Below are 144,179 nucleotides of genomic sequence, written 5' to 3' on the forward strand. Positions count from 1 at the left end.
TTCGTATTTGTCCTTGACCACATTTATTCAGCTTGAGACATTTATTCAGCTTGAGGAATTTATTCAGCTGATGGTTTATCAAGTGCTCTCAGATATTGCTTGTGAAGTTAAAACTTCTTTCACTCAGCATTGAATCAAGCCCTGACGATTCAAATACAGATCAGCTCACTCACATTGCATTGTAAGAAAAATTCTTGAGAATTCTTTTGTGTGGTTGAGATTTCTTCAGTTTCTGTGCTTAAGTTATTGTCCATAAGGGTTCACATTGCCTCTGTCAACTCAGTGACTATTTACTGTTTTTATTATAGTAGCTACTGTTTTGTGTTTTTTGTGTTATTTTGTGCTTGCATTTTTCTGGTTGGAGCAGTTGTTGATTCATGTCACGGTGTATGTATAGGGCCCCAGCAATGGTTCAAGCCCAAGGGCCCCCACCATACCCACGTCTCCATGGGTGAGCTTTAGGAGGCCAGCCCTGCTCACACTAGTGCCCCCTCTCCAGACAGTTTGAATGATAATGTAATGATATTAAACAATATTGTCTTTTGTCTGGTCATTTCCTTAGAAAAATAATTACTGCATTTTCACTCTTTTTCCCCAAAGCATCAACTTATTACTCCTTAAAAATTAAAACATTAAAATAGTAGTCTCACAGGATCAGAGGTGTCTTCTGCCACGCAAGGCTATTTAGGTGGCAGTTAAGGTAAGTTATAAAAGCTTACATTCATGGAGGTAGCTATTGTTGAGTTTTTTTTTAAGTAGATAATTTTCTTATTAATCAATAATGGATATTCAGAAATGGCACAGAAAAGCTTAAACAGGTTATTCTGAACAAATATCCAGTCAAGATGTTTGAAGAGAAAACAGTCATTCTCCTGCAGCTGCTGTAACAACCAGGACTATCTTGAGTAATCGTACGACCTGGCATTTTGCTATCTGTGCAGAAAACTCAGATGGAAAATGGACGAATCATCACGGCTCTGCCGGCATCTTTTCCCAATATGTTTCTCATACTGTATAAGTTTGCACTTTGCAGCTTTTCCTCAAACAAAGTTCACAAACAACACAAATGATTTACATACAGCCTGTATCCGCGTTAGATAACTTACTATAGAAATAAAAACAGTTGTGGATAAACAGTCATATCAGACTCTATTTACTCATTTCTACTGTATAAAAGTGTTTTAGGTTCCATATAAAATATTTCTAATGAACCTATACTAAAGGTTATTGCTGGAGAAATAACCCAGGGTTGTGTCATTGTGCATTATAAACAGAATTGTTGAATTCTCAAATATGAACTGTTAAAAGATGGTGATTAATTTTCTATAACAGAATGGCTTTGACAATAGCATCAGCTGTAATTCAAATAATAGGTTTATAATAATGCTCTTGCTCTAACACGGGATCGTTTCTATAGTAACAGCTCATTCACGGGGACTTCATGGTGCTCCACATAATGTAAGTCTAACAAATGGATTTAAAAATGTGTTGTTATGGAACAAAGAAAATCATATACTCACTGATATGGTGAAGCTTTCTGGAACGAGTCTCAGCTGTCAGTGCTTTGTTACAGTCAGTAAGTTTTCTGCCACAGGAGAGCCTTCAGGACAGAGGATTGCACTTTCCGGAAAAAAAGATGGTGAGAGAATGACTGTTTATAGCTACTATAAAGTAATAACAGAATATTCCAAAACATTAAAAGTAACTATAAAAGGTTATTGTCATTCATTAATAATATAAAAAGTGTAATCATTGGCAAATCACTGTGGTATAAGAAGAATAAAACATGCTGTTTTAGGAAGAATAGTCCACTTTGCATTGGGCCACATCGCACCATCTTACTGTGGATTATTTTTCTATAATGGCATGCCCCAAAATGTTTTATTCCTTACACAGCAAGTATTATATTTTGGAACTTTCTTTCCTAGGACACATGTCTGTTCTTCTGGGTCACAGGATCCCAGCCCTGGTCCTGGAGGACCCCCCTGTCCAGGACATTTTAGTGTTTTCCCCTTTGCTCTAACACTCCCACTCCAACTCAGGAAGGGCCGTTAATGAGCTGATTAGTAGAATCAGGTGTGTGAAAGGAAAACACTAACATGTACAGGACAGGGGTTTCTCCAGGACCAGGGCTGGGAACGTGTGTTCTCTGCTCTGGGATCAGAGGACTGGGACAAACCTGCCGGGGGAATGGATGAGTAGATTGAGGGGGCGTGGCCGCGCCTAGTGCGCGCGGGTTGTCCGGTACGGAGACGCAGAGAGAGAGAGAGAGATAGTGAGAGAGAGAGAGAGAGAGAGACTGGTCAGAGGAAGGTGCGAACAAGCTGTAGGTTTTCCACTCTTAGCGCACAGCACTCTTGCTGTAGTACAGGGACAGATGTGCACTTTGGACGGTGGTGCACAGCTAAAGCGCGCGGAGAGGCTGCAGTGGCAGGAATCATTGCTTCAGCTCGTGACATGCTGAGGCTTTAAATGAGCGGATTTTACACGCATCACCTTCTCTAAAGCGAAAGAACAAACCCAGCAACGATGTGGCAGTTCTCCTTGTTTTTACACTCCTAAGATTTGTTGTTGTTGTTGTTGTTGTTATACTGCGTTACATGTAAAGGATTTGTTTTGCTCGTATGAGATAACGCTTCACCCGTCCCGGGAACTGCAGCCTCCGACGCCAGGCGGGAGAGATGCCTGGGTGAGCCGCTCCGTGTGTGTGAGTGCGTCTAACGGAGGAACGAGGCGAGCTGCGTGCGTTGTTTAAAGCTCCTCTCCGACTTGTAGGAATGTTGTAAACAGAGAAAAGCGAGCAGAGAGACTCAGGAAGAGAGAGAGAGAGAGAGAGAAAGAGAGAGAGAGAGGTTGCCAAACGCAGAGGATATTATGGCTTTCCCAGCGCTCTGGCTCGTCGTGTTCGCCTTCACCAACTTGCGCGTGACTCACGGGAACAACCGCCATGCCGTGTACTGGAACAGCTCCAATATACAGTAAGCAGCTCACATCACTTTCCCTCTGCCTGTTTTCTCATAGCTTATTTCATTCACGTGCAGCTGTCAGATGTATGTCAGAGTAAGTTGGATGAATTATCACACACACACACACATATGCATACGCGCGCGCGCACACACACAAACACACACACACGCACAAACATGGGGAGACACATTTACCACAAACGCACTAGAGCTCAAATCATATTATTAGAAAGAAAGAAATAAATAGGATGAGATGAAGGTGTCGGCACACTGAGTTGTATGGTGCTGCTTCTGGGGAAAACATGATTAAAGGTTGTTCATTGTAAAGTAACTGCACAGTAATGACAGAAATCCGGGATTAAATCATTCATATCCCGCATCACACTCTATCATGAGTCATTATTTGCTTTGATTTTCTTTCTTTTCTTTATTATTGGACCATTTATGATACTATTCATTTATTTCATCTAACCTTAGATAAATAAGGAGTTGACAGCGAGGTAACTGCTTAATTTATTTCTAGAAAACTAAACATGAAATCATGGCATATGTGAATATAAAGTGGCTTTATACCTGTAGCTGTCATTATTATAGCCGTTATGGATATGTATGCCAGATGACAAAATAGGGCACTTAGATGTGGTCAAAAAACCTTTTTCCCAATGCAAGAGGCAACATCTGTCTGCAAAATCACAGCGATGTCTATCCAGGTACGTCAAAAATAATTAATTAATCAGATCAGATCAGATCGGAAAAACTGTATGTAATTTGGTCTGTAATTATGAACATTCACTTTAGTGTTCTCTAGCTTCCTTCTTTCCCTCACATCTATCTATCTATCTATCTATCTATCAAATCTAACGATAAAGGTATTGACTGTCTACATCCATATCTATGTATTTATTTGTTTATAATTTATTTTCTTTTACATTCAAGTAAACCATACCATACCAAGTCCAGTGCTAATCACGCGCTCAATAAGCAGCAGCTGCTGATGGCAATTGAGGTTATTAGAGAACATCACTATTAATTATCACTGTGTGCTCCTATGAGCTTGTTTATGATTTGTGTAACATTGACAAAAGCCTTTTTGCTGGAAAGGTTTATCAGGTATGCAGGAACACGTGCACACACAGACTATGATTTGCAGTGTATAAATCTGTGTGTAACAGCAGTCTTGAGAGTCTTTTTCTTCATTTTCCTATGCCAGGATAAGTGCTATAAAATAATGTGTGAATTGACCCAGATTGCGGGTAGCAGAGACATCTGCTGAGGTCTCGCTTCATGAATACAGATCTTTTATCAGTCCTGGGAGGTTTGATGCCCTGGGCTTCAGAAGCTTCAGAGTAAAACTGACCTAGGCAGGCAAAATTTCAAAATCATGCTATCAGGCTACAACCTCATGGGGAAAAGGTGGAAAGGCTGGGGGACATGTTGGGCACACCGTTGGGTGAAACCCTTGTTTGCGTCGCCCTTGGGTGACTTGCTCAGTCCAGATGGCAGCACTAAGGTGTCCAGCTGTGAAAAATGGGCTGAGTTATTTCAGTGGGTTTATATTATTCTTCTCTACAGCAATGCAGGGAGAGATAAAGGCAGAGAAAAGCTGTTTCAGAAATGTAAATAAAACCTGGCTTACTGAGATAAAATCCATAGTGAAAAGTATGCATTAAAATCCATACTGAAAAAATTCTTGTACATATATATATTTACATCCATACATACACCGATGAGAGGAGAAGTGAATAACATTGATTATCTCATTACAATGGCATCTGTCAAGGGGTGGGATACATTACTCAGCAAGTGAATAGTCAGTTCTCAAAGTTTTGTCAGAAGCAGGAAAAATGGGCAAGGGTAAGGACTTTGTGAGTCCTTATGAGTGACTTTGACAAGGGCCAAATTGTGATGGTCGGAGCATCTCCAAAATGGCAGGTCTTGTGGGGTGTTCCCGGTATGCAGTGGTTAGTACCTACCAAAAGTGGTCCAACGAAGTGAACTGGAGACAGGGTTATGGGCACCCAAGGCTCAATGATGTGTGTGGTGATGGGTACGTGATGGGTACAATGGGTACGTGAGCATCAGAACTGGACCATGGAGCAATAGAAGAAGGTGGCCTGGTCTGATGAATCATGTTTTCTTTTACCTGGGGAAGAGATGGCATCAGGATGCTCTATGGGAAGAAGGCAAGTTCTGTTGGGAAACGTTGGGTTCTGGGAAGTTCTGCTGGGAAACCTTGGGTCCTGGCATTTATGTGCATGTTACTTTGACACGTACCTCCTACCTAAACATTGTTGCAGACCAAGTACACCCCTTCATGGCAACAGTATTCCCTAATGACAGTGGCCTCTTTCAGCAGGATAATGTACTCTGCCTCACTGCAAAAATTGTTCAGGAATGGTTTGAGGAACATGACAAAGAGTTCAAGGTGTTGACTTGGCCTCCAAATTCCCCAGATCTCAATTCCATCAAGCATCTGTGGGATGTGTCGGATAAACAAGTCCAATCCATGGAGGCCCCACCTCACAACTTACAGGACTTAATGAATCTGCTAACGTCTTGATGCCAGATACCACAGCACACCTTTACAGGTCTTGTGGAGTCCATGCTTTGAAGGGCAGCACAAGGGGGACCTACGCAATAATGTTATGGCTGATCAGTATATATGTATATATATGTATATATATGTTCACATTATTAATTACTTATTTCTGTTTTTTAAAATTTGTGAAACTACATTTTCATGGGGAAAGTTACTCATATTCAGTGATGGGGTAAACACATGCTTAAGTGTTTTTTTCGTGCACCCCATTCAGATTATGCAACTCACGTGCATGTCATTTGTGTAGATTCTTCATAAGTCTTAGAAATAAATTTAATAAAGCCACAAGACACTAAATTGAGGTCATTAAATTGCTATTTAATCATGTTTTAAATTCACTGTTGTGAGTAGTCAGATTAATAGAATGATGCCAATGGTCTGGTTAATTTGTTGTGCTTGCCTGTAAAGAAAATGTGACCAAATTTTAAAGCATAAGTTGAACAAGCACTCTACTACTACGCTATTGCACTACTCAACTCAGTTGAAGTGTTGTTTATAATTTTATCCATAAAAAATTGAGATAAACAATATCTCCTTTTAAGATCCTCTCTCCTCCGATGACCTCAAAAAAAAAAAAAATTAAAACTGCACAACAATATGTCTATATTCCAGTGATACTGAATGCGCTCAGACATGGCACCCCAAGTTGTTTGATAAACCTGACATTACTCTAGTCCAGTTTGAGCTTTCTCTGACAGATGCATGAGCAAATGAATAATAACCAATAGAACCACCAAGAAAGCACCTCAAACACTATGCTGAAATCCAGATAACACACTGAGTGCATGTAAACAGCATTGGAGCCAGAAACAGCACTGAGGTAAAAAAAGGAACCCCTTATGAGAAAACAACATTTTACCAATCATCGTGACATTTTACCTGTTCCATTGAATACGATATCTGTGATCACTTTACAGCACTTATTTATTTTCTCATAAGGAGCTTGTGCCAGAGGCCAAGGGGCAGCCTGTCCGAGGATAGAACACCTATAAAATGGTCAAAATCAAGGGTTTTAAGTGACTTCTAAAAATAGTTGCTCCTGTCAGATATTGGAATCGGAGGAGGATGCAAGTGCAGATGACTGTTTAATAAGGTGCCATACAAGAAAATAAAACACTAAGAACATGAACAACAATGAGGCAAGCATGGAAACACACAAGAACATTAGGTGAACACAGGGAATGCTACAAACAGGGTTTGAAATTAACTTTTTCACTCACCAGCCAATTTGACTACTAAATTTTTAAGTTACCAGCCATTCAGAACTTCTACTAGCCAGAACAAAAATATAATAAACAAACCAGATCGTCAAAGTCACAGCTTAGATTTAAATATATTTGTTATAAAATTTTTATTTCATGTTATTAAAAAAATGACAAACACCCTTTTGAACAAAACAAACCTGGGGTCTGATAAAAAGTACTGATGGACAGGATAAGCCAAGATCTGTTAAAAATTGGCAGATAAGTAAAGTAACACTGTTTTTAGTTAACCAAATGCTCAGATGTCCTCAGAGCTCTCATCTTCAGAGTCATCCTCTGTGTCGCTATGGAACTGCTGTTGTTTTTGGGTTGGTTAGCCCAGGCAAGTATCGCCACATGACTGTGTTTGTTGAATTACCTTTTTTCGTAGAAGCTAGGTCCTGTTCAAGTAAGCCAGATACGCGCCAGATGCTGCACAGTTAGGCTATATTTAATGCATATCACAGCTCACAAGTACAGCATTTGTGCTAAACATGCACAGATTTTGCTTACGTGAACTTCCCCTGAAGTTTTTTGACAGGCTGCAGCCACTGATGCTTTGTCTCATGATGTCCTCACCAGAGTCATGAGACAGCTTGATGACGTTCTTGTCAGAGTCAGGAGTCGAAGCGGATTGTACACAAGAGACCTTGTCAGTGCATATTAGTCCAGAGCATATATGGCTTATGAGGCCTCCTCATTGTCTCTGACTTGGGCATCACTTGGAAGGCTGCCTGGTTAACCTCAGGCTAGAGCATGGCTAGTGAGGCTGCCCCATTGGCCTCTGGCTTGAGCTGGTCTGGAGAGGCCATCTTTCAGGCTCTGATGTGAGCTGGGTTGGAAAGACCGCCCTGTTATAATACAAGTTATAGCCCCCCCAAAAATGAGCTTGATCTGATCAGTGCCCTCCTGGACCAGCTCAAGGCTGAGCTTCCCCACGAGGGCATTGATCGGGTCGAGCTGCCTCTGATTCTCCTGGATTTGCTTGTTCGGGGCTAATATGCACTGAAGCATGTCTGCTGCAACTAGTGCTCATTAGACCTGCCATTCCTCAGCTGTACAAAGAATGCTAAGAGAAGTGCAATAAAACCAAAACTGTGAAACACAAATAGTGTATTTTGAAAATGTTAAATAAAAATGTGAAACCAAATCAGCTAATGTATTCAGTATTAACACATATTTAAATCCTCACTTCTGTCAATCACGTTTTCATTTATTGCATATGCTGCCCATGCTTCATTTTAGAAATAATTGTTAACATTATGTTGGGAAGTGCACCCTATTAAAATTTCTTTGAAATGGTACTTTGGCCTGTGTAATAGGTTTCTTTTAATGCATTCGTTCTTATTATATTAATTCTATAGTAACAGCTCACTCACAGAGACATGGCAGACGCTCCACATAATCTAAGACTAATGATGATAAAATTAGCAATATGTTACTGAACAAGGAAAAGCATATAATTGGTAATATGGAGAAGTTTTCTTATACATTTATGGAAGGAGTCTCACGTGGACAAATTTTTGTAAAAGTCAATTTTCTGACACGAAAGTTCGTTGTTGTTATTGATTATGTTATAGTAGCTATATTCAGTTGTTTCCTCACCAGCCTCTCTCTCTCTTTCTCTCTCTTGAATGAGACAAAACATGCAGCTTGTCATGTTAATGAGAAAACGGAAAGCGAAAGCTGAAGATTCAGTCTCATGGATAGTTCATATCATTAAACAGTTAAAAAGCGCAACGTGTTGTTCATTAGTATATTCAGAATTGCAATTGTTGGCAAATTGCTGTGTTATAAAAGAAATGCTATCTCCAACAAACAAAGTCAAAAACTATTCAAAATACTCCATTTTAAATTTTGTTTTATTTGCTTAAATATACATTATTATTACGTTAGCAGTCAAAGGAATCCTGAAAGATGGCCATGCACCCTCAGTACCCCTACTTCCTGTGTCCTTGGCCCAGTGGATAGTCAGTGATTTCATATTGTGAAAGATTTTGTTCAATCATGCTACAGTCATGCAAAGTGGAGCAGTTGGAGACTCTAGAAGTCAGAGAGTCTGAGTAATGGAACAGAAATACTCAGAAGCTCTCTGGAATGGCTCATATTGACAAACAGTGAAGCAGAAAACAGAGGTCAAGTATGTAGCATTTAGTCAGAAATCTTTGCTAGGGTGTCATAATCTCTGGTGGAATTGACACAACTAGGTAAACACAAAAACATTAAATGTAAGCAGTGTGACTTGTATCAAACAGCACATACACAGACTCTCAGACTGTGTTATTTGCGATTACATGTATGCATACTAGCATTTAACCCAAACACACACAAAGTCTGTTTAAAATCACAGATGAGAAGTGAGCACAAGATGTAAGATTCGTTCGTGGTTCAGTTGCGCCTCATGCAGACCCCGTTTATACCTAGCAATGATTAGTTAGACAAAACATTAATATTGACATGGATTTTTATAGCTGACCCATTGTTGTTAACTCAACCAGCAAGTTATACCAAAAGGACCAAACAGGCCTCTATTTTCGGGTCGAATATAATACAGTACTGAAATCGTTGGGGGCAGCGGCAGCGCTGTTTCTGTTGTTAGTCCGTGTTTCCTCCCTGCACTGTGTGAATTCATTTTTCCCTGACTGTTTTCATTTGTTCCAGTTATAACAAATATAAACAAACGTTATTTAAACACTGTCAAGAAATTTTTTTTTTTCATTTTAATGAACAACAAACAGACTGATTGATTTAATTTGTAATAGGCTTTTTGCTTCTTATAACAAGCCAGGAAAAATGGGTTAATGACCCTTGAAAGTGTGACTGATTAAAAACAAGAGGGCGAGTTGTGCTCACTTCTTTCTGGAAAGAATAACTAAAAATGAGGGAATGCTCATTATATAGTGGTCACGTTGGATTTTTTCAGCTTCACAGTCTTCATTTTTGGCATGCTTGTGAGTAAAACTGTCCTAAAAAACCTGTAGCATCATCGAAGAGTTCGCATACTGCACAGACAAATCGTTAGCCAATTCCATCCCTGCGGTTAAGCACAGTGGAAGGCAGCATCATGCTGTGGGGATGTTTTTCAGCAGGGCCTAGGAGGCTTGTCAGGATTGAGGGAAAGATGAATGCATGAATGAAGTTTTTCTTGAGGACAGTCTGCTGTGGGTAAAGTTTCTGCATATCCAATAATTTGAATATTGGTTGGAATTGGTCTAAGCTGTCCATCAGTTTTGGTCATAGTCAATTCCAACCAAATGGAGAGGGTGAGGGCTAGCATGCATTTCTTCTGAGCCATGTGAAGACAGCCACCATATCTTTTTTGAACTGCTGCTCATGCTACATCACAGCTGAACACACTCAGAGGAAAGCACTAACTGCTCTCTTTTGCACACATGAGCTCACAAACGCCTACGATTGCTTAGTGTTGCTCTAATCAACAGGAGAGAGAAATGCTTCCCAATTAGCCAGTCCAGTTTTCCTCTCTTGGGCTCCCGCCCATAAATGGCAGTTGCATTGCTTTTTCTGTTGCTCCACTGAAGAGTCTGAATGTTGGACATTTTTGCACTGTTCCCAGACTGGATTGTGTACTACTGTATACTTCTGAAGGTATACTATTTTTTTTGTGTTCTTTGATATGTTTCATTGCAGACTTTTTAAATGTCCTATGCTAATGTACACTACATGGCCAAAACTATGTGGACACCTGACCATTACACTCATATGTGGTTCTTCCCCAAACTGTTGGCACAAGGTTGGGGGCACACAATTGTCTAGAATGTCTTTGAATGCTGTATCTGTATGCTGTATGAATGAGCACTGTCTGTCAGAACAATTTTCTGTCTTTTTCAGGCTGTCGCTATGGGACAATTAAACAGTTGATTGCGGTTAAATCATTTATCATGAGAAGGGAAAATTCAGTATTGCAAAGCTTGGTACATACTGACTTTATGTTCATAATGATGGAATCCAAATTAAAATGATATATAAAAGTAAAATATATAAAAGTAACCTTAGAACAAACATAGAATTTAAAATACAGTCCCCTCTGGAAGTACTGGAACACTGAAGACATTTTTTAGATCAAAAGATGAACATGAGACGATAGATCAGAATTTCAGCTTTCATTTCCTGTGTAGAACACGATGTGTATGCGTGCGGAGGAAGATTCTGGAGGCAGGCAGAATTTCAGCAGAACTCCAGGCACACTTTTATTTCTTAGCAGCTTTTCACCGCACTTTCAAAAACTCAACCAAAAAAACCCAAACTAACGGAAATGCAACCCAAAAGAGGCCGTCACTCACTTGTGTCTCTTCTCCTCGTTCCAGGTTAAGATCACGCTCCGTGAGTGGGTGTGAGTGAGTATGTGCACATTGCAAGCTCCACCAGCTATGCCTCTCTCTCGCTCGCTCTCTCTGGATCCTGGCAGTCACTGAAAGCACAGAGAAACACACACATGTAGGCTCGCAGTAATAAGACCCAGGTGAGGATCATCATGCGTTACCTGTTGGTTCAAACTGCCTCCTCTCCACCGGCAGCTGACGCTCTACCTGCCCCCGCTGCCACATCTTGAAATTTACATCTAGAAGTGTTAAACAACTTAGAACATGGCACCTTTTGTTTAATCCCACCCATTTTTCAAGTGATCAAAAATATTGGAACATGTGACTGACAGGTGTTTCTTGTTGCCCCGGTGTGCCCTGTTAGATTGATTGTTTAAACAATTAATTGCTCTGAATGGCTACTCTTCGTTTGAGCCCTGGGACTGCATTTGTTGTTAAAAAGGATAAACCAACATGAAGACCAGAGAGCTGTCTATGGGAGAAAAGCAAGCCATTTTGCAGCTGAGAAAAGAAGGAAAATCAATCAGAGCCATTGCACAAGCATTGGGCATAGCCAATACAACAATTTGGGATGTCCTGAAAAAGAAAGAAACCACTGGTGTACTAAGACATCGAACAGATCGGCCAAGGAAAACAACAGCAGTTGATGACAGGAACATTATGAGAGCTGTGAAGAAAAAAACTCAAAAACAACAGTCAGTGATTTCACCAACAACCTCCACAGGGCAGGACTGAAGGTATCACAATCCACCATTCGAAGAATATTTTGAGAGCAGAAATATAGAGGCCATACCAGAAGATACAAGCCACAGCAGTAAGAGTCAGAAGGAGAGATTGGAATTCACAAAGAAATAGAGCGATAAGTACAAAAGTTCTGGAACAAAGATTAACCTCTACCAATATTATGTTATGGAAATGCCAAAGTGTGGAGAAAAAAGGGATCTGCTCATGATCCAAAACGTACGAGCTGATGGGCCAAGCATGGTGGAGGTAGTGTCATGGCTTGGGCTTGCATTGCTGCTTCAGGCTCACTAATCTTTATTGAAGATGGAACTCATGATGGTAGCAGCAGAATGAATTTAAAAACATTATGTCTGCCAATTTACAGAGAAATTCATCCAATCTAATTGAGAGGAACTTCATCATGCAGCACGACAATCACCCAAAACATACTGCCAGCACAACAAAGGACTTCATCAGGGGAAAAAGTGAAAGGTTTTAGACTGGCCAAGTCAATCGCCAGACCTTATCCCAATTAAGCAGCATTTTACCTCCTGAAGAGGAGACTGAAGGGAGAAATCCCCCAAAACAAACAACAAAAGCTATTGTGCAGCCCTGGAAAAGCATCATAAAAGAAGAATGCAACAGTTCAGTGATATCAAAGAGTCACCGGCTTAATGCAGTTATTGCAAGCAAGGAATATGCAACCAAATATTGTGTTAGTTACCTTCATCTCTTTTAAGTCTATCTGTTCCAATACTTTTGCTCACCTAAAATTGGGTGGTCTGCCACCAGAGGTGCCATGTTCTAAGTTGTTTAATATATCTAGATGTGAATAGCAGGAAATTAAAGCTGAAATTCTGATCTATCGTCTCATATTCTTCTTCTGATCTCAAACATAAATGTCTTCAGTGTATAGCAAGAATTGGTCTTGTCGTCCCAATACTTTTGGAAAGAAAGCAATCCAAAACATATCCATAAATTGTCATTGTGCAATGACTGAGCTGTATTACTGGAATATTTAGCTTATTTAGCTTTTGTAAATCTGGTAGAAAGAGTTTGTTTGGTTTGGTCTACAAAAACATTGACTCACAACTTTCCTAAAAGATTCATAAATGAAGCTCATTGTGTGCCATTTGCTGTAATTTACATGTTTTTCTGTTGAATAAGGGTAGAGTAAGTAAACTCCAGTGAACTTCAAGTCAAGGAGACTAGCTGATGGAAATAATGCTGCATCTGGCTTACCTCAAAAGTAGGACATCAGGGTTTGCAATAATTTCAGTTTCGACCTCAAGTTACAAAGTGGGAAAAAACATGGACTTCTCCATTTTTGCCTTCTGTTAGCAGTGAGTTGGCCAGCTAATTGTGATGGGTGATGGATATTTACATCCTCAAAACAGAGAACGGTAAGGTCATTGTTTGTAAATTTAACAAGTGAATGTCTGTATGTTGATTGATCTAAAGCCAATACTTGTATATGCAACATAACTCAGGATATGGTATGTTTACTGTTCATGCTGTGAGCAGCCATGTTGACTTGACATCACATGTTGAACTCAGGGTTGTCCCGAGTTACTTAGTATGGTTTGTGTGTGGTTTTTCCTAGTTGGAGGACAAAAATTATGAGTTATGACCTCGGGTTGAATGTAGCATGATCCCTACTCCAGTGAGCTCCTTGCGCTGCTCATCACTGGTCGACATTTGTTCTGTGATCGAAGAAACAAGGCAGCAATTGCCCTCGGTGTGTCACTGATGAGAAGTGAAACTGAGAAGCAGTGCCCTCATCCATGGCAATTATTTCCATGGTGTCTCCACATTTCTCAGTTTCCCTAATTCATCACTAACCTCTGAGCAGAAAACACAAGTGCCAATTGATTTCAAACCTCGACTAACAGGGCAGGATGCTCATGATCCCTGTTCACTAAAACCTCATCATTTAATCTGGTATTTGGTTGATCTGAATGACAAAAATCAGTTGGAATCCAGTAGCTGCCTTGTTTATAAATGAATGACTACACATTTAATTTTATGCACACACGCACATTTTCCATTTACATACATGACTGTGCAGGACTGATGCTGTTTGGGTGGATGTGTTTGTGCTGTGCATGTGTCTGAGCAAACATTAATCATTTGAAACATGCTTTTTGATTTGTATTTTTTCTGTGTATCTGTGCGGGTATGTTTGTGTGTCTGCGTAATGATGATGGTGCAGAGCACCGCAGTGTATTAACTCACACAGAGGCCAGATTTTAGATTCTAACCACACTGTGTGTGTGTTTGTGTGTGTGTGTGTGTGTGTGTGTGTGTGTGGGTGTGCTGAATATCAATGTCCTGCTGTGCTCCGTTATTATCTGCCTGAACGTGTATGTATCTGTGGACATGTCTGTGTGTGTGTGTGTGTGTGTGTGTATTTATACATATATGTACCTCTTTATACTGATTTAAAACATTTTGAGGACAGGCATATACAGCGTGTATTTTTCTTCGGTGGTCAGGCACAGCAGTAGAAGCATCTAGACAAAGAAAAAGCAGCATTTGTAAGAGCGTCTGTATGAAAGACAGCAGAGAAATAGAATCAGGATGTTGGTGTGTGTGTGTGTGGGTGGAAGGACTACGGTGTACAGCGTGTTTTGTGTGTGTGTGTGTGTGTGTGTGTGTGTGTGTGTGTGTGTGAGAGTGGGAGTGAAATTATACACACCAATGTCAGGAAGTCATCCTATTCTTTGTGTTCATCTCTCTCCACCTGCTACAGAAAATCGTGAGTAGTTCACCTCTGAATATGCACTTGTGGCATGCGGGGGATATTGTTACTTAATGAGTAACTTAATGAGTGTGTGTGTGTGTGTGTGTGTGTGTGTGATTTTTATGGAGCTCTCTGGTATTGCTCAGCCTGTTGTGTAGAGTCAGTGAGAAATCCCAGTGGAGTAAAAGGCATTGTGTGTGTATGTGTATGTGTGTGCGTGTGTGAGTGAGTGTGTGTGTGTGTGCGTGTGTGTCTGTTCATGCGTACGTGTGTGCCCACAGGGCTTTTTGGTGCATGCATGTTAGTGTATATTTGTAATTTCTTAAGAAATGCATATGAATCACAAATCTGGTTTGCAGCACTCTGTGCCTCATCCCAAGAGAGAGGGAGCATGACACATTGAGGGAGGGAGAAAGAGCTGATGAGAGAGAGAGAGAGAGAGAGAGAGAGAGCATGGCCAGAAGACACCTAAGATGTATCTGGAGGTGGTAAAAAGAGTTACATTCACAGAATATCAACAGTACAGACAGATGGAGATGCAGATAGGATAAGGAGAGAGGAAGAAGAGGAGGAGTTAAGAATATTAATGCTGTAGAGAGTGCAGAGTCTTCAGCAGCTTTTCTCCAGCTTTTCTCCCCTGAGCCATTTCCAGTGCACACTGATAAAGCACAAAAACACTCACATACACGCACACACCTCGGAATGACTGCGAGGATTAGTTGACAAAACTGACAATGTACTGTACATAAAAAGTCAAAATGTTTTGTCTCAAGAAACTGATTTATCTTGCAACACGTAGCATGGGTGGACAAATCACTTGCCTGGGCTCCAGGGACAAGCAGATTTCACGTCTGGCCTATTCGTTATTTAGATCCCTTGAACAAAAAGTGATGTGCGTGTAACCTGGCGGCAAAAAGACCCGAGTAGCCTAGCAAACCGAAGCTACTTTTAGAGTCTGGCTGAAGAATCTATCAAGAATTATATTTAGGAACGGGATTGACGTTAGCTAAAAGGTTCTTATAGTTGGTGTCTTTAAGTGGCTAAATAATGCTAAGTGATTGTCTAGCCTGCAATGACCGGACATATATACACAAATCTCATAGAAACTCATAGAGAGCATTTATACTAAAGAGAAACTGAAGGCATACAAGGCCCTTGATGGTTACAACTTTGTTGTTTGTGGGTGGGTTCAAGATGTAATGTGTTACATTTTCACCATCGAGGTCATCATGACACTGAGAGCTGAGGTGCTGCTGAGCCAGATGCCAGAAACTCATTTGTAAGCTGAATAAAGTTAGCTAGCTAAACGTGTCCATTACAGGCAACTCCTCAGTCAGAACGTGGCCTAACTATATAGCATTAGTGAGCTACCTTCTTCATGTAGTTTTTAGGCGAGCTATGTACACTCCTGGGCAAAAAAAAAAAAAAGGGCCAAGCCCAAAATGGAAATATTAAGCTTTTAATGGTTTTAATAACAAATCATTGGCCAGAAAATGAGCAAGAATTAAGCAAATGCACTCAGAAACAGGGAAATTCACTTATATAGTCTTCTTGTACACAAAAGTAAAATCATGATCATTAAAATGTCTGATATAAAATTCTAACTAACACGTGTCTGGGTGTACAAAATGTGTATTTCTGGGATTTTTTTTTTTTTAAAGATTAGTCATTATTTGGTTATCTGCCACAACTGATGCATCAAGAGCCACAAGGCTTAAACATTTAAAGAAATCAAAGGGAAAAACTTCCCATACTAACTTCCTTTATCTGTTTTTTTAATTCTTGCTAATTTCCTGACCAATAATTTGTTGACCATTAAAAGCTTAAAAGAATACAAAATTGCTAAATGTTAATACAGAATGTTAGCTAACTAGCAAGATAAGCTTGTTCAATTCTTAGTTAGCAAGCCACCGTCACTGGTATGATAGTTAGCTACTTAGCTGAGAGTAAATGGGTGCTGCAAAGACGGAGCACCTCAGACCAGTTATCTCTCCTAGCTGCCTGTAACCACAACCGTCTTTGGTTGGCTTGGAAAGGTGTTTTATTCGATAGCATGCAGTAAAAACCAATGTGTTTATGAAAACCTTTCCAATTCTGACACTCAACAGCAAACGTGATATTTTAGAAAACAAATTTGCTTCTAAAAATTCACGTATAGTCTCATGCTATGTTTCTGCAACCAGGGAGCATGGCTGACGTCACTCAGGGGTGGTGTCTCACTCAGGGGTGGTGTCTCACTCAGGTGTTGTGTCTCACTCAGGGGTGGTGTCTCACTCAGGGGTGGTGTCTCACTCAGGTGTTGTGTCTCACTCAGGGGTGGTGTCTCACTCAGGGGTGGTGTCTCACTCAGGTGTTGTGTCTCACTCAGGGGTGGTGTCTCACTCAGGGGTGGTGTCTCACTCAGGTGTTGTGTCTCACTCAGGGGTAGTGTCTCACTCAGGTGTTGTGTCTCACTCAGGGGTGGTGTCTCACTCAGGGGTCTATAACCAGAGAAAGAAAAAAATTCTAATACATATTGACTTTCGCTAAACAAAAGTTTTCTTTTGGTATATTTGTTTAAAAAAAACAGTAAGGCAATTAGAAGATTTCTAACATTTATTGATCAATTTAGTCAAGTAATAAGGAACCTGGAAAATAATTAACCAGGAGGCAGAGGTGTTTGACCAGCTCAGCCTGTGTTGTGGCAGCTGGACAGACCGAGCTGGATTTTCCAGCAGGGATAATGCACCTTACGCTGGAATCCTCCCACCTGATGCACTATGCGCATCAGCTGAAGTACAACCTTGTTTGACGATAGAACATTTTTTTTTTTAACAATGTTTATTAGTTGGCTTGCACAAAGCAGTCATCTAAATCTTCTTAACACACAGTCACTTCACATTTAAACAAAGAGAACAAATAAAAATTAAAAAAGCTCAATTTTAGCCAGACACAAATAATAGCTTTTATGTGTGATGAGAGAAGAGAACAAGAGAGAAGAGGCCAATAACTTGCTGGCCTTTTTGTCAATGGCACAAACATGATGTGCAACTAGGCCTGTGCTCAGTGTGATGGTTAGCCAAGTTACCACGGTAACCGCCCCCCAGTGACAGTAAAAAGACTTCTACAGCCAAAAGTTGTTCATTTCATACAACAGTACAAAAAGGACATCTTTTGCAATTGAAAATATCTTGAATATAATCAGATTTATGTAGTATAAACCTAATAAATCTAGTATAAAAATATAACATTATTAAACTTAAGTTCAAGGCTGAAATAGTCTTGTTCTATTGGCAGATAATTTTGCTCGTTTTAAGCATGTATTTATAGAAAGAAGCAAAATGATCTAATAGAATAAGAAAATGTAAAACTTGAAATAAGGTTAATAATATTATATTTGGTTCAGTGTAATAGGAATTATAATAGGAAATGCTAGATAAATTCTAATATATTCAAAAGATATTCGGTATTTGTGAATATGGAGCAGTGAAGAGAAACTGTTTTGAGTGAGAGCACGTCATGTCTGTGACCACTGAGCACTGACAGACAGACAGACAGACAGACACACACACACACACACACACACACATGTTCTGTGCTTGCTCACCACTATCTACACATGGCTTAGGAGTCACTTAAGGTGGTGGCTCAATGGTTAATTTGCTGGGTTACTGATCAGAAGGTTGAGGGTTCCTTAATCCTCTCTGCTGTATCATGGCTAACCCTGTGCTCTGATTCCAGCTTCCTAACAAGCTGGGATATGAGAAAAAAAAAATTTCCCTGTGCTGTAATGTATATGTGACAAATAAAGGTTGCTGCTTCCTCTTCTAATTAAGTTAATTAAAGTAAAAAAACCATGGTCTGAAGTAAAAAACATAATTTGTAATCTTTATTATATTAGTATTGTGTTTAAATAAAAGTTTATGTTTAAATGAAAATGTGTTTTGTGAGTATTTTTTGCAACGTCCTTTGAAAGCAATTTGCTATTATTAATGTTATCATTGTCATTATTATTATTATTATTATTATTATTATTATTATTATGGTTACTGTGTATAACGTGTAAACACTTTGTGGAAATAAAAAATAGAAAGTAAAGCAAAAAAATTCTGTCTACATAGGCTGCTTGCTTAGATTATAAAAGAATGAAAGTCTGATTGGTAGAAAAAAAAACCTAAGTTGTGCTCTCTTCATTCTGAAAAACTTAATCAATCAATTAATTAATTAATGAAATGAAGTATTGTTATTATTGAATAGTGCTCACTTCAGCTGTGTGCTCTTCCTCTTCGCTCTGTGATCTTCCGCCCACATAAGAGAAAAAACACTCAGAAGCCAGGTCAAGCACCGCACAAGAAATCTTTGAATGATGGTGGCAACAGGATGCTAGTCAAAGAAAGCATGATCTAAAAGGTTTTTCACTCAAAAAAATAGTACAAATGTGATGCAGAGCTAAGACTTTTTAATAGCAGCACATAGATAATGCACAAGCATGCAGAACAAAAGCTCCTAACTGGTATAGACTAATATACACTACCTTTATTGTTAAATGAGATCAGTTATGTTTAGCTTGTTTAATTTTAGATTTGCTCTGATTAATTTCAGTTTAAATTAATAAACAAGGTAACTTCTCTACATGTGGGCTGCTAATTTAGTACAGTTAAGATGAATATGTAGAGAGAAAGAGATAAACTCAATTCATTTCAATCTTAAAATGTGCTTGTGTCATTATTTCTAATAGTCTTATTCCTTATTTGTAATATAAATTGTTTTTTTTTTTATTAAATTTTAGCATTATTAAATTAGTCAATCAGCAACAAGTGTTGATAGATTATTAGATTATAAAAATAGTTTGTCATATTAAACAGAATTTATTTATTTCTGTAAAGCTGCTTTGTGACAGTGTCCATTGTTAAAAGCAGTATACAGATAAAATTGAATTGAATTGAACTTATTCATCCACATACAGTTGTGGTCAAAAGTTTAGATACACATAGGCTAAAGACATTCAAACTCAACTTTTCACATCTCCACATATTCATGTTACCAAACTTTTCCTGTGTTAATTCAATCTGGGTAGTTACTGTACTTTATTTCCATAAGTGGTCATTTCAAAATAATAGCTAAGAGACAGATATATTTCAGCTTTTATTTACTATATCAGATTTTCAGTTCAGTCCACAAATTGTCTATGGGATTCAGGTCAGGGCTTTGTTATGGCCACTCCAATACATTCACTTTGTTGTCTTTGAGCGATTTTGTTTCAGTGATGGAGGTATGCTTCTGATCATTGTCCTGCTGAAAGACCCAGTTGTGACCAAGTTTTAACTTTCTACCTGATGTCTTGAGGTATTGCTTCAAGTATTTCTAGATAATCCTCCTTCCTTGTATTCCTTCTATTTTCTGAAGTACATCATAACCTTTTCCAGCAGAACAACCCCACAACATGATGCTACCACCCCCATGCTTCACAGTTAGGATGGTGTTCTTCAGACTAAAAGCCTCACACTTTTTCCTCCATACATAGTGCTGATCATTATTACTAAACAGTTCAATTTTTGTCTTCCTAAAGGCCAAATCTTTGTCCTGGTGATCACCTGCAAACTTCAGTCTGGCTTTTCATGATGGTCATGGAGTAGATTTTTTTCCTTGTGCAAGAGTCTTTCGGGCAGTGGCGATGTAGGACTCGCTTATTAGTGCATGTACATACCTGATACCTCCAACTTCTTCATCAGTTCCTTCCTTGTCTTGGGTTTCAGTTGAATCTTTCAGACCAAATTTCATCCCTGGAAGTTAATTTGTGGCTCTTTCCTGAAGGATGCAGTGTCTGTGTGGTCCCAATATTTCTATATTTACATACAGCTGTTTGCACAGATGTGCAAAATTGGAGATAAATCTGTCTCTAATTGATTGTTTTAAAATGATCACTGATGGGGATAAAGTAGACGCCCTAAAGTGACATAACACAGGACATGTATGGCAACATAAAATGTATGGCATTGAATATGTTTAGCCTAGGTATATCTAAACTTTTAACCTCAAATTTTTATATCCATGGCATAAATCAAATATTTATATCCATGGCATGTTCAGGCTTCCAAAATATATACATTTCTATCTGCACTGCAGTGTTTTTGTCTTCATTTCATATTCTCTGAAAAGCACCATCATTAAGTGGAGATGACCCCACACTGATTATGTGTCATTTTAATCCAATCTTACTCTGCTTATTTATAACCGTCACCCCACAGCACTCTCTATTAACAGGCTACACACTTGCATTTAAACACGTAGAGGTGGCACACACACACACACACACACAGGTGATCTAGGTGAGTTATGTCAGGATCATGAAAGCCCTGTCAGAACCTGTCATAGTCCAGATCCAACCTGCACACAGCCTGGAGACGACAGCCAACAGAGAAAGAAAGCAAGCCTGTGAACCAAAGAGACTTGTCCAGATGCTCATTATTGTAAGATGGGAAAAGAATATCCAATCACCTGGGTCAGGCTCTGTCACCTACCACAGCTAGCCTACAGTGCCAAGTTTGACAGTGGAGTAAAACAAAGCATGGGAGAATTGATAAAATATGGAAACATATCATAGGCTCTATGGTGGAAAAAAGAATGGTGTTTAATTTTGAAACTGATGGTATGATGTGAGTCCTCTACCAAGAAATATTAATATATTATCCTGCTGATCACCATCCTTTAGTAGTATGGAAAAGTACTCTTGTATATGTGGGTTTGCGTAGCGCATTTCAGTCCTCACAATTCCTGTTAGGGCTGAATGAGGTATCGTGTCACATTGAATTTGCAATGTTCTGCCCGTCTCCATGTCGGAAATCGTCACGCTGGCTTAGGCCCATTGTTATGCTAAAACAGGTTCACCATTTCACACACAAAGTAGCAAGCTTCCTGATTTTAATGACTAAACCTGTAGATAAATAATGTTTTCCATGCAAAAAAGTAATTAACTTTAATTGATTGAGTTTACTGCTACTGGGTTTTCAGGGGCTCTGTGCAAAAGCTAATCATTATCACTGATTTGTGAGACTATGACAGTTTTATCCCATATTATTTTTTTTTGTCAGTCTTATATCTCCAAAGTCTAGTCTTCACTCAGGAATAATTCACACAGTAAGGCCAAATCCGAAATTGCTTCTTATTCACTTTACATGTGCATGCTACTTGGTGAAGATAACGTTCTCTATCCTATAGAGTGCATTACATGCTCAGTAAAGCTCCATTTGAGATCCAGAAACAGTGGAACTGTATTAAATTCCTGTTATAAAACTATTTAGTAGGGATGTAACGAAACATTGGGACATGATGCATCGCGATGCAAAATTGTGACTATGTGCGAGTCACATTGTGTATATGAACATTCTATTAATTATGCATTTAATGCAACTTCACTTTCCAGTCTGTGTATAGAGTTAAAATATATAGAAAGCATGCTGACAGATAGCTCTGGATCACAGCGACCAATACGCATTATAGCTTATATGGATACACGTGATATATCACGGTATAACAGATAAAACAGTTTCAAATGACACCAGCCCTGCACCGCAGTAATCTACTAATTGCTGGTCAATTCCTATTCCAATTCCTATCTATCCTGATGTCTAGTTAAATTGGATGATCTAAATGTCAGAAAATGTGTTTATTAATAATAAACATTATGTGAAACATTATTCTGCTTAACACAGCTTATCGTCTCTCATGTGGTTACCATAGCAACAGCAACTACAGCTAAGGCTTCACCAACAAGGGTTGCACAGTTATTTTAAAACCAAAGGCTACAACATTTGGACAACACCATTTCTAATACCAAATATTGGAATACAGTTACTGTGTACTACTCCCATTGATGCTTTCCCGCATTTATTTTAAATGGCGATGGCTGTTGCTGGTTATGCTGGTTAACATGTTAACATAATAATAATAATAATAATAATAATAATAATAATAATAACTGCTTAGTTCTTTAGACAATTTAATGTCATGAACCAGCCTATCAGCTGATCCTCAAAATGTCAAATGATGTCATAAAAAATGTCATAAAATGTACCTGAACTGAACTGAATTTGATGGGTTTTTTTTTAACATCCCCTATTCTGGTGGGCTCAACAGTTTTATGTAACACATGTCCTGCATTCCAGACAATATTTGAATGTCTCAGTCAATATTCAGACAGTGGTGAATTTTGTGTATGCATTAAATAAATAGAAAGTAATAGTAAGAAATTAATAGTAAGAAAAGATTCTGTCCACTAAATGTCAGCTTTATTTTCTGACAAACTTAGTTGGTTCTGTTTCTCAATATATATGAATGAGTAATTTAAACCACGAGGACCTTGACTGGGATAAAGCAGTTACTGGATGTTGAATGAATGAAAGCAGTAAACGTGTAGCACAGCTCCGTTCCTGCACCATATACACTTGCATATTAATGAATGTGGCCTTTGTTTCGTTGGGTCCTGCAGGATCGCAGTCTGCACACCTCTAACATCAGCACCATAAACTGTTGCCATATTGTTTGATTTGATTGCATTGGTTGATCACAGTCACCTGACAGGTTGTTCACAGTTGTTGACTCTTTGTGGAGTGTCTACTGTAGACTAACCATATAAAATGTTACCAAACACTGTATTTTGCAAACCCTGGCCTATGATATCAGAGCCTTACATTTGTACTGGGTCAGGGACGGGAGCTAGAGCTGACATTAATATTACTGGGTGCTTAAAACAGTTAGAGCATGTTTTAGAATAAAAGGTAAGTTTAGAAAATCTTTTCGTGGAAGTAAAAAATGAACAATTTAAGAAAGAGAGGATTTACTCTGATTAGATTTTCTTGCAAGTCATAAAGGTGCAGATAAATGTGCTCATGCAAATAAATCTTTCAGTATAGCCTATTTAAAATGTATTTCCATTCACTTTAGTGCATATGCTTGAGAAACAGGTTTAGGGCGGTATTTATCATGGCTAAGACACAAAGAAAATGTTTTTAAAGAAAGCTAAAAACCTTTTCCTAAGCTTTCATATTGACCAGATTGCTTGCTCAGTTTCACTTTTAAATGGCTGCAGGATGAAGTGCAGCTTGTCAACAGCCCCATCCTTAGCCTCATTAGACTTCTCATCAGCATTCTATTGCTTCATGTATTATTCATGCAGACCTGTGTATCTGTTCAGTTCCAGCATTGCTCAGGATTGATTTTAAGTTCTCACTCCACAAATGAGAACAGTGTCGGTTTATTGTGTTGCCCAGTTCAGAGTGTAATCCATTGTCAGGCCTCAGTAAATAAAGCAGTGAGCCTCCTTAAATAGGAGCAAGGTTGCGTCTCAGGCATTCGATAGCCGGTGCACATTTTCAACTGACCTTTAGGATTCAGCCTGCATGCCTGATAATTTACATAGAATTGCTTTAACCCCCAATGGTAACAATTAACAATGCCACTTTTAATCACTGTTCTCTTCTCTCAGACTGTGGAGATTGATCAGTAACCTTACAGGAACTATACGGAGATACAAACAAACTTAGCCAGAACTGTAAGTTAATTTTAACTGACAGGTATTTTGTGTTACAATCGTCTTACATTGTTTAATATTTTGTATTGGATTTTGTATTGGAAAAATGGATTTGTAAATCATGGTTGTCATGTCTATGCCGGAATGTCCAACTACAATTCCCAGAAAACAGCGCGGATGACAAACATGGCTGCCAAGGACTACAACACCCAGTCACCACTGACTCTCTCACATTCACATTCACTTGATTACTGATCACACACACACACCTGGACTCAATTACCATCACGGCTACACTGACAGTATAAAAGGACTCTCACAGCATGCACTCACGGTGAAGTATAGGCTGTGTCTTTTGTACAAGTTCATACCAAGCCATTGAATCGTTGCTGGGCTTCCTGGTTTTTAATCCAGTTTCTGGTTTTCTAGTTTTTGCCCTTTGTCTAGTCTAGTTAATGTTGTTTGTTCATCCCCTGACCCTTGCCTGAATATTGACCTTGCCTTTCAGTTACGTCTCTGTTTCGTTTGCTACGTTTTTAAATAAACATGGAACAACTGCACTTGCGTTTGTACCTACATTTGAGACAATGGTATACATATTTTTTTGTTAAACCATGGTCTAAAAATGGCTAGTTAAAATTTTTTTGAATTAAATTTCAGTCATAGTGTTTTATAAACATATCAGACAGGATTTTTTTTTCATGTAAGGACCAAACCAGAAGGCCACGTGGCTGCTGTTCACCATCTGTATTTAGAAATGGTTTGAACTATTTTCTGATCACAGGGATTGCATGCCCCTTTGTCATTAATGTGACACTCAACATCAAAAACATAAAAAAGCCCTAAAGCAGTCAGAACGGCTAACGGAGAAATTTCTACTAATTAGAAAATAGTAAAATAATTTAAATTATTGGCACCTTTGCTATTAAATCTCTTCCAGGTACTTGCTCTATTGTTGGGAAGTTGAGAGTTTCCTGGCCATGTCACAGCCAGCCGTGGCCGGGAGTCAAGAGAGCAAAATCGTCCCGTGCTCTTTGGGTGGGAGGGGCATACTCTCTCCTGTCACTCACAGCGACACTAGCCAATCAGGAGTGTCTGTGAGCTCATGAATGTCTAAGAGGGCTTTTTTTTTTTTAACTTAGAGTTTCTTATAGTGCTTTGGTCCACTAGATAGCATTGGCTAAAGTTAAATGTAAGTAAATGAGAACATTATTCTGTGGATCAGTAGGAAACTCTGCATTGTTTACTGAGACCATGGTTTTGTTTGTTCTCAGAAAATATGCACCCTAGTTATCCATTATTCCCATGTTCTATCGTTTATCATTTATACCACAAAATATTAACATGAAAGCTAATCACCTCATAAGGATGTAAGTAACAGATATTCTTTGATAAGGCCACATTTTTTATTTTTTTACATTTTATATTTTTGTACAGAGACAAAACTGACAGCACAACTAAAGCTTTTTGATAGTAAAACACCTGCCACAACTGCTGCAATAAAAATTATAACATTAAACCTAGTAGGCTAAGTAAAAAAAGAAATACCTAAAACTGCAAAACTGCAAATTCTGAAAGCGCTGAGTGTCTACTTTCATATGAGCCTTTAACCACTACTGTGCAGTGTGACATCCCAAATAAAGTCAATGCTGAACGCAGGCAGCCCCAAAACAGGCGGCAATTCCATTTTTTGACCTCTGTTAAAAAGAGTTCATTAAAAGCATCTCTTATTTCTAAAGAAATTTTTAATAATCAGGACAGTATTTGGCAGGAATTTATATAGCTTCACATTTCAGACAGTAATTAGTTACAGCTATGTTGTTTTTAAGCCAAGCCCCATGTTTTAGTGAATATTCAAGCCAAGCAGTTCTATGTGCTGTGAACTGATGCATATCCGTCTCCTTGGGCCTACTCTACTCTACTCTACTCTACTCTACTCTACTGATCACATACACACAGGGTATCATTGGTATTCATTTTAAGCTTCTAATTGTCCCAGTTCTACTCTACACCTGTTTCTTGATCCCTCCATCCCAGATCTTCTCTTCCACATTTAAGAAATGACTGCAGGTTAGACACAATGGGGGATGCTCCATCACGACTAGATTTAATCCAGTTAAATACAGATTTAATCAGAGTGCCGTACCAGGAGGTAATTGTGGAACACGATTCGCTTGGTCTACCACAGACTCCGCAGCAATCCAGGCTGAATTTCCTTCGTGACAAGGCTATTGGCTGAGATGAAGGAGGGGAGGTGCCATCTGAGCTAACTGAATAATGAGTATTGTTTGTGAATTTCAAATTGAATAAATGTTGTCAGTTATAATGAATAATCTGAGACGCTCGTCCTGATGACAGGTTTAGGAATGGAAATGTGAATGGAGAAGCTTCACTAAGAAAGTCATCCCCACTAGCCAGCTTAGATCATGAACAGTCATCATTCTAACTGCTGACACCTCACTATTATTTCAAGCTAGAGTAAGTGATGCATTCAACTCATGTCTGAAATATTTCAAGTGTCAGAGCATATACAGGGGTTGACAAATCACTAGCTTAGACACCTGGGATGAGAATATCATATCCAGCCTATGTGTGTTTTATATTTGTAGTTGCCCAGCAGACAAATAGGTTCAACAACCAGGAAAATAAAAATAAAGATCTCCTTTATTGACTTTTACAACATAAGAGATTTCATTTGATATGTGTTTAAACACAATGCACTTCACTTTGGTGTGACACACTACACATTGGCCAAGACAGTTTTGCTAGGGAGAATAATTAGCATGCAGAAGATCTTTTCAGATTCAGAAACATGCAGGTATGTGGAAACACTGATGAAACCGAGCAAAACAAATTGCAGCACAACACACAGCTTTCCTGGTTACAGATGCTGAGAGAAAATAAAGATGAAAGCCAGACACAAATAATATCTTTTGCCTGTGATGCAAGGACAGAATAACACATAAGCTATGAAGCTGAAACCTTGGCTAAATTTTTTTTAGCTGACTTCGCTGACTTTTTGTTGAGGTTGCAATGTCAGCTACCACCTTTTAGCCTAGTCAGTTAGGGACTGGGCAGTACACTGGGTCATCTACTTGCCCAGTAGGGTAGGTAATGAATTTATGATTTGTACGTATAATATATATATATATATATATATATATATATATATATATATATATATATATATATATATATATATATAATGTAGGTTTATCTATATGTATATGGGGCAGAGTAGGATACAATTGCCTGAGTCAGTAGATAGATAGACCTTTATTGTCACTGTAATGCACATGTACAGTTCAACGAAATTGGATGGCTATCCTTAGCCAGTGCAAATAGCTTAAAAATACTGTTAAAAATAAATAAATAAAAATAAATAAAATAAAAATAAAATGCAACCAAGCTAAAACACTATAAAATTAAGCTAAAAATACACCCGCACTTAAAATACACAGATCATACACATCCACATCCAAAATACACATCCATATTTACAATGTCCCACATTATTGCACAGTTATTGCCGTTCAAGTTCCAGTGTTCATGTTTAGCGTGGCGATGGCTCTTGCATAAAAACTGTTTTTGAGTCTGTTGGTTCTGGATTTTATTGTCCTGAACCGCCTTCCAGAGGGCCTTCCACAAGCAAGAGTAATAAGTAATAATATTCTTTAAATTATATTTCTGAACCAAGTTTACATAATTCTTTACAAGGTCAAAGGTATTTATTATTGATTGCTTTTTTTTTTTTTTTTTTTAAACCAAATGCAGTAGTGAAAATAGCAGACTAATTTATTCAATTTCAGGGCTGGCCAGTAACACAGTGTTTTAGGAAAACCTGAGTGACATCACACCAATTTATGAAGTGCTGAATATTAAGTACCAACTGAGTAAAATGCTGCATTAGACTCTGCTTTTTTTTTTAAACTGCTAATTTTACTCTGCTTATAGAATGGCCCAGAAGTGAAATCTCTGAAAAATGCTTATTTCAGCACTCAATAATTAAGCCCTAGTTTTTTTTAAATGCTTTAAAGTATACGTCTTTGACCACTAAATTCCATCACAGTGACCAATATTAATTTGGCCTTCCTGCCAGAAAACAAGAGGGTGATAGCACTTTTTGACGACCTGCTGAGCTGAGCTCATATTTCTTACACTCTTTGCGTGTAAATTTCTAGCACAATGTATATATATATATATATATATATATATATATATATATATATATATATATATATATATATATATTTACATATTAAAATGGTAAGTCAGGGTGTAAAGTCTCTCTTAAACTGTATGTTAGGTGTAGTTAGTGTAAAACTAATTCTTCATTTTTAGTTATAGGACACACTTTAAGGTGCATTGTAAATAAAGAGATTGTTGATGTAAAATTTGTTATGCTGTGACATTTTCACTGTTGGCAGCCAATCAGTAAAAGAACCTGATGTGTACAGGATTTACAGTAAGACACACAGTGTTACAGTCTTTCAGTGTCATATAGTTGAGCATATATGACTAAAATATTTTAGTCATATTTCAGTAAGCAGTAAGACAAACATTTTGCAGAAATCATGCTGGGAAAGGATTAGGTGTTTAAACAGTCTGTCTTTATTTAGGTGTCTCTATTTAAAGTTCTTTCTGAAATGTTTCTTTCCTAAATAAATTATAATTTAGGAAAAAGGCAAATATCACTATTCCCTAAGATTTCACTATTCTTTGTTAATTTGCTTTCCACAGCAAACCTCTTGGCAAACTATATCAGATTACAGTTTACAGCTTGTGCTGACCATTGGGCTACTTGCACTCAGGTACTTGCATGACATACTTCAATTTTGAAATAGCGCGAATCTCGCATCACCGGTAACACTGTTTACACTCGGCAGTACAGTGAGCCAGCAATGTCTAATGTTTGTTTTTTTTTCAACGTTTGTCTTGGTCTTTCTTTAGCTTGGGTCTTGGGCCTTTCTTTAGTCTTGGGCTATCTTTAGCTTGGGTGCTTGTTTCTATTAATACCTATTTTCTTACCTTCATAGTTGTTTCTGTACGACGAACCAAACAGTCTTTAAGCCTTTTTTCCATCTTATTAAAAGGTGTGTTCTTGCATACGTGATGAACATCTTTGACGTTAATTTTCAGGAGCTTCTCCTGAATTGCCATTATAGTGGACGAGCCAGAAGTAGAAGTGCCATTTTGGTTATAATGTGGAAGTATTTATGCAAGTAGCCCATTCAGCAAGGCCACAATTGAGAAAAAGTCCATAGCAATTACAGAGCTAGCAGTGTCGTCTGAATTTATACATTTACTTATTATATGCTAGAGGTGTAACTCTATACAAATTTGCTTACTCTGTCACATTAGATAGAAGATAGAAAGCTTGCCAGAAGGTTCCACAGGGTGTGTGGTTCAGGAGTTGAATAAAATTATATAAAAAATAAATAAATAAACAGATGGAAGGACAGACGGACGGATGGATAGATAGATAGATAATAAAATTCAATTTGTGAATGAAAAAATCTAGTAGCCCTGTTTTTCCCATTGTTTTCCAGTGTTTTCAGGGCATAGTGATAGGGTTTACAAAAGATCTTCTGGTACAGACCACACCCTGTTCATGTTTAAACCTGAATATGAAAACAGACACAAATATTTTAAGCGCTAAACAGATACAGATACAAATAGAGATAATGGCATTGCATTACAACCCTATTGTATACTACTTCAAGCAGGTTTCAACTACTACAGGTTTATACTACTTTATTCAGGTAATGAAAATAGTTTGGCAGTTAAAAAGTCTTTGGTTCTCATCCATAGTTTTGAAAAATTCCTTGGCTTTACAGTTATGATTTTCAACAAGATTATCATTAGGATAACAGAATGGAATCAGTTCTTCTGATCTCCCACACTGAACCAAGAGGACAGGAGGAATTATCATTTTAGTCCTGTCTTTCATTTTTGAGGACAAAGAAACCTTCCGCAAAGACTCCTAAGAAGGTCAAACTTTGACATATCCCTGCAACAGGAATATTAATGCTGCTGTTAAGTAATTTGACATTTCATATTATGTCATGTGTTCTTAATATTTTGCCCTTGGGATAACACTTTTGGCTTTTTCCCCTGCTCCTTGTCGCACTGTGCACCTTCACGTGTAACTGAAGTTTGGTTTAGACGATGGCACAAACAGCATTCCCTCCTGTTGTGCTCAGGTGTGAGTGTGAGTGGCAGACGGAAAGGTCGCCAGTAAAACACACACACACACACACACACACACATACACACACACACACACACACGCAGAAAAGCCTCCCCAAGGATGAACTTTTCCTCTAGGATGGGCTGAACTCACCTCCTGCCCCAGCCTGATAGCTCAGATGGGGCTGTGTTTAAAGCGCTCGGTTGGGTGCCCTGGCATATGACACACACTATGCTCAGCTTGAGCTGCCAAGCAAATCTTCCATTCACACACCCACACACACCCCTGAACCTGTTACATTTTTTGTTTCTCTCATTAGCATACAGAACAAACAGGAAATTGTGTTCATTTGTATGCAAATGCCTGTGTCCCTAAGGCAGCGCTTTTGAATTAAAAGTTTTACCATCATATTAATTCTAAATTACACTGTGGCACTCACGGGGGCCCCTGTTTCTGATAGGATGAGGAGGAAAACTAGTCAAATGCAGGGTATGGGGTGGGGTGTACTTGGGGTAGTCCTCTTCTCAATACCTCAAATAGCAACATCAGATCGTGGCCATTTCAGTTTTGTGGCTTCAGGTTAGGGCTGTGTTGACTGACCTAAAGCAAATAATTGTATACACAACATTGTAGAACCCGGTGTGTGTGTGTGTGTGTGTGTGAAGGTAGGTGGGAAGGAAGACTTGGGAGACAGGCAGACTTTGACAGAGCTTCGGGATCACTATGTTTTTCCCACTAGCGCTTTTCAGTGAGCTTTCATCTCTCAAAAGAAAAACAAAAATAAAACACTGTCCCAATATTTCAGGGCTTCCGTCTGGCACAAGTTCATCTGCACTTTCCAAGCTCACTCTTCGGCGTGTATGTTATGTGCGATGTCTGTTAGCTCTGTCCATCCCTCTCTGGTTCATGGTGTTTACGTTATCCTCTGAAAGGACAAAAAAAACACACACAAGTAAACTCACTGTGATCACACGCAGGTGAGAAAAATCACACGTTACTCTCACTCTCCATCCACAGCTGACGCTCGACCATGCCCCCAGCTGCCACAAACATGACTCAGTTAAAGAGAAGAAGTGCTACTTTGCTTACTGTTCATGCTGTGAGCAGCCATTTGATTTGATATCACCTGTTGAACTTGGAGGAACTTGGATTTGGGAAGACAACCCTGAGTTCTTGACTAGAAATTCCGAGTTGAGGAGGCGTTTTCTTTGTTGGAGGTTGGGAATTATGTGTTTTGACCGCTACTCGAATACACGAATAGTCTCATATTACATCATCACCCCGAGAACACCATCCCCATAGTGAAACATGGTTGTGGTAGCATCATGTTGTTGTGGGGATCAGGCTTTCCATAAGTGCAGCGATTTCATAGTTTTATGAGGCTGGTTAAGTTTAGCCTGTTCAGTTTTGCTTGTTAAGATTAATGATGACACAAGGTCTGTTGTCATTTAGTACATGACATTTCATGTATCTTGTGTTTTATTTAAAACAAATTATTTTGGAATTTAAATCGATTCTTGTTATTGGGAACAGGGAATAATCATTAGATTAGCCCAAGAGGAGGAAGTCAGTAGAGTAACAAGATTTTAAAGGATAAGTTTTTCCTCACAGTTTTGTTTTACATTCTACAGGGTGTCCCAAAAGTCTCTATACACAGGGGACTATGTACGCCAGCACCACGTTGGTTGTGCCCTCGTCAGTGGACTTTCGTGGACGGTTGGTCTGCGCTTGGTCCACAACACTTCCAGTCTTCTTGAACTTGTTAATAAGTTTGGCAGCAGTGTCGTGTGTGATGTGCTTGCCGTGTTTCCTGTTAAACTCCGTCACAACTTTGTGACAGCTTCCCGATCCAGCCATGAGAATCATTTCAATACGTTCTTCTTAAAGGCTATCTGATAAAATATAAACTAAGTATGTATATATAAACTAAGACATTTTGCTAAAAAGTGTTAATTTCCCCTATGTATGGAGACTTTTGGGACACCCTGTATTATTGAAAAACAATAAACAAACACAAATGTCAAATTATATTTTTTTTACAGCCCTTCTCATTTATAAGATACATTTTAAAAGCCAATTAGTTTAACATGATTAATTAACTATGATGTTATTATTATTATTATTATTATTATTATTATTATTATTAATATTATTATCTTTTTCAACTCTACTGCAGATATTGGCCTAGTCTGGTGCTTCATCTGTGGTGTGTTACACTGTTCAGTGTGTCTTCATAGAAGGAATATGTGTCAGTTTACTGTGATTGATATTCCTTAGTACTGTCAAGGACAGAGAGTGAAAGACCATGAAGAAGTTTTGATGGGTGGGTCATTAGGGAGTTGCACAAAGGTTGTTGAAAAACTGCGAGCAACACTTACTGATTAACACAGAGGCAGAGCAACTGAAATATGCATGTCTTTGCATGCATACTAATAAGTTTGCTGTGTAGTGTAGATTAGTGAAGTGCAGTTTGTTACATATATGCTCTGCTTGGAAAAAAATCATTGCAATTCCCTGTACATAATTACAGTATATGATGATTCTGTAGATAAAAACCTTTTCAATCAGTGACTGGGAATAAACAAATTATTGATCTGTGCTGCCTTTTTCACATTTTATTCTCACCGTTAATATACATCGATTCATCTTCCTGTTAGTGAGAGTCAGCAGTGAACGAGTGAACATCATGCACAACATGCAGTGATTTTGCAAAATGAAAATGGAGGTTATGTGGTTTGTGTAAGCACATCCCTTATACAGAAAATATAAAAAATATACTACTGTCCAATATATGACCATAATTTTCTCTCTATTTGATCAGTAGTGGTTAAAATGCAGACATAAAATCACACCAGTGTTTGATACCATACACAACATTTATGATATCACATTATAAAACACTTTATAATTAAAATTATATTTTAATATATTTATGTTAAAGTTTAAATCTCAAAAATAGAGATTTTATGTAAATTAGGGAAAAGTAGACTAAAAGTAGATGCTAAATGCTAAGTTTGACAACTCTGAAAGCTTCTACTTTTCCCTGGGAATCCAGGATGATTCATCTAATTTACAGAACATTTGTATTTTTTGAAATTTTTGGGATTCATATTTAGGGTTCTGATTTTTTAAATCTGAAATTTTACGTGTAGCCATTTCAAAACTAATGGAAAAACACTGATAATAATGTAAATTTATTAAATACACCACAGGGCAAAAATGTTATGTTTATGTTATTGAACAATATGTTTAATGTGATGTGTATGTAAATAAAATATACAAAATTCATATTCAAATACTTTTGTTCAGCTTACGAAGCTCCGTATATATTTTCAGCCATGTCTTGAAATGTATTCAACTGTTGTTAAGACCAACTCATAAACAACTGCCAACAAGTTAGCTGAATGACTAGCTAGTTAGCTAAATAACTTAAAATCTTGTGCATTGGTCACTTTACTACTGAACTAGGGTACTGTTTACATCTTTATCTACTCACCTCACCTCTACTTATGTGCAGAGGTATATCTTGATTTCTTGAAAATGGTTGGTTAATTGCATGGATCCACATATTCATAACAGTTTCATTTTTCTATAAAATAAAAAAAAAACATTGTAGGAATGTTGCCAGTATAGTCATATGTGATTAAGGTCATTTTGCATCTTGTTGCAGTTGCTGTATGACTGATATGGATTTGATTGTGTTTTGACCTTTGCCTCCCTCACAGTTTTGAGTATTGAACTGTATTTTCAATGCTGCTTGCCTTGGTTTGATTTTTTTTTTTTTTTTAAAAAGTGCTTGTCCTCTGTCTGGTCTGTTACATTATTAGTTCATGTAATACTAGTACAAAAAACATATTGTCATAAATACCAATTACAAATCAAGCACTAATGTACATATTAACTATCACTGCAATTATTATGATAAACTCCTCTACTGAACCTACGCCTGCAGACTGTTTCATAATTATCATTTTAGTTACAATGCTCAATATCCTGAATCATTTGAAGGAAAATAATAATACGAAAATGCATAAAAAACATAATTAATCAAAAAACAGATATGTGATGGTAGCATTTGTCTCCTGGGTCAGTACTTGGAAAAAACACACACAAAAGGCTGCAGTTACAGAGGCACATCTTCTGGGATACAGCTCTATCAGCTGTTTCTTATCCATTCTTCTTGGTAAAATTGCTCATGCTCTGTCAGATTGGATGGAGACCATTGGCAAAAGTCTTGCCACAGGTTCTTAATCTGATTGAGGTCTGGGCTTTGACTGGGCCACCTTCAGGTTCTTGGGTTCAGATTCAGGTTCTGGTTCACTTCAGTGTAAGATTGGCAGTATTCTTAGGGTTGTTGATCTGTTGGAAGGTGAACCTCTGCCCCAGTCTCAAGCCTCTTGCAGACTGGAGCAAGATTTCTTCTAGGATTGTCCTGTATTTGGCATCGTGCCCTCAACCTTGAGGAAGTGGTTTACCAGTTCCTGCAGATAGAAAGCACGATCCCCACAACATGATGCTACCACAACCATGCTTTACTGTGGGGATGATGTTCTCAGGGTGATGAGCAGTGTTGGGTTTCCACCAAATGTAGCACTACATATAATGTATGTATAAAATACTGTACATTATCAGCCAAGCATGATATGTGATACGTATATCACAGTGCCCAAATTTCCATTGCTGGAATGATACATAGTTATATAATTTTTCTATACTTTAATCCTTTTTTCAAATACTGCAGTATTAACCACAAAAACCTATAATATTGCAGCGTAAATTTTTCTGAGTGTCATTTAGCCCTAATTGGACCAGCTGAAATTTTGCTGGAAATTGGGCCCGGAAAATGAGGAAGCTGCTCCTATACACAGTGAGAAGGATGTTGGGGGAGGCATAAAAAAGAAGCCAAAAGTAGCTGGATGCTGTCAAATCAACTAGTAGATGCTACATCCACAACAACAGGACAGGAAGGATGATCTGGCCAGTTTTATGCCTGATTTGTTCACCTCCCAAACTGTAAATTCATGCCTGTTGCTAGGAGCTTATAAGGTAGTGCTCCCAACTGTGCAATTATATTGGAGGATTTGACTCCTTTTTAACTGCCAGTGTTTTCTTTCACCAATTCCCATGTATATTCTATATTGGTGAAAGAACTATTCATGCAAACCAGAGAAAGCATGGTTTAATACCTGCTTGCCACTGGACTGCTTTTGTCACAGAGATCTGGCAACCGAAGACATTCAACACATCGAAGGACTTTCTGACACTTGCAGGTTTTTTATCTGTTGGAGCATCAGTTGACTACAAGAAGAATGAAATGCAGTTTAACTACATACTTTTATATACTAGAATATGCTGTAAACAGTAGGCTTTTCATGTGTAAAATCTGCTGTGCATATGAGCCGTAGTAATGCCCTCTGCACACTTGTTTCTGACACTTGAGGTTGAGGTTTTTGGCGGCTCTATACTTTACCTCTATATTTACATGATGAGCTAAAACCAAGTACATTTTTCAGTCGTGTTTTGTGCGGCACCTCGTCACAAACCAACATCTGGCCCATTGTTTCGCAGTGGCTGTCTTAGTCCCTGGATTGGTCTGGATTATCCTGATCAGGGGTCATAGTAGATCTGGAGTCTAGCCTAGGAACCCTGGGCATGAGGCAGAAATACACCCTAGATTGTCGGGTACCATGCACACACATTCACGCCTAGTGGTAATTCAGTATAGCCAATGCACCTACCTGCATGTTTTTGGGCAGTGGGAGGAAACCGGAGAACCTGGAGGAAACCCACTGGTTACAGGTGGGCTGTAGCTGCTAGTTGCTAGCATTAGCAGTTTTCTTTCTCTTAATAAGGTCAGGAATGTTTGCTTGGGACTGTAAATAACCCTGACAAGTTATTAGCTGTAACTAAGCTCAGTATTAAATTGAGGTAACTAGATGTGCGTGTGCTCTGTGTTGAACTGTTATTGAATTCAATTGTGAAGTTGCCCTGATAAACATCATTCTATGTAATTTTCGTAAGTTAATGTTTTGCGAGTGAAGACATTCAATGCTTTATCTGTTCAGCAGCACAGACAAGGGAAGCAAAGATGCATCAGAGAAAGATGTTTTGTTGAAGTCAGACAGCAGGTTAGTAAGATTTATACAGGACACTAAAAGGAAAAACACATATTACAAGATACAACACACTTTTTTTTTATTTTTGTCAAAGTTGTAGACACCATGTTTTCCCACTGACATTTAAATTTACTTGATAGCTGTCAAGATAGGCATCTTTCTGCGGGTACTGTAATCAATTCCGGGTACTATAGTCAATCCTCCCAAGTCTGCTGTGGTCAGAATTGAAGAGCGCAGACCATTTTTAAATGTTCTATATGGAAACCTAGTCAACAATACTTCTCCAACCTTATCAGACATTACGGAATGAGTCAGTGCTGTTTTCTCACTACAGAAGGCTTCACCAAACACCAATTGTCAGGATGCAGATAATTAAAAAAATAGGCCGCTTAAGACTTGTGTTTGAAAGAAATGCTTAAACTCAAGGACACCCATTGCATGTGTTATTCATTTTATTTCATGAAGGGTGCCTAGAAGTGAAGAGCTGAATGTGTGTACTGAAACCAGTTGAGTATTCTCATGGAAGAAAAGAGCAGTTCATTATTGATGCACATCAACACTTAGCTAAATCCTAGTGCTTCCACAAGCAGGCTGGATGGCAGTCTTAACAGCTCAGAATGCATGATGACAAGTAAAAGCTGATCTTGCATGCATAAACCTTTTCTATTGAACAGTCAAAGTCTTTGTGATAACCAATGAAAAGTGGGAAATTTAGAATTTGTCAGTTGAGGGATAGAAAACGTGTGATGGAAAATGAAAGGATGTGGCACATTGTCCACCATGTTAGTTTCAACACTCACCCTCCACTTCATTTTTCTTTCTCTCACGTCCTTCCTGCCAAATGGTGGCAGCAATTAGTGTTGAATGGTGCAGAATTGTATAGGAGCTACCTACCATTTTTCTCTGTAAAAGCACCAGGGCCTTTTTCTACACTAATAAAACCCAAGATCTTTCTGGCAGGGGAAGAGTGCTTAGAAATTAATGTACAAAACAGAAGGCTTAGAAGGCTCCTTGAGGACTTGGGCATATACAAAGCTAGGGAGAAGCAGTACTATCTGGGGCTGAGTGACACGCTAACAATAACTCGCTCCACAGTCTCTGCAGCACTGCAGGCTGCACAGAATAATTTAACCAACCTGGAACACATTGGGAATAAAGGAGTGCTGTGGTTTAACTCTAATTGTGTCCAGACTCGGGCTGGCACAAAAAGCAAGGCTACTCCTAAAAGGTAGGATTCCAGATCTCCATCAGCAGACTGTACTGACATGTACTGACATTTCTATACATTTTCCATTGAAATCCATGTACAACTAAACTTAGCTGTCAAGTACATCTGCAAAAATGTCACTTTCTTGTTAGGATTTAAAGGTGTATACCTCAAATGATTTGATAAACTTGATCTTACCAAATGAGCAGTCAGAACAGAGCAGTGCAGTGGTACACACAATTACAGTACTGCTCTGATGATTTAATTAGCTAGACTATAATTGCAAAATTTTGTGCCAGAGTTTGAAGTTCATGCATGGCTAAAGAGCCTCTACTAGGCTTGTGCAGTGTTGATTTTTTCCCTGCTAGAGATTTACCATTTTACTGATTGAGAACTGATAGCCTAAAAACACAGGAAATCAAGCATTTAGACCATCTTAGGGTTAGCAAGAGTATGAGGGGTAATATTATCAGCTGTGCAGTCGGGAACAGCTTTCCAGCGACGTACTGAATTCTGAATCCACCTCCCCTTCATGTGCACCTGTAATACAGAGATTTTTGTTGTTTCAGAACATTAGGAATAGCCTACACTGTGGCATAAATGCAGATTTTGTAATTTAACTGTAATTTACCTAGAGAATAACAGAAACAAAAATATGCAGGATCAGTATGCCAACTCTGTAACCCACATGCACACGACGGGGAGCCGGATTCTGGTAGGGAGTGTATTTAATCACGTTCTGATTATCATTACCATTAAAATCATTTGTCAAGTGTTATATTTGAAACTTTGTTGTAGGCCTATTCAATCTTTTTATTTGAAAGTGCATTTTTTTGGCTAAAATTTTTGGTGGGGTGTCTAATAATTATAGTTGATGCTAATTATATTTATATAGTTAGATATTTGTCTCATGTTAGCTACGTCAATCGTATATTGATATATTTTATTTCACATTAATAAATTTAAAACATTCTCCATTTATCTTTGCAGAAAACGAGGTGCCCCTCGAGTCCAGGCATGTGAGATGGGCAGAACGGGGCGGGGCTTTCTGACAGTGTCAGTTAATATTGGAGAGTTCAAAACACCTGTGCAAATGTGTAAAATGTGTAAAGGTTGGCCGGTCTGGTAATATAATCGGAGTGAACGTCACTGGATATTGCGGTAATGTAATCATGTAGAGCACAAGCCTAGCCTCTACCAAAGGCAGGATAAGTGGAGCAAAACCTTTTAAACCTGGTGAGAAACCTGCTGACTGCGGAGCATAACAAACCACCTCTGATGATCCCAAGATCATACAAGTACCAGGCAAACATCTTAATTTAGGTTCACGCAGAGAGGAAGGAATCAAGAGTGCTGAGATAAAGGAGCACTTTGGTTAATCCCCAAATGGATAAAGGAACAGCATGCTGTGCATCTCAGTATAGATCTGTGGAAAAAAAAATCTATGGGGCAAATCATTAATGGCACTCTTATGCTCTAAGCGTGGCATATGTGCTACACATGGTATTGGTTATTGTGGAAGTAAGAGAGGACTCCAAAGAATTGATGAATAGTTACATAATGTGAGTCAATGCCAGGAACCTTTGCTTTAGGGTCCAGGGTCAAAAATTCGAGAAGAGTCTATAATAGCTTTCAGTAACATCCACAAGAGTTCTGTTTTAACAAAATAGTGGGTGATTTCTCCATATTTACACATCAGCCTAGCATGTGTGAGAGGCAGGATGTAAGTGTGTAAACTCAAAATGACATGCAAGAATTGTAGTCAATGTTCATACCATGGGTCAAAACACAGACAGGCAACATATAAGCAGCACTCATCCCTCTCCACACCATGTCGCTCACTGAGAGGGGGAATTTGTGAAAGAAGAAGGGCACAGGCCAGCGAGGCAGGGTGATTTGGGAAACAAGCATGCTAGCTGGTCAGCAAAGTTGTCTGGCGGCTCGGGAGATCGGCATCTGAGCTGGTCTATAAAGGTTGTTTGGAACTTCAGGAGGCAGCAGAGCAGTGACACCCTCTGTGGAGCCTAACTTGTAACTTAGGAATCGAGAGGAGAAGATGCACTGAGTGCACTGCTGGCATAGAGGGAGAGAGAGGGAGCTTACTGGACTCTGGATTTCCAGCATGAGGCTTGCACATGGTGCAGTGTCTTTAGGAGCAGCGAGAGGTGCCTTCTCATCTCATCTCATCTAAAAAGCCACGGCCCGTCGCTTTTCCTGTGGCATCTCACATTCTCACACTCTCTTGCTGTATCTTTATGAGGCAACAGCCTTTGAAATGTGCATGACTGAGGCCGAATGCAAATGCGTATATTTGGCATGACCTTTATTTTGGGAAATTCAACAATCATAATCAATATCCATTGCACAGGTCAAAACACAGGTAGGCAATATTAATCCATGATCAAAAGTCATGAAACAATCTAGAGCCAAGAAATCGTAACAAACGTAGAATGCAGAGAAACAGGAAAACGTGGAACATAGTAACAAAAATGCATGATAAGACTTTGCAGTTAGACAAACAGGAGGGTATAAATAGACAAACTATTTCGCAACAATGATACAACAAACCAATGACAGGACAAGAGCAGAGACAGGACTAAAATCATGGCACATGTAGTCAACTCAAAACAAACTGGTTCACTTGCTTGATTCAATAAGCAGGCTTTAAATTTGTGAAGGCTGTAAAGGCATTTTTTATGCCTCCGCTATTAGGTGGTGACGGCATTATGTTTTCTGGTTGTCTGTGCATCCGTCCATCTGTCTAGCCGAGATTATTTTTAGCAAGATTATCATTATGCCTCCAGAACGAATTGTGGAATGTTTGTAATTTATATGGAATTATCACTGTGACTAGCATATTAGATTTGGACTAGACTTGTTGGCAGTGGAGGCATTCCCGTCGATGTCATTGTCGTCGAGTTGTACTTGTTATTTCAAAAGATTTGCATCATAGAAAATAACAGTCACTAGGTTGGTAAACAAATCATGGATTAGCTACTTGTATAATAGACTATAAGTGACTCCCAGTGTCCCAGTTATTCTGCTTGTAAGAGTATGGTTATTCTCTTTATACCATCTCTAAGACAAAAGGTGCAGTCACACCTAATCAAACAATATCGTATGAGCATGAGTGCGGTTGTACTGAATGTGTACCTGCGGCAAATCACAGCTTTGCAGATATTCAGTATAACCGCATGATTGTGAGTACAATATTGCTTTTATACAACAGTTCTGACATTTTGGACACAATATGGTCAAATGTTCATTTTGTTTATGCTCTACTAGTGAAAACAGATCCCGAAGAGGCCACACTCCCTTTATAGCACATCAGTTAGCTGGCTAGCTAGCTCATATTGATTTGTACATTCCCATTAAAGGTGCTTCCAGTAAATTTGGCTTCCCTTCTTCCTTTTCATCTTCATCTGATGAGCTTTCATATTTTAAGCCAAAGTTATAATTCTGAAAAGTATTGTTTGCCATGTCTGCTGATGATGTCACTAAAACTACTGCAGTAACCGTTTCGAACTAGACCAACACAGACGAGCAGAGTGATACAGTGACGTGCCATAGAGTAAAACCACAATAACACATACAAACTCCAAACTAGTGTGGACTACACAGGGTGTACGAGGCCATTATGTCATATAATCCTGTTTGAAGATGCATTGATTATATCACAGTTTGAGTAATCAATGTAACATTTGCAAAAGGAACACATTAATCCTACTTTTACACTACATTTACATTAATTCTAGAAAAATAATTAATTCATTAATTTTTCTTCTGCTTCTCTTTCTGGGAGAAGGTCAAAGGACAGATTCCAACTCCTCCTGGCAGATCTCCTCCTGGCAGATGCCTAGATGTTCCCAAGTCAACTGGGAGATATAATTCCTAGGGTTTGCTAACTGCTCCACTTTTTAAGAAGCTTCAGCATTATTGCAGACCCTTTTACTTCTTTGCTAATGGGTGGAAACATGCTAAGATGGAACCCCACATCTAAATAGGCCTTCCTGAATATCAAGAAGAGATTCATCACAGATCCTGTGCTAGAGCACCCTGAGCACTTCCTGTAGGGAAGGTAGACTTCTCCGACATGTGAGTAGGAGCCAAGACAGCCGTTGAACACCCCTTGTGGGAGGAGGAGTCAGTGTGGGTGTAGGTTGTATGGTAACAACCAGATCCCGGAGCCACTGTGAATCCAATCCAGCTCGGATCCAGCTCATTAGCATGATCTCACACCTGGTTCTTATTATGACTCATTCACTTTTGTGTATATATACCTGACCGCTTTCTCACTGTTTGCGAGGACTTAACATTTCTGACTGCTATTTTTCCTGCTGATTATCTCTGGTGTTTTCCTGTTTCACCCTCCCCTTTGATATTTATTGCTCTGCATTGCACAGTTTGCCTGATGACCAAGCTCTGTTGGTTGACCACGATTTGCATCACAATTTGGGTTGTTAATATATGGCTTTAAGTAGGTGTGTGTAAATATTTATTAATTTTATATTTTCCACACATTGTATAAACCTGAAAAATACCAAAAACATTAATCTTCTGTATTTTGCTTTGCATCAAGAGACATTAAATTATTCATAATTGAATATATTTTACACTTCATCTGTCACATCTGATATTGTCATCACAATATCCAACAACTTTATTGCATATCATGTTTGTACAAAACAGCAGATGTCAGTGCTTGTTCTTCCTTTTTTTCCTATTGAAAACTTCTGACTTGTGGCATGCACAACATAACACAATAACACAATAAACTGCTGACAGCCTGTTCTTGTCCAGCCGGAAATTACCCCTTAGCATCACATCCATTCATCACATGTGCCAACGGACGTACCTCGTACGCAAATTATCACATGGAGTAGTAACTGGGTTTAACCATTAGCAATACAGATTTCTGCTTAAACTTGTAGACTCTTTGTTGTGGCTATGCTTTGACCCTATATCTCCTTGTTTTGGCTAACAGAATATACAAGTCTCTCAGCTGCATTTCCTTTTAATGAGCAGTAAAATTCAGGAGACTTGCTTTCTTCCTTTAGTTAGTTTATATTACAATTCGTAATGTGTGTATAATGCCTTAAACATTACAGTAATATTTTCTATTCCAATTTAAGTCAAAAGAGACTTTCTGAAAATCAGTCTTTCTGAATATTAAAGCAGTCAAATTATTCTGTTAAATAACAGTCCTCTTCCAGATACAGTCAGCTGTCAGCTGTTAAAATTCAACACAGTGTTAAGGATGTGTTGTTTGTGGAGAATTTGTGCTGTGCATTTACTGAAAGAGCCTGAAAAAGTGTCTAACATGCACTGTCTATTCTTTGCATTTATGCCATGGTGTTTAGCTTATTTCAGCAATATGTTAAATTTCTGCATTCCTTACCATAGCATCTGAATAGCAGAAGTGATGAGAGATCCCATTTATTCAGTGGGCACACTTTTCAGGGGATTCCTTATTTTAGTTTATTTTAGTTTTACTTAAGTTGTTGTTTTAGATGCACATGGAGCCCTAGTTTTCTGTGTCTAAATGGCTTTGACTATTAAGAGAAAAACCCCTATCAGATGCAGATGCGAGATTCAGTAGTCTCCTTATGGTCACTTTCAATAACAAATATGTTGTCAAAAATGTTGTCATCATTACATACAGTCAAGTCCATAAATAATTGGACATTGACAAAGGTTTTTTTTATTTTAGCTGTCTACCACAGTATATTGGAGTTGATTAAATAATAAATAGTCTCGGAGTGCAGACTTTCAGCTTTAATGTAAAGGTATTTACATCAAAAATAAGGTGAACAGTGTAGGAATTATAGCACTAAAAGTAATTGGACAAACTAACATAATTATAAATTAAATTGTCAATACTTGGTTAATACTTGGTTGCAAATCCTTTGCAGTCAGTGACTACCTGAAGTTTTGAACCCATAGACATCTGCACTCTGAAGCACCATCTAATGAATTTTGAAGCATTTGGCTGAATGTGAGCAGATAATATGGCCCTAAACACTACAGAATTCATTCTGTTGCTTTTGTCAGCAGTCATATCATCAATAAATACAAGGGAACCAGTTCCATTGGCAGCCATACAAGCCCACGCCATAAGATGAGGTGGTGTGCTTCAGATCATGAGCAGTTCCTTCCCTTCTCCATACTCTTCTCTTTCCATCAGTTTGGTTCAAGTTCATTTTTGTCTCATCTGTCCATAGGATCTCGTTCCAGAACTTTACAGGTTTGTTTTTTTAAAGATGTTTTTGGCAAACGCTATTCTGGTCTTCATGTTTTTAAAGCTTACCAGTGGTTTACACCTTGTGCAAACCCATTTAATCTGGCGAAGTCTTCTCTTGATTTTTGAGTTTGACACAGACACAGATACTCCTGGAGGGTGTTCTTGATCTGGCCATCCGTTGTGAAGGGGTTTTTCTCCACACTGTAAAGAACTGTTTTGTCATCCACCACAGGTCTTCCAGGCCTTTTGATGTACCAAATAGTTGATCTGGCCACACGTAATGTTTTTGCTATCTCTCTAATGGGTTTGTTTTGATTTTTCAGCCTCATGGTGGCCTCCTTCCCTGGTAGTCACAGCTCTTTGGACTTCATATTGAGAGTTAACAGCAACAGATTCCAACTGCAAATGCCACACTTGAAGTCAAGCACTTTTATATGCTTACTTGTAACTGAAATAATGAGGGAATCACACACACCTGGCCATGGAACAGCTGAGCAGCCAATTGTCCAATTACTTTTGGTCCCTTAAAAAAAGGCAGGACCACATATAAAAAGTGCTGTAATTCCTACACTGTTCACCCGATTTGGATGTAAATACCCTCAGATAAAAGCTGAAAGTCTGCACTTTGAGCAGACGTTCAGATTCATTATTTAACTTCAGCTCCAATATACTGGGTAGACACCTAAATTAACAATAACTGTGTCAATGTTCAAATATTTATGGACCTGACTATGTATTTTGAGCAGGATCCTTCATAAACACACTCTCAAACAAGCATAAACACATTAAAGATCCCCTGATAGTGTGCAAGCTGTTCACTGTTTTCACACTGTGAACTAATGATGCATGATTTAGCAGTAATATGCCCCCTCCCTGGAGCATTAGGGACGTGAGCTCTAATGACAGTCACGTAGCACAACCACCTGTCATGACCTACCTCACAGCAGCATGAACCCCAGTGCAGCCGTTCATCGTAACACGCTAATTGTCATACACTTGTTTATTGTATTAATGGGATAATTATTCCCAATACATTTACATTTATGGCATTTTGCTCTCATCCAGAGTGGCTTACAGAACAATCTTTACCACTCATTGTTCTCCTTGCTCAATTTGTTCCTTTTCTTATTTGTTTGTCTGACAAAATTTTGTCGTTAACAAACCAGTGCAGAAAAAATGGATTGTTTCATGTATTTTGAATTTAGGCAGTAGGCAAATTCTACCCTTCTATAAATCCGAAATAAAAGTCAGTGGGAAAAAATGTAAATGCATAATCAGAAAAAAAAAAAGATTGAAATCATATTATACAGAAATTATTATACAAGGAAAGTAATGCTCACTGCACCCTCAATGGCAAGGCTGGAAATCTCTCAGTGGGTAACAGAGTGAAATGACATGAAATTGTCACAGAATTGTAGAGGAGGCAGATGCAAGTGCAGATTTCGTTTATTGATAGTGACAAAACACAGCCATCGAGAAACAAAACGAGGCAACGACATGAACATGACGCGAGTAAGTTCAATGACACCAACAACAGTAGACAAAAGCCAGACACCAAGTGCTGTACAAGACATGACTTCAATACTAGTGCTCATTAAAAGTAAAAGTGAATCAGGTGCAAACAGTCATGTGATGTGAGTGTCATGAGCTTGTGAGGTGCAGTGGCTGATGGGAGTCGTAGTCCTGCGCTGTGTTCGGCGCAGCCATGACAGAACCCTCCCCTTTAACCCACGGCTCCCGAAGCACAATGTGTCGTCAAGAGGGGGTCCAGGGCACCCAAGCCTGAAGTCACTCAATTTCCGGAGGCCCTTGGGTTGATGAGGCGCCGTACCCTTAGCGTAGCATGCCAGACACGCGGCGTCCTCAACTCAGCAATGAGGCAGAGCAATTTCCTCTGCATAGCTAAGGGGTGGCCCAACGTCCAAGGCAGAGCACGAGAACGGATCAACGGCCACTGCGAAGCCAGTGGGAGGAGCAAAGCGCAAGGTGGAGCCAGAGAGGGGAGCGACGTCCACCGCAAAGCCAGAGGGGCGAGTAACGTCCTTCATGAGCCCAGTGGGGGCAGCAACGTCCTGTGCAGAGCAAAAGGGTGGAGTGACATCCTTCACGGAGCAAGGGGAAGGAGCATCATCCCCAGTGGAGCAGGGAGGCAGAGCGACATCCTCAGCAGAGCAAAGAGGCAGAGAGCTGTCCTCAACGGAGCAAGGAGGCGGAGAAACGTCCTCAGTAGAGCAAGGAGGCGTAGTGACGTCCAAAGCAGAGCAGGGAGATGGAGTGATACCCATGGCGAGGCTGGGAGCCGTAATGCTGTCCTGTGCAGAGCAGAGGGGTAGTGGGATGTCCTCAGCTGAGCAATGGGGCGGGGTGATGTCCAGATTTAGTACAGATTTAGTGTATTTATAGTGACAAAACACAAAACACAGAGACCGATAAACTAGGAGGATATCATGTGAACATGATATGAGTAAGTATAATGACACTGACAACAGAAGACAAAAGCTAGACACCGATTGGTGAAAGGCATGACTTCAATACTAATGCTCTTTAAACATAAACGTGAATCAGGTGCAAACAGACATGTGATATGAGTGCCGTGATCATGTGAGGTGCAGTGGCTGATAGGAGTCGTAGTCCTGCACCGTGTTCAGCGCAATCATGACAGAAGTACGACATGAACATTAGTCATTAAAGCACATTTATCTTACATTTATTTTATTTTTTATCTATTTATTTTATTTTTTATCTATTGTTATCTCATAATTTCCTTTCAGGTGTACTTTAACAATTAGTCAACTCTGCGTTCCAACACCTCATGATGGGTTTGTACACTAGCTGTTGACCTGAATCAGTTGTGTTGAGAGCAATTTTTTATCAAGTATGGAATCCCCAATGAGTCAGTATAATGGAATGCAAAAATTGAATATAGAATAAGTAAAAAAATTTAATGTTTGAGTCTCCTTTCAACTTTAACGAGGGTGATATCCTTAGACAACAAGATGACAAGAAAAACTGCCTGTCACATAACCACAAACTTGCACAAATTCCTGGACGTCCTGGAGCTGTTAGGCAGCAGTACTACCCACTGTTTTACTTACTCTATAATACATTTTTTCTGTTCAATATCTTTGGTTTGGCTAGCTGTATTGTTGACAGAGGAAGAATGATCTATGTCAGGATGGCTACGGCATTACTGTAGGGCACAGCAGAAGCTGCCAACCCGCTCCCTGCAGTGATGTTGGTGCTAGACGCAGCAGAGGTCAAACTTTTTTGCTAAAATTTCTTCCCTTGGAGGATTTTCATTGTTACTCAAGTGTCCTGAAACAGAACTTTGCTTTTGTTTGTCCATTTTGAATGCACTATGCACTATTAAACAACATTAGGGAAAAAAGAAGTGACGTAATTGAGCAATTTTGAGGGTAAAGCAGGCTAAAACACCATATCAAACTTTTCTGTATTTGCTTTAGGACGTATATATTTTATGCAAACTCAGTAAAGCTAACAGATCCCATAACTCCATAACTTATTCTTAAACTTTATTTTTAGGGTCCCACTAGAATATTGCTTTTGGAGCTTTCAGGGGGTCAGAAAGGTTAACTAGGGGGTCCCATACCCCTGGTACCTTTTGTATGTCCCACCTTGGTAGTCTATCACCAGCTTTGGGGGACAGGTTACCTGTAGCTCCAAGGAGCACTTGAGGTCTGAGATGAAGACAGAGAAGAAGAAAGGGAATGATGTTGCATGACAATGGCATTTAAATGAAATACAATGGCAGATGGTCACATTGGGACTTTGTTGAAGGTCTCATTGTGAGTTTGCACATGCACAAGAAGGTTCTCAATTGAAGGAGCTTTGGTGTGGACATGGAGCTTTGATTGAAATGTAATTGGAGAACAACTGATCATAAATCATAGTTTGGGGCTCACTCTGAACACCCCTCCCCCCTCCTTTCTTTGTGTTGTGCGCCCTGACTTCTTTGTTTCCTTTGTATGTCAGTCATGTTCAGTGGAGCAATGCTGAGGAACAAGGTCTCCTACTGGGGCCCTGAGAAGACAGGTCAAGGAGGATGGGAGAGAGAGAGAGAGAGAGAGAGAAGGAGAGAGAGAGAGTTTGGAGGTTGAGTTTAAATTTACACTGGCAAAGGGCAGTGCAGTGTAGGAAGATGTTGAGGCTATGTTAGGATAGAAGGGTACTAAAGGATACAGATATAGGAAAGCATAACATGTGATCGATCAATTTACTTGCATTAAGCACACAGTGTGCTTGTTCTGAGGCATGTCACGGAGGAAACACCTTGACAGTGTGTTATAAGCACCAGGTTTTTAAAGAAACAATAAAAGAAAGGAGAAAGTGCGATAGAGAGCAGCGTGTCTTTATTTATTCTAAGCAAGACAGCTGACGGAGAATGACAGACAGGAGAGACTCACTGAGCAAGTGTTCCATCTCACCTGTGAATAGCAACAGCAGTGTGCAGGTCAGTGGAGCACAGGCCACTGATTGAGTCTGAACTAGGGTGGATTCAGTAATAACATAGGCGAATAGAGGGGAGAAGAAAAACGAGAACAGAAATGTGGGCAGAGGAGAAGATGAGCGAGGGCGAGAAGGGGCTGAGCATTGGTGAAGTAAACACATAAAGAATTACTTCTTTGTTCTCAATTTCCAGTTCAGATTCAGTAGGTACTTCACGGTTGTGTCCTGTTCTAGAAATAATTATTTGCAAAGTCAGCCTGTCGCCTAGTTTGTCAGCTGTATTAAGTAAAAGGGTCAGAACACTGCCTGTAAATCTTTTCTGTCTGTGTCTCAGCTCAGGAAGATTTATTATTCTATAAGATGGCTGTAAGGATGCATGGATCCAGAGAGGATGACACTTGGTTAGAAAAATAAGAAAAAGATCTACCAGAAGGTTCATAACAGAATATAACAATGCTTTGGGTTTAAGCTCAGGTTTTTTTCCTCTTTTTTGTGAGAGAGGGCTTTTTGAGAAGCCTGGCCAAGGACAAGCAAGAAATGCTGGAAAAATTTAAATCAAGAGTGCAAAAGAAAAAAAATAGCTATAAAAAATATAAAGGCAACTGAGTAGGGGAAGTTAGAAGCTGTGCTTTGTGTGGACAGAGCAAGTGGGAAGGATTGGATTGCATAAGGGATGAAGCAGTCATGTAAGACTGGGGCAAGCAATAGAAAAGGGAACAGAGAGAGGACGAGGTTGTTATCAGGAGAAAGAAATAAAGAGTAAAGGGTGAATAGAAAAGAAGAAGCCTGCAATGTTAGCTGGACTCCACTAATGAGCATACACAGTTGGGTTCCCTCCATTAACTCCTTTTCTCTCTGCTGAGTTCTTCTGGGCTTTTTCCAAACTCCCCCACCGTTTACTCACTGGTTGGCCTGTAACTGGTGCTGCTACTGTGGTTGAGTGAGTTTCCCTCACTGTACGCTGTGCTGCTCACTGCTAAGCCTGCTACATCAGCCAGATCCACAAACACAAGGCACAAGGGCTGGAGTCTGGTTTCCCTCCTTTCACCCATAATTTCGCCACTCTCCAAGCCTTCTACTAATTAGTGGGACGGTGGCATAGCACCTAAAGTGCTATGGTTTCTACTGAGTTTGCTACTTTAGCTGGATTGCTAACACAATAACCTGGACTTGCCATACATTTCCAAATCCACTGCAGTCTGCTGAGTGTCCCTGTGGCTACATACTGCTAGTGTGTTTGAGAATCCTTCGCCCATAATAACACATAGTTTTCAGTTATTTGCGTGATTAAAAGAGCCATGCTTTAACACTTGATCTCATGCAGTCAGTGTTTGAACTCTCTGGAAACTGAAGATGGGCACCAGCTATGTGCTGGCTGCCTCAGCATTGATCATCTTAAAGAGATTTAGACCCTGTCAAATTCATCTCAGCCTAAACAAACAAACAATCATAGTAAGACACTGAGAAAGCACTTTCTAGGCATATGGACAACTTTACGGCAGGCATATGACAGCTGAAAAGAGTAAGACATAAAGAGTAAAGGGTGAATAGAAGAGAGAAAGGAGAAGGAGACGATTGTTTTAGATCAGCACAGATGAGTATGGTCACTCCACCCAGGGAGGAGGCCTGCTCTGCTCTCTGTCCATCATTTCCCCTGTCTGCATCAGAACAAAAGAACTTACGGAATTACGTAAATGAATATACACATGGATAAATCAACATAAATACATAAATACTGGGATGGCTTTTGCAGTAGAAGCTAACACGTCAGCAAACATTAACAATTCATTAAGGGAATTACAGCATTTCTAATTTTGAATCTAGTCTGGGCCAGTATGGTTCATATGAGCTCATGTTACTGGTCCCCATTAGCACAGGATAATTTACTGGCTCTTGAACTGCCATGACCCGTTAATGTGTCCAGACTTTCCTCCATTTTATACTTACATACATTTGACATACTCTGTAACAGTCACTTCCTGTTTTAGCTTAATCGGCCCTTAATGGAAGTTGTGTCTGCCACAGAGCAGTTATAATAGGAGTGAAACTCATTTTGATTTAACAGGCTTTATGTGATCATATACACTGCCTATTCATGTTTTAGTAATCTGAAAATTAGTACAGATAATTGCACACTATATTTACTAACCAGTGCAAGAAAGCACAAACAGGAGTGCTCACAAGCCGGGTCTGGCGTAATGAAAAGTGAGAGCGATTGATTCTCTCTCTCTCTCTCTCTCTCTCTCTCTTTCATCTTTGGCTCTCTCCTGTCTCTGATTCCATTCATCATCTCCCATGCGACCTCCTGGTGAAGGTTACTGCCAACAGATGGAGTGATGGAGAAACTGAGGGGTAGAGAGAGGAGGGAAAATGACAGAAACCCTTTTCACCTTTCTTATCTTTATCCATCCATCTGTTCTTTTCTCATACTTTTATTTTTGTGCATTCCATCATGTTTTCTTAAACTTTTCTTTTATATGCACTCCCCCCGTCCTGTAACCCCCCACCCACTGTACTGAGAAAGACAGCGTTGACTATCTATTGATTAGCCCATTAAAAATCCTAGGACCTGTCATCCAGACTTGCATACTTTTCCTATTAGGTTAACTGTAGTTTCTGAATAATTCATAGTAGTTGTTAAATAATATGCTATGTAGACTTTAAAGGAGTTAATTGTTCTATAGGATAAATATAGATTTCATGATTGTGGTGCTGCACTAGTGGGCTTTAACTTTGGGCACACGGTAAGATTTCAGCTCTGTTTTACCCCTTTTTACTGCCAGGTGCAGTGAGAATCACCTGGATACCTTTGTGTCCATGTGTGCACACATGCCTAGACCTTGCTGAATTCACAATGTGACATATGATGCAGTATTTGCAATAAACCCCTGAGTCTGCTAAGTTAGCTGGACTCCACAAACAAGCATGCATGGGCTAGAGTTGGATTCCCTCCATTTCCCCCTCATCTCTCTACTGAGTTGGGTCCTTCTGCGTTTTTTCCAAACTCCCCCACCGTCTTACTCACTGGTTGGCCTGTAACTGGTGCTGCTAATGTGGTTGAGTAAGTTTCCCTCACTGTACTTTCTGCTGCTCACTGCTAAGCCTGCTACATTAGCCAGATTTAAATACTTTGGAAACTGAAAATGGGCCCCAGCTACAGTATACAACAGAAGTGAATACACCCCTTTGCAGTTAAATGTCAAATGATTAAAAATTATATCACCTCAATAACAACAAACACCTCCGCTGTGAAAGCCTCAATAATTGCATTATTTCTAAGTTGACAAGTAGTCTATTTCCTTTTTTAAACAATCAAAAACAATAACTTTAGAAAGACTATATTGAAAATACACTCCCCAAAGTAGAAAGTCAATGCAACAAAAGTGAATACACCTGTGATCACTGACACACAAGTTAGAAAACCTGTGATAACTGAAACAAAATTGAGTACATCTGTGATTTCCACTTAGACTATTTGCATGAACATGGTTAAAAAATGACCTGTGAACCCCACATCTTTCTCAGTTTTGGACCTATGGGCTGTGTCTATCTACATGTCTGCATCATGGCTCCACGTGGAAAAGAATTGAGAGAGGAACTGAAAAATCTGATTGTGAGACTTCACAAAGGATACAGGAAGATCAGTGACCAACTAAAGATCAGTTGAAACACAGTTTCAGCAATAATCAGGAGGTATAGAACAAGTCATAGTACCACTAATCAGAGCTGCAGTGGCCGTCCTCCTAAAATGACACCATGGACAGTGTGCTACTTTTGCACAGTCTTTACAGCTCTGAAAAACAGAAGGGCAAGAGCTTCAGACTTGGCACAGGGGTTATCAATGGAAATCAGAGTTTCTGTGACAGCTCAGACAGTGCATACTGTCAACCTCTATGGAGGGTGTCCAAGAAAAAAACGCTTGCTTGCTCTTCGGCACAAAACTGCATGATTAAACTTTCCTAAAAACATGAAAAGAAGCCTGATGATTATTGGGAGCACACTGTTTGGTCAGATCAGACCAAGATAAGTTTTTTGTTTAGTGTGAACCTGGGCAGGATTACCACTTAAATGTATAGTCTGGACAGTGAAGCAGGGAGGTGGGAGTGTGATGATGTGGGGCTGCATGAGTGCAGAAGGTGTTGGAAAGATGACATTTACAGGTAGCACCATGAATGCCTGTGGATATACCAAAATACTGGCTGACATGATGATCCCAGTCTCCAAAAGCTTGGCAGAAGAGGAATATTCCAGCATGATACCAATCCAAAGCACACTGCCAAAATCACGCAAGAGTTTCTAAAGAAGAAAAAAGTGAAAACTATAACCTGGCCAAGTATGTCGCCTGACTTGAATCTAATCAAACATCTTCGGGGTATTTTAAAGAGAAACGTAGAGAAACACAACCCCTCCAGCAAAGAGCAGCTGAAAAAATAGTCTCTGAAGAATGGCAGCACATCTCTCCAGAAATTTGTGCAACACTGTTATTCTCCATGCCAAGGAGGACTGAGTCTGACATCAAAAATAAAGGTGGACATACGAAGTATTGAAAAAATAAAAGATTTGAATCTCAGTACTGTCCGTACTGTGGGTATATTTTTAATATAGTAAATCTAAACTGGCAGTTTTTAATTTACATAAGAGTAAATACCCTACTGTTCAATTACTGCAAGGTGATACAATTTTGAATTGTATGTGATATTGCACAGGGGTGTATTTACTTCTGTTTTGTACTGTATGTGTGCACTGCCTCAGCGTCAAACCTGTTCCAGCATGACAATGCCCCTGTGCACAAAGCGAGCTCCATGAAGACATGGTGTGTGAAGGTTGGAGTGGAAGAACTGGAGTGTCCTGCACAGAGCCCTGACCTCAACCCCACTGAACACCTTTGGGATGAACTGGAACACCGACTGAACCCCAGACCTCCTCGACATCCCAACATCAGCGCCTGACCTCACTAATGCTCTTGTAGCTGAATGAACACAAATCCCACAGCCACGCTCCAACATCTAGTGGAAAGCTTCCCAGAAGAGTGGAGCTTATTATAACAGCAAAGGAGAATAAATCTGGAATGTGGTGTTCAGAAAGCACATATGGGTGTGACGGTCAGCTGTCCACAAAAATTTTTTGGCCATATAGTATAGGTAACTAGCGTTTTCTACAGCTTCACAAAAGTATAATTAAAAAGCATCAAACGTTATGCATCTAAACAGTACATCTAAACCACACAAATCACTCATCAACTGAGATGTTGTCATGAGACCATGGTGGCAATTCAAATCTGGCAAATGCATTTTGGAACCTCTTCTTTTCTATTTCAATTCGGAACTCTCAGATCATTCACACATGAAACATCAAAACCGAAGCTTTAAAATGATTACTTTAAAATGATGCTCAGCATAAAGGTCAGAACACACAAAATTGTATGACATTTATATTAGTGATTTATTCAGAATCTACAGCGTAATATACACGATTATTATGTTATTATCAAATGCAACTGGTTACTGATTAAAACAATAAACAGTGTGATGTTAGGTTTATATTCCATATTGTTTATTTCTGCAAAAAGTTGGTGTTTGATTCCAAAATGCTGCATCTTTCAGTGCACGTTTCTATGTGCACAGTTAATCAGATTGGTCTCATCTGCTGACCCCTAAAATGAAATACACAAGCACTCATACATGTGTTAAAATATATGGCAGTTATCTAACATCAGGCATGTGACTTGACTGAGTGTGCATCACTGCTTTAACTGGCTCCATTAAACTCTATACATGCTCCCACTTCCAAGAATAGATCTGGTGTGCACTCTTTCTCTTCTCCCTCTCTGTCTCTTTTGCACCTTCTGTCTCTTTTCCATGCCTTCATCATGTTATTTCTATCATTGTTTTTGATGTAGAAACCTCTATCATGTCCTTTTGCTTCTCTGTTTCTTTCTTAGCTTGCTGTGTGCAGTCAAAGTAATTGCACAGTCTCACTGTCAAGGCTTTTAGCAGAAGTAATCCCTTACCTTATGGTTCTCTATATGAGTCATTAATAATAAAGTAAATTATTCAGTAATTATTATACATTATTCAGTTCTACAGTCAAACTAATAGGACTGGCATATAGTTATGAAAGAGATTATTGCAAGTCTGGCTGCTGACAAGTCCTGGGAGTTTAAGGGGTTAATGTAAAATTGTGTCTAGCATATTTAAAGGTGCCCCATTTTGTGACTGCTACTGAAAGCTGCATGTAGCATTTATTACAAGTGGCATGAAACCATTTTACTGCTAGTCTGTGCTGCAGAATGGTAGACTTAATATGGATACAATAACGCTTTTTAGTTGGGCTATAATGTCCTAGGTTTGTGGGCAGGGCCGCAACAAATGATTACATTTCTACTCAAATAACAATAGATGGATGGACTTTATTGATCCCAGAGGGATTATTTAATCAATAATAATTTAGATTACAAATAATGCATTTGACCATTTTCAATAGACACAATAAATTTGAATTTTGAAGGTTCAGATGGATTGTGTTGATTGCTTTCACTCTCTTTTTCTACTATAATACATAAAATTGCTACACTAGTATTCTGTATATTTTACTACTTTGGCCATTGAGGTAAAAATCATTTTGTAATACTGGAGTAATGTTGACAGCTTAGGCTATTTAACTTACCAAGCCAGAGCTTTTATCCAAGCAGAAGCCTTCAGGTGGTTTGTTTTCAACCGCTGTGCAGCATCACCTTTATACACTTCTGAGTGGAAAAACTCCCATAGTTTTAAGATTTTAAGTCTTGATTCTTTGACTACTCTCCTGTTTCTGCCATCATTCAAAGTTCTGTTTCTGTCAACCCTGCAATATTTAGTCAATATAATAGTCGATTGTACTGATTATGTAAAAGATGGTGTCTCGATACAATACAAACTGGAAGAATGAGCATTGTGAATATGTGTTTTAGGTTTCCATTTTCAACTGATTACAACATCCAATATTATAAAAGTACAGGAAATAATATAAAAGATAACTTAATAATGACAGTGTTTGTGTGATCCATTCAGACTTTTAGCAGCATATAATGAAACAAAAGCTGCGCATTACTGTAGAATGCAGCAAAATTAAACATCTCTCACTGGTCAGGAGAGCTTATGTGCGCTAGTGCACACGGTTGCCATTTCTCAGCAAAATTTTCACCCCAACTAACCGCTTAAAAAAATTTGTGAATTGGAAAAGAGCATTTTCTTCATTTTGTTTCTTTGTGTTGCAAACAAAGTTTGCCGTGGTGTATGTGCATTTCTGGCTTGTTGTTTCAAAACCAGCCCAATTTAGTGTAAAAGCCCTGGCAACCCTGCTGGTGTGACTCTGAGGGGTGTGTGTCTGAAGCATTGGGTGAATTCTACTGTTAGCTTGTTGTACTTTGAAAGTCATTGTGCTTCAACAAAAAATTCAGAGTGAAAAATTTTTGAGATTTGTAATGAGTACTTTGAGGGTCTAAATAAAATAAAAATTTTTACTCTTGGAAATGTAACTATTTAAATGTAAATGTATTCATTTAAGTACTCGAGCAAAGTATAAATACACCAAAATAATTTATGTACATTAACTCAAGTATTGTCTACCCCTGACAGTGCAAAAGTCAATTAATACTATAGACTATACAATAGACAATACAGTAAATAAAAAACATTAAACGCTACAGAAACCGAAACTAATGATAATGTAAACTCTGTTGATAGTCCTGAGCAGCAGTATGAACATGTAAAGTGACTTGTATATGGATTATTAAATATCATAATGAAATGAGATGGGGTGAGGTTGGTCAACTTTACCCAGATGGGAGCAGTGCAAACAGAGGTGAGATGGATCCTTCGTGATGCTGCAGGCCTTCCTTATACACCACTCTGTGTAGGTGGCAGGAAAGTGTGACCCAGTAATGGCCTGGGCAGTCTTCACCACCTGCTGCAGTGCTTCCCTGTCTGAGAAGGAACAGTTTCTGTAACAGACAGTGGTGCTACAGGTCAGGATGCTCTCTATGACACACTTCCAGTGCCTCAGTTGCTAATGGAGAAACCTGTGATCTTTTGCAGATTTCCTCAATTTTAAACGCATACAGCGATGCTGTATGTGTAATTCCTCGTTCAGAATTTAATTTAACACACAAATATCTCCTTTGTCGTGACTGACTGCATGTTTGAGCGCCGCCATCTTGGACCATAATGAAATATGTGTAAATAGTAAAATACATGTCAATTTCATATTTTAATGAAGCCAGTTAAGTTTAGTCTGTTTAATTTTGGCTTAAAGCTTAATGATGAGGCAATTTATATATGATTTGGTACAGTTTAGATAAATAGGTAGAGAGAAAGATTCAGTTAAATCCATAGATTTTAAGCTTCTTGTGCTTTTTTTAAAAAAAGAAATCCTCATTTGTATTTTTATTTGGTTATTGTTACTATAACGGGGTGGCACAGTATTGCAGTGCTGCCTCACAACTCCAGGGTCCCTGTTGCGATCCTAAACTCAGGCTACTGTCTGTATAGACTTTCGTATGTTCTCCCTGTGTGGGTTTCCTGCAGGTTCTCTGGCTTCCTCCCTCTGTCCAAAAATATGCCAGGAGGTGGATTGTGTACGCTAGGTGTCATTGCCCTTTTGGAGTGAATGTTTGTGTGAATGTGTGTATGGTACCCTGCAATTGACTATTGTCCCATCCAGGGTATATTCCAACCTCATGTCTAGTGCTCCTGGGATATGCCCCGGCTACACCTCAATCCTGACCAAGAGTACTGAAGATGAATAAGTGAAAATATTATAAACATTGAATAATAATAGCCCTAGAGAGGAAAATCGGTAGAATAACAAGATGTTAAATGTTAAGTCATACCTCACAGTTTCATCTTATACTTTTTTTTTCTTTATAAAACAAAAAGTACACTGCAGCCTTACTACAGGTGTACATCAGACGAGAACCTTACAAGATGGTTCCACTCTCATGCAGCTGCCAGTCAGGAATAAAGTCTGCAGAGCAAGGTGAAAAAGCAGAGTCAGTGTGACCGTTATGTCATAATAGTGTTCCCTGTTTTTAGTAATTTTTCCAAAATGAAGAAGAACATGATTGACTGGTTTGTTCTCTATCAGTCATTTTTTCAGAAATCATAATGATGTGTACAAATTGACCTACATGAAAATTTTTTCTTTGTTTGGTCTGATGGCTTGTTACAATCAAGGCGAGTAGGCTATATGTTCCAAGTGAAATGAGTTGGTCTGTTTCTTCTGTTCATTAAAAAGAACAAATCTGCCTTAAAGTGAATGTGCACCTTTACTGCAGGTTTGAAATAATTGCATTTTAGGGGGCGGGTCCCAGCCTGTGCGTGGAAGTGGATTTGGTGTGACCAGATAAGAGAAGCAGGTGAGGGACAGATGTCAGCATTACAGCATTTCAGGGATGCGCCTGTGGATTAACCATTATGGGAGGTGAACATAACTTCATTAATGGGGTGTAAAGCTTTCTCACTGTGACAGTGCATGTGTTTGCTTTGTACAGATACACGATCAGCCATAACATTAAAACCACTGACAGGTGAAGTGAATAATATTGATTATCTTGTTACAATGGCACCTGTCAAGGGGTGGGATATATTAGGCAGCAAGTGAACAGTCAGTTCTCACAGTTGATTTGTTGGAAGCAGGAAAATGGGCAAGTGTAAGGATCTGAGTGACTTTGACTTTGAAGGGCCAAATTGTAATGGCTAGATGACGGGGTCAGAGCATCTCCAAATCTTGTGGGGTGTTCCCGGTATGCAGTGGTTAGTACCTACCAAAAGTTGTCCAAGCAAGGACAACCGGCGAACCAGCAACAGGGTCATGGGTGTCCAAGGCTCAGTGATGTGCGTGAGGAGCGAAGGCTAGCCCGTCTGGTCCGATCCCACAGAAGAGCTACTGTAGCACAAATTGCTGAAAAAGTTAATTCTGTCTCTGATAGAAAGGAGTCAGAACACACAGTGCAGTGCAGCTTGCTGCATATGGGGCTGTATAGCTGCAGACCGGTCAGAGTGCCCATGCTGACCCCTCTCTATCCCTGAAAACGCTTACAGTGGGCACGTGAGCATCAGAACTGGACCATGGAGCAATGGAAGAAGGTGGCCTGGTTTGATGAATCACATTTCTTTTACATCATGTGGACGGCCGGGTGCCTGTGTGGTGCTTACCTGGGGAAGAGATGGCACCAGGATGCTCTATGGGAAGAAGGCAAATTCTTGGCCTCCAAATTCCTCAGATCTCAGTGGTTCTTTTCTCGGCCTCAAAATGGCTTGCTTTTCTTCCATAGACAGCTGTATGGTCTTCATGTTGTTTTATCCTTTTTTAACAACAAAGGTGCCATGTCCGAAGTTATTTAACACATCTAGATGTAAATTTCAGGAAATGAAAGCTGAAATTCTGATCTGTCTTCTAAATTCATCTTTTGATCTCAAACCCAAATGGCTATAGTTTATATCAAAAGCAAATGAATTGGCCTTGCCGTTTCAATACTTTCGGAGGGGACTGTGTGTTGTTATTAATGCTTTTCTTCCCACACCAAACTGTGGTCATGAGCTGCTGCTGCTTCCAACACCAGATTCTTTCAAATGCAAGTGGTCCTTGTCAGCTTCTTTTCTATGTAACTCTATAATTTTTCTCAAATATCCACATGTTCCGTCTTTCTAGCATCTCCTCATTTCCATTTATTCCTGACCTTATCAGCTAGGTCTTCATCTCCTCCGCTTTATCTAACACAATGCTTTGTGTGTTTTTTGCTGTTTCTCACTATCTCTTGCTCACTCTCTCTCTCTGGTTCCTTTGCTCTGTCCCATATTCCCAGGGGTAATGAGCACTGGGTGACTTAGGATGGGTCAGTGCCTCTCTTTCTCTTCTCTCTCTCTCCAGTCCTCTCTCCACTTGCATCTTTCTTTTCAGAAAGCCATTAAGGGACGAGATTAGGCACATCAGGCAACAGTGGCCTCAGCCCACACTGGGTATCTTGAGGTATTTTTAGATAACCATTTCACATTCTGCAAGCTAGTTTATATGCCTGCCTCCTAATACAGGAAAACACACACACATAGACACACACACACAAACCTGCAGATGCACACTCCAAAACATCTTCCCCTGATGTCTGGTACCGTTTGACAGGTGGTATTGCTGGTCAGTGGTTAAGGTAATTAACACTCATTAGAAAAGCTAACAAGATCTGTATATGTGTGCACATTCCCCTGTTTTCCTGCGTGAGTGTGAAGTGTAATTTGTGAATGTGCAAATGGGGAAAGAAATAGCTGTGATAATGAACAGCAGAAAGAGTGTGTGTGTGTGTGTGTGTGTGTGTGTGTGTGTGTGTGCGCGTATGGGGCATTCTGTTACTCCCCTTGTCTTTCTCTTCCGTCTCTTTCATGCACAGACACAAACCCCAGAACAAGTCATTTTAGCTAAACTGATTCAGATATGGTTTATGTATACAGTACACATTTAGTGCAACAAATACAATTCCAGAGCCTTTGTGTGTGTGTGTGTGTGTGTGTGTGTGTGTATGGGTGTGTTAAACATAGCATCTGACACATAAAGGCAAATTAATAATACCCCGATTTAATAAAGGAACATAAATCTCAAACTGGGATAATCATACAGTATTCTACTGGACAGCCATGTGCACTCTGTCACAGAATATTGTTGTTTATCAGTTGGAGTATTCAAGTCATCAATCCTCATTATACAGTAAACTAGTGCAGCAAAATATCTATAAACCCTGTCCTTCACTCAGAAGCTACTGTATCTCACCCATGCAGAAGCTACACTGTGATGCTTTTATTTATTTGTTTTTGTTTGTTTACTTACTTAATTATGTACTTACTTAATTATGTACTTACTGACTGACTGACTGACTAGTTTAGTGACTTACTCACTGACTTATGTACTGGATTACTGACTGACTGACTTACTGACTTATGTACTTACTGCATTACTGACTGCAGGCTTATTATCCATTAATAAGCAGACGGATACCTCAATCTGAATAAAAAATGTTCGCTTATACACCTTGATTGGTATAGAGTAAAGTCCGTCAGGTTTTGTGAGGGGTAATATTGTCAGCACAGCAGTGACATTGTGACCTTATATGTGGGCACTGGTTCAAGTATGCGAAAGACAGCAGTGTTGTCAAGGTTTTAAACCACAGTGTACACTTTCTGGGCACTTTGTATTAGACACACTTGTTTTTATAACTTGTATGTGTAAGGTTAGACTAGAGTTCATCTTTTTTCAAGTACAAATTTTTTTGTTTTCTGTATTCTACTGGCAATCCCACTAGGCTGTTACTCCTTGGGTACTGCGCATATCTTTGGCGTAGTATTTTGACAGATTGTTTTGCTGTTAATATGGTGATGTGGCATAGTGTGCAGAGAACTTTGGTAAACATAGATAAAGCATTCTCAAAAAACATGATGGTAATAAATAATGCATTACACAACATAGTGGTTCTCAGCTCCTTTTTTTTTTTTTTCCTACCCAAGGGCCCCCTCGGGTCAGATGAAATATTCCAAGGCTTCCATATAAATGATCCCATTATAAATACTTGTGCCTATGAGTAAAATGATACAACAGCATATCTTCAGAAATATCTGACAATTTTTTTTCAGCTGCATTAAATATATACTTAACTATTAAAAAATTTAACAGGAGGTACGGACTATTTTTTCCTCTTTTTATTCAAGCTATTCCTCAACCCATTACACATAGGAGAAATAGATATGAGATTGACATTGTGGTTCTATCATATTATAGTTCGATCATATGTTTCATTACTTTGACAAGAGAACAACCTTACAACACTTTTGCATGGATGAAAAAGTACTCCCTGATTTTCTCTATTACTGCATACTATGTCACAGTGAATACTTTTAGATCATTAAACAAAAAGTAATTTTATATAAAGAGAACCTTATGTAACACCAACCACATGTATTAAATTATTTCATTAATTAATTATTTCATTAATTTAAGGAACAAAGTTATCCAACATACAAATCACCCATGTTAAAAAGAAATTACTCTGTTAGGTACTAAAACAACAAATTAGCCAAATTTAATTGAGCACTAGTGAATTTAAACCTCACTTATTAGTATTATATCATAGTTTATAGTTACAAAAAATCACAGAACATCGCCATCCCACATGTTGGATAACTTTGCTCCATAAAATAAATACATTAAATAAATTTAAGACATTTGCTATGTGTTATTGTTGATGTAGGAGTGGTATTTTAAACGTCTTGTGTAGCCTTTAAATGTAGTGTATCATAGCCTAGATAACAGATGCTGACAGATGTAATATATAGAATAGGATATCAAGCCATGCTGGGTTGACAGTACACCTCTCAGAGAACACAGCACACACAGGGTGAGAGTGCAGCTGAGCTTTTTTATCTGTGCTCATGCCCTTGGCACAGTAGGTAAACAGTAATGTAAACTTTTAAACCAAATCATGTTGTAGCTTTCCAGCTTGCTCACTGCTTCCTGTTCTCTTTACTCTGGACACACACACACACACACACACACACACACACACACACAGCTCACTGCTCAGGGAGAGGGAAAGCAATAGAGAGAAATCACATAACAGTATGAGGGACAATAGTCATTAATTATTACCCCTCAGGCTCATCTCCAAACACCCCCCTGTTACACACCCTGACTGCTCTGTGAAGGCTGGGGAGCAACACAAAAAAGAGATTAAAATTCTTCAGAATAAAGCAGTGTGCCCCCACAGAGAACCATCTTAACACTAATAAATGCTCGCTGGCACTGTTCCGACTAGACTGGACTAGATCTGGCTCTCTACATGTGTTCCATGAGGTCAGTGTTCATATCCAAAAATTTGGCTAGCAACTTGGCAACCTCTGTCCTTGGGGATGGGTTGGGGAAGGTGAGAGATCGAAATGGGACTGCAATTATTGAACACTCGGGTCCTAACTCATTTCTCTCTGTCACAGCCGTTACCAGAGCAACCAAGACCTCCTCTTTCCACTTTTTCAGGAGACTGAGGTGGTATAGCTGTGTCCTGTGTTCCTCCTTTCGCAATACTTCATAGTCAAACTCCCCAGCTCAAAGACTTTTTTGCCACTTTGCAGGTAATTTCAAGCTAGAAGTGGGCAATAATATGATGACTTTATTTCCCAGTGCAAATTGTCTGTTAGAGCCACAGTTGTCCTTCCTGGGCCTGGAGCAAGTTCTCTCATGATAAGTCATCCAGTTCATAGAGTTTTGCTCGCTGCTCTAGGATGTAATGATCATCATTTTTACTTCTTTAATTTCTTAAAACATCCAACACCACCTTGGGCTTCCTCTGATATAACAGCTCAAAAGGGGAAAACCCAGTGGATGCCTGGGGCAACTAATACAGCGTCCACCCAATAATCCTAGTTCCAGTATATCATCATGTACAAACTTGCAAATCATGTTTTAACTGTCTTATTAAAGCGCTCAATTAATCCATCAGTTTGGAATTGGTAGATGCTGACTCGGATATTTTTAATTATTAACAATTCGTAAAGTTGACAAATGACATTCACGGTGTGATGCCCGCTACCAGCGTACATCAGTGTGAATGACCGGCCAATAAAAACAAGCCATTAACTGCTGTATTGTTTTAGCTACCCCATGTGTTCAGCCATGGGATTAGAAAAGCATTTCCTCGTGGCTTTATGAGACCATCAATTGTGTCACAGATTCTCCTGTTTGAGTGTCCCAACACACTCTGTACAGTTTATCATAAACAGTAACATATACATTTCAAAACAAATCGTATTATAGCTTTCCAGATGACTCACTGCTTCCTGCTCATCTTTTTGCCTACAGCAACACACACAGGCTCAGCTCACAGCTCAGATAGAGAGACAGAGCGAGAGAGAGAGAGACAGAGAGAGAGAGAGATCACAAAAGTATACATGGGACAACAGGGCTCAGGTGTGCCACATTAGTTATTACCCCTCAAGCTCATCTCAGCTCCCAGTGCAGACCCACACTAACCCCTGCCTCCACTTGCTACAGTGTCTCAACCAGATAATGCAGACAAAATTATTTAAAAAAGACTTCTCTAACTTAACCTATTAGCCAATGTTAATATTTGGTGAAGTTCAGTAAGGCCCTGTTCACACCTGGTATTAACATCTGTCTCGACTGATCCGATCACAGGTGGACAGCCGAAAGGCATAGCCATTTACACCTGACATTTTGATTGGGTCTCCAGAGACCACTTGTGATTGGATTTCATACATCATGTCACACACATTTATTACATCTGTCTTCTGCTGCATTTGTTTTCAGGGAGAAATGTCCCACAAATCCTAACTCATGTCCCTGTACGGTTGGTTTAAATGTTGTGATCTCATGGTCTGCTAATGAAACTTATAAATGAACAGAAAATGAAACAACAAAAGAAGCTACGAAAAGCAGCTGCTTTTGTCTCTGCTGTGAAGAACTCTAGTGTTCACCTTGATCTCCATTCGGTCTTTTCCTACTAGGGCAATAACGCAGTTGATTAGTTGCTCCTTCACTGTTGTCCAGGATGCATCAGGATGCTTTTGCATTCACATTATAAATGTGATGTGTCTCCAAACCACCAAAGAACCATTACAATGCATCTTTGAGACACATTGGATCCCGTTCACACTGACCACTTACAATCAGATCACCCAGGACTCGCGGGTGAACACAGGTGTGAACGGGGCCTAAGATTAATTCTGTGATTGGATTTGTAGTTGGATTTGTGATTTAGTGCCATATTTAAATTGTCAGGTAGGCTGTATTTTACATAATCAAACTAAGCTAGCTTCAGGTGTCTGTCACTTTTGGTTTAGCTTACATTATGCTACTTAATCAATATATGACGAATATGTTGTTGTAAATGTATTTGTTCTTGATGCTTATACTTTGTGACTTTATGTTGCTATTGCTGATACCTGTTATGGTTGTAAAATAACTTTTGGAATCTCAAGTCTGGTTAATTATGATTAAACTATTACTATGGTTGGTTTTAATAAGTGTTATTAGATTTAAAAGGATCAATATCATTAAATACTTATTCAAGACAGGTAGGTCTCGGTTTATAATAATTTCTGTCACATTTCCTTTTTAAATATAACCTTTATTTAGCCATAGAAAAAAATCTCTTGAAGGCAGCACAACAGTTACTACAAATAACATTCAGACACAGGACATAGCAAATAACATCAGTAAAAACACTGCGAAACAATTAAAAACAGTCTACATATCAGTCTTTACTAAAGTTTCCAGTAGTTAGGCTGAAATTATGAGAAATGCAGGTTTATCTTCACATCTGTGATATGTGGAAATATCTGTAACACAGCACATTTTGTGAAAATGAGTTGAACATAAAGCGAGTTACAGCAGATTACATCAGGGTAGAGCTGCTTTTCCCCATAGACTCACATTGGCTTACAAACGATTCTCGTCCCTCCTAATGTGGCAAGACGCTAATGTATGAATGCAGTTAGTAACAGCAGCATCTGGGTCTCTTATATCTACATTCATGTTGAGGTGCACAATAGTTTTTTTTTTTTTCTGATTATATTACAATACTGTAATATAATCAGAAAAAAAAAAAACTATTGTGCACCTCAACATGAATGTAGATATAAGAGACCCAGATGCTGCTGTTACTAACTGCATTCATACACTTGTCTCAGATGCATGTGCTACTGAATTTTGCACTTTTGGTCCTTGAACGTAAATTAAGTAAATTAACGTAACAGGTAGATTAATCTGTGTGCACAGCCTATGTTAGGAAATGCTGTTTCACAAAATACTTCACTTTAACTTTTTTCTGTGAGAGGGCTTCTAACCTCTGAATGCCCAAATCTTACAATCAGCAGCTTTAACAATCCTGCTAGTGGGTGAGCTGCTGATCATCACTTCATAAAAAGACTTAACTTATAATTCCCATAATACTTGTAAAGCTACAATGCACAGACTTTTTTTTAGTTGAAATTAAAAAAAGCATAATTATTGAGTCAGATACAAAATACTCTATAATGTAATATTGCTGAACTGTTGTGAGTCGCTCTGACAATCCTGTGAAAGTAATTCGCAGCTCTGTGTCAGGGTGTTGGGTAGGAAGATCGGGTCAGATACGTTAAACGTCATCAACTTTAGGTATGAAGAACTCCTACTACAGAGTGACATGAAATGCAAGAGCCCAGTATTATACAGTACTATAAGAGGAAAGTGGATTCAGGTGAACAGGTAAAACCTAAACCGATGGCCCTAAGGGGATGATGATAATTAACTGCTGATAATTATATTCTTACAAACACCAAACCATATTCTACCCTAGTATGTTAGTATATCATTTGCTATGTCTGTGTCCTGTTTAGTGCATAGAATGCAGTTTGAGACACAGCCCTGAATTCTCATTGAATATGTATTACTTGGCACTTGCTGCTGTCAGATTAATCTGCACAGTACAGAAGGACATGCTACAAATTTTCTTCCAGAAGTAGCTCGCAGTAGCATTTTTGTCGTACAGCCATCATCTTTAAGCAGTGTTTTCCATGGTAAAGGTTACAGAGACACTGGAAAATGAACAGGTACAAATGGATCCCTTTGTGCTGTGTTAGTGCAGAGAATAAGCCAGAATACCTCAAGACAACAGATACAGAATCCTATTCAGCATCGGATCTCACTCACACACACACACACACACACACAAGTCAGTTTTTTGGGTTCCCCCTTGCAGACTATGTGTAGTTTCCAGCTCCAAGGTTGCCCCTGCCTTTAAACATAAGCACTTTAAACACGAAAAAAATTGGGAGATAGAAAATGCATACTGAAGAAGCTGTAGTAGGAATACTGAGTAGAAATTGTTTCGACTTTCTGATTGTTTACATTTACTCAGATGTAATACTGTGTAACATAAAATCAAGAGACAATTTAAAATTGAAAAATACAAAAAGACTAATACTGTGATGTATGAATGAGATCAAGGCAGACATTTGAATAAAAAACTAATAGGAGTCTATTATATTGCTGTGTATAATCCTAGTAGTTTTCACCTTCTCTTTAACCCTTGTTATTTGGCAGCTTATGAAACAGCAATTGATCCACTTGATCCTATTATTTTGCATTGCAAAATATGTATTGCATATTAATAAAATACTAATGACAATGTTTTTGTTCATTGGGTGCACTCTCCTGTAAAGAAAACGGCCCGCTGTTTAAAACACAGGTTCTCAACCTTAGAGCCGAGACTGCACGAGGATTCACCCGAGATGCTGATGGGTCTCAGGAGATTTTTACCTGCCTTTATTTATAATGTAATTCTATGCAGAGACACTTGATTTAATAATAATTAATAACAATTAAAATTTTCAGATTATTATTATTATGCAAATTTCATTAGACTTTGTTCAATTTGGAGCTCCTCATAAGCCCATTTTACACCAGACCGCAAACATGAAATGCGACTAAACTGACGAATGCATCCATTTGCTAGTAGTTATTAATGGAACGCAGTGTTCAGTGCCCTTGTGCACATCAAATCAAAGTAATGATCTAGGTTGGATGTAACAGGCAAGAAAAATGGGGTCACTGGACAATAAAAGTTGAGAAACCGTGGTATAAAAGATATGCTGACCAAGCACTCATCTGCTACATTTACAGCTCACTTTAATTTAATTCATAATTTTATCTATAAAAAATTCGGTCCACAAGATTAGCGGTGTCTCAGAATAAGCTGTCACCTCTGATGTCCTCAAAAACCTCTGATGCAAAAAAAGCCTCTTTTTAAAAAAATAATCTTTAAAATCTTGTGGATTTTAAAGGGAGGATACTATTAATGAATTAATAAGATCATGTTTATGTATTTAATATCAGCCTGGAATGGCACTGCACAGTTTTTGAGTATACTTACAGCCCAAAACTCAGATGATGATAGCTAATCACTGCGTAAGTTTGAAGTTTTTATTCTTCAAAACACCTTTATGGAAATATCATATTTATCACAATATAGGTCCACATCAGAGTGACATCATTACTGCAGTCAAATTACAGAATTCCACTGAAGGGAAGAAGTAGTCTTCATTCTCTTTGGCCCAGATTTACTAAAATCCTAAAACAGACTGCTAACTGGTATGTGCGCTTGCAGCTAGTGTACAAGTTTGTTTTAAGACCTTTGAGTGCAAAATATTGTTTTGCCATACTGCTGACACAAGCCAGCGCATAACTTCAGAACGTCAGAGGCCTTTGAATCCTCTATGCAGGATAAACCATTTATTTAAAACCTGAATCCCAGTCTGGCCTGGATTTTGGAACCACACCAGGCCTGTGACTCTCAGGTACGCTTATGGAAGGCTGTGATTTGCATTGTTTTACATGATATTATATATGATGATATATATGGTACTGCTGATCTGGCTTTACCGTTTATACAGACCTCACATGTACACACTGTTCAGACCTGATAGAAAGAGAGATGTACTTTTTCTGCCAGCGTGGTATGGTATATTGGCAGATCTGGAACTGTAGCTTCAGTCTGGTACTGTGTAGGTGGGGGTGTGACTACATCTGTTCTTATTTGTGTAAAATTGTAAATAAATGCTCTCCTTCTCTTGTTGGCTAGGGACAAATAGTGAACCAATAATTATGTTAAAAGGGTGGCCACTTCTATCACAGAATCAGATTGCAGTATAGAGGCTAGTAACTAGGATTTTGTTGGTAGAAAACTTGGTCCGTAGAAACATGTCTGTAGAAAATACTGATGTTTAGTTAGTGTAGACTTTCTGTACATCATTGTGGAAGCATGTCATTTTCAAGCCATTCTTCTCTCTATGGATAATTAAATACACAATGGCATAATGTACAAAAGGCTCTCAGTGGATCGCTGCAAACAGGTACAACGCATGTTTTTTTCCTACAAATTCTACATATTATTTTCTTTTTCAAAGCCAAATCCATATTATCACGTGTGCACGTTCTTGTTTTGTCACTGTATTGTCATATTTGAATCAGATATATCACTCTTTTTTCTGTGGTTGTATCTCAGGTGATGTTCTATTGGAATGTAGTATTTATTTATGCAGGACAACAAAGTTCAGTTTTACAAATAAAATATTTATAGCTTTCATACTGTTTTTACTGTTGAAGACCTTTATGTGATTTTCTGTTAAATACATTTTCCCATTATTATTATTCATAAATCACACAAAAATGTCTTCAACAGTGAAGTTGGGTTGAAAACTCTATGAAGCACTCTGAAAAGTGCCACTTTTGTCCTTGTGCCTGTTAATTTAACCATGTGGAAAGCAATCATGCACATATTAAGCTTAAAAACTGTTTTATTATCAGCTTATTAGCTTAAATCTGATGTTTTCTTTAACTTTTAAATTACATTGTATTTTTCTGTCATTTGTTATTAAGGACTTGATCTTCATTCAAAATAAAAAAAAAACATCAGAACAATAGGTTTTGGTTATGTACCTCAGATAGAAATTCCTTCAAAATACTCTGATTTACTAAAGGTTTATGTGTATAAAAATATCTGCAAAAATAATAACACCCACAAAAATGTGCAAGCTGATTTTCAACAGTTTATGGGGGACTGTGTCTTTCAAATAAGCAAAATAGTCCAGTTATGCATGTTTGCATTAATGAATATGTAATTTGTAATTTCTAGCTAAAAGTGATAGTCACTTTGGGAACAGCAATGCATGCACAAACTAAAATGTCCAGAGTTTGTGGAAGTCTCCTTCCACCAGATGAAGACAAAATCATAGGTTTCTCTAGGTTCACTAGGTTTTAATAATGAGAAGGTCTAGGAGATTATGCGTCATTACTTGGTCAAGAAGGGTCTTAAAAAGACTTAAACAGCATTTAAACAGTAACTTTGAGAAGATTTTCATTCAGTCATCTGTCCTATGAACAGAGTATACACCCTTATTTTGTGTTCAAATTGTATATTGCATAGTTTTTATATGCAGCTCACAACCCTTAAATGGTGTTATGTGTGTGGCTAGGATTCTGAAGTCACCACAGCTATCTGTATGATGACACATGCAAACACACAGCTATCTGTATGATGACACATGCAAACACACAGCTATCTGTATAATGACACATGCAAACACCTCATTTACATATTGTTTTCTACACCTACTTTGGCTGTAATGTGACATTACAGCTCTTTGTAAATGACCCACAACATGCCCACTTTCTGCATGCACAATTAATCCCCTTGCACACACTAATTACCCTGCATTATTTGGTAAATTGGGGCTTTAGAGTATTCATTGATTTGTTTTCCTTGTGCTTATGCTGGTGGGGGTCACAGTGGAAACAGGCTGAGAATGTCAGTCCGGATTTCTCTATCCCCAGCCAAAAATTCCACTTCCTCCTGGGGGATCTCAGGATGTTCCCAAGCCAACTGTGAGATGAAATCTCTCCAGTGAGTCCTGAATCTGCCCCAAGGACATGCCTAATAGGCAATGATAGGGGCATATATTGGTAAATAGCAAGATTTATCCAAAAACTGAGATCCTGCGTCACCACCACAGACTGGTACAGTGACTGTAAGACTGCTGCAGCTGAACCGGTCCATTTGTCAATCGTTTCATTCGAGCCAAACATTTGGATTTGTCTCTTTACCGCATCATACCTAATTTGAAGTCATCATACCTAAAATTAATGTCTACTGAAACATGTGTTCAGACGACACTCCGATAGATTTGATCTAAAATGGTTCATAAAGTTTGGGACAAACTTGGGGAGTCCGTGCCAGCTCGAATGCACACTGTCATTAAAGCAAATGGGACAAATCAAATATTAAGAAACTCTGAAATTCATGTAAATATTTCAATGATTCTAGTTTTTACTCAAGTTGTTGTCATTAATATAATTTGTAATGAGACTTGTATAAAATTAGAGAAGAATGCAAAATAGAAGCATTTGTATAGAAGTGCTCTGAGATGCTTTTCTGCTCACCACAGTTGTAAAGAGTGCTTATTTGAGTTACTGTAGACGTCCTGTCAGCTCAGACCAGTCTGATCATATTACTCTGATCTCTCTCATCAACGAGCGGTTTCAGCCTGCAGACTCTCTGCTCACAGGACGTTTTTTTGGTTTTTTGCAACTTCTGGGTAACTGCATATATGTGTGTGTGTGTGTGTGTGTGTGTGTTTTTATATGCAGTGTACACAGGTAATCATTGACACTGAGTGCATCACACAGAGAAAGTGCTATTTTTAGTTAAATATTCATTAAATTAGTGTGTGTAACTAAAAACACACAAGCTATTTTAAACTTGACAGCATAGTCCATTTATAAAAGTGCAGTAACTCATTGCGATTTACGTGATTTGGTGCTGATCAGTCGAGGTTTACATTAGTTAGTCTTTTTCTGTGTAAAGCATGAGTAGGAGCATGAGTAGGATATGAAAGTTTTTACGGAATTACAGGATTTTTCTTAATACCAGATTTCTTGTGTACATCTGTATCTGGTTCTCCTATCTGTATTTTCTCAAAGCTGTGTGTTCCTGATTCTGAAAAGATCATCTGTCACCTCTACATGCTAATTAATATGCCTAATACACATAATTTCACAAGCAGCCAAATTGTATTTCAACATAAATTCTAAATGAAAACATTTGTTTTGTCAAGAAACACTTTCTTTCACCTCAACAACACCTCCCTTCTTTATTTGAAAACACGAATAACCCCCTGTCTTTTCTGCCTCGCATTTCCACTCACCTAATTGGTCATATCTATGTTTTATTCCGTCCCCTGTTTAGTTTGTTTATCTGTTTTATCTCATAGTAATATCATTTTTCTTTTATTCTTCTTTCTTTTGGTGTTATAAAATGCAGGTGACTGCTACATCAACACCATTCTGAACCACTGTACAGGCAACTACAAATAAAAAAAAGTAGCTGGGACAAATAATCTGTTTATTCAAGGCTAGTGATTTGTCCATCCTTTCTGTGTATTCAACTGGGCAGGGAAAATATATCCAAAAGTTTATAGAATTTGAAAATCATTGTTATCGAGGAAACTGCCTGAGGTTGAAGCCATAATGCCTTCAGTGCTCTCATTATTTTAACTCTTTTTCATAATTCTGATACAAACAAACAAAGCTTTTTCATTCCTAGAACATGGATGGCATGAAATGGTAAAATGGTAAATCTAGAAAAGAATAAGGCCCATCTGCGTTGTCATTGATTAAGTCTTATGGCAGTTTGATGTTTCAAGGTTACAGTGGTCTGTCATACCATAAGAACAACAAGTGAATGCAGCTGGCCCTCTGGCCAATATCTCAACTCTTTCAGCACGAGTATTAGAGCAATGAGCTCCAGATTTATTGGATCATAAATCCTCTCTGTGGAAGACATTTTGTGTCTTCATAGGGGCAAGGGAAATATTTTGGCAGATTACCATTGTGTTGTGATAGGGTAGCTCCTAGTTCTACTCCTGATGCTTCTACCTTGACAACAAAGGGAATTTAATGTTTTGGATGTTTTCTAGCAAGGGTGCTGTGGTGAATCTTTCTTCTAGCTTCTGAAAGGCTTGTGAGGTTGCAGGTGTCCAAATTAATTGCCTTTAATAGAGATGGTAATGATGCAGCCATTGTGCTGAAATTCCTACGAGCTATGATAAAAAATTTGCAAAGCCCAGAAATCTTTGCCTCTCCTTTATCATTCTTTACCATTCGTGGTTCAGGCTATTCTGATACTGCCACCAACTTTTTGTTATCCATCTTCACCCCCTCTGCACCATAGGAAGTAAATGGTTGTCTGAAACTTTTCAGCTTAAAAAAAGATGCTTTTACAGCAATCATCTCAGAACTTTATGCTTAATGTGGCCAGGCAAAGTGTATCAAGATATCATCAATAAACACAACTACCATGATGTCATGGAGAATTTCATTGACAAGCCTGGAACACTAAGGGGGCCCAGCAATGATCTCTCAGCAGTTTAGGTTGCTTTACAGAGTTCTGTGTCTCTCCTCCTCTCAGTGTCATGATTGTTTCTTGTATGCATACATATAATGATTATGTTATGATGGCAATCATGAAGAAGCAGTTAATCATATGGCTGAATTAAACTGTCAACAAAACATTTAGGCATCTTCCCTGCCAAATCTAAGTCAAGGTTGTGATGCTTGTCAGCCAGATTTCTCGCCAAGTTGCTTGAGTTGACTGTTTTGCAGTGGAGGGATTTATAAAACCTTTGGCATACTGATCTTTTGTCTTTTCACTGCCAGCATTCATCAGCAGTGTAAAAGAAAGTCTGCTTAAATCTCCCTCTTTGCAGGCGTCTTTTTCACAGGCTGAGAGAGAGAAAAAATTGTTTTCTTTATCCTTGCAGTAATTGCTCAAGCCACTGTGTGCCTAACCCATCCGAGTCAAATTAGCACATAGTGTGTTTCTCCTGTAGGCAGAATATAACATCAGATTAGTGTTGTTCTATTCTATTTCATCATCAAAAGTATTAAACAGTATAGAATCAAACCATTTACCACATCACACTGAAAAGATATCAGTCTTCTAATACCAGGTGCAACTTGAATAACTACAAACTTTGCAAATTACTCTCTCATGTAATGCCTTGTTATTTTGCAAATCCTCATATATTTTGAGCAAAATAAAACACTGGTCCAAAACCATGAATGCTCTACTCACTCTCTGGGGAAACTGGACTACTTGGAGCAGTGTGCACTTATAAATATAATATCATTAGACTACTACAGTATAGAATACTGTGAAAACACATGCTAAAACTAAGCCTCACAGACCAGCACTACTACTGCTATTTTTGTCTAATGCTCACTGCACAATAAAATGGACTTGTTGAAGCTATGCCTCACGAATCAACATTCGTCAGATATTATTCCTTAATTCATTCATCTTCAGTAAGCACTTTGTCCTGATTATGGTCACGGTGGAACCTACACTGGGCGCAAGGCAGAAATACACCCTGGATGGGAGAGCAGGGGCAGTTTAGTGTAGCCAGTACACGCAAATGTATGGTTTTGGATTGTGGAGTGGAAACTGTCAGGAATTATTGTTCTTTAATTTTTACAGAAACCTGGCCTAACAACTGTATCCTGTACAAAGAAGTGGGACTAGAAGACTAGAAGTTTGCTCGGGTACTGTGGGGCAAGACCATTAAATGATTTATAGGTCATTAGTAGTATTTCAGAATTAATGTGAAATTTTACTACTAATACTAAAGGTGCCTCTAGTTGGGTAACATGGTGGGGCATGTGACAAACAGGAAGGACCTGAGCAATGGAGATAATGAAGGTGCACAGTAGGAGACCAGTTAATTTTTCAAGCTCAGTGTTGAAGCAATATGGAAAGGGAAGACCATTCAGAATGATGTTGGAATTACAGCACTTTTTTATATGGTTCCCCCTTTTGAAGGAACCAAAAGTAATTGGACAATTGGCTGGTCAGCTGTTCCGTGGCCAGGTGTGTGTTATTCCCTAATTATATCACTTACAAGTAAGCAGAAAAATGGTCTAAAGTTGAGTCTAAAGTGTGGCATTTGCATTTGGATTCTGTTGCTGTTAACTCTCAATATGAATTCCAAAGAGCTGTGACTGCCAGTGAAGCACAGCATCATTAGGCTGAAAAATCAAAACAAACCCATCAGAGAGAGAGTTCCACAGGGTCAGAAGTATAAGACCTGCTATTCAGTAACTACACTATATTGCCAAATGTGGACACCTGACTATCACAATCATATGTGGTTCTTCTTCAAACTGTTGCCACAAAGTTGGAAGCACAATTGTATAGAATGTCTTTGTATGATGTAGCATTACAATTTCCCTTAACTGGAACTATGTCCCAAATCTGGGGGACCCATGAAGACATGGTTCGCAAAAGGTTGAAGTGGAAGAACTCAAGTGTCCTGCACAGAACCCTGATCTCACTAATTCTCTTGTGGCTGAATGGGCAAATTCCCATAGCCATGCTCCAAAATCTAGTGGAAAGCCTTCCCAGAAGAGTGGAGCTTATTATATGGGTATGATGGTCAGGTGTCCACAAACCTTTGGCCATATTGTACTATGAATTATGAAATATGAATTATTCAGTAACTACAGTAAATCTACCAGGAAAAAGGATGAGTAAGGAAAGTGAGAGTAAGGAATGTAAGCTTAAAACAGACCAGCCCCCAACTATTTGAAGAGAACTTATCAAACCCTGTTCTGTACCACAATCCCTTCAAACCTCTAGCAAGACTTGAGTGCACTGGCACCCAGGGGGTGGAATGAACTGTGGAACAGCTGAGTCACTGTCTGTCCTCAAAGACTGAAGATCTACCTCTTCACCAAGCACCGATGCTGTAAATGTAAGTTTGGACCTGCTGAGGTGTCCAGGGAGTGTCCTGTTTTGGTATCAAGCATAGCGATACTATATTTGTTATGGCATATTTACAACCCTAGCATGGCTTTAGATTTAAGAGAGGAGATTAAATAGCTACAGCAATTAGTTAAGTCATGTAAATCGGGTTTTATTGTCATTTGTCTATGCAATTCATATACGTTAGGGGAAAAAATGTGCACCACATAAGATAATCTGTGTAGCGAAACATGGAAAAAATGTGTAGCAGCAGAAAGCAAAAAGTGTCTTGTAGCAGTATAGGAGCATTGTCTATGAAATGATGTAATTTTAATTTTCAGTGATGTTCATGCTAGAGTGGTGCTGGGAAGGGTTTTGATCAGTCTTGGTGGATGTTGGAAGGCACCAGTGCGTAGAGAAGTCTGACTGCCCACTCTGCTTGACAGTGAAGAGTCCATGAGAGGGGTGGGAGGGGTCATCCACAGTGATGGTGGCCTTGCAGCTGCAGTGACTGTGGTAGGAAGCATCAGTTGTTGGTAAAGAGACTGTGATATCCTTCTCAGCTGTTTTCACAATACGCTGTAGGGTCTTGCAGTATGAGACAGTGCGGTTACTGTACCACGGAGTGAGACAGGTGGTCAGGATAATCTATGTTGTCCCCCTGGAGAAGGTGGTGAGAAGTAGACAGGTTGTGTTGAGGGTCCAAGCGAGGTCCTCTGTGACATGCAGCTTATGCCCATTTTCTTCATAATTCCTTCATTCATTACCAAATATACTCACCAAGATTTGACTTTATCCTTTTCTGGAAGAGTTCACCATATTAATAGGTCACATCTCCAGTATTAGTAGTTCATCACAGAGAAACTTGCTGGCTGTCAGTGCGACCTCCACCAGTCTGCACTAATCATGCCGCACTGTCATTTTACAGTCTGTTGAGAGAACAGTTGGCAAGCTGTCAATCTGTGGCCTTAATTTGAGAAGTGTCTCAGTGTCAAGTGATACTGATACCCTTTTCATTCATCTTCAGTAAAATACGCCATTGATGGGATACCAGCCCATTGCAGAGCACCATGGACACACATTCATACCTTGGGGCAATTTAGTGTAGCCAGTTCACCTAACAGTAGATCGGAGGAAACTGGAGTACCCAGAGTAAACCCATATGGACATGTGCACAGACTCCATGCAGACAGTAACCCAAGCTCAGGATTGAACCGGGAACCCTGGAGCTATGAGGCAGCATCACCGCCCACTGTGTCACCATGCTGCCCTGGTACACTTTTTGAAATAGCTTGTGTTATCACCTAGGATACGATGTGTAAATCATTGTGTGACTCTGCATGTCTCATAATGTCTCTCTCATTCCTTCTCTTTGTGTCTTATTCTGTGTCTTTTAACGAACAGATCTCATCTTCATACTATTTTTAACTAACAAAGCTCATTTTCTTATTTATAAAGGGATCAGTATGAATCAGCAAAAGCAGCATAGATCAAATATACCTCTGTTTCTTTATATTGTTCATGGAACAGAACAAAGTCCTATGTTGACTTTTGCACTGGAAGCTTCAGCAGTGTTGTTGTGCTGCTACACTCCGTTTAAGGCAAACTGCTGCCTTTATATCACATAGAAGAACATGTTGTCTGACCAGTGGGTGAACGGTTGCACAAAAACCTTTTTTTTTTAGTGTTTTTTTTAGGTTGGACTACCAAGTGTTAAAGTACAAATACACATGGATCTCTATTTCAGTGCCGTGGATCAGAAATACAAATTATTCTTCTTCGTCAAGAACACATTCACTGGTACTTCTATCTTATACATTCTGCCTTCTGCCTTCCTTCTGCCTTCTAAGCTCTCCATTTTGTTTAGTTTCTTTTGTGTATACAGTTATCTGTATTGCTGTCTTTTTAAATCATATAGGTCCTCACAATTAAAGGAAAATTCTGAAGATGAAGAATTTTTTTCTGGTCACAATTAACTAAAAATATTTTTCTTTTCTCAAAAGATAGCTCTCTCTCTAAAAAAGAGAGTTTAGTTAGTGAGGTTAAGGCTATATATAGGTGCACTATAGATTTAGTCATAGTACTAGTTTGCTACAGTTATTTAACTCAAACTACTGTATATACACTATATTTTATATAATAGTCAAGCCCTTCTCATTGGAACACTCTAATAAAGTTAATAATACTTAATAAAGGTAGATAAATTAAAACCCAGTGAAAAAGGCAATGCAGATAATAAATGTGCAGTGGACATAAAGCATAGAAAATTCTGCAGTTTAAATACAATATTGTTCAAAGAATATATGCAAAAAAGGAAATACTGGACTAAAAGCAGGAAGGAAATGAATTGGATATATTTAGAAGTGCAGAGAAGGAGTGAGTGGCATTTCTGGTGCTTTTTTAATCGGATAATCATCTCCTCTGGGGCCTGACCTAGCATTTAAGCATATTCGAGAGACAGTAGCTGTTTTTGTGTTTTTGTGTAAGTTTGAGTACTTGTGTATGGTTCTTCAACAAAGAGAATAGTATAGGTATTGCTGACATGAAATGAATTACTGCCACCTGCTGTTTAAAATGTGCTCTCACATGGTTCGATTGAAACATTAGCTCTTTATAACTTCTGTTTAACCAGAACATATATTATGGAAAGGTCAACGAGATCTCACCATCACCCTCTCTGTCAACACCACAGCACTAGTAAAGAAGGCACAGCAGCAGCTCTACGTTCGGAGGTTGCTCAAGAAAGAAAACCTCAACAAGGACCTGCTCATTGCCTTCATTAACACCTCAGTTTAACACAGCTTTTTGTTTAAGAATACCTGACCTGAGAAACTGTTTGCTAAAGGATTAACTAAAAAGTAGGTTTTAGCCTTGACCTTTGAAGACACTAACAAGGCACAGATGCAAGAAAAAGGCTTTAGATCGCAACATTAAATATTCTCTGTATTTTCATTACCTTTGATGCAGGCTGTTACCTGTGGGAGAGTGATGCAGAGGTAAATAGGGACAGAGTTAGATAAAAACAAATTGCACTGGCGGCAGAGGACAGCAACAAAATGGACATTATGAAATTCTGCACCCCTACATTTTTATTTCAGATTTAGAATTTAGAATTTTGAAACATGTTCTGGTATAATTTTATGTTTGTTTTAAGTAGCAAAGGTAGCTGGATGGAGAAATTAGTCCATTTTTATTGTTCAACTCTTACACTAGTGCAGCATGTCAGGATAAAAAAAAGACTAAAATAGAATATACACTCTTAATTTAAATGTGGCTTGTTTGAATGCAACTCTTAGTAACATTTAACTAACAAGGAACATTAATTAACATAGCAGAACACAAAATACATTTTAATAGTTAGAGTGATATTTATAATATTAATTTGTGAAATAAATTAATTAAACAAAAGATGAGATTGTGAGTTTCTCTCACAGCCCCATTTGTAAATCAAGTGGCCCCACATGGGGTCGCAACTTTAGGACCCCTGCATTAGGACATTAATGTTTATATTGGCTAATCTGTGATGTGAGTCAATTTGAACCTGATATTATATATATATATTTTTTAACATTTCATCAATTCCATTAGTTATGTGAGATTTCATGTTTAATGTCATCATCCGGTTTATATTTCACACCTGAATAGTTGTTCTGTTTACTAATTTTATACTAGAAGCAACACTTTTGTGCAGCATTTTTTTTTTTCTAACAGCCTCTAACACAAGTAAAAACACTTGCATTTTGTCAGACTTCAGTTGGTGTAATTACTTAGCATCCAGGTTCTGATGTTCTTTCACACATTGCTTATATTAAACATTACATTTGTGACTTAACCCAGATAGAACCTTATAATACTAAGGTCACAAACTGTTGTTTAGCATCTACTTTGTCTGTAGCACAGAGTTATCAGCATAACTATAACTGTACATAGTGGCAGCGTATGCAGTGATCCTATAACATACATTGTGTATGCACAGTTAATTCACCAGATAGTTTAGTCTATCTAAAAATGTTGTGGTATAAAAAGCCTCATGAAGATTATATAATAAAAACCATGAATAAAAAAAAGATGAAGCCATGATCAGATGTCAGTAATGTCATTTACTACTTTATCCAGCGCTGTCTTAGTACTGTGATGACTACAGTATTTGAATGAATAAGGGAATGAATAGTGTATGTAGGCTTCTGTGAATGATGCAATGATTTTATCATCCCTACATGATATTACACTGTCACAACACCCAGTGATGTTTACTCCGAAAATATTATATTATCAAACCTTCCAGCCTTTACAAATTTTGTGTAGGAGTTCCGCGATAACACTGGAGTACGGCAGAAGAGCAGTCTTTTCTCCTCAATAAAACAGGACATGAGAAAACAGACACCAAACATTTAGGCAATTTAGAATATGGTCAAAAACAGAGGAAAAAAGGATGAAACTGACAAGATTAAATAGGCCTACAACAAAGTGTCAGGTCTAACACTTTGCAAATAATTTTAATGGTGATGATAATTAGAAAGTGATTATATTACTGGTGCTCTTGTTTCAGATGCATTCAAGCACTTTGAGCAGCAGCAGAGCAGTGACAATGTCAGCCATGTGGACATTAGACAACCAATTTGTAAACCGATCGTATCTTTTAAGTATATATTTTAGGTTTATTGCACATTACTGCAGAATTACTTAAAAATTGACCATCCAGCTGAGTTTCCATGATTGTTGCTGCTGGCTTGCAGTTCCTGACTGCACAGCTGGTAGTATTATTACACCCTCCCCTAGGCTCCCTAAATCTGAAATGGTGGAAATGCTTTGGGTTAAAATGGAAAATCGTGAACAGGGAAAATCAATATCATACAAGCCTGGTTTGGACTTCCTGCTCCTCTGCTGCTAATCTGATTATACTGTTCGCTATACAAGTAGGTATCAGATTAACTGAGTATAGGTGCATATTCAGACCTAATATTTTATATTTCGTCATTAAATATGTGATGTGATGGTAATCACTGCTACAGACTGTTGATTTTTATAAATGTTTCGTTGTCTTTGATTAGAGTGAAGTGAGTTGATCAAGTAGCAATAATAGCCTTTCTGTAGTTTTTTGTAGTTCTCTCTAAAGCCGTTCCTGCCATGTGCAGAAGAAGAATATAAATATACAGAGTAGAATATAATGAAAAGACGTCACTTGATCGAGTTTTGTGAGGTCAAAATGCTGTTCAAGGCTGATAAATCTGGGAGACTTTCAGTAAAGCCAGTTACTGTAGCTGACATTATAGGACACTTAATGCTTAATATTATTGCAGAGACACGGTTTGAACAAAAGAGATAGTGATCTGTTTTTCAGAAATAATCCTCAGAAACTATGCTTTCTGTGTTTTCTATATCAGTGCCAAATGTCAGTATTAAATCAAGGGTGTGCCTGCGATAGTTAGGGGGCCCTGTTACATTTTGAGTAATGCTCACTGACTCTAGGGACATTGACCAGTAAGGATTTTGCAAGAGCAAATTTTAAAATATACAAATCAAGCATATATTTGGTAATTGTTGAAACAGCCAATCAAACAAATAAAAAATAACAAAGTGAAAATTCAATGTGATTGCAGCTTAACACCCACCAGAATAACATAATGTTATAAAACTATTTAGAATTATAAATAAGTCAGTGGATCAACAGTAAATATCCTTCAACACAGCTGTAGACAGTTTATTTATGACAGCTTCATATTTATGTGCCACATCTGGCATGGGCTCCAGACCAGACATGTTCATTTTGTTTCAATTGTATAAACTAAATTTATACACCCAGGTGGTTGAAAATCCAAACATTTCTGCAATTATTTAAAAATGAGTAAAAACCACTGGAACCATGCTATCCCCAAAGATTTTTTGTGGCGGTTTTTGTGGGGTATTTTTTTCTCTCTGCCTGCTAGAATGTTCTTGTTAATTAAGTGAGTACCTCTGTAGGTGATTACTGCTACTGTCTTGCCTTAAAAATATCCTCTTATCTCTTTCTCTCTTCATATGCAGTTTACGGAGAGAGGGCTACACTGTGCAGGTCAACGTCAATGACTACCTGGACATCTACTGCCCGCACTACAACACAAGCCATCGGGGGGTGCTAGAGCGTGGTGTGGCTGAGCAGTATGTACTTTACATGGTTAGCTACCGTGGCTATCGCAACTGTGACCCGCAGACGGGCTTCAAACGTTGGGAGTGCAATCGCCCACACGCACCACACGGACCAATCAAATTCTCTGAGAAGTTTCAACGCTACAGTGCCTTCTCGCTCGGCTACGAGTTCAACGTGGGCCACGAGTATTATTACATATGTAAGCATTATTAGCTAATATAAACCAATGCATTTATCTGTAGCTATGTAATTGTAATATGCAATTGACAACTACCTACAGTTTATAAGTATTTATTTATATATACTGTATATATACACACAAAGAAATACATTTGGTTCTACAGTACACATACACAGTGCTTGGTGGCCTGCAAAAACAACATAGTCACATTCGAATTTTGATATTTTCTACTAAATATCGTTATGAACAAAAGTTATAGCATTTTAGCATCTGGTTACCCCCAAAAGTAAAAAAGGAGAAAATTGCATTTAAAGATTTCATGCACTGCCTATGTCCACATTTGTAACTTAATCCACTGGAAAAACATGGAAAAAACATGGAAACACAGTATTACAGTAAAGAATTATAAAGAATTGTAAAGAATTATAAGTTTACAGTAGGAAAAGAGTCATCATTTGGGAAAATAATTGCTGATTAAATAACTCACTGTTCTATTGGCTAAACTTGTTGTTATGAATGTCTTTTTATTATGTCATTTAAATGTTTTAAATCTTTGTCTGCTGTCACCGTTGTCAGCATGGATCACCTCTCACATTTAAAGTCTTAATGAATGATTTTTTTTTTTTTTATGTGTCGCCTCCCTTGCAGAATATAATCGGCTCATTTCCATGATTACCAGATGCCTGAATTGTGGAGTAATTTGGAAAATTAGTGTTATTTTGTTTAAATGTTATGCACTTTTGTAAGACCCAGTGTTCTGAGCAAAATATTTGTTGTGTGTTTGAACGCATATTGTGAAATTTATCACAAAGGAAAATGTGCAGTAGACTCCTCTAGTCCTTCCACAGCATCACTGAAATGTAATGGTTGTAATATCTTGTACTGTGGCCATCATCCCTATGCTATTAGCCCTAGGTCTGTGATGGCACTCTACACTACTGTATTACATGAAGTACACTGTTGTGTCTATATGCTCTGGGACCTTTTTCCTCCCTGTCCTCTTGCTGCATCACATCTTCCTTGGTGCACCAGCAGCTCATGTTTTACAAAATAAGCACTCTTTTAAAAGCCTAATATGAATGCAGAGGATGAAATATACTGTTTTAATCTATCTAATGTAATTCGACAGCTCAGTAAGTGACAGGAGATGTACTATTGTGTGTGTATTTTGCAGCCACACCCACCCATCACCATGGCCACAGCTGTTTAAGACTGAGGGTATTTGTGTGCTGTTCTACACGTGAGTTCCATTGATTTTTCACATACAAACACACTCACACATATATACATGTATGTTGGATAACAACCTTGATCTTATGGTTTAATATGCATGTTAATTCCAGAATTACTGCCACATGACATAAAAAAACACTTTACATACTGTTTTGAATAGTTGCCATTCAAATGATTGGAGAAACTCCTTGCCTTACCACATGCACAAACCTAAGAATACAAAGGAGTTTGAAATGTTCTGCATTGGGGAGGGTCCAGGATCCCTCTACAACCTCATTAGACACTCAGTGCTGTCATTCTCTCCAAGGGAGCCTCAATAATTTTAAAGTCAGTGTTAAAATAGAATCAGGGATGCTGGCGCAGAAAAAAAAAACGCCCCACTGCTGCATCTCCCAGGGGCTGGAGCTGGCAAACCCTGCATTTATCATATGAGAGGCGATGCGGATTTACAACAGTGACCTGGATTGGTTGAGTTGACATTTTAGCTGGTGTTCATTCTTCTGCAGTTTCGCATGCAGGTGATGATGCAGACCAAAACCCTCCTGAGTACACAGCCAGACCTAAAATACACAACATTGGTGAGTGTATACACACACACACACACACACACACTTCAGCACATTTTGGAATTCCATAACACTATGCATGTTAATAATGCATTTTGATGTTGCATTATACATTGTATACATATTTATGTGAAGCACTACGGTCCATCAGCATTTTCCATGGTAGCTGTCCAATAATGATCTGCATTTATTTTAGATTATACTAGCGACCAGTTTCACAAACACGTTTATAAAGCTTTCGCTCTCGCACCCAATACACAACATCTTTCTACAAAAAAAACATTTTTGCTTCACCTGAGAGGAGGAGATGATTACTGTTTGTAAGTTTGGCTTCTGCAAAGCGTAAAGCATCCACATGACACACACAAGCCTTAATTTCACACAGAGACTGCATTAAAAGGCTCTTTGCCTCCAGGTATGCACCGTGGCATAATGCCTGGGATTCTGGGAAGGCATTGAGAGGCTCTGTGTCTGAGTGCACATGGCACTGCACATCAACAAAGATAGGACACAATTTCCCTGGGCGTCAAAAGCATTTTAGAGGGTTTTCTTTGTGTGTGTGTGTGTGTGTGTGTGTGTATTAACTATGCTTGGAAACTACCTTTACATATCCATGTATGACCCTTATATAATTATATGCTTATATAATTTTGGTGAGCTTGTCAATTTTCTATCCTCCAACCAACTTACTCCCCATCAGTTGACCTTGAAGTAAACACAGATGACATCATTTTAAACAACTGATATTTACAATGTCATAAAAAAAGGCAGAATGTAATGGCTATGTGGCCACTACATCAAGGTCATGAAATTGTAATGTGTGTGCAAGATGTAGGCTTTTTATCATGCTTTTAATCTGTATTTTATTAATTTGACAAATCAAAGTAATGCTAAGGTTTTTGTTAATTTGATGTGCTCTCCTGTAAAGAAAAGGTGTCGAAGGTTTAAACAATAAGCTGAGCAAGCTTATGCTAACAGCTCACTTTAATTAAGTGTTGTTCATAATTTTATCTATAAAACATTTGCTTGAGATAACCACCGTCTTTGGTTAAGATGCTGTCTCCTCCCATGTTCTGTGTGAAAAAAACCTTTTTGTGGACTTTAAAGGGACAATACTATTTATTAATTAATTATTAGTGTCGTATTTATGTAGTTAATATTGGCCTCAAATGGTATTCCATATTTTTTAAGGTATTTAAAGCCCAAAAGCGTGACATATTGTCGTTGCACCAAATTATCAGACAGTGGTGCTGGACATAATACTGCTTCTCACTTGAGCTGATACCGGCACAACAACACTGGCCTGAAGTCTCCCCGCTTCTCTTGATTACTGCTTCATTTCCGCATTAAGTCCAAGGTCAGAATGTAAGTGAGACAGCGTGAAACTGAGACACGTCTCTGTTTTAGGCAAACTCTAATCCATGTACAACACAACTCTGCTGCAACTCTGAATAGTGCTTAAGTCTGTAGTTAGGTTTAAGGTCTGAATAACAATGTGCTCAGTTTTGGTATTAAATCCTCACTATGTGCGTGTAACTCTACTTAAATATCACCATAAGTTAGAAGTATGCCTTGCTGATTTTCTGTAGTACAAATTTATGCTGAAAGGATCTATGAAAGATAAGCTTAATTTACAAATAATTCTTTAAAATTACATGCATCTGATATGTAAAGTTGTGAGTTGTTATTAGTTGTCTCTGATTGTTTTCCCTTTCTCCCTGGATTAGATGAGTTTAACCGTAACATTCCCAAACTGGAGAAGAGCGTCAGCGGTAGCAGTCCCTCTCGAGATCGTCTGTTGATGACCATTGCGATGTTGCTCCTGGGTGCCCTTCTCATCTCCTAGCCACTGTCTCCCTTGTGACTTTTCAAACCTACTAGTAGAACTAATAGGGAAATATAGCATTAGATCTATTACACCCAAACAGTGGCCTTTGGGACCGAGGGCTGGACAAAGTGAATGATCCAAAAATGCCCTCAACTGGATGGATGATTGAATATCTGAATGTTGAAATGTGAACTTGCCTTTTTGATGGAACATCAGCTATTATCTTCTCCTTAGGATATAAAGGATGAAGACCTTGAATGGAATATTGAAGCATTTCTCATCTAATTATACAGACAACTACATCTGGATTATAGTAGGCTCTGTGCATCTCACACTGCTTATACATTCTGTAAAGTGGACATTGTTGGACAGTGTGAGCTTGTCTCAAGAACATACTGCAACTGCGAAACTACTGGATGCATCAATTACCAGGTTGGTGATAAAGACCAAATAGATCCTCTACAGGATTGCATCCAGCTGTTAGAGTCAAGGTGCAAGACTTACGAGACTTAGACTCACCATTTTTGTTACTTTCAGCAAATTGTGTTTAGAGTGCAATGGAACTCAATGGAACAAGAAGAATTCTGCTTGCTCATGTATTTGCTAAAATTGAAAATATTGATTAGCAACACAGTGTGAAGATGGTCATCAGATACTAAGCTAACTTCAGTAATGATGACATTCTTGACCATTTCAGGTTAAAGGCTAAAGTCTGACATACTGATCTTGGCTCAGCATCCTGAGCTAATGTTAAATTATATTCCCACCTGTGACCACAATGCTCCAATGTCTGCATTCTCTTTCTACCTGATCTTACAAGTTATACTTCACATAAGGTCTTTACAATGAAGGTGAAGCAAATGATACTTATTGCTAAATAAATGAACTTCTTTGCAGGTGATTTCCTGTAATGTTTTACCACCCAGGGAATAACCCTGTATAATGTACTAAACATACCGTGCCTGAGAAGGTGTGTCACTGTTTAGCATAGCGACCATTTTGTAAAAGGACGTGAGTTGTAAACTGCAGATCACCATTTTATATTAAATAATTGCAGTTTGGAAATATGCTTTACTGTACAGTTTACATTTAGTAATAGCTTTGTGTGGCATTGGTGCTTTATTTATTGATCTACAGTATTTATTTATTAGGTGAGTGGAACGCGACTGACTTCTCATGAGGATCAATAATACAGCGGATCAGAAAGCAAGATTCAAAAGATCCAAAAATTTAGTAGGATGAGATTCTGTACTCATCTACTCAGGCTGTAGTCAGCAACAGAGAGAACTGTTGGAAAGTCTGTGAAAGGTTGTTTTTTCAGTGTTTCTCCCAAAGGGAATTTATGACATTAAATTATTATTATTATTATTTTGGTATATGTGTATCATTTTTCCCCCAGGTGACATGCATAGACGTGTGCCAGCTACTTCAGATAATCATTGTGAAACTTCACCTAGTCTGATTATATATATATATATATATATATATATATATATATATATATATATATATATATATATATATATATATATTCTTTGATACTGTTTGTACATTTAGGGCAAGTGTCAGGATTGGGGAACAGTTCAGTTTGAAAAGCGGTCATTTATTCATATTGCTGCACTATTATTCTTATATACAAGTTTAAGAGCTTGGCAAGAATGTATTTAATTACGTGTATGTGTGTTACGAGTGTACATTTTATGGGGAATGTTGCAAGTGAGTGTGTGCATTTTAGGATTTTCATATTTGTTTAGGTACACATTTGTAACTTTTCAATATGCAAGTGTGTGAGACACTGGGGCAGTTTTGTGGGGATGATACTGACAGTATTTATTGTTGGAAACAATAGTGCCAGTCATGTTTACTTATGAGTAGAATGACTAAAACATGTCAAGATTTCATGAATGACAATAAAAATAAAACCAACAATAAACCGTTGTACCTTAAACTTGACTGCAGTCATTATTTGGAAACCTCAAATGGGGAGAAGCATAAAAGAGCATTTTATATGAATTACATAAAATTACGTATACGCCTCAAACACTTTACTGTGCATTAAACAGGATGAAAACTCTTCTTGCAGTGAAGAAATTAGAAGAAAGCTAGCATTTGCTGTGCATGCTCAGTTTTCTAGCAGAAAATTATTTTGAAGGAATGCAAAGATATTATCACCTGACTGTGCTAACTGCAAAATAGCAGTTTTAATTAGCCCTTCTGTAGGATTTTACAGTTGTGATCAAATGTGGGTTTTTTGTTCAAGGATAGAATTTATTGTAGTTTTTGGGTATGACCTAATGCTAGTACTAGTCACAACACAAACTAGAGTTAAATTAGAAAATTGAGTTAGCCAGAAACGTACATAAAATTTAGGGGGTGCAGTTTCTGGTAGGGTGTCAGAAATAGAAATCAAGAACGCGTCACTACAGGACGAACTGGTCTAGTGAGAAAATACCGGTGATAAATTTGCTCAGAGACACGTGAACTGACCAGTTGCAGTTCAGAGCAAACCAGTGTTACTGCACTTGGGAAGGAGTTCAAATTACTATAAATACACACTAAGCTGTTGTGTTTACAGTTTGTGGACGTGTGTTTATATGTGAGAGATAGAGAGTGCTAGCCACTGAAATCCTCTTTCATAAATATTATATTATTAGAGCAAATTAATTAGATCGAAACATGACTGGCAGACAGGGAATGATCCTGACCATCTTGATTATCATGCAAACACCATTACCGGCCCAACAACACTGGCCTGAACGCCGGTCTCGCTTCTCTTTATCACCCACTTCCACATTGTGTCACAGAGAATCACAGTGACAGGCGATAATGAGCTGCACCTGCAACTATTGAAGTCCATGTGTGTGTCATTCATTCATTCATTCATTCATCTTCAATGCTTTATCTTTGGTCAGGGACGTGGTTAAGCCAGAGCCTATCCCGGGAGCACTGCGTGCAAGAATACACCTTCAGTTTGCAGATGTGCACATATAAACCATTAAATCTCATTATTGGGCCAGTAAAAAACATTTTAGATTTCCAAATATTTTTTTCCCAACATAAAATGTAATGATACAGAAAAATGTTTGTATGTCAGTAAAAAAAGCAGTATATTACATAAGAGACCAGTTTTCAGACAAAAAACATTATGAAGGCTGCTGGGTTTTGCTGCAAAAAAATAAGAAGCGAGTCGACAGTCAAAGTCTCCAGAAGAACTGTTTCTGCAAGATGCTCAGTAACACTTACAGCTCATAAAACTGCACACACTGCACCTGAGACTACTAATTTATTTTTTTTAAAAAGCAATGGGTCATCACCCTTTGTTTAGTTTATTACTGTTTACTGCTCTTTATAGTATTTTGTGTATTTAGGTATTTAGTATTTTATGTAGAAATGTTTCATTTCATTATTTCTGAAGGCATCTTTGCTTTACAGCGTATCTTTGTATGCGCTTAAGAGTTTTGCACAGTACTGTAGATACCTAAATAAGAAGTCAGAGATGACAACTTCCTGAGACGACATGAGGAAGAAACCTCAGCAAGACACAAAAGTGATCCCAAGTGACCGTAATGATGGGAGTCATCAGATGAACAGGATCACAGCAGCAGCTTGTAGTCCACAGTATCCAGGTAATGTCAGGTCTGTAGGGCGAGAGGAGCCAGAGCAGCAGTGGTTCAGGATCAGATCGAGCAGCGGGAGTGTACATAACCTTTACTGATGAGAGAGAACAGATTATTAGGTGTTATAGGAGCATGTGGTGGTTTAAAAAGGTGCATACTGTGATTAGAGTGAAGTGGGAACTCTAGCAGGTCTAGCTCTGACAGCAAAACGCTTTACTATTTGACCCACAGAGGGCACCATAATGTATCTGAAACACATGCATGTTTACAGCATGTAATGCAACAGGTTTAGAAGCTACAACGTATTTTCCATGTATATATACTGATACAATATTATGTATTAAATGCTGAAAATTGTGTTGTGCTAATGTCCAGCAGCACAAAATATACTGCAGATTGTTGTGACATCTCTGACACATCTTATGTACATGCTTTATGTCACCCTTTAGGTAAATATTAGGTTATACTAATCAATCACAATGCCTACGTTTACATGTTAATTTATTAATTATTGCTAAAGTCAAACAAACAGGGACATCTTTGATACCATTTGGTAGAATAGGCTTTTGCTCTGTGCACTTAAACCCATTTACATACATTTATCCGGAGTGTCTGAGCTTACACTGATAGTCCTGATAAAAACACAGTGTCTATGTTGAGTGTATGCGCATGTACGTTTAGGTGCTAAATTATTTATTATTAATAAGGTTAGATGGACATCTTTGATAGCAGTCCTCTTGGAAAGGAAACTTCAAAAAAGAAAATAAAAACATCCAACAAAAGTAAATGAATAAGTAATAAAAGTGAATATTCCTCCGCACTTTGATAAACGCGAGCATTCTGAAAGCAAACAGTCGCTGGTCAGTAAAGGTTTTTTTTGGCCCTAAGACAAGACAGAAAACGCCACAACAATGGACTCTTCACTTCAGTGAAAATGAATGGGAAAATGTCAGGGACGTCTGAGCATGCATTAAGTGTGAAGCTCCTGCTTCCTCCTGGGCTGTTTCTGTAACTCTAATGTGGGGCCCTGCAAAGGCTCTGTGGATTTCTTGGCCCCACTACTTGACAGGCAAGGAGGAGAAAAAAGAAAATCATTAGCCTTTACAAGCAAAACTCGGGACTAAATATAGCGTGAAGTTGAAAAAGCCAAGCGTACCCTTAATGTACAGCTTTCTTAAATGTAAATACTGTTTAAGGGATGAAAATACACTATGCGGTGGACCAGATGTAATACTAAATTGTTATCCAAATGTGGTTTTAAAAAGAAAACTATAATTGCTTGCAAAAAAAAATTTTAATTGCATAATTTACACTTTATATATACTATATGGCCAAAAGTTTGTGGACACCTGACCATCACACCCATATGTGTTTCTTCCCCAAACTGTTGCCACAAACTATAAAGCACTCAATTGTATAGAATGTCTTTGTGTGCTGTAGCATTACAATTTCCCTTCACTGAAACTAAGAGGCTCAAACCTGTTCCAGCATGACAATGCTCCTGTGCACAAAGCGAGCTCCATGAAGACATGGTGTGTGAAGGTTGGAGTGGAAGAACTCGAGTGTCCTGCACAGAGCCCTGACCTCAACCCCACTGAACACCTTTGGGATGAACTGGAACACCGACTGAACCCCAGACCTCCTCACCAACATCAGTGCACAAATTCTTGTGGCTCAATGGGCAAATCCCCACAGCCATTAATGCCTGTAGTTGTGGAATGGGATGTTGGTCAGGTGTCCACATACCTTTGGCCATACATTATATGCATATATTATACATGCTGTCATCTGCACACCCACGCAACAAACCAGAATGTCTAATAAAAATAAGAAACTGTAGTGTAGGCTTTACATCCTGCCCACATGTAGGTTATGAGTATAATAAAAAAAAATTTAATTAGATAAAATTACAGCTTTTCTACTAGTGTGGTATAAATCAAGTGGGAATAATAAAAGAAAATCTTGCACATCCCCAGTTCAGACGAAGTATGAACTGATGTAGAAATGTGAGGTGCTGACTGTGCTGCCACAAGCATGTCCTGGAGCTGAGCAAATAGCTAGTTGTTGATATAATTTGTGTAACGCAGTGTCTGTATCTGTATATACTCATTGTCATTTTCATGCAACTAGTTTGAGATGATTGTGCTTTGTGACATGGTGCATTATCATACTGGAAGTATGTTTTCTTCTTCTTCTTCTGGCTAGGATGTCTATGGCAGCCCATAGACTTGGTAGGCATTGTCAAGACCATGACCGAAGGCTACGAATCCAACGAATCTGATGGCGAAGCCACCAAACAGGAAGTGAGGCTGTATCTCAGCAACAACTTTGCACACTGATACAAAACTTGGTAGGCATCTTCAGGACCATGAGCTGAGGCTATGCAACAAATTTTGTGCCAGTGCTGCCTACCGGTCAAAAGTTACAATAACTTTTTGTTATTTTGTCTAACCTTCACCACATTTGGCTCACATCATCTTGAGACCTGTCTGAACAAAAATTATCAAAGGAATTTTGATATTCAAACCGGTTCTCCTGTAATGCGCTGGGAAATGCAAAAAAACAGGATGTGAGGGTGTATCTCAGCAATGCATCTATGTATCATCATGAAACTTGATAAGTATCTTCAGGACCATGCCTTGAATATACCCAAGTTTTGTCAAAGTCGTGTTGTCAACAGCTTTCATTTTTTTCCTTATCTCATTTGAAGAGTTTGTGATAAATTCACAGTTCATTTTCCCTGGAGTATGCAGAAATCAACGCACACCAACATCTGAAATTCAAGTGTACTTCCTGTCAACCATCTTGGATTTTGTTAAAACCTGTTTTTTTGCCACTACAAATTTTTGTCCAATCATCACCAAATTTGGCACATTTTCAGAGCCTCACAAAAGTTATCAAAAGAATTTTGAATATTCCAACGTAATGGGCCAAAGAATCTGACAGCGAAGCTGCCAAACAGGAATTGAGGCTGTATCTCAACAACCACTTTGCGCACTGACACAAAACTTTGCACTAGGCATTGTCAAGACCATGAGCTGAGGCTATGCAACAAATTTCATGCCAGTGCCACACACTGGTCAAAAGTAACAATAACATACTAAAAATGCCTAAATCTAACTGCCATTTTTGCTACTCCTCCTCCAAATTTTGTCCAATCTTCACCAAATTTGGCTCACATCATCTTGTCACCTGTCTAAACAATGCTGCAGCAATGCCACCCTGCTGCTCATTTGTTCATCTAGACCTTTCCTAGATGCACATCATGAGTGAAACTACAAATCACTCTTGAAGCCCTTTGCCTAATGTTATGGCTCTGCTTTCCTATGATGCTTAGGCAGCAATTGCAGTGTGTCTGTGAACGTGTGGCTCACCAAGTCTGGGTGCTTGGCCCCCAAAAGTGCTGCTTGCAGCTTTAATAATTTAATTGCTTTCATTTCCTGTGTTAATGACCCTTAATGTTTTTTCTGCCTCTTCCTAGCTCTCTGTTTTCTATACTCCCTTCACTATGTTTTGCAGCTAATAGTCAGGTTTTTTTTTCTTACTGCTACATCTGCAATGCATTCAACAGCTGGGGTGAATGCACAAAAACAACCGCACCCAACATTCACCCACACCCTTATAACCATACACACACACACACACACACACACAAATTAAGAATCTGCTCACACTCAGCACTGTGTAATCCTGATACTTAAGGGCAGCAATGGATCAGCAGATTTTCCTGTTACAGAACAGCGAAGCATTAAATGCTTGCAATAAAGCAATCATTAGTTTGTAACGGTGGATCAGAAGGCTGTCCTGCTTAAGCACATACTATATTCCAGTTCAGAGCATGGCTATATTTATACACATTTATTTTATAAATAAAAAAAAGATGTTGTTATGTATGTATGTATGTATGTATGTATTTATGTGTGAGTGAGTCAGACAGAGTTCATTAATTCACATTTAAATTATTTTCAAATCCCACAAATATGTGAGGTTCTGAGCTAAATGCTTTTCATCAAATAGACACACTAGGCAACTGGCAGCTAATAAATGCCCTGACATTTACAGTCAGCTCCAGAATTATTGTTGCCACTTCAAATGAATAGGTTTAAGATAAATGATTGAGCATTAATTCTGGAGTCTGGATTTGTTTATACACATTATGAAAGTCCACTGACCTTGCTAACAAATCTTCCCATGTATTAGGCAAACAAATAAATACTAGTGCGATTTGAAAATGAAAATATACAAGACCATAGAGAGTGGAAATTAAATAGAGATCATTGTGATTGTAATGAATAATTACACATTACAGTTACCTTTCTTTGACAAAGTGGCTATTAGTAGCTCACTATTACCTGTGAGTTACCTCTGCACTTGCCCATGAGTAATCCATGAATGTCTGAAGTCCTTTTCACTATAAACATTCCTGTGTTAGTTCAAGCTCAAGAGGAAGCATGTGTACTGATTACATGTTTTATGCAAAATTAATATTAACAATAATAATTGTATACATGTTTAAGTGAGGGAAATAAGTACTTGGACACTTTAGTTTTTGTTATTTAATACACCTCCAGTGCATATATCCACTTCAAATTTACTCACTTTCAAATTTATCCACTTCTTCTCTTGACTTTGTTCTTAAAATATGACTATTTTTTGTTCATTTCATTTTTTAAAATATCATTTCATTTTTAAGCATATCTTTGTTTCTGCTTATGAATACATAACATGTTTAAAAAAACGAAACTGACAGGGAAAAAAGCATTCAGACACCACAAATAACCAAGTACTTTGTTGAAAAGCTGTTGTTGGCAGTTACTGCTTGGAGTCTACGGTAAGAATTAATTAGTTTTTTTGGAGGATTCTGGTTCAATTTTGGCCCATGCCTCATGGCAGATCGTTTTCAGTTCCCCCGAGGTTATGGTGGTCCCTCTGATGGAGTCACAGTTTCAAAATCCTCCATAAATTTTCATTGGGATTGGAGTCAGGAGGTTAGACTGTGCAAGTCGTACTTGAGTTATTTTAGGTTACCAATTTTAGGTTACTAATATAACCCAAGTATGACTCAAGTAGTTACTTTAGTTATTTTAGGTGTAGGAATACTTGGGAAGATTTGGTAGCAAGGTCATTGTCTTGTTGAAACATCCACCTTCTTCCCAGATTCAGTTTCTTGGCCGATGAGATTAACATCTCCTCTAATATGTCCTGCTCCATTCATGTTTCCTTCGATGATGTGTAATGCCCCAGTACCACTTGCTTTTTTTCTCAAAAATGACAAGATGAATTATTGCTAAAGACTTCTATTTTTGTTTTGTTTGGCCAGAGTATATTGTTCCAAATGTTTGCATGTGGTGTAGGAATAAGAGATGATTGCAGTACAGTTCATTGCTCTTTGTAACTGTTGTTCCTGCTGCTTTCAAGTCTTCCATCAACTCTTACCTTTCTTATCATTAGTCTAAGAGCACATTGGGAAATCTTGTGTGGTGCTGTCTGGGGATAATTGTGGTTCCATGAACTTTCCACCTGCACCTTTCTATATTATGAACCAATTGTACTGACAGGAATGTAGCTTTTTCCACTCAAATGTTGTTTGATAATGTTGTCCCTGAGATGCTTAGTCACACTTCTTGATGATTAACTAATCTTGTGCATTTCATTAGTAACATCTGGCTGCTAATTTCTCTCTTAATAATTGTTGATGTCAGAAGAGTGTACTTATTTTTTGTACTGGTGTCCTGGTTTCTAAATGTTAGTTTACTTTTTGGAAAAAATGACTACTTATTGCAATCTGTTGTGGTTTATTTGCTTGCACAATTGTTATTTAGGCCCTGATAAATAAAAACATAGAATTGAAGGAGGGTGTATTTTCTTTTTCCCATGGCTATATTTGACAAAGGATAAACAACAGTCGTACATATTTGGGCATGAACAATCATCATATTCAGAGAATGCAATTTAAGTCCAAAATTTATGTCAGTGTTTACATGGGGGAATTTAAGCAGTTCAGAGGTGTGCAGTGAGCATAGAAAAATCTACCATTGCCTCCTATTTAGTCAGACAGTGACACTGTACTTAATACTGCTCCTCACTCAAGCCAATATCACACAGGAAAAACTGGGTTTAAGTTCAAGTTTATAATCACAAAGAACTGAAACACGGCTCTGTTTTAGGCAAGTTCCACTCTGCATGCGTAACTCTCGCGTAATTTTTGAACATCACTCAAGTCTGTTTTTAGATCCGAGGTCTGAATACTGATGTCCACAATTTTGATATTGAATTCTCACTATACACACTCAACTCAACTCTGAATACAGCCCAAGGTGTCTATTCTTGGGTAAAAACTCACAGCACAATTCACTGGTTTAAACTGCACACACACACAAAAGCGTTAATCAATGTATACAGTACAAGTATGCCATGTCACACACACTTCTGAGATCATACTCAATGTTATTAATCATTTATGCAGCATAATCTTTTGCTGATATAATTGTAGGGAAGAGAGAAACAGGAAGTGGATGAAAGTAAAGAAAGTATACAGGGGGCAGGCTATGAGAGATGGATATGCATTATTTAAAAAATAAATCTGTATAAGGAAAAGTCCTGAAAAGTAACATCATGAATGAACTGGGGCCAGTAATCGTAAGTGCTATAGCCAGCTAAGACATGGCCAAAAAGGAAGCAAACAATAAAACAAGAAAAGAGGGTGATGAAGGGGATTATGAGTAGTGTTATGACCAATAAAAAATGTATATAGAGAGGGGGTTAAGAGGAAGATGGCGAAAGAGGAAAACAGATGGGAGGAGAAAAGTAGAATTTAAGAACCACACTTCCCAGCCACATACTGACAGACTATAATTTGGATGTTCCAAGAATAGCCAGTAAATGGGAAGGAGGAGGGGAGGGGAAGTCGAGGCACACATCACAACATACACTTTTCATCCATCAGCATACACACAACACACACCAAGTATATATTAAAAGTATATAAAATTCTGTGTATATTATACCACAGCACTTATGTAAGAGTGGAGACTCAGATGAAATATGAGGATCCATGTGCAAACTGAATACACACAATAAGTCCACAATCCAAATATCAGTGTCAGTAAACAATATAGGGTCTAAACACAAGTAAACACAGTAACCAAGGCATAAAGTATATTCTAATAAGCAAGGTTGATGAAACAGAGCAAGAGTCATACACCATAATAGCAACAGCTAGGTATACGGCTCAGAGGTTACACAAGACACATGGTATCGACAAGGCTTCACACTGAATTAATTTGCATGAGCAATTTATACAGCAAACAAGGAAGTGACCCGGAAGTGGGTGAGACTGGCAGAGGTTGCACTAGAACTCCAGAGAGTCCAACACCTGCTGATGAGAAGGTGACCTGACCTGAGTCCTTATTACAGTACCCCTCTATCAGACACAATGTCCTCTAGTAGGCCATAGTATCTGAACACTTTCTTAAATATGGTTTCTGCTGTCTCCACAGTAGTGGTAAGTTTTGCTAAAGGTAGAAGATGGCAGGCCTTAGAAAATCTGTCACTGATTACCATTATTGTTATGTGACCTTATGTTTTAGGGAGGTATGCAGTCCATGGAGGTATTAATTTGAGAAAGAGCATTCTTGGATCCTGGTCAGTATATGAGAGTGAATTTTTTTTTATCTTGTAAAGAACATGGCCCATCTGGCTTGCCATGCATTGAGTGTCTTTGCAGACATATTCCAGGTTTTTATGATCTGTAAGAATGAGAAAGAGGTGTTCACTGTCATCTAACCAATGTCTCCATTCATCAAGAGCTGTTTTTATTGCAAGAAATTCCTGACTTGCACAACATAGTTCCATTCAGCAAGCCTGAACTTTCTGAAGAAAAATGCACAGAAGTGTAGTTTAGGTGCATTTTCATGACTTTGTGACAAGCTAGCACTGATATCGTTTTCTGAAGGGTCTACCTCCATGACAAATGGCAGAGGGATCAGCTCCTAAGGTTGTTAAGGGCTTGCTGGTCTGCACATACAAGTGATGTTCCACATGCTCAGTCTCTGAAAAGGAATATACAAGAATGTCATCAATATTACAAATTTATTCAGCATCTCTTGAAGTACCTTGCTGATGAAAGTCTGTAAGACAGAAGGAATATTAGATATACCATAAAACATTACCAGGTATTCATAGTGTCTCAAGGCCATAATAAAAGTGGTCTTACATTCATCCCCTTTACAAATCCTGATGAGATTTGAGGCTATATTTAAGTCAAGTTAAATGAATATACATGTTAGCTTCATGCACCTGTACCAGCACTGAAGGCACTAGTGGCAGTGGACATCAGTGGGTATCGCCATGACAGCATTCAGATCAGACCTCTATTATCAATACAGGGTCTCAATCCTCCATCTTTTTTCCTACAAAGAAGAACGATGGAAGGGGACTTGAGCATCATTCAGGATATACAGGCAATAAGCATTTGCTTTTTGTCTCAAGCAATAAAGCAACTGTGGTGATCACCTTCAATAATGTGCAGGAGAAAGGTATCATTTACATGCAGTTCGGAAATGTCCTTTCTGTTCACAAGAGAAACAATAACCTTACTTTATCTGGTAAAGTATATTCCTCCATTGTGGACACAATGTGGTAGTGCTGTTGGGCATGTGTGCAATGTTTCTGAGTCATACTGGGTTAGGTGTTTGACTAGTTCAGGTGAGCATTGGGAGGCAGCAGGGTGTTGCGGAGAAAAAACTGCTGCGGAGTCTGCTGGTGGTGGCATGGATGCTCCTGTACCTTCTGCCAGATGACAGGAGGGTGAAGAGTCCATGAGATGGGTGAGAGGGGTTGTCCGCAATGCTGGTGGCTTTGTGGATGTATCAGTTGTTGTAAGGGATGTCAGTGGAAGGTAGAGAGACCCCGATGATCTCAAGGGAGAATGGGTAATCCACTAAGCAAGGTCGAAGAAACAGAGCAAATCATACACGATAATGGCAAGGAACATGCTTCAGAACTTACACAAGACACAAGGCTTCATATTGAATGGATGACCATAAACAGTTTATATAGGAGAACCAGGAAGTGACCCAGAAGTAGATGAGAGTGGCAGAGGCATGCGGCATAGTCTATTTTTTGGGCAGAGCTTCATCAGCCTGTGTCACTAGTGATGTCACGTGGATTCGGTGGATCTAGTCATGAGTGAACATACTGTATTTAACAATGCAAAAAAAAAACAACAAAAGATAACTGTTATGAACAAAAAAACCCACATAAAATGGAGACAACACAAACTTAGACATTAGAAAATTTGCAAAGAACAAAAGAGAGGAGGCTTTTTATACCTAGAGATAATGAATAGGGATAGGAAACAGGTGTGCACAAAACAAGGACATGTGACTGAATGTCAAAATAAAAGTACTTGTAGATGCACAACATCCATGCAGCTCTCCCTGCTCTGGGAAGAACTGAGAGGGGTTTGTGACAATGATACATACGCAGTAAGGATAGGCACATCAACACTGAAATTTGTAACAATGTGGTGTAGCAAATAATTTCGTGGCACCCCCACTTCTCATTCTCATATGCATGCAGAGATGCAGAGATGAGATGGATGCAGATGAGTGAATGTAGGTATCATCACTGCTTTTATGGCAAAAGAAGCAATATGTAGAATTATTCCAAAGCATAATATGATAGTCATAATATAATTTATCTGTGCAATATTTCAGCAACAGCACAAACCAAAAGCTTTCAAATGCTGTTTTTAAATGCCAGGTTATATCTTTAAAATCACAAATATTTTACAGCTTTGTTATTTTTCTTTTCAGATAATTTCTCACCTCAACAAAACACCAGTCTGGTTAATTAAATTAGTTAATTAAATTAGTCATGGGAAATCGCTCAGCCAATTAGTGGTTCGTATGTTTTCCTTGCACCTCTGGGGTTGGGGGTTTGATTCCTGCCTCCAGCCGCTGCGTGGAGTTTGCATGTTGTCCATGTGCTTTGGGGGTTTCCTCCCCAGTCCAAAGACATGCATTGTAGGCTGACTGGCATCTCTAAATTGTCCAGAGTGTGTGTGGAATTGTGCCCTGCAACCCTCCATCCAGGGTGTCCCCTGCCTTGTGCCCCGAGTCCCCTGGGATAGACTCCAGGCTCCTCATGACACCATGTAGGATAAGTGGTACAGAAAATAGATGGATATTTTTGGCATTTTTGTGACCATCAAAAAAGTTTTTGTGACCTGCGAAAAGGATATGCAGTCAAATCACCTCCTCTTTTCCCTTTAAAAAAAAGTATTCGGGATGCCTAAACCATATACTGTACTTTGAACTGGAAGGAAGCTAGGAAGTTTGAAGAAAAGCTATTTCAGGCATTCAACCTTGCTGTGACCTTGACCCTGTTTCAATCAATTGCATAATCTAATCAGTCGATGTGCTGGTTACAGCGATAATTCTATCTAAATCCTACAAACATTCAACCATTCTGTGGTCTCGCCCCGCAGTACCTGAGCGAACTTTTGGTGTCTTATGATCTGGCATGACTGCTTTGTCAAAAGGTGCAGGTCCTTTTTAAGTACCTAGAATAATGAAGACTGCAGCAGGGAGCTTTTTCTTACAAACCCCCAGCTATGGAATAGCCTTCAAATTAGTGTTTAGGACTATGAAACAGTTGAAAACCTATTTGTTTTGTCAGGCATTTTGCTGAACAGCTTTTCTCTCAGGTAAAGATGCAGAACTGGGGGGTTCCCAGGAAACCGGGAAGCTTCGATGCTGTCACCTTTTGGCTCTCCTAGCCAGATCTACTGGGGTTCCACTTTCATCATCTCACAATGTATACTCATTAAACCATGTGGGATAAGCACATATCTAATCTGTTCTCTCTCTCTCTCTCTCTCTCTCTCTCTCTGTCTTGCTATACATGTACTTCTGCCACCTGATATGATGGCAGTGACTGACCTTCACACACTTCTACTGTTATGGCTCCTCTCACCTTCCAGACCTGCCCAATTCATCCTGATATTTCCAGCTATTAAAGCAGGCTCAGCAGAGAGAATAGTATACATGAGTATACTGCCTCTGCCATGAGATTAAGACTTGACTGTAAATGGATCTTTGAAGAAGATAATGTCACCGTCCAAATCAATACAGAAATGATTGCAGGAACGCAAAATCAATGGTCATCTCAGTCTCCACAATTCAGTCCTACTGAAAACATGTGGTCAGAATTGAAGAGGGCATCCACATAACGATCACTTACTGATATAAAAAGGCTATCGGCCTCTGATCAAATGTAAAATGTAAAAAAATTGAATACTCTTTTCCCTCTGAGGCCAATCTGAAATAATAGTTTTAAGTGTAAATGTTAAATATAAATGTTAACTATAAATGTAAATATTAAATAGAACTCTTAAATGTAAATGTAGAACTTAAATGTTTCATTCATATGCTAATTGACTCCGCCATCTTGGAGTGTGCGTCATGGGAAAACGCAGGGCTGGTGTAATCCTGAAATAAGTCTTCGCTATGAAATTGCAATGAAAAAAATGAGTGTGTGCAAATGAACTGAGTTGCGTTTACACAGTTTGTTTTCACACAGCCAACATGATTTGATAGAGTCCTGGAATAAAAGCGAACTCGGAGCATGCTCACCCAAGATGAGGATCAAACCGGGGACCAATGAGGCGGTGATCGTGAAAATGTGATTTCACTGCTTACGCTAAATGCAATTTAAACAAATATACAATCTATGAGTTTGAATTATGTGGTCAATTAACATAGTATTAACATAATTACATTATAAATATTTGGGAGGATGTTTCCACTGACAGGAAGAAATGAGTAGCAGTAAATGAGCTTGATCATGTAGTGAGTATCATCACCCCCTCATAGCTCTAGGGTCCCTGGTTTGGTCCTCAGCTTGGGTAAGCATGTGTCGAGTTTTTGTCGCTTTTATTCCAGGACTCTATTAAATCATATTGGCTGTATGAAAACAAACTGTGTAAACGCAGTTCAGTTCATTTATGTAGAACAAATGTAGACATTTGATTCAAGTAAATTCAAGTGGCTTTATTGTCATTTCAACCATATACAGCTAGTTAGTACACAGTGAAACGAAACAACGTTCCTCCAGGATCAAGGTGCTACATAAAACAAACACAGAACTACAGAAGACTACATATATTTCCATAAAGTGCACAGTGCAAACGTGTGCAGACGGCACAAGACGGTACAAAACTACCAAAACAAGACAATCGGCACAGTAAGTGCGGCGCGGACTAGTACACAGTTCTAGTAGAAAGTGAATCAGATGATAGTAGTGCAAAAAAGTGACAATATAAGTTGCTGAAAAAGTAAACATAAGGAGTAGCAGCCAGGTGGAGAGTATAAAGATAATATACAGTATACAATAAATATTTGTAGCAGCAGAAATTGAATGTGGAGATGAGCAAAAATTGCAAAGAGGATGGAGTGATGTTCATTTGAGTGTGTGTTTGTGTGTGTGAATGTTTTCAGTCCAGTCTCTGAGTGTTGAGGAGTCTGATATTGGAGACTAATTTGAGAATTTACCAGTTGTAGTGATGACATTGCGGTCCCAAATGAGCGTCCTGTATCAATCTTTGCAATATATATAGGATTCAGGATCACTATAGTATGACAGTATAGTTGCAGATATCTTCTCAAGTGATGGATGCTAATTCGGAAATTGTATAGCATTGACAAATATACAGCTAGATAGATAGATAGATAGATAGCTATTCAGATAGCCAGATACATGTACTTTATTGATAAGGAAATTTAGGGAAAATAAAATGAAACTCCACTGTGTCACCCGAACACAGGCTCCAACCTGTAACTTTGGCACTGAAAAGTGAAAGCAGAAGCTCTGTCACTGCACCACGTATTACATCCTGCAGCACTCACTGATTAAAATAAAAACTGACACGTTCATCCATGCTGTACAGCATATATGCCTAATTGTGCAATTCGGCATCATGATAAAAATAAGTTGTGATCTTGAGAAAACAACTTTTATTATCTTCAGAGCACAAGAAAAAAAAAAAAAACTTCTGTAGAAAACTTCTGTAGAAAACAGAAATGGTTCTGTACATTGCAGATAGGCCTACACTTTTCCCATCTGCCGTGATTGTAGAAACTGGTTTGATTTAATTCTGATTATTTGCTTTAAAACAAGATCTTGGTGGCCGTGGACTGTTTTCAAATCAGCCCAAAAATGCCACCAGCCTGTCACATCTTCAACCTTGTTCCAAAACTGGCAATCTTACTGGCGCTGCATTTTCCCCTGACGCACACTCTGAGAGGGCGGGGTCAACTAACATATGAACACATAGCATATGAACGAATCAAGTTCTATGTTTACATTTAAGATTTATATTTAATATTTATATTTACTATATCTAACATTAATATTTATATTAACCTTTATATTTAACATTTACTTTCAGTATTTACACTGAAATTTAAAACTATTATATGACATTAATTGCTATCTAAATGTATCAGAATGGCCTCAAAATGTTTAAAAAAAGTCAGAGAGAAAAGAATATTCAACTTTTAACATTTGGCTCCCCATAAAATACGTGGTAACTTCAATATGTAGATGTAACGTCACCTTGTAGTTAATACTGAGAGTCAGTATAAAGAGTCAGTATGTTAGTATCACAGAGACTTTACATAAGTATACACTCACAAGACACTTTAATAGGGACACCGTACTAACACTTTCTTTCAAATCTCCCGTTCTATCACATCCCAAATGTGCTCTATTGGATTCAGATCTGTTGAATGGGGAGGCCAATGAACCACTGTCGTGAGTGAGTGAGTGAAAGTGAGCATTTATTTATTTATTCATTCATTCATGTGTATAACTATGTAATTACGCAGATATAATAAGTATAATGTATCTTTGGAGTAATTTCTTTAGTAAAAGCCTCCTATAGCCTACTAATGAGGATTCAAACACAGTAGGTCTTCCATCATAAAATTCATACCATTATCATTTTGTTCCTACTTTGTTGACTCTTCTCTCCATGTTCCCTCACCTAACCACCAAACCCAGTCCCTGGACTCTGTATACAACACAACCGGCTGGTTGTAGTAACTCCCTCAGGCTCCCACAGGCAGCCATGTGTGTTTGATATGATTTGTGCTGAAGTTTTAAGTAACTGCATGAGACCCTCGGGCTTCTAGCTGTACCATTCCAGCCATCTAATGCTATTGTTTTGTACCTACACGTGTCCTAACGCAGGGTAAGCCACATCGCCACATTTCCATTACTTCATGGTGCATATGTTTCCTTTCGTAATATGTAAAGTAGGGATTATGTGCCACACATTTTCTCAGTGGTGCACCAGTGGATGTCTGACATACACAAAACCTCTCCCTACCCATATCCACAAAACATTGCCATGGCAATTGGACTCAAAACATCATATTAAGCCAGAGTAGCATAGCATTCAGTTACACTGAATTGTTATTTATATAACTTTTACGTAAACATCAGCACGTAGCCTTTATGGATTTTTAGGCTGCCATGTAAGGAATATGATATTGAAAACAACTGGTGAAAGAACATTTCATAACATGAGCTGTGCCCTCTTCCCAGCGTGGGTTAATTTGATCCTTGGGAGTGGCAAGTCAATATATACGAAGGATCTGCTGCCTTTGTTGTTGTCTCCTTAGCACACCAGTAACAAATAAATGCACTTAACAGTATTTAAAGTATTCTGAAGCATTGAAGTGCAAAAAGTCCTCAGGAGATGTGTGTGAATCCATTCACAAGAGGTTTTATTACAAAACAATTTCAAAAATACAAACCAAATCATCCAAGGTCATACACAAAAAATCCAAACAAGAAAGACAAAGGGTTATCCAAAAACATAAGAAGGGTGAAGGGAGAACAGACACTAGGAAATGGCGCAGAACCTACACAATAAGGCATATCGCTAAGGCTCTGCAAAGATACTGTGCATGTGTGTGCATTATATAGTCCATGAACAGGAAATGAGTGGAATAACTGAAGAAATCCTAGAGCTCAGTGGAGGGGGCCCTCTGGTGACATGGAGGTGAAATGGCCATATAGAAATAAATGTATTAATTATTAAATTCATTAAAATATGTTACTTACAGACTTGTTTTTAAATGTATTTCTTATACATTTAGACTTAGTACATACTACACATTTATTACACCTAAGTACACTTTTAAAACAGTGAACATTATAATAATCTATATAAATTATAAAATGTATACTACTAAGTGAAAACAGTACTGAATTACAAAACATTTTGATTTTCTATTATCATAAATTTGTATTGCTTTATATCAGATGACATTTTTTGTCATTCAGAAGCTTGAGATCAGCGTTTGAAATTATTTCTTTATCTGGATATAAATTGATGTTACTGTAACAGTGTTATTTCATCTGAACTGTGTGAGTTGGTCGTCTGTAATAGAACGCTTATAGGAGAAAAGGAGTGTATTTTGTTTGTATGTTATCAACATATGTGATGTGTAAAGCACAGAACAACTTGTTTAATACTTCATAATTCATAATCCATAATTCTAACCATGTTGTGGTCCTGGGAGCTTTCCTGTTGGTCTCTGGGGACAGGTGTTTTGAATATTTGGTGGGTTCCACCTTTTCCTTGTCTTCTCTGTAGAGGTTTAACTATCTGTATCTGTATAGGGGTGCAATTATCTGTATCTGTATCTGACATTAATTATTGGATTACAACTACAACTGTGTTTGCTTGTTTGTTTATTAAACTTCTGCACATGGATCATCATCCACTGTCTGCATCTCCCATGTTACACTCTTACAGTTACTGAGTACTAGATCATTTACATTAGATTTACATTAGCTATAAGATAGCCTGAGCAGTTAGCTTGCAAAAGCACTGAAGTTAAAAAGGAGGAGGAAGAAAGCAGTACTGGAAAGTGTCTGAGAATAGTAACTATAAAGCTGCTTCGCAAACAAATAAATAGTGAAAATTATGTTTACATTACCTTTCCTAAGGCCATATTACAAGATGAAACTATATGAAATATCAAAAATGGTCAGCTGAGTCCTTCAAAAGAGGAGGTTTCTCATATCTGCCTGGTTTGACCAGTCACTGTTCTTTTTATAGCCAGTGCCACCACAACACACAGTCTACACCCCTGCAGTGGTACAAGGCACCAGCGCTGTGAACACCATGAGCACTAAACACAACCAGATGCTGCAACTGGCTGCAATCGACTGGCTAACGTTAGCTACCTAGGTAATATTATTTACAAATTCCACAACAAGGGTAAGGGTTGAATATTATTTTGATAGTAGACTAATTAGGGACTGAAATATCTTTAGGAAGAAAAAATAATTCTGCATCACTTTTGAATCCCTTTATATTGCAGAGCCTGTAGTGTGATGATGTATTCGTGAGGACATATGAAGCAGTGGTCCCAGATGGTCCCAGCCCAAATGAAGAATGCCGGTTTAGTTGAATGGAAATGGATGCAAAAACATTCGCTTTCAGTTGCACTTTTTAGTTTCATGCCAGGTTCATCTACATGAACATTAATCCTTCAGATATGTGGATCTTAGCAGTGTAAGCCAATAGAAAATTCAATTCAATTCAATTTTATTTACGTATTGATTTTAACAATGGACATTGTCACAAAGCAGCTTTATAGAAATCCAGATATAGATTTACGGTGGCAAGGAAAAACTCCCTGAGATAAAATGAGGAAGAGACCTTGAGAGGAACCAGACTCAGAACAGAACCCATCCTCTTCTGGGTGACTCCGGATAGTGTGATTATGAGTGTAAAATATTTTCAGTAAGTATAATCTTTCTGCTGTCCAAGTGAGACCATCTACAGTCATCTTTAGGGTAGCTGTGTGTGGTACCACAAGGGGGAGGGCAACAAACAGGTTTGTACTGCCGCAATACATGCTTGCAAACAAACAAACAAATAAATAAAGGATGGCCCAGTGGAAAGCAGTACCACCTTAGAGGTCCAAAGTCCCTAGATCGATCCTGAACTTGGGTCTGTGTGGATTTCCTCTGGGTTCTCCGGTTTCCTCCCATGCATGTAGCATGCGTATTGGCTACGCTAAATTCCCCCTTGGTGTGAGTGTGTGTGTGTGTGTGTGTGTGTGTGTGTGTGGCCCCGGATCCACTGAAATGTACATGAATGAATGAATGAATAAATAAATGAAACTACCTGAATAACATTAGTACAACAAATCACATCACTCCAGGAAGGTTCCAATCTCCACCCTGGTATAATAATAATATTGAGGCAAAAATCAGATGTGTGTCCAAGAAACCTGACAGCTCTGGCTTTGAATCCATTTTTTAGGCTTTTTAGGGTGACTCACAGCACTATGACTTTACAGTATTTTAAGTGAATTTATAGAACCATTTCTCACTTTTGAATATTTTCTAATATTTACAGCTTTTTTATCCATAATGCTATCTTTTTTACAAAATGAATCAACAGTCAAAGACAGGGAACCTGGAAAGCTACTACTGCTAAACATAGCACAGGCTTTTACAGCCACTCACTCAATTAATTTCCATCTTATATCCTCACTTAGTGCTCTGTGTGTGTGTGTGTGTCTGTGTGTGTGCGTGTGAGCAAGAGAGAATGTGCTGAGGTCTTAATGGCGATTTTGACAGCTGCAGTCTTGTATATGACACTACATTTATGCTGCTGTTCAAACTGATTTAAAGTTGCTCTCATATTCACTTTACTTCTCACATTCACATGCCATCACATCTCTCGCACAGAAAACTCTTTCCCTTAATGTGATTGGGAGCACTAAAACAAGAGTCACAATATACAGCACATGAAAGCATTACACAAAAGCATTTATATAACGGGAGATGACAGTTATTTCTCATGATTATGATTAGCTGAATATGAATATTAGGGAATATGATTAGCTGAATCACTTTGTTCCCATCTCAAACTGCTTTTTATATATCATGCTATGCTGTTATTGTTCTTAAGCCAGTTTTTAATGTGGTTAGACTACTACATCTTGGTATACAGCCTTTGCTATAATATATATATATGTATAGGTATATAGGTATATAGCCTTTGCTATAATCACTAGCAAGGGCAGTTGGTATAAATGTTTCTCAAAGATAAAAAGACATCAGTATAAGGTTTCATTGTTGTCCACATTAGATTATTTGTTGTTAAAAAATTTTAAAGCAGGTTATTTTGGACAAGAACAGTAAGCACAGAAAAATAATTCCCTTCAATTAAATTTTAATTATATAATGCTTTTAACAGTGGACATTGTCACAAAGCACCTGGCATCAAGACTTATGGAGTTAAACATCACCAGGACTTGATCTCAATTTGGGATGATATTTTCATCCCAATGCCTTTGGAAGAGAATGAAAAGCAGAAAGGAAATATGGCATGAATGTAGTAGGACATTATGTATTTGAACCACATCATTCTTATTATGCCATTGATGAGACATTGTGATATAATGCACTGCTCAGGCAAGAGTTTCATTGCTGAGGTATCCAGCCATTCCTGATCATTAGACTTTCTGAGCCCAAACAATCTCTCATTCTTTGTGTGGTTTTCTATCCTCTGGTAACAACAGTACCACTACAATGTGTGGTTTTAAAGGGGGATCGGGCCCATTTATGCCATTGAAGACAAATATTGGGGTATAATTAATCTGTAATTAATCTGAATCTAATGCTCTCAGCCACAGGACTCCAGTGGAGGGAATGCATCCATGGAGTGACATGGGTGAACCTGCAAGAACCTACTGGAACCTGTAGAAAGACCAGCCAGGAGTTGCAGTAGTCAAATCTTGAGATAAGCACCTGAGAGCCCTGCATTTCCAGAAGGAGTGATCAGAGAGTTCTTAGAGAACAGACTGTAGAGCTAAAATCTGCTGTGAAAATAATGAACGACAACAGATGGGTAAAAAAATGCAACACATTCCACATTTAAATGCAGAGTGTGGAATAAAAACTAACTATAAAAATAAGACAAGAAAATGACAGTGTAATTAATCAGAAACTTAGGTCTAGTAAAACAAAAAACAAACAAAAGGCTAAGTTATGATAGAACAAGCCAAGCTAATAACTAGGCCAAAGAGAGCAAAACAGGATGTAGGCAAAAGCTAAGCTAACAGATAATAGTCAAGCTAACATATAGGCTAATGACAGATAACACAGTTACAGGTAAGGTAGGACAACAGGGTAAGGGCTAGGTAGCATGAAATGCTAATAGCAAAGCAAAAAGCTAAGATAACTGTGTAACAGGAAGACAACAACAGGGCAATAGGAAAGAGCAAGCACAAGGTGCAAGGCTTGATAACTGCGACACTGAAAGGTGGGTAAATATACAATCCTGAAAATGAGACATGATAAAAGCCCCAGGTGTAAGTAATCAGGGGCGGTGGAGCGTTAGGGACATGCTGCCAGAAACAGAGCCGTGACAGGCAACACATTTTACAGAGCATAAAGCACTAATAAATGCTGAACGATTCGTATCTGTACTCCACAGACTGATGAACAAATTCTGATTGTGGCACATATATTTGCTTTGCCATATTTGAGCCTATTATATTACTCCATGGCATCTACTAAACAATCAGCAAATAAGGTGACAGAGGGAAAAGAAAAGATAGCAAATATCAGACCATTATTTTTGAGAGGCACCACTGAGAGGCAAAGTGGTGAATGTAAGAAGATTGGTGGGTGTGTGTGTGTGTGTGTGAGAGAGAGAGAGAGAGAGAGAGAGAGAAAGAGAGGTAAAGTGGAAATAATTAGTTTAGATGTCATCTCATATCTCTTGTATGGCACTCCATTTGTACCTGTGTGTACTTGTAACACTACATGCATTTGTCATACAACATCTCTCTAATTCAGAACTACCTTCATGAATTGTGTGTGTGTGTGTGTGTGTGTGTGTGTGCGTGTGTGCGTGAAACATCTGTACTCTCCAGGCAGCTGGTAGTGCTTAGCAGCAGTAATTAAAGCCTAAGTGCTGTAATGTGTGAGAGCAGGACCTTGTGCTCCCACAGAGATCCAACCTCAGTCCTGCAGGCCTCCAAGGCTGTCCGATCTGAGATCAGATTTCTCCTCCATCATTCCTTACTGAAGTCATTATGTGCCACGAGGCCAAACATATTGTGGATCAGCTTTCAAGGGAAAAATTGCTCCATCTCCCAAGACAGCACTGGATGTGGTCTGCACAAGTAGTAGTGGTATGGCATGTTGCACAAACTTTTTTGAATTCTGGTATTGTTCTGTTATTGTACTGTTGCATGCTGTTGCTCTATCCTGTGCTATGGTGTATGGGTTCTGGGTGCTTTGCCCTGTGGTTGTGCGTCAGCTGACTGGGCTGCCGCACACTATTTTAAACTCCTCCACCAAGCTCCGTTAGGCTTTTTGCAAAGAAAAAAGAGAACACGAGAGCAGAAAACACAGGGCAGGAAACCCGAAACAGTGAAGGAGTCACAGGAAAGTTCCCTCCGACAGTGCAGTATTCCTTTGGTGCTGTGTGAGCTTGTGTGTTTTCATGCATTTAGAGAAAGTAAAGACTGTCTTTTGTATATCTAGACTTTTGTCAGTCTATACACATAAACTCAAACACACAGAAAATATTCTGGTGTGGAGCTTCTAGACTACTGTAGCACAGCAAACTCTGTTACCTCCTTCTCTTCTCCCCTCTTCATCCTATCATGCATTTTACAGAAATCCTAATATGCTGTGTGTGGGTGGTGCAAACACACACACACACACACACACACACACACGCTGTATCAAGCCCAAATGAGGACCTCCTGTGCCAAACCAATACTATGTTAATTCAGGGGCCTAAAGAGGACATTAATGGAAAAGAAAGAGAGAAAGAAAGAAACACAATAATAAACACAATTCCAACTTCAATACTGCTTTAGTGCACTGAAAAAAAGACACACTTTGTGAATAGAAAATATTGTAATATTTACTTACACGTTTTCATATATTTATATATATATATATATCCCAGTGCAGATTAAACATACATTGGACAATTCATCCGAATACACTAAGCATTTATGTACACACACAGCACACACACACACACACACACACACTTGTCTGACTACCCTTGTGAAGACCTTCTCTTGACATACCTAAACCTAAATCTAACCATTAACCTCAGTAACCAAAAGGAAATTGTTTGGATCGTTTGGTTAAAAAAAAAACTGCAGTTTTTGTTTGTAAAAATATCTCCACAAGCTCAAAATTCCTATCCTTTTGCAGATATGCAGATATTTGGTCCTGACCAAGATAAAAAAAACATGCCCACACGCACACACACGCGCATACATGCACGAACATACACATTCTCACACACACGCTCACACACGCACACACACAAGGGCCTATGTGGGAGCATTAAGGGCCTCTTAATGAATAGAGAGGAGAGCAGTAACCACAACTGGAAAGAGAAGGGGACAAAGAGAGAAGGAGATGGAGTAGTTAGCATCTGGCCTGCAGATATGTTGAGGCACTGTGGTCTCCTTGAATCTGCCATTGCAACACACAGACACACACAGACACACACACACACACACACACACACCCACTCATAAAGACGCACACGATCCTTCCTCAGATTCCTCCACAACAGCACAAGGCTCATGTGCTAAGCATAAATTCAGACACACATGAACACACACACACACACACACCTTGCAGGTCCTCAGCATATCTGTGACCATATGTTAAACACAAGTCAAGGTCTATGTATTTTATGTGCGAATACCATTTTTGACAGCAAATCTTAACTGAAGGCTCCAGAGACATATCCAGACTTGAGCTCCCTCAGGGTACAACTATACGAGGACTGAGAACTTCTCACATTAGTAATTAAATAGTGTCTTTCTATTGCTTATACAACCATACATCATTACAGGTAGGAGTTAAAAGCTTGCAAATTGCAAAAGCATTTTGTTTCGACCAGTAGTTTATTTACTATTTTCCACATTGTTATCAGACTGCGGTGAATAAAATGTTTGTCTCCACTGATGTTCCAGTTTTCATCTTACAGATAATCATCAAGGCCCAGAGCAACTGTTCTGTTTTCAGAGCTAATACATAAACGGCAAATGGCTTTAAAACATTTTCTGTTGTAGCTGTTTTTTGTTGGAAACACAAATCCCCTATGCAGTCACACACACACACACACACACACACACACACACTTATTGAGTATTTTCTGAAGGTTTGTTTTTGTGCATATATATAGCAAATTTTATTTGCAAAAGCTAAAAGGTTTTATAGTTTTTACAGCTAATATGCATTTCTCAGTACTGAAGACACATTTTCAAAACTCTTAACACAATGAGCACAACAGCAGTTTACAAAATGCATTCAGTGACTTCCTTTTCCAAAATTCATGAACATTTTTTTTTCATTCAAACTGCACCACTAAAAAAACACTATAGATTGTATCTACAGCACATTTTGCAGATGCTAAACCACTGTTTTCACAACTAGTAAACTTTGAAACACAACCCTATTGAATTCTACAGCAATTTGCTGCATTATTTTATATCAACTACAACTGATACCAAGTGTAGTTTACAACCCTCCCAGGTTCGCCTTCATTACCATCATTACAAAAGGGGATGTTTGTCTGGAACTCTCTAAACTTCCCTAAACATGACCTGCAAAGAAAACCAAGGGCAAATGGCAAGGAGAGGGAGAGGGAGAGGGAGAGGGAGGGGTGCATGTATGCATGGTGGAAGACAGAGGAGGCTGAAATCAATAACCATAGTTTCAGATGAAATAAGGGCTACAGTCATTGATCATGTGGTAAATCATGGTATATCCATGACAGAGGCTGGCCTTAGAGTGCAGGGTATTCACAGGAGAACAAGAAACTGCAATTGTGAATATGGTAATTGCCAATAATGGCATAAAACTCAAATAAATTAGAGAGTCAATATTGGCAGATAATACCACATTTACAAATGTGCAACAAGTGAGTATAACTACAACTGCAAGAATTCTAAACAGACATCAGATTCGGATAAAACAATTATACTCCGTCCCCTCTGAGAGAAACTTGGAGTGTGTGAAGGAACTCAGATGCCAATATGTCCAGGTGAAATGTCTATATATTACAGTACTGATGTTACAGTAATCCAAACCAAAGATCAGAGAACACAGTGATGTTTTTACAGCGCTATAGCCATTGTGTGAACTTTCGTATTGCTGTAAGATAATTTGTTTTGTGTCATGGCTTTTCCATATTTTAGAGAGTCATGGAGCTTGAAACCTGGGAAATACCCCATAAATTCATCTTTGTAGATGAAGCCGGTTTGAACCTGGCAAAAAGTCGCCGCAGAGCCAGGAGAGCAACAGTTGATGTTCCGGGCCAGAGGGGAGCAGACTATGTGTGCAGCCATTTCAGATGATGGACTGCTATTACATAACCCACTCCTAGGCCCATACAACACAGACCAGCTAATATCCTTTTTGGATGACCTCTATGGTAGGCTGGTACCATCTGATGGAGGTGAGCAAGGGAGGCAAAATCTTTATATAGTATATGCCATTATTTGGAACAGTGTGCCATTCACCACTCTGCAGCCATCACAGAGTGGTGTCAAGTGCACCAATGAATGTTGTCACTATTCCTTCCACCCTCTTCCCCTTCCCTGAAGCCCATAAAGGAATTCTTTTCCTCATGGAAGTAGAAGGTCTATGACCACTGACCACATGAACAGATGTCTCTCATGGATGCCATGAATGCTGGGGGCCTGGATATCACAGTGGAGAGTTGCCAGGGATGGATCCAGCATCCAGGTGTATGGCCAGAGAAAACATCCAGTGTGATGTAGATGAAAATTTGTGGCCCAGTCCACAGTACCAGACTGACTGACTTGACTGCCCTGTACACGTATGCTGTATCATGCGTGTAGTTTTGTTACCAGATTTTTATTATTTTTTAAATTATGCATTTCCTTTTGTTTGATTTCTTTGGAATTCACTATATATATATATATATATATATATATATATATATATATATATATATATATATATATATACATGCATAAATTAGGGAGTAGGAAGGGTTTTGATAGAATATTGAATCATTTCTTTGACGTCATTACATTCCTCTCTCATTAATGAAAATTTCCTATGCAACAAAACCAACAACAAAAATAATTCAATGGATGATATATCTTCTAATCACACTGGTATGCATAATTGTTTCTGTCTTTCTGATATGAGTGATAATATGATCTCGGTGAATGACAACCGTTGCTAGTCTTTGAGGCATGTATGAAGTATTTTGTTAGCTGGCGTGCCTTTTGGAGGCAAAATGAACTACTGTGACAAGCTGTGCTTTGGTAATGAGAACTGTGGTAAGAGTTTTGAAAATGTGGCTTCAGTATTGAGAAATGCATGTCAGCAGTCGTAAAAAACTGTAATAGAATGGTTACTGATTCTTTCCATATTCAGAATTCAGCTAGAGTCACTCAGTTGTTTTTGCAGAAATATGAGTTGTAACAATATTTTTCCAATATCCAACACCACTACCGAAGCACTCACAGAAATTCTATAGGAGAATTAAAGCTTGCAAGTGCTCAGTAGGACAGCAGGTGGTATAGCGGATGGTGTTGTTGCCTCACAGCTCCTGTGCCTCTGGTTCAATCCTGAGCTCGGGTTACTTCCTGTGTGGGGTTTCACATGTTTTCTGCCCTTGGGTTTCCTCTCATTTCTCCATTTTCCTACAATCTCTCAAAAACATGCCAGTAGGCGGATTGCCTAGGGATGATTTAGAATGTGTATGTATGTGTGAATGTGTGTGTATAATGCCTTGTAATGGAGCCATTATTTCATATATTCCCATCCAGAGTGTATTCCCACATTGTGCCAAAGGTTCCCGGGATAGGATGAATGAATAAATGAATCTGGTTGAGTGCACTTAGAATGAGTTGCCCTTAATATAGTTTTTCATAAATACTTGAGAATGAAACTGTTACAGTGCGAAAGTGTCAACATTGCATTTAAAAATACAGAAACTGGTTTTAAATGTTGGATTTCTCAGAATAATAGCTTCATAAATAATAATTTTAGCATTTTCTGAGGTCCTGAGTGCACTATAACACATGCACATGAAGTATTAGGTAATTATAGACAGTTATTACAAACCTGGATTCAAGCAAGCACACTCAGACTACTGATGTGTATTGCTAATAAAATATTTCATACATGTAAGTGTTGTTCACACTTTTAAGTGTCTCTGACCAGAGCTGCTATTGTAACACTTGTAAGTGCTAACCAGTAGGAAGGTGAGATTCTTCACACCTGCTATTTTAAATATCACCAATGTTTGCAAACTGCCATCCCACTTGAAACATAATACTTATGAATTTTAATTTTTAATATCAATAAATTAGCTACCATTACATCTGGTGGTCCTCTAATTTATGTATTGTCCTTTTCACAAATATTTCCTTTTTTTTTTATTTAGAGGACTACTATTTATACAAAGCAAGTGAGAGACGATGCAATCCTGAGCTGTTGAATTAGGGGTCTTTCTGTCAGTCCTGGGATTTGAACTTACAGCTTACCAGTGACTGGTACAGAATCTCAGGCACTGAGCTGCAGAAGACCTAGTATGAAATGAAAGAATTTATCCCAAAATAATAAATTAGGCCTCAGTGGCGGCTCATCCATAGAGGCAGACAGGACAGATTCCCACCATTTTTATCAGCCGTCCAACAAATTATTAATAATAAGTCCTGAACAAGATGGGTAATTATAGGGTTGCAAGGTTGGGCTAATTTAAAATGAAATACATCGTAGCTGGTTTTATAGCAAATAATTTGAATTAAATGTAATACATTTCTGCAAAATGTCAAAGTGTAAGTGCAGACAGTGTGTCCATGATGTATAGAGCATTTTTCTTGTAAAATATTGCAAAGATTGGGAGAGGGAAAGGGGGATTTTGGAATGGATGTCTGTACATCAGACGTACATGTGAAATCCCGCTGTGTTTCCCACTCAAAGGCTGAGGAAAAGGAGAAATGTCTCCATTTTCCAATGCCAATTTTTTTTAGGCTAGTTGCAGGTATTTTGTGTGGTTGTTGAGATGTAGTTGGGCTGGAAAGTTTGCTGAAATCTGTCAATGCTGGTTAATGATATTACCTTGAACACAGACTCTATGCTGGATGACTGGATGTTGTCGACTCTCTACTGCCTGTTATTCACTAGATGGCAACCTGTGGCATAAGTCAAGTGTGATAGCCTCTCAACTTCATTTTGTTTGAGGCTGTGTCATTATTAATGTTGACCTGCCACACCAAAATCTATGGTTATGAGCCACTGCTAATTACCACATAATCAATGATTACACAGTGTGAGTAAAAGAACCACCTTGTTAAAGACACACAATCTGTCCAATTAAAAAGAGTGGTGGAATTATCAGACATGACCTCCAAATGACCTCTACCTTTGTAAATAGGACTACCACATACACTAAAGGGCTTCACACACAGCTTCACTTCACAACAACTAGGGGGGCGGGGGTGATATGCTAATGAGGACTACATAGTATGTGCAACAGATTGGTAGAGTGTATGTGCATGTCAGTTTTAGAGTTATTGATGTCCCTCCTGCTTTTCTGTGAAAGAAGGGAAGGAGAATGCAGGCATTTTCTACTTTATTGAGACAGAGGCGGGTCAAATTTGGGCTGAAAGACCATTTGGACCACTTTTTCCTTTTGAAAGGTAAATCTTGGATGAGGGCCAGATGTTTCACATGTGCTGGGGAGGAGATAGAAATGTGATTTCAAATTGATTCTTTCCGCTATTTAAAGGATCTGTGAGGCTGAGTAGTCAGCCATCTTGAATGGGGGGCCCTTTAAAATGGATTTTCTGCCCCTTTAAAAAGAGCCTGTGTGAGAAGGTGAGTGAAAAGAGCAGAGAGCGAGGGAGAACGGGGGGCTATAAAACTGATAAAAATTGATTCACAACATTAAAGCCATTACAGAAAGGCAGAAAATGGAATAAGCTATTTTTGTAAGGTCATTTTCAGGGGAGATAAAAATATGTTTTTTATTGGAAAATATGATGCAGGGCTCAGTAAGATTTATTCAGATTGAATGTGTGCATGGTGGTTTTAGGGTATTGTATTCCCGCCTGTTACAGAGTAAGGTGGAGTAGTGAAGTGTGCCACACTGTACAGCATCAGTTGGGTGTAATATAACCCTATTCACAATCCTTCATTTGCAAAACAGTGAAAGGAACAAAAGCTAAACTCAACAGAGGGAGGTGCAAATAATGCGAAGTGTGCCATGCTGGCCAGGAGTGAACGAAACCTGCCATAAAATTGATCTTCTTTCTCTTGAGTAATGACAAAGAAAGCATGAAAGTGAAAGAACCTAGACATGTGCCACTCAAGTCAAGCAAGAGGCAGCGCGATAAATGAGGTTTTACCCTAATGAATTGAGACGTGTCGTGCTCTAGCTGAGCTGGGTAGGGGGTTTGAAGTAAGAGCAACAGGACATTGTCTGTTCTGTAAAACTGAGTTTAGCATTCTGTTTTTGGCCATGAAATGGTGAAGGTTCTTTACAGTGAAGAGATATAGAAAGATAGATGTAGATCTAAATCAGATTGACCAAAAATCCTATTTAGCAAATGTATTGAGCTTACAGAGAAATTAGGAGATACAAAATGTTGAGTACAAAGTGAACAATGGAAACAATAAATGTTATGTTTTAGCAAACCTTCTAGCAAAATATTTATACTATACAATTGGGAGTTTGTTATTTTGTGCTTATATTGTGAATGATTCAGTTTGCTGCAATGGAAACCACGATGTTGGTCTACCACACAGTTTAGGTCATCTATCAGCAGTTTACACATCCAGCTGTTTACTTTCCACCTTTTTTTCATTTTTATCCAGTCTGCTATTTATGCTAAGCAATCCTCAGTAAAATATCAGTTTGGACTATTAGACTATTAACAAATAACAGCTTGGCAAGGTATACAATAGTACAATATTATTATTATTATTATTATTATTATTATTATTATTATTATTATTTTGCTGCTACATTGCTGCCAATATTGCTGAAACAACAGTTGTTCTGTTGTCACTGCACTGTGTATCTATTGTTCTGTGTATTCATTGTACTGTGTATTTATTGTCCTGCACTCGTCTTACACTGTTGTGTACTTGCGCTTTATGTAGTCTTGTGTACTGTACTACTGTACCGTTATGTGTTGCACCATGGTCTTGAGAAACGAGATTTTGTTCCAGAGTATACCAGCTATACAGAGAAATGACAATTAAACTTCCATAATATACTGCAATTAATTCCTTTATTATAAACTATTATAAATTGTATACAGGTAAATGCACAACTGATTGATACTGGCCTATAAAGTGAAAATATTTAAGTCCAAACAAATTACAGAACATACATATACAGAAAACATTTACAAATATTACAATTATGTATGGCTCATTATACTCTAAAAAAATTCCCATTATTCTTTTCTAAATAGCAAGAACATTCCGGATTATGTTATAACATGATTATATTCACTAACTAATTTGTTATACTTTATTGGTGCTTTATGGGGTGTTTTTGAGATAAGTTCATAAGGATTTGTGAATACAGGCTTCACAGAAAGTGCTTATTGTACTTATTTCTTTTTAAGAAATGCATAAAGAAGTAGTTAGCATTTGTTTTTCTTTTCTGGATGAAAAGTTTATCTAGGCATTATCTGTTTCATGGTTATGTCAAAACTGAAGGCAAAATGTGCAAATACAAAAGGAAGGAAATGGAGAGCAGTAAAATGCATTTTCTTTTTCACTTAAATGCCCATGCAGAGTCTGACAGAAGGACAGAAAGGGAAAGACAAAAGGATTGGAGTCATAAATTTTGTCCTCTTCAGTAATGAAAAGAATGCTGTATGGAGAAGTGTGCCACTCTGGATGGAGGGGGATGATGGGGAGGAGTGATGTGTATTACATTTGGTTTATCACTGCAAGTGAAGAGAAAAGACTGTCATTCAATGCATCTGTTTACTGTAACAGAATGCAAGACAGACCACACACACATCCCACACACCCACACACACCGGTAATTGTAGTGGGCTTTTAAATCAATGTTTACTCGCTTTTACTCTGATGACTATGTCAACCACCGTTAACTACACAAATCTCCTGCAGGCTTAGATTCCTTTCTTTTTTGGTTTCTTTCTCTTTTTTGACTTTTTTTTGTTGTGGGGAAGACAAACCATTCCAACCAGCAAACACATTTCCTGAGGAGGTAATGCAAATTCTACAATTTTCTCAGTGTTTTTTTTTTTTTAGAGTAATAATGAGCACCAGTGATGGCTTGATTTTGTTTAAAAAATTTATAGAATGTTTGTAAAGATAAATCAGAGACATGTTGCACTGAGAATGGCAAATAATCTAAAGAGCAACAGAAATCAGGATCATAATTTATTAATTTATGTTAAATTACAGTTATGGTCTATATATATATGCAGTTAGGTCCGGAAGTATTTGGACAATGACGGAGTTTTTGTGATTTTGCCTTTATACACCACCACAATGGATTTGAAATAAAACAATCACGATGTGATGGAAGTGTAGACTTTTAGCTTTATTTTAAGAAGTTCCACAAAAATATGGCATTTACCACTTAGGAATTACAGCCATTTTAAGCACCTCAATTTTCAGGGGCTCAAAGATATTTGGACAAAGTGACATAATTGTAAATATAACCATAATTTTAATACTTGGATGAAAATCCTTTGCAGTCAATGACTGCCTGAAGTCTGGAGTCCATGTTCTCAAAACTCAAATTCTGAGTTTCCTCCCTGGAGATGCTTTGCCAGGCCTTCACTGCAGCCACCTTCAGTTGCTGCTTGTTTGTGGGTCTTTCTGCCTTCAGTCTGGTCTTCAGTAAGTGAAAAGCATGCACTATTGGGTTGAGATCAGGCGACTGACTTGGCCATTGAAGAATATTCCATTTCTTTGCCTTCAAAAAGTCTTGAGTTGCTTTCGCAGTATGTTTAGTGTCATTATCCACCTGCACTGTGAAGCGGCATCCTATCAGTTTTGTAGCATTTGGCTGAATGTGAGCAGAGAGTATAGCCCTATACACCTCAGGCTTCATCTTGCTGCTTTTGTCAGCAGTCACATCATCAATAAACACCAGTGAGCCCATTCCATTTGCAGCCATACATGCCCATGCCATAACACTGCCTCCACCATGTTTGACACATGATGTGGTATACTTTGAATCATGAGCTGCTCCTTTCTTTCGCCATACTTTTCTCTTCCCTTCATTCTGGTACAAGTTAATCTTGGTTTCATCAGTCCGAAGAATCTTGTAGTTTTTTCTCTCTCTGATAGGTCTCTTTTGTTTTTTCAGCCTAATGATGGCCTCCTACACTTTCATTGAGATCTCCTTGGACTTCATATTGGTAGCTCCAGTCGAACAGCTGCCAAATGCCAACTCAATACCTGATATCTACTCCAGACCTTTTATCTGCTTCATTTGTCTTGAAGTAACGAGGGAATGGATTGCACCTGGTCAATTAACTTCGTGTCAGTCAATTGTCCAAATACCTTTGAGCCCCTGAAAATGGAGGTACTTTGCTTAAAATGGCTGTAATTCCTAAATGGTAAATGCCATATTTTTGTGAAACTTCTTAAAATAAAGCTGAATGTCTACACTTCAATCACATCTTGATTGTTTTATTTCAAATCCATTGTGGTGGTGTATAAAGGCAAAATTACAAAAACCCCGTCATTGTCCAAATACTTCTGGACCTAACTGTATACATACATATATATATATATATATATATATATATATATATATATATATATATATATATATATATATATATATAAGATGTATGACAAACACAGTATATATATCAAGTTAATTATAATACAGAAATTTGCAGTTCATCATTAATCTTCTGATATTTGCTAGCACAGAAGAGTTTTTTTTTTTTTTTTTTTTTAAATCTGAGCGTTGCCACATTTGCTAACAGTTCGAGACATGTCTGAATCACTCCTGAATAACTCTTGCATTTAAGAGTAATTTTAAGACTAAGGAATTTTTGTACATTAGTCCAATTCCTACACCGAGGTCTAGGAGTAATTTCCTTGGTAGAATTGTGCTTTGTCTATAGTCTCCATCTTGTGCTACTGACTCATGCTATGAAAATGGGGTGTAACTTAACTCCTACTCCTTGCTAAGATTTGCTCTGAGAACTTTTATAGCACATTTTATTCACAGCTTTTATCTAAGAATATAGTGTGGAGGAAGACTAATGTCCAACACAGAGAAACTAGCACAAAGGGATGAAAAGACTTTTTTCATCCGCAGTAACCACTGTCATTCATTGCATTTCCTTTTGTGTTTACGCCCCAAACACTAGTTCTAGCCTTATAAACACATATGTTCACAAAACACATTGTAACAGCACATTCCTAAAGTAATTCCTATGTGTGGACGTTCATGTGAAACATCCTGATAGAGTATATCAATCTGAGATGCCTTAGTCACTGTTCCACTGTTCTGTTTTCCTCCCACATTTATTCCCTCACTCAAGTCCATCCACCTCTTTCTAGCTGCTAACTGTCCTAGAAAAGCTAGTAATTTCTCAGAGCTGTTCTCCTTATGCTCACTGTTTCGTTGTCTTTTTTTGCCTTAAAGCATCTTCTATTCTTTTCTTTTGGTCTTCTGGACAAGCTTTTGTGTCTGCGTCTTGTTCTTTCTTCTTTTTACCTCATGTCGATTTGCTAGCTCTGTGTTTATCTTTATTATTCTTGTGATGTGATAATGAATTTCTAAGTTAGAAACTTTCACTTTCTGGTTTGTCTGAGAGACCCACCTCTAGTGACTGGAGGCTATACAACGTCGTATCAACGTCTTGCAAATTCATACCAACTGGCACTAAGCATTTCATATGAAGGGTGTGGTTATGACCAAGGTAAGCATTCATACCCATTTTTACAACTTCATATTAACAACTTTATAATGTTAATACTAACATTAATATTACAACTTTGTATTAAATCAAACAAATGTTTCTCTTGTAAAACTGTTTGTGAATTTCACTGTACAGTTTCATTGTACATGGGCAGCACAGTTATGAACAGTCAAATCTAGAAGGTAGGCCAAAATATCAGTACACTCAAACCTGTCTGCTAACTTTGCGTGTAATGCCATTAATGAATAAAGTGTGAAAATGCTGATATATGTCAGAGAAACTAAATGAATATGGAGTATAAGGTGGCATTCTAACCATCAACAAAATTATTGTAATAACTGATTATTACTATATACCATTCCCATGGTTGGAATAAGGAATGGGCCTACCAGGCACAGGCCCAGGGGCCCATGGATTCTGGGGCCCCAAAGCCAGAACCACCAGGTAAAGTTGTTCTTATTAACTACCCAGAGTCAAAGGGCCAAAAGTCTCCCTGAAAAAATAAAGAGATAGCCTACACAATAACTTTGAAGATGTCCCAAGAAAGACATCAATCACCTTCAAAGTGAGTGTTTATCACTTTAGTTTTCTGTGGGACTTTGGGGGCCGAGTCCTCTGTCATTGATGCGATTCACCATGGATCCTAGTGGAAGTAGCCTGCTGGAGTTTACTGAAGTAGGAGAAAAAGTCAAATAGATCAGGATTTAAGGTGATATAAGTTAATAATTTCTGTGAAATCAGTGTAATCATTTTGATTGAAACTGTCATTAAAGCATTTTATGGCAACTTTATTAACATGGCAATATTGTTTGATGGTAGAATTTATCTTAAAAACACAAATACAATCGTGGTTTTATTTTTTTGTCCTCATCTCACCAACATTAATTCCTTACTTCACGTATTGCAGAATTGTTTTTCGATTGTGAGTGTGACTTTAATGCAGCAGACAGGCAGTGATTTGAAGCAGCATTTCAGTCCTGTGATGTGAGATGAGATGTGAACTCTGGCATGCAGTACAGTGGTGGTCTCTACGCTATGGTGAGATAGTGTGAAATGTAGAGTACATAGATACTGCAGAGATGTCTCTCAGAGATTTCCAGAGAAAAATACGCAAGGATTCCACTTCCAAAACAATAGCTAAAAATAAATGTGGCAGTTATTTTAAGGTGTGGTTCAAGAGAAAGCTGCAACTTTTTTTCCACTCCATCTTCTCTAGAGCGCCCAAACTACATTGTCGCTTGACCATAGAGTTGATTTTTGCAGGGCAGTGTGGGCCGTTGGACGTGCTGAGAGTGCTGCCTGTTTTACTTCTGGTGTGATGAAGACATACAAAATATAATCATGATTGCATGATCATTTGAAGGCACAACCTGACGTCAAACAACCTTGCCATATTAATAATGTTGCCATAAATTACCTTTATGACAGTTCCACTGAAAATGATTAAAATATCCTCAATAATAGAAGAACATTATGCCTTATCTTATAAATCCTGATCTACTTTTCTTTTCTTCTTACTGCCGTTTACACCACTGCCCACATCTGACGTGTTTGATGGATAAGTGTGACTTACATCAAACGCAGCAGACAAAGCGATGATTTTAAGCAGGATTTCAGCACAGAGATGAGTGTGTGTTGTACAGTGGTGGTCGCTGTTCTACAGTGAGAATTCTAGATAGTATAAACATGTAGACAATTAGATATCGCAAGCTGTTTCAACATTTTTTTTCATGGCGAAGGAAACGAGGCAGTGATCCACATTTGGTTCACAGACCTTGAGTTTCACACATGTGATTTAATTAATGTATTCGATAATGGGGAAAAAGTCTTTAAAAATTCTTGAGGCGAGTGTTATGGGGGCGTAGGGGAAATTTGGGCAGCGTAGCCCAACCCAGCACCCCCTAAATCTGGCCCTGGTGTGGTTGGTGCCGGGGAGAGTTAAGGACTAATTCATGTTTTGTTTTGTTTTGTTTTTGTTTTTTTTTGTCTAAATTTATCTACTGGGGCAGGGTGTTCTTAAACCTCTGCATCGTTTCACATGGAATCAAATCCTGTTTGTTCTTTTATTTCGGTGTCGTTTGCTATTTTATTTTCGGCCCCCCATAGCCTCCTACAGCAGAGTGCCGTCTGTGCCCAGGGACCCATTGTCTCCTAATCAGTGACCATTCCCAAGACTGGGCATGGTATATAGTGTGCTAATTTCCTATATTTACCCTAATATCATAGTGCTCTGTACATAATAATTGTATTTCATCTATTAGAACTAGTTCAGTAGACTTGATATATTATTATTATTATTATCATGAGGAGATACTACACTGTTAATAAAAACTTACAAAAATGTCAAATTTACTTAACAGTATTGAATTCTTGTGGCAATTATTTCTGTGAATGTTATTATTTTTTTTAAATGTTATTTCTAATCAATAACAAGTCAGTAAACCCACAAAGTATAGAAACACAAGTGATAATTACAAACTGCAAAAGTCACTTAATGATCACTTAAAGAGGATGGGGGAAAAAACATGCATCTTTTTTTTGTTTGCCACCAATTTCTTTGTTTTATGTCTGCAGACCATAATATTCTAAAGTGGTGAAAACAAGCTTCTATGTTGTGGTCAGACCAGGAAAAGCCATCATCAAGTGTTTATGAACCGGGTTCTTGGATGGGGAGTATGGCTGCTCTACGTGCATCGTGATTCTCTGTTGTGAAATAGCTTTTGGACATTTCTGCTTTTGACATAAACCTGTGTGAAATGTTTTGGTTTCCTGTATGATGAAATGTTGTGGTGCATTTATGTGAAAATAACCAAATAATTTTTGCATACATTAATAACATGTTACAATATACATTTACTAATTTATAGGGGTTTTGTTTTATGCTTACTGTTTCACATATTTTACAATAAATGTAAATACTTCAAAAGGATGTGAAATTATGTAATCTCCAAAAAAGTGTTAGTGTTGGTTTTGGAAATAATTTCATAAAAATGTCTTTATGCTCATGAAACTGGTATTGTGTATGAACAAAGAGACACAAAACCAAGCTGAGGTTTAGTCCTTTCAGACCTTTGACCTTGCTGTGACCTTGACACTGTTTGGTTCAATTTGAAAACATCTAATATGTTAATTTGCTGGTTAAAAAGATAATTCCAAATAAATCCTTCAACCATTCGTTCTTAAGATATCACACCAACAAAAAACTCAGACGGATGGATGTACAACCGGAAAAAGTAATGCCTCCACCACTAAAGCTTACACGCTGTGTCTTTATATTCCATCCATTCTCTGTACTGCTTATCCTACACAGGGTCGCAGGGTAACCTGGAGCCTATCCCAGGGGACAAGGTGGGGGACACCCTGGACGGTGTGCCAACCCATCACAGGGCACAATCACACACATTCACACACCCGTTCACACACTGTGGACTATTTGGAAATGCCAATCAGCCTACAGTTCATGTCTTTGGACTGGGGGAGGAAACTGGGGGAACCTGGAGGAAACCCCCGAAGCACGGAGAGAACATGCAAACTCTGCGCACACAGGGCAACAAGTGTTAACCACTAAGCCACTTTGCCCCCCGTCTTTATATCATGTTAATGGTTTCACTTAAACTCATAATGCTAAGATACACTGCAAAAATAACATTACAATGCTTAGAGAAAAAGAGTGAGAAAGTAAAAATCTACATATGTATCAATAATCTACTGAAATCCACAGCAGGATTTCTTCCATGAGGAAAAAAAGAATTCCATTTTTTGCTCCTCATTGTGTCTTACTGAGAGAACCCATAGCACATAAGATTGTTCACAAATGTTATTAAACTTCTAAACATGTGTTATTAAGAATAAAGCAGTGGCGTTCCTGTTACATTCTTCTTTTTACTGTATAAGGTCATTTAACATGAGATTAAAACTGAGAAGCAGGATAACACTGAATGATGAGATACTCTTAGTGAGATTTGTTGGAAACTATACTACACTACTAAGTCTGAATATTTCCTTCCTTGGACTTTCTGCTAAGGGAAACTCTATCTGATTAAGTGTTCAAGGTTATACGTTATCACTGCCTTTCTTGGTTGTGTTGTAAAGCCAAAAATTGAGGTCATGGCTTCCGTTTCGAAAAATGCCCTTATATGAGTGTTACATGAGAATAGGCCAGCGCTTTTCAACATGCCCTCACTGACTTTCCACTTTCACCAGAACAGAAGAGGGTAGGGAAATGGCAGCAAAAACAAAATAGTTGAAGCAATTTGTACCATATTTTCTTTCAGCTATGTACAGACTTGTAGACGTTTTATAATTTAATAAGGTGCTGCACATGAATCGGCTGTCATGTACAGATGAAGTAGTCGGCTATATTAAACCCATTTGGGAGGCAGCAAATCATTCATTAATTCCTTTGCAGTAACCACTTTATCCTGTTCAGGGTTGCAGTGGATCAGGAGCCTATCCCGGGAGCACTGGGTGTGAGGTGGGATTACACGCTGTATGGGACATCAGTCCATCGGTGGGTACCGTGGCATAGCCAATCTTCCTACTGGCATGTCTGTAGGAGGAGGAGAACATGCAAAACTACACACAGACAGTAACCCGAGCTCAGGATCAAACATGGGGCTATGGGGCTGTGAAGCAGCAACGCTACCCACTTCTACACCCCTGGCAGAAAAATCTGTATTTTGAAATATTTAAATATTAACTAGGTTGCTATACTGTGTCCTAAAGGCCTGTAAAAACAGCATTGCGACGTTACTTGGATCTACTTGGTGTGGAATTTGATGGATAAGATTTGCAAAGAAAAAGAGAGAGTAAATTGCAATGTTTATCTAGAATTTAAACTGTACTACAGCTAACATTTATCACTTTAACAGTCCTCTGCCTTATAAATCCCTTTGTTTTTGTTTTAACATTGTTTCTTCACAAACAAGTGTGGAGAGAGAGAGAGAGAGAGAGAGAGAAAGACATCCTGTACACTGAGATACACATTAAGCTCAACGGAGCTCATCTGAGCTAATAAGTGTATTAAAAATCGTGCCGGCTCAACTCACACCCTGCAATACACAACACGTCCATTGTGTTTGGAGGGTGTTGTGTAATGTACTGGTGTGAATGTGTATTCAGTGATGACAATACAGGGCAGCAAACCAGATAAATAAAACCAAGGTAGACGAGCAAGTAAGAAAATAAACCAACCAACCACTCAATCAATCAGTAAATATATAAATATTAATTCTGTAACTGAATCATTTTCCTAAAAGATAAACTACCTAAATACGATCCCCTCCGAAAGTAATGGAACAAGGCCAATTCTTTTGTTTTTGCTATGCACTGAAGACATTTGGGTTTGAGATCAAAAGATGAATATGAGGTGATAGATCAGGGTTTCAGCTTTTATTTCCTGATGTTTACATCTAGATGTGTTAAACAAGAACGTGGCACCTTTGGTGGCAGACCACCCAATTTTTAGGTGAGCAAAAGTATTGGAACAGATAGTCTTAGAGTAAATAACACTTAATATTTGGTTGCACATTCCTTGCTTGCAATAGCTGCATCAAGCCGGTGACTCACTGACATCACCGAACTGCTGCATTCTGCTTTTGTGATGCTTTTCCAGGCTTGTAATGTAGCTTCTTTCAGAGGTTGTTTGTTTTGGGGGTTTCTCTCTTCAGTCTCCAGGAGGTGAAATGCTGCTCAGGTGGGTTAAGGTCTGATGATGGACTTGGCCAGTTTAAAATCTTCCACTTTTTCCCCTGATGAAGTCCTCTGTTGTGTTGGCAGTGTGTTTTGGGTCATTGTCTAGCTGCATGATGAAGTTCTTCCCAATTTGTTTGGATGAATTTCTCTGTAAATTGGCAGTGAGAATGTTTCTGTAGACTCTGAATTCATTCTGCTGCTACCATCATGAGTTCCATCATCAGTAAAGATGAGTGAGTCTGTTCCAGAAGCAGCCATGCAAGCCCAAGCCATGACACTACCTCCACCGTGCTTGGCCCATGAGCTCGTATGCTTTGGATCATGAGCAGATCCTTTCTTTCTCCACACTTTGGTCTTTCCATAACATTGGTAGAAGTTAATCTTGGTTCCACAACTTTTGTGGCTCATCTCTGTATTTCTTTGTGAATTCACATCAGACCTTCTGATTCTTACTGCTGATGAGAGGTTTGCATTTTGTGGTATGGCCTCTATATTTCTGCTCTCAAAGTCTTCTTCAAACAGTGGATTGTGATACCTTCACCCCTGCCATGGGTGTTTTCAGGAGTTTTCACACTCCTGACTGAATATTCCCCTGTTAATTGCTGGGGAAATAAGACAGAAGTCATATTTAAGTAAACCCCAGAGGGCGACAGGACGCTGCGTCCCAAGCTGGCCATCACAGGGCCCAAGCTGACATACTACTTTTTCTTTCTTTCTGTCTTTCTTTTTTTAAAGAACACCTTTTAGTACTCTAGTATGCGCACTTTGATGCGTTCGGTCGTAAGTGCTTTCGCTGATTGGTGGGTTGAACAGTGTGGGCGTGGCCAGGCAGAGCTCAGGTTTAACGCAGCACTGAAGGCGCAGCCAGCTTTCATTCCGCTGCGCGTCCGTGCGATCAACAGCCTTCAAGCTGTGACATTATGTTCGTTTCTGACTTGAGGTGGACCTGATTCTGTTTGTTATTCACTGCAGACTGGAAGCTAAGCAGCTGAAGAGTACTCGCCCGACTTCAGGAGAGTATTTATCTTGGTGGTGGTTACGCGTTACGCAGCTGTGGCGATGGATTTGGCGAGGCTTGTGCTCTGCGTCGTGGCGAACGTGTGCGTCTCCCTCTCCACAGCAGAGAGACACAGCGTTTTCTGGAACAGCACGAACCCAAAGTAAGTCCACTGTTTACCGTTCACATTTTCCCAACGCTGTGATTAAAAAAAAGAAAAAAAGTTTTAAAAGTCGTTTTGGTGAGTTGGTGTGATCGTGTGTTGTTTTTCTGGGAGTGAGTTTGTGTGCAGTTGCAGATCATGATGATGATGATGATGATGTGATGTTTAAAGCTATATATTGCGACATGGACATGGTATTCTGCTGTGCCAGCACACTGACCAAGACGTCTGAGTGATAAAGTCATTAACTCCGGTTTCCGGGACCTTATCACTCAGTAGTTCACTTGTATCCGCCGTTCTTACGTGTGCTCCAGTGTTTCCCAACCCTGGAGAGTTTCCCAGCACTGCACATTGAGCTGTTTTCCTGCTCTTGTTAATCAACAGATGAGTCAGGTGTGAAAGAGCACTAAAACACTGAGCTGGGAAATCTCTGAAATGCTTTTACTGCTGTAAACTTGTTTCAAAACTACATGACTTCTCACCCTAGGTCGTCTTATCCCACTCCCTTTCCATTAGGACAGAGAAAATGAATACTTGTCAATCTGTCAGCTCTTAGGTTACATCCCAAACCACATGTTACTTGTTCTAAATAGTCTGTTTTGCCACTATTCATTACAATAGTATGCGGTTTGGGCCGTATTCTTTGATCAGGAGTGTCACCCTCAGATAGTCTGGCAGTGATTGTTGTTTTTTCCTTTTAAAAATCAACTCCCAAATGCCTTTAATCATGATCTGACAAGTTAAATCAGATGTGTGAAAGAGACCGAATGCTTAAACAGTGTAGACTGGAGCCTGATGATCCTGTGCTAGATTAGCGTTTACCAGTTCAGTCCTTAAGGATCCCATTTTTCCATAATCTTTTCTGTAACCCAGCAGAAGCTGGTAGGCTATTCTTAATTTCTTCCCAGTCCTAGGAATTCACCTGGAAGGGTAGGAGAGGATATGGAAAGCGTATGGTGTGAGATGTGGTTAGCAGCTGTGGCCTGTCTTATAACTTCATTTGTAGGAAATTCAACAAAATCATTCTTCGAAGTCTTGAGTTTGTTTTTGGTGGAAAAGTCTTTAGAGCGAGATGCTAGAGCCACTCTGTGGTGGTCTCTGAGGAGGTATGGAAGAAGGTGTCTAGAGTGGTGTCAGACTACTATTTCATTAAACCAACACGGTTTCACAATTAAAATGTCATAAGATTGTGTCTGTTTCAACCCGATAATGCTTAATAACTGTAATTTTCTTCGATCACTGGAATTCCACTGAATTTTGTATGCAATCAGGTTGATTTAACACATCAGTGAGTCAGTTTTCCAGCCTAGCCCCCAAACACCTACGTGAGTTTGGTGTCTTAGAAGAGAGAGAACACTAATCTTTGTATGGCCCCCCAGGACCTCACTTTGACACCTGTGATTTAGAGTAACCTGACTCTGAGGCCGTAGGCACAACTTCTCAGAATGGAGGAATTAGAGCCAAAGTAACAAGACAGAAAGTTACGACAAGTGCGTGGATCTCTCTCTCTCTCTCTCTCTCTCTCTCACGCGCTCCCACTCGCGCTCTCTCTCTCTCTCTCTCACACAAACAAATTTGAGTGAATGTGTAGAAACGAACAAAAGAAGCCAATTCTGTATAAAAAGTAATGCTTGCTATTTTTGTTATTGTTTATCATGGCTAACTCGTTCTACATTCTGTCTGTCTCTCCCTAGTCTAATCCTATAATCAGAGAACAAGAAGCCCTGGGAAAAATGCATTTGCTGCATTTTTTTTCGTAGTGTGTCTATTTTTCTTTACTTACTGCAAACTCGTTTGACATTCTCATCCTCACCGCAAACCCTTTAATCCCTTTTTGCCCCTCCATCCCCCTCCAATCATGTTTAAACTGAAAGACGAAGATGCCTTTAGCCAATAAATCAACTTGTGTTGCCCATAGATTGTCATATCCAGTTGCTGGGTTACATTTTTTGCAAGACAAAAAAAAATGCGTGTGTGTGTGTGTGTGTGTGTGTGTGTGTGTGTCTGCCTGCACATGTATGTACAGTTATGTGTCCAGTTCCAAGAAACAAGCTGCGCTGATGTGTTTATACCTGCCCTTGCTTGTGGGTCTGTTAATGTTACACACCTGAGCGTGTGTATTACTCTGTGTGTGTGTGTGTGTGTGTGTGTGTGTGTGTGTGTGTTTAGGGAGTGTCAGATTGAATGATTGTATTCCATCGTTCACTGTCTTTGACACATTAACCTAACTTCCTGTTCACAGTGGACTTGCTCGCTGAGCTCATGACCATCAGTATTTTGTTTGTCTGCGTTGTTTCTCTGATTGTTATTATACAATTTAGCCAACACAGTGCTAAGTGTAATATTAATATGCATGTATAGTTACATATAATTGAAAGACTGAATGAATATTTAAATAAATCAATAAATTCCCCCTGATTTCTCTCATTCCTGTTTTTTCTTTCACTTCACATGGTATTGACATAAGAATGAACTCAGGATTTCGGCTCTTATTCCCTTTCTTCCAAGAACACAACACTTTTTTGTTTTTGTGCTCTTTCCTTCTTTCTCTCTCTTCCCCTCACTCTCTCTCCCTCCCTCACTCTCTTCCACACCTCTGTCTCGCCCTTGGCTGTATGCCCATGGCACTGCTTGCTTTACTGGCACAAAGTTCAGGCTTTCTTGTTCTTTTCCTTTAACTCTTTCCCTCCGACCATTTCCGTCTCCTTCGTCCTTTTATTGATGCTTGTCCCCCTGATTTGTTGCCATTTTGCCCTCAGAAAAGAACTCTTTACATGGATTAATCAGCCCTGAAAGGCGCTTACTGCAGTATTTTAACAAAGACAGCCCAGAGGGCACTGTGTTTTTTTTTTTTTTTTGGCAAATATGACAGTGCTTTTTTCAAAAGAGAGAGAGTTCAATTCATGTTGTTTGTCTGTCACCATGGGGGGTTGTGTGTGTGTGTGTGTGTGTGTGTGTTGGAGTGAGTGAGTGAGTGATGAAGTGCCATTTACTCTATCTATGTATTGTCACTCTCGCTGGCTCTCTGGTGGTCTCTGAATGGTGGGGTTACCCCTCAGTCCACCCCTCTTTTATTATTTTCTCTTTTTTCTTCTTGCTCTCTCTTTTTCTACCTTCTATCCCCACCTTACATGCACCCCTTTTTCTCTTTTCTGTCCTTTATTTGCCTTTTTTCTTTTCACTCTCTTTGTACGAAGGGAATTGAATGAAAAAAGGTGTGATTGCCCCCTTCCCTCTCTCTCTCTCTCTCCACCTTGCTCTTTTATCACTCTTGGCAGCCGTAACCATCATTCAGTACGCTCTCTTTTTTCCCCACCTCCTGAACTGTTCTTCTTTCTCCCTTCTTTCGTTTTCTCCTCGTCTCTGTCTTTTTTTTCCTCTCAGCCACTTGCTGTTGCTTTCCAAAGCTTTGACACTCTTTTCTTGTCCTTCTCCCTTTCTCTCTCATAATCTGTTCTTCTTCTCAGACACACAGGGCTGCTCCTTCCTTTCTTCTAACCTTCTCTCTTCCCAGCGAATGTCCCTCACAGAGATGACTGCAGTGTTGATAATTACACGGTTTGGTTAATATAATGATTTGTCTAATCCCGACTGTACTCTGTTTATTAAGACCAGGCGTTATGTAAGATTTGATGAGATCAAGATATGACTTTCTCCCACAATATCTAGACTATAGATCTGATTGCAGCTAGGAAATAGTAAATTAGGGAAAAGGGTTGCATAGTAACTGTGTGTGTGAGATAGAGAGAGACTGTGTGTTCCCCTGCTGAGTGTGTGTTTCCTGGCCAGCTCTTTTCCCGGGAAAATGGCACATCCTGTACGTGCCGTAAACAATACGTTTCTCACACGCTTGTGCACGCAAGAAGTCTGCTTCTTAAACAAATCTGTCTCACACTCTGCAGTTATTCACACATGCTGAAAGGCTGGGAACATGATTGAACTTCCCGCAATTTAAGCTTTCTGCCACTTGCTTTCTCTCTCTCTCTCTCTCTCTCTCTCTCTCTGTTTCGCTTACACACAGAAGGAGACCCACGTAAAGGTCCTGATTTCCTATGAACACCCTGAATATCTTTAAAGACCTTCTTTCTCTCTCTCTCACACACTCACATTCACACACAAACCTATTCATTTGGACTCAGTGGTATTGTTGCTCACTTTTTAATGTTTTTGCAGGTGTGTGAGAGAGAGAGAGAGAGAGAGAGATGGATTAGATGTGTTACAGTATGTGTTATTTGCAAGACAGTATCAAGTGGCTGAGTCTCTGTGTTGGCATTGTGTGTATATGTGTGTTTACATCAGCAGGACAGGATGCTCTTTGGTGTAAATGTGGGCATGATGTGTGTGTGTGTGTGTGTGTGTGTGTTACAGCTAAATTCACCTGTTGTCTGTGTGGCTCCTCAGGAGTCAGGTTGTATCAGCTGAATTTCTACACAATTAATATTTGTAGACAATTATACTCAATAGTCAATAATGCAAGTAATTCTGTTTCTTTTTGCTTTCCTGCCTCTTTTTGAGTTCTCATAGTCGTGTTCTGTAATTTTTGCCTCTGTGTGTGAACAATGGCACAAAAAGCAAGCAAAATTTATGAAGACCAGTTTGGTAGACTTGTGGCAACAACACATAAACCTGTATTATATTACCACATTACACTACCATGACCAGCAGGAACTCTGGGGGGGAAAAGCCTATAGAGAAGAGAGAGCCACTGCCCTTATACGACTGTGAGTGATGCATATCAGTTCACAATGTCAGAAAAAAAGTTTATCAGTAGATGCCGAACTCAGGGTTGAGGAGATCGTCCAGAGTTCCTGAGTAGGGGGTTACGAGTTGAAAGGGGTGTTTATTTGTTTTTTCCTGGTCGAAAGTCAGGAATTACAAGTTACAGCCTCTAGTTGAATGCAACATAACTCACCTTCTTACTACATGCAGTCACCTTGCAGTTAAGTACGTTGAGAGAAAATGAACTCGTGTGACACAAGACTGAACATCAGCTCATAGCCGAAACCTCGGCCTATTACTAATATACTTGCATTGCTTGTGTATGTCTCTTTTCTAATTCTCTTATGTTTATGTGGCAGGTTAATATTAACCCTAATGACCTGAGAACTGAGTTGAACAGGAAAAACGTGGCTCAAAAACACTGTAAAGAATTTCCTTCGCTGGGGGACTGTGATCAGGTTACAAAAGCATTTGTTATTCCCACCTGTGGAAGTCAGTGACTGTTTTCTCAGTTCAATGTGCAAAGAATGCTAACATCTTTATCACTGAATAAAATCAATAGAGGAAACAGTTCTCTTACGAAGGGCAGACAAAGGGGAAAACTTTCCAGGGAGAAAGGGGAGTCTGACAACTCTGAAGAACGAGGCAAGCCGACAAAACCTGCAGCAGTGGACAAGGGAAAACAAAGAGATTGATGAGGAAAGGTGGAATGAAAAAAGATGGATGATACCGGTTGGCAATCTTATCTCTAAAGGGCGAGCTTGGTCACCATGGCAGCAGAATGGGCAGCGCCGGCACGCACAGAGGCAGGACACTAACCAACATGCCTTGCATTCCAGTGACCTGGCCTGTGATTGGTGGAGAGAGGGCTTAGAGTGGGGGTGGAGAAGCCCTGAGTTAGGGGATCAAGCAGGCTTATTGAGTGCTGGAAACACAGACAGACAGAGAGGGAGAGGAGAAAGCACAAAGATGGATGGATGGATGGATGAGATGAAAGTGTGAGCCTGGCCTGAGCCAGAGACCTAGCCCGTTGTGGCGTATCAAAGCCTCTCTCAACTTTCCTTTCCTCCTCTCCCTTTCTCCTCTTCTCCATCACTCTTCCTCACTCTCATGCACATGTGCAACACTTTGGAATACTTCAAAGCAGGACAGTTTTGGCTCAAGTGCTTGCATTTTGGCATGGAACAATGTACAGTTTTGTGCAACGCTTTGCTTTCTTTTTTGTTCTTTAATCTTTTCAATAAAGCATCTGCTTCTCTCTCTTTTTCTCATTCATCCTGAGCACTTACCGAAACAGTCTGTCCACCTTTTTTTTTTTTTTTTTTGGAAACTACTCCACTATAACGATCTAGCTGTGGAACAATGGGGGATCTGTCCCTGGGCCCCCCAAGCTTTTCTCTCCGTCACTCTCTCTCCCTCTTTCTCGCTCTGCATTAGGCAGGGTCTGCTGCGGATGAATAGGACCGTGTGGCCGCCTCTGAAGCCCAGGCTCCGTAATCCGGCTGCACAGAGTACACGATTATCCGGCCTCGCAGCATTCCAAACCAGTCATCCAGAATGTTGAAGCTAGCACTCAAAGTTCAGAAAGGAAATATTTGCACTGATTCTGTAGGACTGATTAAATAGTGATCGTGCTGGATGGAGGTGGAAGGGAGAAAATGGGGAGGCTGTCAGACTTTTAAGTAACAGGTGGGGGCAGACTAAAGGGATAAAAGATCAAAAGTAGATCTGAATCCTGGACTTAATATTGTACAAAGCTGATGATCAAGTTATATGATCATGAGCCAGATTTCTTTTGTATCAGAGTCTGCTTGAAAAAAGTTTTAACCGTAAAACAGGTGAATCAGGAATGAATTATGTGTGTGCGCGTGTTAGAACCTCAGCTGCTGACTCAGAGCATTTCCTCCACCTTTCACCACTCACTAGTCCTCCCTTCCCCCAGAACGTTCACATTCCAGTTAGCAGAGAGGAAGAGAGGTGGATGGACAGAGAGGGGGTAGATGTGAAGAGAGACACAACTCCAACCCAAAGATTGAAAGGACATTATCAGCACAATAGCCTTAGATTCCAGTAAAAAAAAAAAAAGTGCCTTAACCAAATTGCTAAACAAAAGCACCATACACTAATCGTGTGGGTGATTCATTAGCACACACCCATTTCCTCACAGATTCCTTTTGTGGTCATACTAATCAGTTTCAGGTTGTTGACTCTCCCTTTTGCACATTTTTACTCAATCTTAAGGACAAATTACAGAGTTAGAAAAAGAGGAATTGGGTGATTGTCTTGTTTCTAATCACAGATGCTCTTTTTCAAGCTTTGCTCTAAAAGAAAAGAGAGACAACATAAAACATTGACAGTTAATGAGCAATGGCTGGTGTTAGTCACTCACTGAGATTTCTGCTGTGTGTAGAGTGGAGGTGTTAAAAGCCAGAGAGTGAAAGGCTTTGCTGTATGAATAAACCCATTGACAAAGTAACTGTAAACCTCCAAAGGACACTCACTAGTCCAAAGAAGAGCCTCTGACCCCATGCACAGGGGCCGACCCCCATCCCCCATTTCTCTCAGTCTCCCCTCAGTCTCCCAGCCCTCAGGGCCTGGGGTGGAGCGACATAATTGCCCCCCTCTGGGGCCACTTTAATACCCTGCTTTGTGTTTTAATTGCCCTCCCTCCAACCCTCTTTTCATGACCACATTGCGGCCATACCGCAAACAGCTTTTAATCACGACCTTTAATAGTGTGTGTATGTGTGTGTGTGTGTGTGTGTGTCCTTGTGTCATTTTTAATCCAACTCTTTGGATGAATATTTCAACATGTACATAACCATTTGTAAAACCTGATCCAAAAATATCTCTCGCTTCACTGCGCTTGAGAAACACGCTTAATCCTTTTATCCCATGACACGGAGAGAGAGGATTTTATGACAAAGGACAGACCATACAATGTGTTTACGGGATCGCCGATATCATTTTTCAGCATCTGATCTCGAACCAGTTATAATACGAGTTCTCACTGTTGTTTAGGAGTCAGAAACGGTATGTTCCTGAGCCATGTCAGTGAGAGAAATCACTGGAGGGGGAGAGCGAAACCTAATGATTGATGGTGGGATGAAAGAATGGATGGATGAACGGGTGATGCAAAGAGCTACTATACTATCAGATGAAAGGATATGTTAGGTGGGGGTTGCAATTTTTCAGGAATTACTGAAACAAGGCGATGATTCTGTTTATACTTGGCATTATGGTAGTTTAATAACTTCCTGCAATGCCTTACAACTATAGCACAGGAACTGTTCAGTGAATAAACACTGAAGTGAATACAGCTCGTCAGTGTGATGGGTCTTGTGGGTGAGATGTGTGGAGGCAAAGTTTCATAAGCATATATGCTTATGTAATGATTACGTGCTGTATATGCTTATATGTTGAAACACGTCAATAGCACAGTAGGGTAAACACGAATAATAATGAGGGCTCTGTAACGTTAGCCGCATACACTGGTTTGAACGGCTGTTGTCACGTTTTGACTTCTTGTAAATCTGCAGGTCTTATACCCATTCATTTGTAAACTGTACCTAGGCTTTGAATGGCTTGCTCACAAGAACAAACACTCCACTACACACTAGATATGAAGCGATGTCTGGACATGTAAGATGAGCTCACATGTCCAGATCGTTACTCCACTTTGTTTGGGAGTTTGTATTGATCCACACCATGCAACCATTTTCAAGTCTGAAAAAGCACAATAAAACAGTAAAATCTCTTTAAGCTCTCGCAGTGTTTTTGAATGTGTTTGTAGCATATAAACATAGAACTAACCTTACCAAAATGGCTGAATGATCCCAAAACACAGTGCAACATGACATCAGTTCCCAAGCATTCCCAAAAGCAATCAATCCGCATTGCGCAATACCGACAGATACCAGTTTTATACATTCAATAGCCATGTTGACATTTTTGTGTCAACTGTTTCGAGCTATTCCTTTAATATTCCCAGTGGTTAAAGTTTCACAGCAGCCATTTGCTATGCTGAATAAACATTGTAATGTATGAGTGTTGGAAAAAAGTCAGGTTACTGAGGACTATGTTAATGATCACCTGCAGGTGTAGTATTTTTCACTTATTCAAAAGGCAATGTTGTTGCAGTACTAGGATTTGGCCTACAGTACATGGCCTTTAAACAGACAGACACACACACACACACACATTCTTTCTCTCACTGGAATGTAGGAAAAAAAGAGAGAGAAGACAGCCAGTAGAGCAGGAAAGCTGGTGGAGGAGTGCAATAAGGGAGGACAGAAGAAAGGAGAGGAGTCAGGAGCCAGACATTCGGCCTGTCTCAGCTCCCTCTTTCTGCCAGAATAGGGTGTGTGTGTGAGTGTGTGTGTGTGTGTGTAATGAGAGGGGGTGCAGACAGAACACAGATTTATTTCTCTGTTTTAGGGCGGGTGCGTCTTTTCCCTTTGAAACTGTGTTAATGTCTCAAAGTTTTAGTTCTGCCTTCTCCTCAGTAATGCAGCTGTGTGTGTGTGTGTGTGGGTGTGGCTGTGTGTGTGTGTATGTGTGTGTGTGTGTGGGTGGGTGTGTGTTTAGGACAGGACATTTCCCTGTGGGGGAATCTCTAGATGTCAGTTGTCTTCATTCTGCACAATAGGTATTCTGAGTGCATCATTCTAATATCTTGAAGCAAACAACTTCCTGTTCTCCTGTGGGGTGTAAGATCAGTGAACGTACATTTTAAACATGCGCGCTCACACACACACACACACACAGACACACACACACACAGTCCTGCTGTCTGAGCCTGCATTGTAACGCTCTGATAGACAGCCTGATGGGACACACTGTCTCTTCTGCACTATGTACATTCACCCCATTAATCGTTCTCCCTTCAAGGGTTTTGATTTTTTCACATCCACTGGGCCATTGTTCCCTTTTCAGTCCTTGCTGATTTCCCAGTGCTCCTCAAGCACACATTTTACAATCAATGGAGAGGCGATTGAAATCGTGATTATGCTACACTGCTACCATGCAGGCGAGATGGCTTACAGCAGGTTGTGTAGAAATGGGGGCGATGCTCACAGTGTGACCGTGAAACTATCTAGTTCCTTCAACTATTACAAACACATTCAGATTATTGGCTTTGCATTATTAGATGTCTTTGTGCTCCAGATATTCCATGGCATACTTCAAATTAAAAACCGTGTTCAGCAATTTGATCAACTACAGAATATTCTATATTTTTTCTTATCTTTGACTGTATATGTTGTACTTACTGGTTTGTATATACGATGTTTTACTTCTCTGTATTGTTCCTATTTAATTGCTGCTTTGTACTGAAATTCATTTTAATGTTTTGTATCAATTAGGGCTGGGCGATGTGACAAAACTATCAATCATAATTCTCATTCTCATCATCTGTTAGCAGCACAGATTTAATATAAAAGTATTATTTGTAAACAAATTTATAATGTTAATGTAATTTGAAAAAAGTAATTGAATTTTCAGAAAAGAAATAAAAAAGATTCCACTGTGAAAGAATTTTTTTTTTATTGTACAGGTTTAAAGATTAAGTATAAAATTTTAACATTACTACTTCCAATCAGTTTGTAATAATTAAAAAATATCAAGTTATTTCAGAAAAGCATGTTGTGAGAGTATATCACTACATTGTCATATCACCCAGGCCTAGTGTCAGTGTTTAAAATGTTCTTTGTGATAGAGTTCTCTTGCTGTTCTCTTGCATGATCCATCTATTGATTATATTTCTCCAGGGTTCTTTATTTTATGCTGTTATTTGGCACTGCATGTTCTCCATCAGCCTAAAGGTTCTCTTTTCGCTTTGCTATGGCAGGTTTCAGGGGGACAGCTACACAGTGGAGGTGCGTCTGAATGACTACCTGGACATCGTGTGCCCGCATTACCCTCTTGGCACGGTGCCGTCCCAGGAGGCCGAGCGCTATGTGCTGTACATGGTGGAGCGTGAGGACTACGAGGCGTGCCGACCACAGTCCTATGAGCAGATGCGCTGGGAGTGCGGCCAGCCGTTTGCCCTGCACGCGCCAGAAAAGTTCTCCGAGAAGTTCCAGCGGTTCACACCCTTCACCCTGGGCAAGGAGTTCCGCCCAGGCCAGAGCTACTACTATATCTGTAAGTCATAAATAAAGTTGTTGTTTATAATTATTTCCCCATTTGTTACTATATTTGTTAACATGAGCTTATTTAAAAAGTACAAGCCACACAACACGTAATGTTAAATGCTGAAGGTAATATTGGAATCCAGTTCAGATTTCAGTGCAGGAATAGTTGTTTACACCGCAATACATGGTAAACTGGCAGAAGTTTGCATGGTGCACATGTCAAAGGTTTAGTTTCTGTTTGTGAGTGTATGACTACATCATGCAGTCCACACCCATGATGGTCAAATTTTAAATTTATGGCACTGCGAGCTGCCAGAAAAGAATTCTGAGTGCATGAGTCAAGTCCATGTGCCCTTTTAGCCCATCAGTAATGAATAGGTCCCCTGAGTTGTCATGTGAGTCCACGCTCTGGGCTACGTGTCTTTTTGGCTGCACTGTGAGCCACACATACTAAGTAATGGCAGTTAGGTTTGATCTTTGTATGCTAGGGGGTTAGAGTATAAGGTAGACTAAAACTAAGGGTTTTTTTCTTCAGTAAAAATGTACCCTCATTTATTTCAGGCTCAACCTTTGCTCTATACATCATTGGAATAATTTAGTCTTGTACACTGGTGGGATGAAGGGTGGACATCATTAATACCCAGCTGCACTTTAAGGCTCTTACACAAGGAAGCAAATGAGAAATTGAGGATTAGACCACACAAGGCTATAACTGAAGGCATGACAGATTGTTTACATGTGCAGATGGTCAAGCTTAGAATTCCTGGCAAGCTAAAGAAACCAGATTATACCATTAGTTTCTTTCTACCACCATTCCCACTTTAATTCTTTCTTCATTCTTTTTTCTTTCATGCCCTCAAACAGCCAAACCGCTGCACCACCATGGACAGGAGTGTCTGAAGCTGAAAGTGGATGTCATTGCTAACAATGGTGAGTATCACTGAAGGCTAAATGGCATATTACATGTTGTGACTTTGTGAAGAATTGATTTGCAATGTGTATTTATTCTCTGTTCAGGATCACAAGAGCCTAGAGTTGGACCAGGCAAAGGAAGTGGAGGAGGCGGGCACACTACCTCAAACCGCTTACCAGCAGGTATACATTTATTTAGCTATTATGTAATTACTCACTTATTTAATTAATCAAACTTATCTTTAAAGGCTAATTTTCAGAATGGAGTCTTTTCAGAATGGGGTAAAACATTTTTTAATACTATGTAATGTTAAAAAAAACAAAATAAACGCAGGCTGTCTGAGTGCCGTGGATGAGGGTTAGGTCAGTTAAGATTTGAAATTAGTATATGAATAAGAGCTTTTTTTTTTCTGCCCTCTTCTTTTCCCAGACGATCCAGTCGTGCTGCCAGAGGTTCAGAAAAGTGCGCGAACAAACTCTGCAGTCAGACCAGCATTTTTGACCATCCTTACAATGCTGCTCCCTTTATTATTATTGCTGGTTTTGCAGTAAGAACATTTTAAAGCACTACAGTGGTCCACGATTGAGATGAAGGTGGTATGTGTCAACCAAAACACACAGAAGGAGTTCTCAAAAGCCCAGCGCTGGCCACTGGGGGAGGAACAGAGGAGCTGTCTGATGCTGTTTTGGTTTTAGAGACGGTTCACCAAAATTGAGAGGGTCGATTCGCACTCCTACTCTGCTACAGTCAGCAAAAATGTGGTCATTCTTCCTGAAAGGATGCTTTATGTATACCATATTTTGCTCAAAGCATACCTTTTTAACTAAACGTAAGTAAAAGTACTCTGTAGTTGGAGGAGCGATGGATGATAAGGACATCAGAACTGTTCACTGTTCTGGGGTGTTGGGCCAAACCAAGGCAACATTCTGTAATTGTTTATAAGACAGCCCATAATCTAATGAGCCAAAGATCACAGAGCTTATCACTAAAGTGTATAATGGTTTTGTTGTTGTTTTGTTTTCAAGTGATTTCTTCATGTAGCAGCAAAGAAGCACAAGCCGTTTTTATAACATTACCAAATCAACTGGAATTTATGATTTTCCATCACACACACACACACACACACACACGCACACACACACTTCATGTGCCATACAAAGACACTTATTGTAGCATTCACACACACACACAACCTGTTTTGTTGTACATGTTTCTTAAGTTCTTAAGTTATTAAATGTGCTGCAGAATGACTAGCTGTATATAAGTTTATAAGAAGCAAAAGGTCCAACCAATTTTTACTTTGTAAAACAAAGGAGGAAGAAAAAAGCAGAGAGGGAGAGAGAGAGAGAGAGAGAGAGAGAGAGAGAATTATAAGAATTTGCTCTTTAACCAAATAGACACACTATCCCCAGAGTGTGCATTACTAGACGAGTGGAAATGCATTTGAAGCATAAAACACACCCAGTGTGCTCTATGTGCTTTTTCCTCTTTTGAGCATCTGAAAGGGAGACAAATTACTTTATCTCTAAATTGTGAGAGTTTAATCTCACTATTTGACATTCAATAATTACATACATACACCGATCAGCCATAACATTAAAACCACCTGCCTATTATTGTGTTAGTTCCCCCTTGTGCCAATGAAACAGCTCTGACGTGTCGAGGCATGGACTCCACCAGACCTCAACATGTGCTGTGGTATCTGGCATCAGAACGTTAGCAGATCCTTTATGTCCTGTACGTTGTGAGGTGGGGACTCCATGAATCAGACTTGTTTGTTTGGAATTTGGAGGCCAAGTCAACACCTTGAATTTTTTGTCATGTTCCTGAAACCATTCCTGAACAGTTTTTGCAGTGAGGCAGTGTGCATTATCCTGCTGAAAGAAGCCACTGCCATTAGGGAATACTGTTGCCATGAAGGGGTGTACTTCAACAGTGTTTAGGTAGGTGGTACGTGTCAAAGTAACATCCACATGGAGTTCCTGCATGGCTGATCGGTGTACATACATACATACAGTGAGGTCCAAAAGTCTGAGAGCACTTGTGAAAATGCTTCTATTTTGCATTCCTTTTTAATTTAATACAACAATTTTAATTACAAATTATATTATTTACTACAACTTGAGTGAAAAGTAGAATCTTTTTTTAACAGTGTGCACTCGAGCTGGCATGGACTCCCCAAGTTTGTGCAAAACTGTGTGATCAATTTTACATCAAATCCATCAGAGTGTCATCGCTTTCTTTGTTTTAAATATTTCAAAACCCCAGATTTTCAGTGTGGTCTCAGACATTTGGACTTCACTGTATAAATGTGTGTATATACAGTGTTTGTGTATGTATGTATGTATGTGTATACACACACACACACAAACACACACACACATATATATATATATATATATATATGCACGTATATACACACACAGTACTGTTCAAAAGTCTTAGGCACATGCAATGAAATGCTGTAGAGCAAAGATGCCTTCAAAAATAATGAATTTAAATGTTTCTACATTAAAAAAAATACTATAAAGAGCAGTAAACAGTAGTAAAGGAAATAAAGTCAATATTTGGTGTGATGACCCTTTGCTTTAAAAAATAAATTAGTCTCAGGTGCAGTGTGTGCAGTTTTATAAGGAAATGAGCTGGAAGTGTTACTGAGCATCTTGCAGAAGCAGCCACAGTTCTTCTGGAGACTTTGATTGTCGACTCGCTTCTTATTTCTGCAGCGAAACCCAGCAGCCTTCATTATGTTTTTATCTGAAAAGTGTCTCTTATGGAATCTGCTGCTTTCTTTACTGACATACAAACATTTTTCTGTAACCTTTCATTTTGTGCTGGAAAACTAATGTTTGGAATCTAAAATGTTTTTGTACTGATTCTGTGATGTCGACGGCATAAAATAAACATCTACAACGAAGTTTGTACTTAAAAAAAAATAGGGTGCCTAAGACTTTTGCACAGTACTGTGTGTGTGTGTGTGTGTGTGTGTGTGTGTATATATATATATATATATATATATATATATATATATATATATATATATAATGTATGTATGTATGTATGTAAAATGTGCATGCACATAATGCAATAGAATGACAGACATGAACTGGTCAGTATCTACTACACAAAACACAACACAATCAGAGTCGTGTGTATCTGTTGTAGCTAAATTCTGACTGGCTGAAACCAGTACAACTGATAAAAATGGACATCACTAAGTTGCTCTGATCTATTCCTCAAACCCTTATTTTGTATGTGTTATATAAAATGTATATTATGTACATATAGATGAATATATAAAAACATGACATTTGGTAAATACTGTAAATGTGAAATTCTTATGTGAAATAAATATTATTTTTTGAACATTTTTACTACTGTATCTTTTTTAAAACCAGTAAACGAGTAAATACTTTTCACCAGTAAAATGTACCCAATGCCAACCTTACCCTTCACACACACACACACACACACACACCCCGCCACCAGATTTCCCACTTTGTGTTAATACATTCAGATTTGATTAGTTCTCATTCATGACAATGAAAACTTGGAGGGTAAAAGTGGAGGGTAAAAGTTCACTTCTGTTCATGACTGTAAAGTGAAGTCAGAATATTTATCAGACTTCGTGTTCCTCTCTTCGTTGGCTTTAATAGGGAGTATCCATTTGGCATGTGTTAGTGTGTATGTGGGTTAAATCACAGGGGCGAGTCCTCTGTCAGTACTTGTGTAACCTTCTACTTGTGTGTGAGCACTAATTCATTTGTCTTTCACTTCATTTTCTCTCACTAACCTCTGTACTGAATTTATGTAACTTTTTGCCACTTATAGTCCAGCTCCATATTGTTCTCCTACTGACACTTTACTTTTCCTGTTTCTCTCTGAGCTCCTGTCCTGCCTTTTCACCCTGTTTTTGTTTTAGCTCCCTCTCCCTCTCTCTCTCTGCTTCTCCATTGTTCCACCCTTCCTCTTGCTCATCTCCAGAGGCCTCCTTTTTTTATGACTGTGTCTGTAAAAACAGCTGTCATGCTGTACCTCTTGCCTGATCCCATGTGCTTTCAAAACAATGGCCCTGTGCTCGTAATTCCCCCACACGCTTTTTCACCCCTGTGACCTCCGCTGAAGGCACAGGACAGGTTCAGAAGTGATGAGGGCTCATCATTGGAGAATCCCTCTTTAAACACCATGAGTGGGAGAGAAAAGCTATAAAGAGGTGGACAGAAGTGACCAGATGTAAGTGCTGAGGGCACAGAAGGCAAGCAGCAGTATGTGGAAGGTCTAGAGTTGATGAACAAATGTACACTTGTGGTAGTGAATATAACTCTAGTAATACTGGGGCTTAGACTGTTAGATAGTCATTTTCGTAGAGAAAAAAAAACTATCTTAGCAAGTGTGAATATCATATATAATCAGATATATCTAGGCTTTCTTATAAGATTACAATAAACCAAATATAAGATTATTAAACCTATTTCTAGACTTAATAGGTTTAATAATCTTATGCTAGAAAATACTAGATAAATCTGACTATGTTCAAGATATTTCCACTTGCTAAAACGTTATTTTTTGCAGTGTATCCTCCAAACTATATATACAAAGGAACTTATCAGTGTAAAGAGTGGCTTTTAGTTGATACAGCCATGGGGAAGCACTTTTGATTTTTGAAGGACTCAACATGGATAAACTTGTAAAGTGTAAATCTTTAAAATAATTTTTAGACACTAAAAAATGTTGTCGACTGTGCAAGAGCCTAAAAAGAGAATCTGTCTTTCCTTCCTGAGTTTCCTCTCTTTCCTGCAAAACAGATTTTTTTCCCCGACTGGTCCTTTGCTATCAGTATGAGTGTCATTTTTGTAATTTCAGCATGTTTTAGTTTGCTCACATTACGCTGGCTAATTCACTTAGTTCAGCACATCTGTACCTACATATTCAGATAAATATGTTGAGTTCAAGTCCCAAAGGTACATAAATAAACTAAGGGATTTTACGTAAAGATTTACTTTACTTAAAGAACATTTTAGAATCTTAACAGCATAAGAAAAAATACACGGCTGCTAACACCTTTGGATTTGTCATATTGTACTAATTAAAGATATGAAAGAGTCTTTTGACGGGAAACACTCATATTATCATGTTGAAACATGGCCCCAGAATATGAGGCCCTTGAAACACAGGGAATACAGTTTTATAGAAGGTTTTCTTGAGTCAGAGCAATAGTTGGCAATAGTTTTTCTTGAAAAATGGTGAGGGTAATTGTCCATGTGTTCTTGATCAAGAGAGCAAGAA

General features: G+C 38.8%; 2 protein-coding genes across 2 annotated transcripts; both read left to right on the forward strand.

Annotated features, from left to right (window-relative positions):
* Nucleotides 1-2,269: 2,269 nt before the first annotated feature.
* efna3a (ephrin-A3a) lies at nt 2,270-86,087 on the forward strand. Its single transcript, XM_026928319.3, has 5 exons — nt 2,270-2,978; nt 80,731-81,032; nt 82,189-82,254; nt 82,754-82,825; nt 84,541-86,087. Exons 1-5 carry the CDS (start codon nt 2,875-2,877, stop codon nt 84,657-84,659), a joined length of 663 nt encoding a protein of 220 aa, XP_026784120.1. The 5' UTR covers nt 2,270-2,874; the 3' UTR covers nt 84,660-86,087.
* A 40,650-nt stretch (nt 86,088-126,737) lies between these two features.
* efna1a (ephrin-A1a) lies at nt 126,738-142,259 on the forward strand. The gene is made up of 5 exons (XM_026928587.3): nt 126,738-127,127; nt 137,695-137,990; nt 138,845-138,910; nt 138,998-139,075; nt 139,323-142,259. The coding sequence occupies exons 1-5, from the start codon at nt 127,027-127,029 to the stop codon at nt 139,442-139,444; spliced, it is 663 nt and encodes a 220-aa protein (XP_026784388.3). The 5' UTR covers nt 126,738-127,026; the 3' UTR covers nt 139,445-142,259.
* Nucleotides 142,260-144,179: the final 1,920 nt, after the last annotated feature.

The sequence above is a fragment of the Pangasianodon hypophthalmus genome, chromosome 29 (genome assembly GCF_027358585.1).
Source record: "Pangasianodon hypophthalmus isolate fPanHyp1 chromosome 29, fPanHyp1.pri, whole genome shotgun sequence".
In the NCBI taxonomy this organism is placed as follows: Eukaryota; Metazoa; Chordata; class Actinopteri; order Siluriformes; family Pangasiidae; genus Pangasianodon; species Pangasianodon hypophthalmus.

What these genes read in the sequence shown, in the direction of transcription:
- efna3a (XM_026928319.3), top strand. Translation starts at nt 2,875, where the DNA reads ATGGCTTTCCCAGCGCTCTGGCTCGTCGTGTTCGCCTTCACCAACTTG. An exon ending in TGGAACAGCTCCAATATACA is followed by an intron (nt 2,979 to 80,730) that starts GTAAGCAGCTCA and finishes CTTCATATGCAG; the next exon opens with TTTACGGAGAGAGGGCTACA. An exon ending in ATTTGTGTGCTGTTCTACAC is followed by an intron (nt 82,255 to 82,753) that starts GTGAGTTCCATT and finishes ATTCTTCTGCAG; the next exon opens with TTTCGCATGCAGGTGATGAT.
- efna1a (XM_026928587.3), top strand. Translation starts at nt 127,027, where the DNA reads ATGGATTTGGCGAGGCTTGTGCTCTGCGTCGTGGCGAACGTGTGCGTC. An exon ending in CCAGAGCTACTACTATATCT is followed by an intron (nt 137,991 to 138,844) that starts GTAAGTCATAAA and finishes GCCCTCAAACAG; the next exon opens with CCAAACCGCTGCACCACCAT. An exon ending in CTCAAACCGCTTACCAGCAG is followed by an intron (nt 139,076 to 139,322) that starts GTATACATTTAT and finishes TTCTTTTCCCAG; the next exon opens with ACGATCCAGTCGTGCTGCCA.